The following is a 118,740-nucleotide window of genomic DNA, read 5'->3' on the forward strand; positions in this document are numbered from 1 at the left end:
GGGCCTTACTGCCTTTGCCTGGGCTGCATCCCTTCCTGAAGCACCCAGCCACAGGCTTCTCCAGACAGTGGAAGCTGATGGTGTGCTAACCACTGGCACCTGCCATCTTGGCAGTGTCCTGTGCTGCTGCTGTGACAAATGCCTGTGTGCCCGGGGGCAAGGCAAGGAGGGCCTCCCGGGGCTGCACGGTGCTGTGCCGCTCTCCAGTGCTGGCCACGTGTGTGATGCACCTGCCAGGTGCCTTCTCACAAAGCCACTCTGAGCTGCAGGGCCTTAAACCTTGCTCGGTGTCTGCAGCTTACCTATCTACATGCCCTGATCGATAGACACAATCCTTCTAGAGCCTCCCAGCTTACCGAACCCAGCCCCTATTCCAGCCAGTCTCGCTCTTGCTTGGCATGGAGTGGCTTTGCCATGCTGTCTACTTCCAAATGCAGTGTGTGGAAAGCAAACCGTATCCCTATATCACTGTGTTCCCCAGAAATGGTGTGTCTGCAATGGAGAGGCACTGAGGAAGTTGAAGATGCAGCCATGGCCCTGGTGCAGAAGGGCAATTCTTCATCTGCAGTGATATCTACTCTGGATGGTGGCCAAATTGTACAGAGACTGTTGTTAAATTCATGGTGTGCGCCTGGTCAACAGCTCTTCAGCCAAGAAGTTCATGCCCTTCTAGCCCAGCTAAAGAACAGTTTATGGAGAGTGAAGAAAGATAATCCTTTTAATTGTCTTTTAATAACTGCTAGAGTTTCATCTCTATCTAAGAGATTTGACTAAGCCCCTTGGGTTCTGAGTTTCATGAGGCAACAGGTTCTGTCAGGAAGGATTCACAGTTCATGCTCCACGGGAGACCTTCATGGGTGAGCTCATGACTTTATTCCTTGTTTTGTTCCTTCTGTTTTAGGCTGCCTGCATGGACTTCAGTGACTGCAATGTCACAGATACAGAGCAGAGTGGGGAAACAGAGGGAAATTGGGCGCCAGATTTTCCTCTTTTTTCCCCTCCTGCTCATTCAGGACTAAAGACTATGCTGAAGGAAAGAGACAGGAGGTAACTGAAAATGGGAGAAAATACAACATGAATTTGCTCAAAGTAGATCATGCCAAGTTAACATTGTACCTTTTCTTTTTATAAGATAGCTGACCTTTTCAGGCAAGGCATATGCAATCTGCACTAAGATGTTGAAATAAACCAAATAACTCCTTTCTTATATTGGAGAAACATGAATTTTAATATAAGAAAAGCACTGATAAATAGGAATATAATGGTGGGTTATGACTGAATGAGAAAAAACATGCCAGAAGCAAATACTGGCAAAATACCTCCAGGACTGGACTTGGACTGGACCTTATTTAATGTTCTATTCACAACTGTGTCACCAGAAGTGAAAAGGAGGCAGTAACATAAACTGATGACACCATGCTGGTAACAGAAATGTGGTGAAATGTAACAGTGGAGCAGTAGCTTTGGGCTCTGAGCTGGCTGTTGGGGTAAGGATGTTCAGCTCCTGGACCCCATTTGCTACAAATACAGGCATTTGCTATGAATACAGGCATTTGCCAGGGGAAAGAGGTGACTGGCTGGATGGGACTGTGTCCCACTGGAGCTGGTGCATGAGCTATCGTGCTGCATTAGCCAGTCACAGCATGACTGTGAGCCATGGATACATGGGAAGCATCCTTCCAGGATGTGTAACATGAACAGCTGACCAGCAAAGCAGGGCTGGTTTAATGCCTTGGTTCAGGGCTATTTGAATGTCAGCTGGAAAGCTGTGTTTGCCTGCATTCCCAAGGGGTTTTTTGAAGGTGCAGAGAAGAGCATCACAAACGAGCAGGGGATGGAAAAGCCTATGTTATGAGAGGAGAGTTGAGAGTCAGATTTGTTTCAGCTGGCAGGATAAGGTGAAGGGGGATGTGACTGCTACCCGGCTAAGGGTCTGGGCATTTCAAAGTCTGGACAGAGGTGAGATAAGATGAAAAATAAAAGACAAAGCTGTCCACAGATGCCTCCAGGCACAAGATTGGTAGATGTGGTGCTCCATAGGCTTGCTTTCTAGCAGTGGGGGGTAAGCAGCCTAACATGTTTTATATAGATTCGTTTATGTTTGTATTACATATTTACCTATGATAACTTACAATGGATAACTTACAAAGGGCAGAGGTACCAACCTGCCATACTTCTTCCAGTTCTTTGTGAGTTGATGTTATTTCAGATTGAGATGAGATTTCGAGCAATCAATCAATCAATCAATCAAAGCTTGCAGGTGTCCTTGCATAAATTTGAGACATATTCCTTCCTTACTGAAACACCCAAGTTCCAGGGAGTATCTCAACAGCAAGGAGGAAGTGATGCAATTCCTGACTGATTTATAAATCCTATCCAGTCTTCGGCCAGTGCTGTTTCCTGGGTACATATCCCCATATGTATGTGTTCATGTGCAGGGCTGAGAATGGCCCAGTAGATGCTGGGATGCCAGACCAGCAGTAACACTGCCTTGAAGAAATAAGAAAAAGAACATGCTGTATATTTTTTATACCAATACTTGTGCATGCTTATGCCAGTGCTTCTGAAGTCTCATTTTGGCCAGTGAATGAACATTTCTTTGTGCACATGTGTGCATGCACATGCATTTATATGTATAGGTATCTAAAATTAGTTCAAGAGTGGAGAAGAGATCATGGAATCATAGGATTATAGAATCACAGAATGGTTTGGATTGGAAGAAGCCTCTAAAGTTCATCTATTCAAACTCCTGTGCCAGAGGCAGGGTCATTTTTCACTAGATCAGCTTGTGCAAAGCCCCATCCAGCCTGGCCTGGAGCACCTAAGTGTCTAGGTTCAAATGCAGATGTACTAATTTTACATTATAGGCCATTATAATTTCAAAGATGATCATGCTTCCCCTTCTGGAGAGACCACAGGGAAGATACTGTTGAAGTTAAATCATGGGCATTAGTACAATGATGCCCAGGAGAACATTCCTGTGCTTCCTTTGCCATGTCATTTGTCAGCCCATGACCTATCACATCCAGAAGAGTGATGGAAATCAGTGTCCAAAGCCCAGCGTAGGAGGGGCTGTTGTTGTAGGGGAAATCCTGCATGACTGTGTTCTTGCAGGTATTAGTAAGACCTAGCTTTCAAGCCAGCTTGTCAAATTCAAGATTCCTGTGACACATGATTAAACCAGCAACGAAAAATGATCCATTGTTTTACATAAGGAGCCTTCTTAGGCTGCACCCATACTTGGCAATTTAATTGTGTCAGCATAACTGGCTACAGCTGTCAATTCACAGCTTGTAGCATGCACAAAGTAGAAATGTGGGGTTTTTTTTCCAGAGCTGACATCAGTTTTCCCAATTCCTTCCACATAAATGGGAATATTCCCATTGCTGTGGTCCAGCTGCCAGGCACACTTCTGTGAGCACCCAGCCCCCTCTGTGCTGTGCTGAAACACAGATGAAATGTAACCAGACACTTGTCTTCGTCAGATGAGCTCATATTTAATGTTCACGAGCTGTCAGATTTCTGGAGCTATGAAGCTCCAGAATTAACAAAATAAACTCATGTAATAGATTTAAATAGCTTATACTCAATCCTTATTCTAATATAGATGGGTTTTCTATTGGTCTGTAGTTTTGTGAGAAAGGTATAGAGATGTCTGAAATTTTTCCTTAATAGTTCTATTTTTGTATAGCTATAACTTGTGAAATATGCAGCTTTTAATTTGAAATGTTTTATCCTAGGTTTTGGATTTTGTATGATTTTAAGAAAGAAAATTGTTTCATTGGATTCTTGAACAGTGACTTTAGTCTTTAAAAAAAGATACAGAAAACCACATGTTTTCTGGCTCTGGGAAGGTATTGGAAACCACAGGGTCTGATATATTGGTAGGAAGGAAAAAGAAGAAAGAGAAGAAGCCACCTTTCCATAAAAAATAAAAAATTGCTCACATTTGCCTAATTTTGGAAAAATGAAGGCAAATATCTTTTTTCCTACTCTTTTACTTGCTTGGTAACACTTCAACTTTCTGGCTGGAAGAGTAAGCTCCGGATAAGTAGAAAATTGACTGAAACAGCCTGAGGCAGCGCAGAAGAATTTCCTTGGGAAGAGGCAGGGCTGGCAGTGCGGCAGGGGAGCAGAGCAGTGGAGGAGGAGGTGTGGAGCAGCTGCGGGTGAGAAGGCGCGGCCGTGGCGCACGTGCATCGGGGCGCGCAGCGCGGCTCGCGCGTGCCCTCGCTCCTGGGAGCACCCCACGTTGGCACAACACAGCTGTATGGTTCACACAGCTAAATTGTTTTTCCAGTGCTGAGTCTTTCAGCTGGGAAAGGTATTTCCATGCAATGGAAGTTTGCCGTGCACAGTAAATTTATGACAGCTTTCTATGAGATTTTAGCTAAGAAACACAGAAAGCTGCCGAGCAAACAGAGAAAAGATATGGTGAGAGACTATTTCTCACCTTTCTGAAACCCTCCTCCATGAGATGGGAGCTGTGCAAGGCAGCTCAGGCCTTTATTATTAAAATCCATCATGACACAGTTTGATAACAGCAATCTCCACTTTCTTCTAGCACATATTAAAACCCTTCTCCAGACGCTCAGCCAAATAAATGCCCATTTATCTCATTTTTCTGCTGCTGGAAGTCTTCAGGCTGCCTCCACACGACTCCTACGCAGACTGCAAAGAATATTTACAAGCAGTCTCTCTCACACAGGTCTTAGCACATGCATAGCATTGGTTTCATTTAGTGTAGCAGGTTTCTATGTTTGTGTTAGTACCTCCCAACAGGCTTTGCTCTAGCTCACATTACATCAGTTTTTTAACCGTAGAATGATAACAGGGATGCAACAGTGCAAAATGGCTTCAGACTTTCCAGTCTAAAGGACAAAAGGGAACTCTGCTTTTTCTCCTAATTTTTCCATGCAAGCTTCAGGTAGCACCATAACTGGACAACTACTGGATCAGAATTGGACCATTTAGTTAGTTTGCTGCCTCTTGCACTGACCAGGGCCATAGTTCTTGGAGCTGACTGGGAACAACTTTGCCCTCCACCCCAGAAAGCGAGTGGAGAGCTTTAATTACTAAGCCTGGGAGTAAATTTGTTAGGAAGGGTGTTTTTGGTGCATAAAACATTGAATTTCCATTCAAGAGACCCAAGACTTTTTATCTGAACCATGGATCATCAAGAAAACAGGCCATTCACTTTAGCTGTCTTTATTTGTAAAATTCCCTGTCTTGCTGGTCACTGGGACATATTGGGATACCATAGTGATGGTGCCCAGAAAGCTACTAGGATGACAAGAGGTAATGTCCCCTGCCAGGACTTGGTTTGATGGCAGAAGTACCCAGGGTGTGTCCTGGCTGTGTTTCCAGACTGCAGTTTCCTGGATTTATAGCTCAGAATGGGCTTAGGTGTCAGATTTGTCCACACACCTGTGTATATACATGGTTTGATTAGAACTTCCAGGGGTTAGGTGGAAAATTATCTTTCTGTGCCCAGAGGAGTCTGGGCCTCTTCGTGGAAGCTGCTGTAGCTTGTCAGTGTGAGACAATGCTCCTCCCACAGGAGCATGTGTACAGACTCACTCATGTTTTACACAAGCCACTGAATCGGTGTCAAATGTGATCATTTATGGCCATTCCTCAGTCAGCCTGGACACCTTGAGTGGATGAATGACCTTGAGTTAGTGGATTTCAGGCTCTCTTGCCAATTCCTTGAACTGTCTCCCAGATAAAGTTTATTGTGGGTGTCTGTCTTACCCAATAGAAAGGCGAGAAAAGATATTTAGCTAACTAACTGCAAGATATTCTCTACATTTTTTTAATGCTTGACTGAAGTAAAATATGACCTTAAAAGCATCAGTAAATACTGCAGCTTTCATATAAACACATCAGATATACATCTGCTCTTTCTTTGTTCTTTACTGATAATAGAGAAGTTGTAGAAGGAAGAGTTCTGCATACCTTCCACTGTGTGGGCTCCTTTCCATCTCTTCAGCAGTGATCTTTTCCTATCAGGAAGTCTTTCAGTGAGCTTCCTCTGAAGGAAAGCGACAGGTGAATGGATCTGAAGAAGCTGGGTGCTGCTCTTGCCATGAACTGAGGTCCTTGTGAACAGTTGTACTTGATACTCTGTGCTCCAGAGTGCAGAGGACTGTGGCGGTGTTTACAGGTAGGACTGTCCCAAGAGCTGTGGTTCCTGTGCAGGGATGCTAATGGGTGATTCCTGCACTGGGACTTTGGGTTCAGTCGCCCAAACTAAACAAGGTGCTGACTATGTGATGCTCTTCAAGCAGAAGTAATTTTGGGCAGAGAATGTGGGTAGGAAGGCTGAAAATCCTTTCTCCCCTGTCTTCCTTACACATGGTGCTACATGTGTCCCAGTGACCTCCACCCACAGCCTGCCTGTTCTGAACTTGTCCTGTGCCTCCACATAGCCCTGTTTTGGGATTTTGCTGGGTGGGAGACATGCAGCTCAAATCTACAGTAGGCTCCCAAGGAAAGCATGTCTGGGAACCTTCAGCAATCCACTGCTGAAGAAGTGCTGCATAATTATACACTTCTGCCCAGGCAAAAGGGAAAGTGCTAACTACTTACCTTCCTTGGTAAAATGTGTGCTACATTCAAAAAAACCCATAAGGCAGCTTTTGTTTTACCTGAAAACTCTGAGAGCTCATCTAGAAAAGGCCAAAGGCCACCAACTCCAGCACCTTGGACTCATAGATGCTTCGATAGGTGGAAAAATTCAATACTGTGTCTTTGTCCCAAGGTAGTCATTGCATTTTGAAGGAGGCAGGATAAACACTATGAAACAGGGTAATCCCAAATGTGGTAGTGGAATGTTAGCCAGAGGCTTGGCATCCCAGAGAAATGGGTGGGGTAAGAGGATCAAGGACTAGGGAAAGAATCCCAAGCTTGTGCTTCATATATCTTTTAATTTTTACCCTGAAAGTAAATACTAGATAAAGATGGCTTCATCTTTTGACAAATTTTTGCCAAGGCTCAAGCTTTCAAGCAGGCCATAAGCGGAGATGGACAGTGGGCACTTTCACTGAAGCACTGTAGGGTTCATCCCCAGGGTGCTGCGTGGACACAGAACCACAGCGATCCTGATCCCTGGGAGCTTGAATCCAGCCCTCAGTTCATGGCCGAGCAGCAGCACAGAGGGCTGTGGAACGGCTGACAAAGGCTCTGGCTGTGGAGAGGGCATCCCTGAATGTGAAACTCAAACAACCTCTTGACCCACAATCCACCTATAGTTCAATCCACTCCACTCCATCAGATAGAAGCCGCTTGCAGCTATGCAAATAGTCCATCCTGCCTGTCTTGTTGGCCTTCCCTCTGCCCAACCTAATCAGTGTGGTGAGTAAATAGAACAATGAGGTCAAATACAGGGCTAGATTTTCTTTGAAATGGTTCCAGATGTGGCCAGGACACCTGAAAATGTGGTATCCACAGAGCCTGCTCTGGGAGCACTAGCTGCAACATCTGTCCATCCAGAGGCAGGATGAACCAGAGTGGGGTGACAAGGTTACCAGCCCCTGTAACTTTGGGCTCATGGTTAAAATAAAGAAAATGCCATCTGTATCCACTGATTTATGTAACAACCATTATTTTCCCCGTTTGAGCTCTGAAGCTGTGCTCATGCATTCCTTTGCTTCAGATGCATTTCCAGGGCAAATTACAACAGTGCCTGACATGGTAGGGACTTTTTAACACAGCATCAGGCGCCAGGTGATTTTTTTATAAGTATTAAGTCAAGACAGTCTGCTAGGGAGGCAGGCAAGCCCAGTCAAGTTCTCACATACTCACTCTGTGGTATGAAGCCAAACGGTGAAGTTTTCCAAGTATTTTAATGAACATGTTTCAGACCTTTTTATTAACTTTTAATGCCTCTTTATTTTGGCAGTTCACTGCTGTGCTACAGGAAAGGCCAAGACACTCTTCAGTGCTGTTCCAGATAAATATGCCTTAACCACAAATTAACACTTATATCTTGTACTGCTTCTGAAGCTGAAGGCCCCACAATCTGTCTGAGAATTGCTGTTTGCAGTTCCAGGTCGTGATTTTGCTAAATGAAGCCCCAGCCAGCTGAGGATCTAGCTGAAAGCACTCCTTCCTCAATGCCTAGGCACCGTTGGCAACTTGAGATAAAACAGGAATGGCAGCCTTGTTTGTTGGGCTTTCTTGTAGGGATTTTGGAAGCAGATTCCACTTCTGGAGGATGGAGCTGGGTGGCAGGGTGGGGAGGGAAAGGGGTTCATCAGAGGAGCAGTTCAGAGGATGTAAGGGAGACCCTGCAGGTCTGTCCTGCTCTGAGCATTCTGCATATGCCATTGTAGCCCCAGTGGAGAGTGATGCTTGAGGTGCTGCATTGCATCCCTGGGCTCTGCTTGCCTGGCTGAGTAAATGTCCCTTCTTCACTCTCATGGGTTACTTTTGATTAAAGGAATGAGAAGTATTCAGTGTTCTTGAAGGTGGAAGATGCCCATAAACATCACTTTGCTTCTTTCAGAAATTTGTTTCCAGATCGCCTTTTGGGATGAACTTCAAAATTTGGATTGACATTTCTATTTCTCTATAAAAGATCCTGTTCTAGTCCAGGCCTTAAATCACTCCCTTTTTACCTAGAGAGCAATAAGGATATAACATTCTACTGCCCCAGAATGTCCTCAAGCCAGACCCTGAGACATTATTTCAACAAGTTCTTCCAACAGATACAGGCCAGGCTGGAACTACAGGCATTCTGTTAAGTCTTCCATTACTTTGCCACGTTTAGGAGATTTCCAGTTCTAAATAAAGTGGACACCCATGAATACAGCCAGAGTGCAAATTAAGTGTTAATATTTTCTTTGCCCTTTTCATTTCATTACTCTTTAATAGCCTTATGAAGGAAAATGCCTTCTCTGTCCTCCTTCCTTTTTGCTGTTTTTGCTTTTTCAGACGATCTAGGCTGATCTAAATATAGTGAAATGTATCAATGTCTCCTCCATCAAGTGTGTTCAGCTGTGACTCTAGTGTGGTTTTGCACCACTGCCTCCTAAATGTGCAAACACATTACCAGGCTCGCACAACTTCCCGGTGCACATACCCATGAATGAAGTCAGCAACAGCAAAGCCAGGCACAAAGACCTGGCTCTGGAAGTCATCTTGGCTCAGACTAAAATTGAATCCTTTTCACTTTGCTATGATTTAGCAAAGCCCTCTGTGGAGTACAACCATCTCCAACCCCACTTCTGAAAATAACTAGTGCGGTTGCATGGTACTGGCAGAGTAAGAGCTTAGATTCATTCTTGTGAAAAATAATGTTCATGTGTGAATTCTCTATTTTTGTTGTTGCAATACTCACTTGCTTAAGCTGTTCCTTGATCCAAATTTCAGATCTCATCAGCTGATGATTAGTAGAGTCAGCAATTAGAGAGCTATTCCTAAAGTGTTTTAACTTGTTTCTCAACAGACCTTGTTGGGATCAGCTCCTAGTACTAGAGCCCAGTACAGACACCTTTGGACACGTGTCATTGCTGTGGCAGATGGACTGGAGCTGACCCCAGCTGACCACAGGGATATCCCACACCATATGGCATCATGTTCAGCATTTACAACGGGGAGGGAGGAAGGGAGGGAGGGAGGAGAGGGGAGGGAGGGGAGGGAGGAAGGGAGGGAGGGAGGGAGGGAGGGAGGGAGGAAGACGTGCTTTCACTTTTGCTTTGCATGTAGTTTTCTCAATCCACGAGTTTCTCCAGTTTTACCCTTCCAAATCTCTCCCTTACTGTCGGGTCTCCTGCCCACCCAGGGATGCCAGATGTGGGGTTTCACCCCCGGATTGTGGAGACCCCAAAAGATGGAAAAGTCCCTCCTCCAACCCGTGCCTTCAAAGAAAGACTCAGTAGTCTTCTGTTGTCCGTTCTCAAAGTTGTTATTGTTGTTTATCTAAAAGATTCTTCTCCTGAACTGCTGTGGCCCGTTCAGCAGGTCAGACAAAGGCACACTGCCCTCCCAGGGGGCTGGTGCCATCTTTTATATCATATATTATGTACTACATGTTTATACCTTTTCCCCAATGCCTACTATTTATATTGAATGGTGACTTTCTACTCTAAACCAATCTGTGAGTGCCAACATCACCAAAGACATGGAGGCTAGGAAGGAGAAAGAAAGAGGACAGGGCACACCCAAATCCCTCCATTTTAGAATCCCTTACCCCCATGTACAAAACTTGGACCCCTGCGTACAAGGCTTAAAACCCCCCTGTACAGCACTCAAAAATCCTTCCTTTCACTTCGTGACTACTTCTACTATGCTATCTAAACTTGTGTGCGTGTGGCTTGTAATTCTTCATACAGAGTTGGTAATTTGCTCCACGGGCTAAGATCAAAACCCCACGTGTGTCTTTGGCTGCATGCCAGGGTCTCAGAGCCCCCTGCCAGCAGCTCTGGCCATCCAGGGCACCCAGAGGAGAGTCCTGGATTCCGACACCTTACCCCATGGAGAGGGAGTGAGTGAATGTGTGGGGCTTAGTTGCTGGCTGGATTTAAAGCACAGCAGGTCTCCAGACAGTGCATGTGAAACTGGCTGAGGCTTTTCTTCATGGTGCTTGTAAGACCAATCAATAACTCTTTGAAAATGTTTTCCATTCTTGACTTTGTTGCTTGCTCTCGCCAGCTGTTTAATTTCTCTGGTCTAAGAAATCTGGGAGTCTGCAGGGCTTTGTGCACAGCCACGAACCCAAGCAGCTGCTGAGGACCAAGTCACCTCCTCTTGTATCTACAAACTGTAGGTGATGTCACTATCGATGCTCTCTCCAGAATGCCAAACCCTGATTATTAGCTGCAATCAATCCTACAGGAGTGCAACAATCAGAATAAGCCTGAATCTTGTAAATGTCACATTGTGTGTTGAATAACCTGTGGCTGTTAAATATGTGGCTTTGCTTTTCCCAGGTAGATTCAGGCTGTCTTTTGCGTGAGGACTAGATGCCATAGCAGCAAGCAGCCTGTTTGGCAGCACAACCTCTGCAGGCAGCAGACCCTTTTCTCCTATGCATGAGATTATCAGCATGGTAGAAAAATTAATTTTCCTTATTTGCATGTCACATCCCAAAATTTAGGTGGCAGCAAAGGCTGGGTTTCCCTGCTTCTTGCACTTGCATGGATGAGAGGTCCCTTTTCAATGAAGCCTGTGTATCCACTTTGCACAGGACCCCAGCCCAGTGAAAATGTGGAGTATGCTGAATACTGCCATGGAAAACACATCTAGTTCCATTGTGTTGCTATGTGCTCGATTTATAATTCCCTAATTTAAAAATTGCTCTGGCTTGCTTTTCCTCTAGGGTCACCAGTGGCACTTCAGACCTGAGTACACATGTGCCCCACAGAGAGCAGTGAAATAATTCTCATAACTGCTGGTGTCAATGCAATGTTGCTGGGGCTTTCAAAGCAGGCACAAGAACATGTCAGCTGGGCAGTGCCAGGACTGGGGCTCCAGCACCAACGTGCAAAAAGAGTTCACAAAATCTCGGGTCAAGCCAAAAGCACTCCTCAAGCTGGGGCCCGTGCAGGGCCTGGAGGTGGCCTGAGCAGGGGTCCAGTGGCACGGGCATGTCACCCAATCAGTCTTTGAAGAACAATTTTCAAGTTGTAGGGGTCTTTTAAGCACAAAAGGAAAAGCCAGCTCTATTTTCCTCAAGTGACATCTCTCTATCCCAGCCAAGAGTCACTGTCTTTGACAGATGTCCACCACTGGCCAAAACCACTACAGCTCCATCACTGCTGTAGATCCAGGTTTCTAAGAGAAACAGCTGATGCAGTCCTGTGTGAGAGTGTGTGTGTGTGTGTGTGCATACAAGTGTGGGTGTGTGTGTCTGTGTGTCTAGCTGTTTATCTGCCTGTCATCCCCTGCTGAGCTGTGAAGCCACTGACTGACTCAATTGGATGTCAGACATATAATTAACTACCTATTTTTTTCCACAAAAATAAAGGAGTAGAGGGAGGAAAGAGAGAAAAAAAACCCCCACCAAACTGTAGAAAAAGTGGCCACAAGAGCTTGCAATTTATCACTCACCAGAGGGTATGCATGGCATAGCGGTTTTCAAAATCTTCCTGCTGCAAAAAAGCCTCCAGTTGGTGGTTATGGGTTCCTGGAAGCCAGATCAGCTGTTAATAACAGAAAACCCCAGAGGAATTCAGGTCTGCTATGTACATAGCTTTTAAACAGCTTGTAACCTGACTGGGATTTGGTGGGTTTTCACAGGCTCAGGAAGACCCATGCCCAATGCCAAGCTGCAGCAGCGATGTCAGGACATCTCAGGAGAAAGGTGATAAAACCATCTGCTCTTCCCAGGGTGAGCACTCCAGTGCCTGGCCCAAGGCCCCTCCTGCAAATGGCTAGCCCATTCCACCAATCCTGGCTAAGTCTCAAATGCAGGCTGGAGGTGAATACCCCGAGGACAGTTTAATCTTGAAAGAGTTGAAGTTTGGCAGTGGTGATCAGGAGCACAGTGGGTGCCCCTGGGGAGGATCAGATGCCCTGAGCGTTAGCCAGTGCTGCAGCAGGCACTGAGAGCAGGGGCTTGTGGGGAGCTTGGCACTGTGAAGGGACAGACCTCTCTGGACACAGGGACAGGCATTGGATGGGAAGCTGGGGATGCCTCTGTCACTACTTGTACATGGAATAGGCTGTGTCTGCTCTCTGGATTGGGGATGGGTGGTTAAGCACAGCTCCTGTCCATATGGTGAGGTTCTCCATTCCCCCCTGCAGGGTCAGCTGCTCCCTCAGGGACATGATGCCCAAATGCCAGGGCCACTGCTTATGGGGTGAGCTGGGAAAGGGGAGAAGTCTCCCTGGGACTGGGAGGGAGTGGGTGCCATGCTGCAGCATGCAACCTCCTGCTCTGCACAATGAGCCTGAGGAAAATTGGCAAAGTGGGATGGGGCAGGATTTGAAATGCATGTGAGCAGTGGGGGGAAGGGGGCTTAAGCAATTATTTGAGGCATGAAGCAATGCAAAAATATTTCTCAAGAAGCCCTAACACACTGCGTGCTGCTGAGGTGCTTCCTAGGAGAGCAGACACCGTGGCTCTGAGCACGGGCTGCCTGCTGTGCTGTGCTGTGCTGAGCTGTGCTGGGCTGTGCTGTGCTGTGCTGTGCTGGGCTGTGCTGTGCTGGGCTGAGCTGTGCTGGGCTGTGCTGGGCTGTGCAGTGCTGTGCTGTGCAGTGCAGTGCTGTTCTGTGCTGTGCTGTGCTGTGCTGTGCTGTGCTGTTCTGTGCTGTGCTGTGCTGTGCTGGGCTGTGCTGTGCTGTGCTGTGCTGTGCAGTGCAGTGCTGAGCTGGGCTGGGCTGGGCTGTTCTGTGCTGTGCTGGGCTGTTCTGTGCTGTGCTGTTCTGTGCTGGACTGTGCTGTGCTGAGCTGGGCTGGACTGTGCTGGGCTGTTCTGTGCTGTGCTGTGCTGAGCTGGGCTGGGCTGGGCTGGGCTGTGCTGGGCTGGGCTGTGCTGGGCTGTGCTGTGCTGGGCTGTGCTGTGCTGTTCTGTGCTGTGCTGTGCTGTGCTGTGCTGTGCTGTGCTGGGCTGTGCAGTGCTGAGCTGGGCTGGGCTGGGCTGGGCTGGGCTGTGCTGGGCTGGGCTGGACTGTGCTGGGCTGTTCTGTGCTGTGCTGTGCTGAGCTGGGCTGGGCTGGGCTGGGCTGTGCTGGGCTGGGCTGTGCTGGGCTGTGCTGTGCTGTGCTGGGCTGTGCAGTGCTGGGCTGTGCTGTGCTGGGCTGTGCTGTGCTGTGCTGGGCAGTGCTGTGCTGGGCTGTGCTGGGCTGTGCTGGGCTGTGCTGTGCTGGGCTGTGCTGTGCTGTGCTGTGCTGGGCTGTGCTGTGCTGTGCTGGGCTGAGCAGTGCTGTGCTGGGCTGTGCTGGGCTGTGCTGTGCTGTGCTGTGCTGTGCTGGGCTGTGCTGTGCTGGGCTGAGCAGTGCTGTGCTAGGCTGGGCTGTGCTGTGCTGGGCTGAGCTGGGCTGTGCTGTGCTGGGCTGTGCTGTGCTGTGCTATTCTGTGCTGTGCTGGGCTGTGCAGTGCTGTTCTGTGCTGTGCTGTGCAGGGCGAGGTGGCCAGCATGCCTGGGACACAGAGAGGCAGTGGCTGCCAGCCTTCTCCCAGAGATCACTGTGACCTTACAGCAACCTGCAGAGGTCTCACACTTTGCTATTAGGAGTGGTTTCAGTGGTGTGAAAAATATGTCTGGAGGGTTAAAATCCTGGCAGGCTTTGTGCATCTCTATATGCAAATACCAGTTATTAATCTGACACAGAACATGCCGTGGTCCATGGCGTATAGGCTGTGCTCACAGGAGAAGGGGCGGGGATGAACCCCACAGCTCTTGGGTGGCTGATGCTCATCCAATTTATTGTAGTGTTCTGCATCCACAGTCATCCTCCTCAACTCTGTCACAGTCCAGAGGTGAAGAAAGTAACATATTTTTATTGTTGGGAGGCTTGTGCTATTTGGCTACAACTGCCAATGCCCCATCCTCTAGCCAAGAGAGGCTTTGCAAACACACACCAGCCCTCCCAGGAGGCTGCTAACAACTGATGCATTGTTTGAAAATCAGATGTGGAAGAGGCTGGTACATGCAAGAGCCTCCAGTGCCCTGGACACATGGATGGGGACCAAAGGCCAGAACTGTTTTTCAAGCTCAGTTAAACCCAGAAACTCAGCGTGCCCCAGACCATCAAGACCAAGTAGGAGTGTGTGGAAACAAGGGAAAAAGGACATTTGAAAGTCTCACCAGAACTGAAGATTCTGAGATAAGTGCCAGTGGCACTGGAGAAAGCAGTGACACTTACAGCATATACCTAAAATACAGGCAAAGCTAAGAGAAAGAGCCAACACTGGGAACAAGAGGAAAAGAGCCTTCTCGAATAAAGGTAGAGGCAGATCTGGGCAAGCCAGCTGGAAAAAACCTCTAGTTCTTTTAGATGATTATTCACATGAGCACCATTCATAAGTTCACACATTCAGCATGACTGAGGAATACTGCAGCTAAAAAGGAGGCATGTGTACACAGTCATTTTTAATCAGATACAGCTACTTGATGTATCATGTCCGATAACTGGCCACAGAATTATGACTGCAAGTTCAGACATGTAACTAACTGCTCATTTCTCAGCTGCTGGGAAAGACTGACCTGAGACATAAAATCCATGAAGGAAGATGCAGAGTCAAACTCTGTTTTAAATTTATGACTAGATGGCAACAGCACCACAAGAGCTGTTAACCAACCTCTGATGCTGCTGTTCAAGAGAAAACTAAAAGCAAGCCTGCTCAACCTGCTGCAGGCTGAGGTTGCAATCACCGGGATTTACAGATTTGCAGAGGCAGACCTTCCGGGTCTTCTCTTTTGGATGCAAGAAGTGGCCTCCCCATTAATGTGCTGGGGGAATTCCACTTTCACACCAAAGATTCCTTGTGGCATCTTTAGGAGAGCTCAGCTGGGCTGGGAGCTGCTCAGATGGAAATATGACACTGACAGGCACCACTTTCAAGGGTGAAGATATGTGGGCACAGTTATCCATGAAAAGATAATAAAACCTTAGAAGTTGTGGGAAAGAAGCTGAGTGAGAGTTGCTTTTCATAATGTCTCATGAGTTGGATTTCATAACTGGTATTGCTCCATGTAAGTTAAGAACCCAGCTGCAGGCTGCATCCAGTTGCCCCTGGTTTGAGCTCAGCCAGGGGAGAGGGTGGCTGGGACATCATCATGACATCCTTGTCACTCCCATCTCATGGAGCTTGAGAGCGGGACAGAGCAAGAGCTGTACAGGCTGTTGCTGAAGCTTGGGTGCAGCCCCTTTCCATGGCAGTGGGAGAAGTGTGTGATAAGTGCATTTGCACAGTTGACAGCTGCTCAAATCAAATTTCACCACCCTTTTACCTTGAGCGATTTAGTCATCCTAAAGTGTTGTGCTAACACAGCCTGCTGCCAGCAGGCAGCTCCTCCTCCCTTTTCCCAGGGGGGAGAAACACATTACAGCCACTGGTCCTTACATTCCCCTAAAAACGCTCATTTCTCCACCATGGATCTATTAAAAAATGCCATTTTCATGAATGAAGCACTACAGCAGCGAGGGAACAGGGATGGGCGGGGTTGGACACAAGGGCTCCAAAAGAGACCTCAGGAGAGCATGATGGGGCTGGGCCCCAGGCCCAGGCAGGGCTGAGATGCCAGCCTGGCTGGCCAACAGAGCTCTCAGCACCTTGGCCCCTTCTTCCTGCTCCTCCACCAGGGACATGGGGTGGGAAGCTGCAGTTTTGGAGGCAGGAGACTGCCGTGTCTGCAGCTTCTGGAGGTTGTACCTGATGTAAGAGCTCCCTGGGGCAGCTCCAGTTGAGCAATGACTGCAGGGAGCCGTCTGTGACCACAGGTATGCCAGAGTAACTACAGGAGGTTGTTTTACATCATCTGTGGGTCTGGCCCGACTTATTTAACAGGTTCTAAAATACTCAGTCTCTGCACTGCAATTAATAAAAGTGACTGGCTTCCATTTCTTTCACAGGGTGAGCTTAAACGAGGTTGGCAAGGGGTTTTACAGGTGTCAAATTGCTTCTGTGCACTCATACATAAGTGTCGGGTATAACAATAATTGTTTGAGTTGTTTTTTTTTTATTTTTACACAGTCATAAAGTTGTAACTTATTGCACAGCAGTCCTTTCTTCCAGGGCATCTCACAGTGCTGGCTATGCTCCTCGGGAGAGAGAAAGAAGGCTTTAAAACATTTATTTCCAATTTATTTGCAAAACCTGTCTGAAAATACATGACATTTCACTAAGGATTTTTGAATCACTAGAATGTGGAGTAAAATCTAATGGGACATTTCTCACACTTAAATCAAGACATTCTTTCAAAAAACCCCATCCAGTCTGTGAATTTGTGGGGGAAAAAATTCTGAAAGTGACCTTCGTAGTTTATTTCAGTTCTTAGCAAGACCATTTTCAGGGGTAGAAAGGTGAATTTCCTTTTGACTCCATGCCTCATTCAGCTTCTCACAGAGTGCACTTGTAAAGATCATGAGAGTTTTCACAAGACAATAGGGATAAATGGAATTGAAATGTTCTCCAGTTCATAGGTCCTAAGGCTAGATTTACACATCAGCATCTGAGAAAGGGGAGGAGTGGACTAAGGAGATATTCACCAGCCTTGCATTATCATTGGCTTTTGAGGGGAGATTGAACCTGATAATCCTGTATTGCATGTTTTGTGGGATGCCCGGTGTCATCAGGTGCTCCTGGTTTATTTCCTAATAAATCTTGTCACATAACTGTTCTTTGCAACCCCTGCCTTGGCATAGCCATTGGGGCTTGTTGGCTGACAGAAAAGGAGGCTTAAAAGGGCTTGGAGGAAAAGGTTCTGTAAAGAATCACGCTCAGATTTTCCTCATAGAAGTTTCTATCATCTGCTGCATGGGCTAATCTGTGCAAAGCCGCCTGTCCTCCCTCAAAAGTTGGACATCCAGGGTGAGTGGTCTCCTTTAAGTGAGTATGATGAGACATTCCAAGGCCAGATTAAACTGCTTCCCAAGCCCAAAGTGCTGCATAGGACCTCAGATATATCTCTTACCTGTGAAGGCTGCCCATAACACCCTGTGCTGTTTTCAGAGATAATTGCACAGACAAAGGGAGATTTTATTTAAATGGCTGCCGTAACTTCTTTTAACCATTGAAGGAAACAGGCTGGGACATGTCAGTTGTCTGCTCAGGCTTTGCAGGAGGCTTTCATCCTGCACTGCTCAAATAAGAAAAACTATGAGGTCACTGGTTGCTAAACACTTGACATGGTTTCCCAAGGTTTGCCTCTCTGGTAAGTGCTCTGGTAATTTGGGTGGTGTTGACAGAAGCCCTGAATATTACCCAAAGCGCTTGGTGATTTCTTTTTCTGCTGCTTCCAACAGCAACCCCCCTTCCAGACAGAAACACTGTTCTTCTGCTAATGGTGCACAAAAAAAAAATCCACCTTTGTGTTCCAAAAGCCTTCCTGCAGACCAAGCTGCTCCATTGCTCATCTCCCAGGATTAAGGATGGAATGGGGTGGGACAGGATGGGACAGAGACAGACTTCTTGGGCCACCTCCACCTTTACTTCTTTTTAGGTTAATATTTTGAGCTTAACATTTGAAACATAATTCAGGTTGCATTTTAATATCACATTCCAAGTGTGAAGTGGTGAGATCTTTTAAAAATGCATACATCACTTATTTTTCATTTATGACAAGGAAAGAGGGAGTATTTTCGCTAAAAAATCTGTATGGCTCAGACTCTGCAGCATCTAGTATTTGCATTCAAAGACAGAACTCTAATAAATTTTCCTGCATGCCTTTTTACACATTAAATGATCATGCAAGTGTCTTCTCTATAGTCAAAAGCTGAAGCAAAAGGAGGAAAATTATGTTAGGTGTTGTTTTATGGATACCACCAAGTCTCCTAATGGATGGAAGCGTTTCTCCTATGGCATCTATTCAGCAGCACGTGCCTTAAGCATGCTGAGCATGGTTAAGAGCAGTCTCCCCACCATTCTTAGAGGCAAGACTCCAAATCTTGCTGATAAATATTGAAAGACTCCCATGGACTTCTGCACTTGTTGATTAGGAAACATCATGGCACCCTGTAGACAAGCCACAGCAAAGAAGGCTTGGAAGACCTTGGAGAGGTGATAGGAAGGAAAGGCAAAATACATCTGAACTTGCCTGTCTCTTTGGATGATCTGGAAGGTGCAGGCATTAATCTGTGATATTTGTTATCCAGATTTAAATTCTCATACAGTGTATAACATACACTGCTTATAGAAGGAAAGCATTATCATTATGTTTAACAATGATGTAATAAAAATTATCAGTTACCAATTAATTACAAAATATTGGACAATATTATTTATGTGCAATGCACAGGTTGTGTTTGGCTGTGTTCTTTGTATAAGCCTTGCAGTGGGGAGAGGAGGGAAGAAGTGGGTGTGGTGACATGCTAATTCCAACTACTTTTCCTTTTTTCTTACAAAGAAAGAAACATCAACAGCAGTCCAAGCTGCACAGCTATTATCACAGCAGCGTTCACCAATCTGAAAATAAGATGGGTCTCGTGACCTTCCCCTAGACAACACAGGATGCCAATAAGCACATATGCTTTTGAAGGAAACCCTGGGACTTGCCACCTTAAAAGGAGCTCAGGCTGAGGTCACGCTGAAGCATTCTGGAGTGCATCTGTCCTGGGATTTTGTTTAAATTAAGCCATTGACGAAACTGGCAAAGAGCAGCTCCAGAGGGTGGAGTTGCATAAGAAACTATTTGTGTTTCTGCTTGGGTGTGAGGATTTGTTTGCTCTTTATTTCATAGATATGAAAAGATGTAATAAATTATCTATCACTTAAGGAACAAATCCTTTACAATCTAAATTCTTGCAACATAAAACATAAAACAAAGGCACTACCTCTTCATCTTTCCCCAGTCTGAAGGAGAGACTATATACTACAGTCCAAGAGATGTTTCTTCTTTATGCCTCATAACTTCTCTTATCTCTGGCAGAGAAAGGATCCCCTGAGCTGTGATGGATGCAGTTTACTTTCCACAAAGGTTCCAGCGTTAGCTGGGCTACAGTCAAATGCACATTGTTTACTTTGTCCCAACCAGCCTTGGGTAAGACAAGTTCCTGTGTCAGAACTCAGTTATTAAATACAAATAGTTTGCTTTTCTGTTTCTTTTTTTTTCCCCTACTAATAGTGCATAATTAGGTCTATATGAGATCTTATTCTAGTTAAAGCTGCAGAAGACAGAATACGATGCTCTTCAAAAGGCCTGGAAGCTCAAAACCAACTCAAAGTTAGGAAATGCCAAAATGGAAGTTGCTTGAGCAAGTGGTCTGGAAGGGCCCACATTTCCCATCAAGTCCTGGCTCTCAATGGTTCTGGTAGTGTGTCCCAACCCACCTGCATCCCTGAACCCCTTGCTCTCACTGCTCCTCCTGTGAGGTCTCTCTAGTAACTCACTTCTCACCTGGTTAGATGCTGCCCTTTCTTTACCACCTGGAATATGTCAAAGTCCATTTGTACCCTTTTGTCCTTGTGACAGCACTGCCCTTTAATTTAAATTGTGTTTGTTTCCTTCCTCGTTTTCTTAGTAGTTACTTCCTTGATGTATTGGTACCTCCTTGCAGTCTTTTTCTGTGCAGAACGAGTCTGGGGCACCATCCTGGGGCAATATGAGGCAGGTCATGCCCTGGGGTCTCACTGCTCCCTTCCAGAGTGACCTCAGCACTGCAGGCGCTGGCTGGAGGTGCTGTCCTGCAGCAGTACCACAGTGCTGCCTGTTGTTGTGCTGCTGTCCAGGAAAGCTTCCTGGCCTCTCGCTCTGACAACCTCCCACGTCTTGCAGCAGTACAGCACTAAGACATCCACTTACCATTAATCCAATTTTCCAGTTTCTGGTTGTCCTACCCACAGTCTCCCCTTCGACAGCCTCCCAGGGACAGGGTGGAGACCCCATCACTAGTGGTGTTCAATATGTGACTGGATGGGGTCAAGCACATCTAGGCTCCCTTCTGTGTGAAAGGTTTGACCAGATGATCTTTCAAGGTTCCTTCCAATCTGGGCTGTTCTAGAATTCTGTGATTCTACCACTAAAAACAGCAGCTATCTGTGGTCCAGTTTGTATATGAGAAGTGACTTTCCTGCAGTGATGAAGCTCCTGGTAATGTAATTAGTGTCAGTCAGTAGTGTTGAGATCTCTGGGTGATCCAGTACCAGGGGAAGGCAGAAAACACGGTGGCTGAAGCAGGAGGCCACACACAGTCATTGGTCTTGTCTGGACCAGGTCCCCGCCAAAAAGCCATCAATAACCCTTGTTCCTCACAGACCAACCTCACCATTTTTCCTTCTACCTCTGTTAGTTTTCTCCAGTTCAAAAGTCCTAGTCCCTCCCATGCTCACATGTTTGTGTTCACTCAGCCCTTCTGTTACTGCTGTGCCCAGAGGTCCCCACCCCTTGCTCCAGCCTTATCCAAGCAGTCCAGGGCTTCCCATGCTCTGGTTCCCAGCTGCAGGCTATCTGCTCACATTCTCAGCTCTCAGCTCCCTTCTTTCCCCTTGTGCTCCTTGTTGTGGTCTGCTCCTCTGTCCCCACTCCAGAAAGCCTTGCTGGGCAGCTTGTCTTCACAGGGCACTTCTGCCTTCAGGGAGTCATCCCAGCAGGAGAGCTCTGGAGAGGCAGAGGTGTCTGCTCTTAGGCCACACATAGCATGGCATGTGCTCAGTGTGGATGGAAGCCCAGATGTATAAATACATTGCTGCTGACAGTAACAACTACTGCTGAGCAAATGTGAATTTCAAAGGGATTTTCCTAAGCAGACTCCTGAAGCAGTGCTTTTTTTCTGTCAGCCTCTCCTGATGCCATGCTAACTTTCAGCATCTTTCTCTGAAGCATGGGAATGGCAAAACTGTTCATATATGTGAAAACAACAAAACTGGACAAAATAGTGTCTTTTTCTCTATTCTTACTGCCACTTGCAGCAGAAGCACTTGACTAAAAGATTCTTAATATTACGTTATCAGCCTCAAACTGATAGCTGTTTCAGAAAACTTCCTCCCCAATAGATCTAGACATGGGAATCTGAGCCCAAGGTCTCATAATGCAGTGTTTCTGAATCCTTACCCTAGTAATAGCAGGTGACGCCTCCCAGACCCATGGTTGTGTAAAATAATCCACAGAACTACCTGCTCTTTTCACCTGCCCAGAAAAAAACTCATAAAGAGTTGCTGGGTGTAGTAATCTGTATGCAGCGTGCTGGGAGGATGGAGCAGCCTGTAGGTGTTCAGCAAAGCTCCATTCAGCTATTGCACACTGGGCAGAGCCAGAAGGTTGGTTAGAAACAGCAATGGCCACTGCGGGTTCAGTTGTGAATCATGGGAGGGACCTTTCTGTGTTTGGTGACTCGGTGCTATGGTGACCAAAATTCCACAAACGCTTCACAGAGAATAAGGCCACGTGCTTTCCGCTCCTCCTTAGGCAGTGATGTTGCCTGGGAATAACCTGTAACTTGTAACTTTGCAAATTTAGTAGTAAAAGAGGTTAGGAAAAAATGAGAGGGAAAAGCAGACAAATACTTCATGAAAGGAAAGCCTGTACATAGATAAGCTGTCATGGAAGAGACAATATCTAGTGTAGAAAAAAATACTGAAGAGAGTTGACAAGGCCAAGAATGTGTCCACTTAGGGCAGTATTCTTTTACTTGGTCATCCCTGCTGCAGGCATTTCAGAGGGACATATGAGAAGAGGAGACAAATCTTGCAATGCAGCATCTAGCAGTTTTGATAGCCTAAAACGACAAGTTCCAAACCAGACTATTCTACCAATTTTATTTGAAATATTTCCCTTTAACACACAATTCCTTGCACAGTGCCTTCTGATTCAGACACACAGAATATATAAGCCCCACTGATGCGTCAGACATGCTTTGTCTTCCAGCTGCATTAATCACATGAGGATCCTTTTGGAAGGAAACAAGCACATGGACTTAATTCAAACCATCATACCAAGCAGTGTAACGATGATGCCAGGTGGTTAATAAACATTAAATTAAAATGTATCAATAACAATCCAGAGATTTTAAAATCATACATATTGTGCCCAATCTCAGAAAGCAAAACCATTATGGACACAAAAAAAGGATGATGTGGTGGTGAATTCCTTTGAGTTGATCCTTTTCCTACATGTCTCTGCTGGAATATCTTCTGCTAGGGGGAAAGACTACTTCAGATGCCATTTATGACCCACTTTATCTAGTGGACTCTTTACTGGTAGTTACCAGTGAACAAGAGTCCTTGCTATACTCTTCAGAGTCCCCTTGTTCAGCCTGAAGTACTGCTAACCATTTGTACAGAACCCAAACAGCAAGTGGAGTCATCCTGCCTCTTAACATGCAACGAGTCACTCATTGTAAACTTTACCAGGTGATGGTTGAAAGCCTCTTCCAAACAGTGTGTGCTTCCAAAAGGTGTGTTTAATCACCATGACTGCACTGCTGCAGTGGGAAGGCTGCTTCCCAAACCATGCTCTCCATAGCTTCATCCCTCCAGGTGTTCATTTAGAAAAGCATTTTGTACAATAGCTACTCTTCCATTCTTTCCAAGTTCTTCATGTCCCATTTGCTTCTGAGTCACCTTTAATTAATGCCCCTCTTTAAACACTTCCAACTGTTCTGGCTAAAGTGCTGATATAGCAAAAAGCAGCACCAAACTGAAAGGCTGAATTACTTGTTTTCACAGAAAGAATTTATCACAGTGAAAGGTGAGGCAAAACATTTTCACCAGGCTGCCACTGGTGAAACCAGTGAAACCACCAGGCTGTCACTGGCTGCCACCTCATTTCTTTTCTATGTTAACAAATCTGTGAACGTGAAATTTCCCATTCCTAAGGACCAGAAGAGCATATCACTCAGCACTAATCATGGCTCAGGTTCTCTGTGCAGTTCCTCTTGTCCTTAACAAGGGATGCTACCAGGACTCCCAACCTTGCTGAGACTTTTTCTACTGACTTCCAATGGTGGGGTGATCAAAAACACACAGGGACACAAAACCTAGGGGTGGACAGAAAGTTGGAGGAGGGAAGAGAGTTCTGTGCTTAACTCAAAAGGCATTTGTGCTTAAGCAGCACAACTGTGCAGCAAAATCATGACCATGATGTCTGGTGGAAGCATTGCTCGGCATGCTCTGGTCGCTCCCGTGCTCAACAGGGCTGAAGCAACATCAGGAATGTAAGAAATCACTGTTACATCACCAATGTAGAGCATCGCAGGTCTGGAACACTGCATGCAGCTCCCTTCCAAAGGGCAGGTGATTGGAAATGTTACAAGGTCAAAATGACCACGGTTGGAAGACACATCAAAATAGGCAGGACTCTGCAGGCTGGGTAAGCCAGCAATGGTACAGAAAGAGAGAATATTTTGAGAAAGGGAGAATATTTTGAGAAAGAGAATATTTTGAGAAAGAGAGAATATTTTGAGAAAGGGAGACAGAAAGAATATTTTGCCTGCTGTTTCACACAGTACCATGGATGCCAAATGCTGCAGTCAAAAATGTGGCCTATAGTAAACAAAATTATTATTTTAAGTATCTCACAGCTTGTGGGGCTCATGGCTGCATAACATCATGGAGGTTAAAAACTACACAGGGGTTCAAATGGCAGCCAGACCAATCCAGAGTGTTTACGTAAGAGATGTGAAATGCAGAGATGCAGATCCAAGCTCCAGCAGAGGAAGTCTGAGACTCAGAATGAAGGATGCTTGGAAGGGGAAGAATGCTGCTCACTTCTTCTCAAAGAGCTGGGGCTCTCAGAGTGCAGTGTATGAGCCTCTGCTCCAAGCCAGGATAGGTAATTGCAACTTCTCAATTGCAGCTTCTCATGCAGGGCTGTGGACAGAGGGACAGGACTCGTCATGTATTTCTCAGCACTTTCTGAGAAAGGGCTGTGTTTTGCTTTGGTTTGATCCCCAGTGCAGAGATGCCTCTGTGCTTCTGTAGTGCTTTCTTGTGGTTCCTGTGGAGTTCATGAGAATAAATACAAACCTTGCTATTGTGTCCGCCAGTAGTCAGGCTTAATGACCATTTACTGGCCCTCACACTGTTGAGCAAAAAGACTCCCTCATAATGAAGGTCCTACTAAATAACAGTGTACAAATAATGCATAATTACTCAAAATGATGCTGGGTCCTTTAAGATCAAGGAAAATTATCTCAAATTATACTTGGATTTCTTCTTCCTCAAACGACATCAACTGGGACCCCAAGGACAAAGTTCTTTCAGCCAGAGAAGCTGTTTATAAGTTAAAAAATATGTGTTTTTTATTAAAAATAGAATACTTTGGAATCACAGTAAAATAAGATTCAAAGGAATTATTGTATGATATGTATCTGCAATAGCATACATGTTAATAAATACCAGTACTTGTAATCTGCATTTTTTGTGGCTAATAACATGGGACTTGCTACTCCAACTCTGCAGGTGAAAATACAGAGACAAGGAAAGAGGATGTGGCTTCTCCGAAGTCACACAATAGCTCAATTGTCAAATATGAAACACCAAAGTGGAAATGCACAAACACAGAAGTCTGTTCACAAATGGGAATAAAATATGAAAAGAATGAGCAAACCTTTCTGTTCCTAAAAGAGCTAAAAGAGAAGGGTCACCTGCAGTGGTTAGAAAAAAAAAAATCAAACATTTTCAACCCACCTGCAAAGTCCCTGACTGTCTACATAATTTATACCAGCTTCCCTCGAGGGAGGGGCTGATGCAGGAATCTTCCCTGACTGCTGCAGGAGATGGAAATGGGGCCATTTGCCATAGATAAAGTGGTTTTATTCAATAAACCAATAAGGCTTGGATTCTGCTGATGGCAGAGTTGAGGTAACTGCACATAAGCTGTTTAACCGTTTCTAAACCAGTTGAGACATGGTTTCCCCACTTCACATCTATCCTCTGCCAAGTGAGCTTGGTTTTTCCCGTCTTTCTGTTTTTATCTCCCATGACAGCGTATCACACTAAATAATCTGTTATCAGGATTCTCAGGGAAGAATCAAAACTCTTCTCTCTTCAGGGAAGGAAATAAAAGGGCAGCTGCTTCTTGCAGCCCTTTCCTCAGCTCCTCTCCCGTTCCACTGTTTACTTTATTTCTTTACCTTGCAAACAGCTCCAGTGTCTTGGAGCCTGGGCTAAGCCCAGCCCTTTTGTGCCCTGCAGTCATCGCTGCATCTTTAAGGGAAAACTGATTCCCAGGAATGCTGTGCATGCACATACCTATCTGGGCGCTGCACCCACACCTGCCCACCGGGTAACCCAGCGCCCGCTGGCCCTCGCAGCCACATTCCAGCCGGCAGAGCTATTACTCGCTAATTGTTACCTGTCAAACAGGTAAACGAAGCTTTTGGGCCAAGTCCAAACAAGCCGTATATTCCCACGAAATCCTAAACCAGCAAACCTTTGACCTTTCTGCAGCCCCACTGGTGATTTTTACTGGGGCTGATTTAAAAGTATGACGGTGTCTTTGAGGGACAGAAAAAAAAAATGGCAAGTTGTGGTATTATTTATTGTGATGAGGCTTTCTTGTGCGTGTTAATACCTGCAGGAGAGCAGAGGATTTACCAACACGGACGAGCAGAGAGGCAGCCCAGCAAACACGACAGAGCTCCCGTCCCCCGAGTCGCCTGAGTGCGGTGGCTTTCCGGTGCTGATCCAGAAGCAGTTTGTGGATGGTGAGGAACTAATATGCAAAACCTCCTGAGGGTGAAAAAGTTAGCGTACAGAGTAACTCAGAGCCATCTGGGAGGCCTGGAACTGGCATTTCCTCTTCATTTCACCCTGTTCAGACTTGTTCCACAGAGCATAACAGGATCAGCTTCTGTGGAGCAGGGGGGGTCTCTGCAACAGCCAGAGGCAGCAGCCTGTTCCTGTCACCCACTGAGGCTGTAAAGATGACTGGCTTTGCCCCCCCTTAGAGCTTTTTGAGCAGCCCAGTGAGAGAAAGCAGCTCAGTCCAAACTGCTCCATCAGAAAGTTTGATCCTCCTGGCCAATTGCATAGAAAAGAAATTTGCTCACAGCATAAATGGAAAGGCAGGCTGTTTTCACTAAATATCTGTAAGATTTCATATGCTTTAACATCAAAATGCAATAAAATAAAAAACGGTTTTACTGAAAAACTACAGCTATAAATCACAACATTCAAAATAGCGGAGCTATCCCTACTCTACCATGACCCTCCTCCTTACAATCTCTTTGGCTTGGACAATGAGTACCTTGGGGAGAGGACCTACACATTCTCACAGTGGGTGATATGATCTGGGACACTTCTGAATCAGTAACATGACTCAGTTTCATCAGAGCTTCACCCCAGGTGTTGTGCCAGTAGCAATAGCTTAAGAAAGAGGGGAGAGTAAACAGTATAAACCAGACAGTTATTGGTAATAACAGAAACATGATCTGCCCAGTAAGATGGTAAGCTTTCTCTGCAAAGGTTGCAGATAGCCTCCATGGTAAACTTGATTTTGACCTGTCTCTCACCTTAGCTTTGCTCCAGTTAAACCAGACTTATGTAGATCTCTCAGATGTCATCTTAAACACTGAATTTTATTTTGGAATGGATAATTTTTAACATTTTTATAGATGAACTTATTGTTTTTAATTTTGAAATAGCTGAGTCTTGTTTTGGAAGTTAACAGGAGAAAGCAGCTATTAGAGAGAGCTTTTGCAAGGCAAACTGGCTTCTATACTTTCTTTGAAGAAGCATTTCAATTTTTTATTTTATATCATCACAGAATGGTTTTGGCTGGGTGAAAGACTATCTAGTTTGGGGCACTTTCCATTAAATCAGGTTGGCTCACAGCCCCATCCAGTTTGGCCTTGAACAATTCCACGGGGATGGATGTGGATGTGCAGCTTCCCCGGGCAGCCTGTTCTAGTGCCTCACCACCTTACGGGGCAGAATTTCTTCCTAATACCTAATCAAAATCAGTTTCCAGTTTAAAGCCATTCTTTGTCCTGTCACTAAATGCCCTTTCAAAAGTCTCTCTCCAGTTCTCTTGTAGATTTAGGCACTGGAAGGCCACTCTAAAAGGTCTCCCCAGAGCCTGCTCCTCTCCAGGCTGAACAACCCCAAATTCTCTGAGCCCGTCTTCATAGAGAGGTGCTCCAGCCCTCTGAACATCTTAATGGCATTTCTGGTTTTAATCCAACAAAAGCTGCAGAATGAGGTCTGGTGCTTTTCTTTGGAGCAGGCTAGCACTTTGTGCTGATCTTGAGGAGTTTTCAGCTGACATGCAATCAGATATGCTTGCAGAACTTCAGCTCAGTCCAGTACCTTCTCTAAATGATGAGGAAATTACTCAGAAACCAGAAGGAATCCTGGTATCTACATCTGAGCTAACAGGTTTTGTGGAGCTGAGGACAGCTTTGGGCTCCTGCAGGGAGCATGCATATAGGGGCATGCACATTTCCTTCAGGAATTGGAAACTCCTCTGCAGTTCCTTCTCTTTAGCTCCTTCACAATACTCTCCTGTCCTCTCTCGAACACATAGCCGGTCAGAACCCCACAAAACTACTCCTCAGCAATACAGGAACTGCTCAGACACAGCATCTGGAGATCAAGACATGGATGAGTCCCTCTCCCGGAGCCTCTTCTGCACTCTGGGGAGAAGGCTGGACTGTTTGTGGTCAGCTGACACCCACCTGTATTATCTGAATGCTCTTGTGATAGGGCCTTTTCCCAAGCAAAGAGGAACCCAGGGACGCACAACCATTGTCAAGCCTTGACTTCAAATGGATGCTATGAAGAAGTAGCTGGTCTGGCCCTACCTCTCCTCACCCAGCAGCAAGAGGTATCCCAAGCCTGAAAGGGAGCAGGAGGGAAGGAGAAAGGGCTATTTCAATATGACCAGAAGAAAAGGGGAAATGTTTTCTCTTGTGGTTCCCAAAAGGAAGCAGCATCTTGGCAGAGGTAACCTGCCTGCCAGGCCAGTCTGTGCTCTTAAGATTCCTCTTAAAAGCTATTCAAGCAAACAGTGGTCCCTTCAAGCTCTATTCAGCTGAATATATTTGATTTGGGATTCTTCTCTCTTTTCACCTGACAGGAAGATTATTCAGATGCCTTATCTGCTCCCAGCTCCATGCCAGGTTCCAGCATGGAATGTCTTCCAGCTTGCAGCACTGTCACCAGATTCCCGTGCTGCATCAATCACTGCACTGACCAGCTTCCATGGGTATCATCTTAATGTTACTGTCCACTAGAATCTGAAACCATCAGTAATGGTACCCATAGGTATTTTGCTTAAGATAAAAAGGGAAGATATCTTAAAAAATGACTAATAAATGGGTGTCTGTTCAAAAGCCATCATGGGGAAACTGACAGCTGCATTAGTAATACCCACCTAGAACCAGCCGGAAATAATTTCACCAGAAAATGCTGATTTTTCCTGTATCTCTCATTCCTGGTTTGACAAACATTTACTGAAGGAAGAGCAAGGTTTCAGGAATTTGTTGCTTCACACAGGCTATTAAGATTCCTGGAGCACCTGGCTCTCCAGGCTGCCCTGCAAGCTGGTGTTATCTGTGACAGAGCTGACTGTCCATGTCTAGGGCTGTCATGCCTGTTCTTTCTGTAGAATTTTTGAGAATGGGCCAGAATAACTTGGTTTTCTCTTTCAGACTCATAGAAGAACTTCTGTGCCTGAAAGCCTGTTACCTTTTCACAACTATGTATCAGTCCTGCCAGCAAACCTTATCTCTCCTCATAGCATCAATTTTACAACATAGCTACGATATGGAGGATGTCCACTTTGTAAGTAGCTCTTACTGGTGATTCAGCTTTTTTTTTTTAACAGCTGTTGAAGAGGGTTGATTGACTTGAAGGTTAAGGAAACTGGACTAGATGTTCTCATGCACTGATCACCAGAAAGGTGGCTACAACCAACAGCTCACACAGTCCCAGGCCACTGCTGGTGGCCACAGGCTTATGACATTATCCCATCTGTGACTCCAGCTTCAGCAAAACAGTGTTATTCACAGAGTGGTGACCCAGAAAGTTTTCTAGCTTCTGTGGTGTTCAGAAGTGACCCATCCTGCTACTGGTACTTGATGCCTGTGTGAGGTTTGGTACCAGTTAGTTTAGAGGCTGTGCAATAATTTAAAGCTGTCTTTACACATTTCAGATTCGGAAAAGCAAATGTAACAAAAAGAAGAAAAAGTGTAACTCTTTAGAGTTACAAAACAACATTTCTGAATTTCAGAAATAAACAAGGGATTCTCACAAATGGATGCAAAACAACTGAGAAAAAGAGATGAATGCCTAATCAAAGCAAGCCCTGGTTAGTTCAGTGGTGTCGGTGATGCATCAGCAATACCAATTCCTACAATTTTCTAAAGGCCACCCTCACAGAGTCATATGACAGAAGTGTGTTCTTTAAATCTCTGATTCTCATACTTCATTTGTACTTCAGGGAAAATCTTTAGAGGGAAATACTGAGACACTGGCAGACAGATGAAACCTCTATTTTTGAAATGTCATGATTCTAAAGCACGATGCAAAGAAGGGGGTGCCACCATCTGTATGCATTCACTTCAGACTTTAAAGCAAGATTTGAAGCTGAGGGCCTCCAGAGTGTGTTGTCATCTGCTGCAAACACAGCATAAAAGAAGCAGAAAGTAAGATAACAGAAACTGTGCATTTGTTAAAAAGAAAAAAGAGCTCAGTTCTCAGATGCCTGTATCTTTGCTGTGGCTCAGGATGCAGCAAGCCACCGAGACAGCAGCATCTCTGGCACTGCTTCTGTGCACGTACGGAGAATCTGCTACAGCACTGACACTACGTGCATCTTCCCATCTCCACAAATATCTGCTGTCCACAACACTTGCTTCACTACCAGTATCAGAGCAAGAATTGCCTGCCAGGGCCAAGCTGCCTGTTCTCAATGCGAGCTAGCTGGGAGGAGTGCCCTCCAGCTCCCAGCCGCTAATTAGCCACTAATCTCAGGCACTGGGATTCCCACACACCATGCAGGCTTCCTTTGGTGACTTTTCAATTAGCATCACAACACCTCAAGCTTTGAAGGCTTTGTGTATATTTATCTTTTCTTCCAATTGTCAGGGCCAGCATACATAAATTAAACCAATTTTAGAGCATCTGTGTATCTATTATTTGGCAGCTATTAGCCTAAACTGACTTAGTCCTCTGCCAGCTGACAGTTAGACACACTTATATTACCTGGGTGTGACTTACTTGTATTCTTTCACAGAAATTGTGACACATCACATAAGTACTGCTTTAAAACTGGAATTCACTTCTACATGTACAGGAGAAATGTCTGCCCTTAGTGCACTGATGTGTTATCTCTAGATGTAGATGATGCAGTTCTGCTGAGCGAAGGAGGACAAAACCAGCACATCAGTCCCAGACTGAACAGGGACTACATGCAGTGAATGTTTGGGAAGTTTAGAAGAGGAGCAGTCATGTGGCATGGGAAGAATCCTCTTCTAAAACCAGAGACCAGGGTGAGGAGCCTTACTAAGCAAGCAGCAGCACTCACCTGCAAACAGACTGAATTCCACCATACACGGCCTGAACAGTAGCTCACAAAATTAGAAGGATTCTCAGTGGACTCCATCTACTACAGGATCAGGCCTTCCAAAAAAGCAGTATAGTGCTTCAAAGGAGAAAATGATACTTGAGGCTTAGAAAGACCCAAAGCTAGAGGAAGCTGCAGAATTCTTGGGAAAGTGACTGGTCAGTAAAGTTTAAGCAATTTCCTGGACACAAAGATAATGACTACACATACATGTAGCAAAAAAATCCAATTCCTTCACACTGCTATCGAGGATTTGTGTTGGCTGTACTGTAAGCCTGCAGCCAGGTTGCTACTGGCTACTGCTTCATTGCTGTTGAAATTTCAACTCCTGTACTGTCATACCACTCCCATCCATCTCCCAATCCGCCCAGCTCCATTGCCATTGTTACCAGACTCCAATCACTGGAGCCAAGAACTGCTGCTGGGGCAATTCTCTGCATTAGTAGGGAATCTCTGAGTAGAGGCATTTCAAAGCACCTTCCTCAGGCTCTAAAGGTTCTCCCCATTATAGTGTGTTTGGTTATTTAAACTGAAGTAATTGCATGTGTATAATTGGCCTGGTTGACAATGAAGATTTTCAGATATCCTTAGTCTCCCTTCCCCCTCCTGCCCTGATGGAAGCTCTGGAACCCAAAGGGAGCAGCACAGATCAAGGAGAAATCCCTGCTCCCCATCCCCCATGTTGCAATGGTGTTTGGAGGGCCATAGCATCAAATTTAACTTCAGGCATCTACTGTCTAAACCTTATAAAATTGGAGCACTAACCAGCAACAGAGTCACTTCCAAAGCAAAGAATGGACATGTAGTGCAAAGGACAACTTAAATGAGTAGCATTCTTCATTATACTATCTATTAAAACACGCCCTACATGTACTTCCTTCAATGAAAAATGGTAATTTCACCTGTGACTAATGGAATACCTTATTGACCAGATAACTGTGGACATCCATACACTTCTATGAATTCAGAAGCTGCGCTGGTACTGCATGATGCTGATCCTGTCTTGCACTTGCAGAGATTCACCACCACTCCAGCCACTGGAGGAGCTGAACCATACAAGAAATGGGTGCTCCCAGAGCTGCTAGTGACGGCTCATCTGCTGGTAATGCCAAGAACCATCATGTGGTCCAGCCATGTGTGAGACTCTAAGAGAAAAGGGCTGTGCAAATGCTGTAATTAATTCCCTAAGCTTATACTTGGAAGGCTTTAGTTCACCCTGAACAGAAGAGACTGCTTTGCATGCACTTTCACAATCACTTTAACTCAAAGCTAAAATTGGGTTGCTGCCAAAAGAGGTGGGCCTTTTTCCTTCTGTCGGGTCCAGCATTCCCACAGTTGGGCAATGGAATTTTAAGAGGTCAAACCAACCTATGTACCTGCCTGAAAACTAACCCTATTTAAAAAACCAAACCAAATGAAAAGAGGCTTCAGGCAGATGAAAGAGCAAGGCTCCTGCTGGGACACCAGAGGGCAGAAATGCATGACCTGGGTAAGAGAGAGAAAAAGCCCCTTTGGGCAGCCACACACTCTTCTGCCCGGTTCAGCCAACCAGTGGTGATCCTAACACACTGATTTCTTGGGGATCTCAAACAGATGTGCTTTACTCAACCCCACTCTAAGGAGGAGGGTAGAAGCATGCAGTTATTCCCCCTCACCTTACAAATAAAATCTCAGGATAACTAAGGTTACAAGACCTTCTGACATAGTTTTGTGTCTTGGTTTTTTACTCAAGTTGCCGCCTGCTCATCACTGTGACCTCAGGGATAGATATCACAGGACCCACTGCTATGGGATTACTTTGCTCCACATAGTGGTACCAAGCTCAGTGTCCACCACCTGCACTTCATACATACATTACACTGAGAAAGATTTCATCAAGAGTTATAAAACTGTGGTGAGAGAGGACTCCATTCTGCCCAAGGCAAGACGTGTACTGGAAGCCAGATATTGCATCAGCTGTCCTGTGTAGATACTGGTGTCAGTTTAGAGTTACCAGTGCAACATTCAAAATTCAACCTATGCTGCACCAATAGGATGAACCAATTAGCCCTGATAAAATGAGATTCTAAACAAGGTTTAAAATATCATATTTCATATGTAGTGTGTCAATTTTGTGAGTGGAACTCTCCTGGAATTTTTCTCCCTCTGTAAGCTCTACTTTCAACTTTGCTAGTGATTGAAACAAAACAAAAAAAGAAAAAAAATAAAAAAGGCAAGGCTAGATTGAGAAAGGCACCTCACACTCTCTCAGACTCTGCCTGGGAGCTCACAGGAGGACTGATGGATGCTGCCAGGCAGCAGGTTTAATGAGAAGTTAGGCACGATGATGTTTCAGGGGCTAAGAATCCACAAAGCACTCAACACTCTGGCACATGTTTCAAAACAGGTTTCATGTTTGTCAAAACGTATTCCCTGTCTGTGCAGTTTAAAAATAAATGTATTCTAAACTGGGGAACTCACTGGTTTCACTGGGAATGCAAGACTACTTTCCAGGAGTCAGGCTGAGGCATTTAGCAAACTCCCCAGCTGTATTTGACACCAGTCTGAGATTTGGGCAAGGGGTAATAAATCCCTGGCTTTGCACATGCTACCCATATAACCTTTGGCAAGTCTGTTGCTCAAAAACCTCAGGTATAAAATGGAGAGGTATGCTACCTCCCCATGTCTGCCTTGCACACCTTCCCTGAAAGCGTCAAAGCTCAAGAACTGTCTCTGGCAGATGGTGCCTGGGCTGAAAGAGTTTAAACAACTTTTCCCTGATACCAAATGCCTCTGTTTCGGGGCTGGGAGACTGTGGTGTCGGTTTGGGCTCTTTCTCACAAAGCTTTCCTGAACCTTTGAAAGTGTCCTCCTGCACCTAGTTCATTCTGGAATTATGCAGATTTTACTTACCTTTCTCCCCGAGCACATTATCTATAGTATTAATTATGCAGAGGGGTAACTCACGCTTGCAATGGTGTTAAAGCAGGGCCTGCCTTCCCCTTAAAAGTCCTCGTACTCAGAGTAAAGTTTATGGTGAAATAAAGAGCAACATGCACAACTTGCCCCACCCTTCCCTGCAGGGCTATTGGTCATGTGTGGGAGCTAGAGAAAAAAGCAGTGAAGAAATGTAAATGTGAATGCTTTTCCCCTCACACCCAGACACTCCATATAAACAAACAGCCAGCTTCAGGTACTGTTTTCAAGTCAAATAGAGACAAGCAAATACTCAACATCTCTGTCCTGGAGTCAGGTAAAACTTCCTCGCTACAGAATGCTTTCACCTTGATTCTTTCTATAGCTAAAATTTCCTCTTACTTGGCAAAAAGGAATAGAAATAAAAATGTATGGGAAAAGCATAGATATCGTAAATTTGTTTATTCTCAAAGATTTGGTTTCTCTACTGAAACAAAGGAGGGAAAATTTGCAGTGCAATTCCTATTTACACACAGTGTCTAGGTCATGACACATCTAGAAGTTTCTGCATTTAAAAAACCATGGATGTTTTGTCTGATCATTTCTTAAACTAGAAACTAAGAGAAACAAAGGTAGGGTAAAAGCAGCATACCTTACAGGCATGTAACATTCCAAGAAGTTGGAATTACAAAGTATCCTCAATCTGCATTAAAAGACAATGAAAAAATCAATAGTGAATTAGGCGGTGTAATAGTGCGCAGAGGTAACAGAGTTACTGCAAACAAAAAATGAGGTGTAAACTCAACTTGGAACCAACCCATCAAAGTGAGGCACTGAGAGCCTGATTTCTGGGTCTGGCTATCCCACAACACACGGGCAGAATGAGATAGAATAATTATCACATCTCCCTGGGTGTCAGGGAAGCCCTTCCAGCAGCAGAGGAATAGCAAAATCTACTTTTGCAGCACGCTGAGTAGAGATAAAGCAGGCTTGTAGGTGCATGCAGGGCATGTGCATTGTATAAACATGGTATCACTGAGATGGCAAACCTGATAGGAGAGGCTGACGAAGCAGCGGCAGGGGATCTAAAACTGGGGTCTTCCCCAAGCCACAGACTAAATGATCTTGAAGCTCCTGAGCACTGAAGAACCAAATCTAGGCACTAAGAAAGGCCAAAGGTTAAAGCAACAAGCTGTGATCCTGCATTGCCCCAAAATGCTCGATAGAGTAATATTATACACTGTCTTCATGTTTATGAATGAAACCAGTTGGAGGCTTTCTTCTGAAATACTCCTGTATTTCAAAAGAGAATACCAAAATGTTGTAGAAAGTGACACTGCTACATCTGTCTGTAAAGGTACTAAAGGCAGAGCTGACAAAGCTTAAACAGAAACACAGAGACACAGGGTCTGGTGACCTTTCCACAGAACAAGGCACTGCAGAGGTGCCCTGGCTCCAACACTGGTTCCTTTTGTGCCACCAGACAATCCTCTTTATCCTCTGCCCTTCAAATAAAATAACATTTGCTTGCTTATGAGGGCATCCACAAGGAAAAATGAGCAATAGCCCAGTGGCTGTCAACCCCCCCTCTTATTCAGTGAATTCTGAAAGCAGCTTTTTCTACTTGCTGTGATTTTTTAAATACCTTTCTCTTTGATTATAGTATTGACCTATTTTAAGGGAAAACTACACTGATTTTAAGCAAACAGGTTGGTGAGTCCATGGCTCTGTTTCCCAACTCCTACTGCTAAAGTATTTCTGTGGATACTACGGGCTGCATTTACTCTAGTTCTTGAGTGTGGGAAAAGTAAACAAGCAATTGTTTATATGCCATCCTTCACCTTCTGCATTCGGGAACACTTATGCCTATTTTAAGACAGACTGCTGGAGCAAAAAGACACATTCATCATGGCTTTTAGAATGCTTATTGTTGCAGGGCAATATTTTAGACCTGTGGAGCCTCTCTATTTTTTTCAACTCTTGACATACTCATAACCAATGCAAAGACATTTGAAGCTCTTGGTTTTGCCCCATGTTGATCACATCCCTATTTCAGGTTCCTGTAAAATGGTGCTCTGTTGGTCATGATGGTTCAAGGACTGACTGATGTGAGCTGGGAGCAGCATCCCTGGTGGCAAACACACACCTGGCCATTCCCACTCTGCAGTCAGAGCCTTCAGTCTGGGCCTCCATGGAACTTGGAGAACACCAGCCCATGTCCTTCAGACACCCACTGCAGTACCAAGCAACCATGGGCCGATTTTGTACAACTGAGGGAATTCTGCCTTGTCAAGAGGAAAAGAAGGTGAGAAGAAGAGGGGAGAAGAGGAAAAAAAAAAAAAAAAAAGGAGAAAAGGTATAAAATAAAGACAAAAAGAGAAAGATAAGATAGAGAAAAAAAAAAAGAGAAAAACAGATAAAGGAAAAAAGAGAAAAAGAGGAAAAATAAGAAAGAGAAAAAAGAAAAAGTAGAAAATAAAAATTTTTATAAAAAGGAGAAGGAGAAAAAAAAAGAAGAAAAAAAGTAAAATTTTTTGATAAAAAGTTGGCTTTAAAGTATTACTGGCAGTTAAAAATTACCTAGTAATTAAAGAAAAAAAAATATATATAGGTATTAGGACAATCTTCTTCCATTCCCTGGGAGCTGTTTACAACCGAAACAAACCAACAGCACTTTACCTTTATCTCAAACCAGTTTGAATTAGGATGACTCAAAATGTGTCTATGAATTTGCAATTTTGTTCTATGATGATGCAAAGATCTTGTCAATTAACACAAGAAGCAGGACAAAGCTTTAGGAAGATGCACTCTCAACATTTTTCTCACTGGTCAGGTTATATACATTCTCTAGCACTGCCCCATAAATACAGGACACAATTTTAATGTCAGCATAATTAATGGATTTCCAAAGTCTTGGCTCCCACATCACATGGAATTGTTTTTCAGAGATGTCTCCTTACTCTTTTGTTCACACTACAGTTCTACACTAACAGCAAAATTACCATTGTTAGATCACCTAACTGTATTTTCCCAGTGTTTAAAAATGGTTGAATGAATCACTAAAAAACTCTACCAGGCAGATCAAAGCATCTGCAGAAAAGCCATCATTCTATATTAAATTGTATTAAATTGGTTCCAAAACTATGAGTAATCTTTATGAAATAGATTGGTACTTTAATGTCTGCTAATCAAGTTTGCACCTAATACTCCAGTTGATTGTCAGGCTTTGCCATCTTCTCACCTGTATCAATGTCTCAGAGTCAGTCCTGAAAGGACTGACATAATGTGAGGTATTTTCATCACTAAAAAGGACTTCTGTTTTAAGCTGAAACACCATTGTGTGTGCCACGCTGCCTCAGTGCAGTGTTGCAGATATGTAGGATAGTCATGTTGTAACTCTGTCACGTTTCAGAACCATGAAGTCTACACTCAAAATGAGCAAAATAAAAATAAATAAATCTTCTCCTTTTCCCCCCTTATATATTTACATACTGCTTTGATGAATCTAGCAGAAATGCAAATCAGCATTTCAATAGAAAGTGCCACACTCAGTTTCACACCTTACTCTGTGGCCAGGAAATGCATGGTATTCCATGATCCTCCACATGGCTGAGCTGCTGCTGTCACACATGATGTGGAGGTACTTGAGAGCTTGTGGTTGTTAAAAGGCTCCCAGCAGGCCTGTTTGGGGAGCACAAACTGCAGTTTCCAGGCAGCATTACAGATATCCACGAGTACTTGCCGTTAATCACAAAATCTCCTATTCCAATAGGAATTTTATAGTTAATTGTGAAGCATTAAAAGTCAACTGTTACCAGGATCATGGTTACTTAGAATCACTTTCTTGAAGCTAACAGTGCACAGCAATTCACTCTTACAGCAGAAGAATGACCTGTTTTGGGGTACAGGAAGGTTGCACTGCAATCTTTTAAGCTTATTTTGATGTACACGATGGCTTCATTGAAGTCAGCTGAGGATCAAGGTCTGCACAAATTCCAATATAGTTTCATACAGAAGACTACAAAGGAAGGGCTGTAGGGAAGATTAACAGTAAATGTTGCATATCACAAAACTAGTAAGTAGGTGGTTGTCTTTGAACTTACTGTGAGAGAATACATTTTATATCAACAGCCATCAGTGACAGAAAGACACAAATAAAAATATGTGGTAATCACTGCCTACTGAAAACAGTTGTTTTCAAACATCTGCTCTCTCACTGAACTGCTTTACAACACTGTTTTGACATAAATATCTCTCCAGCATCTTTTATCTCATAGACGTCTTTTAATAGTTTTCTGAAGTGTATTTTAAGTGCTTGGTGCAATTAGTAAGCCTAGTTAAGCCTTATTTTTACACTTGATTTCCTTTACCCCGTGCTGGCAAGTCCAAACGGCATTCACTGAATAGCGTAAACATGAGGTAAAGCTTTAGACAGTTGAATTCTACACTGAACCCTTACAGTGACACAAAAAACTATCAGCTCCTGGGCAAACAAAGAAGCAAGCACAGTATGAAAAAGAGTAGCCTACCATCTTAAATATTTCCTGTACACTCCAAAGGCAAGTCCTAGATTTTCAATAATGTATGGCATGACTATTCTATTTTTGCTCTGCACAGCCTTGATTCTACAGGTAGAGAGACTGGTCTGCCCAGAAATAACATTACCTGATGTTTCAATGACTAACAGATTAGTTTATAATAATCTTGTAGATCATGAAGAATGAGCATCAGGCTGGATTAAGTAGGACTTGTTTGACCTGTTCAGCTAGAGGTGGACTCTGACAATTTAATTCCAGCCTGTGTTGTGAAGCAAAAGGCTCATCCAGAAAACTGTGAGCCCTATGCCTACCTTCCTAGTAAAAATAATTTTCAGGGTATATTTTTCTATATAAGCAACTCCTAACTAAATAACAGTTGTCATCTCCAACTACCTCAAATCAAGAGTTCATTACTGCATTTTCCACTTATATTCCTAACTTTGACCTTGGAACTACTCCTAAGACAGTGAGCAGTAATTCAGTCTCCAGACTACCTCATTCTAAGAGGATCTCTCCTGAGAGCAGGCTGCTAAAGGCAGTTTTGTATTTGACCCAGTACTAGAACAACAAACTCCATTTCAGTTTGAGTTACAGTTTGGGTTTGGTCCAGGACTACAGATGGCATCAAATGCAGTTTTCTTTCTTGTAAAATCACATATCAGCAGCATTTCTACCTTGGGGAAGGTGGCATTTTCAAATGTGCTCATCACTGATCTTCCTCTCCTTCTTCCTATGCATTTCATATGGGAAAAATGGAGGGGGGGAGGGGGGAATGAACACAACAACATCCAAATGTTTCTTAAAACTGAAAAATTAAAAAAGAGAAAGAGGATACCTGAACTAGTGTTAATCCTATTGATGGTGCTCAAACAGGTAACCTTTTCAGGTCTCAAAGTTCCTTTCAGCATAACAACTATTTGGGAAAGAAACCTTATAACTTCTGCAGTTAACAGGGAGAGCATCAGTAGCTTAAACTGTTACAGCATTCTACCACTATGTCTTGAAAACAATATACAGTAATGTATTTGAGAAGTCCAACTTATTTTAAAATTATATAGAACTCTGTATTCAAAATGCATCATTTGCTATGAATAAGTAACTCTGTTTCTCTTGTGTTTTATGAAGCCTTAAAACTTCCTCAAAATGTGCTATACAAAACAATTCATAGAAGCATTGCCATGAACAATGGCCACAATGACAATTTTTGACTGGATTGTATGTTTCTTTCCTTTGACTGGTAAATGGACAAAGAGATTGGCTAACTAATATCTTGTGTCCAATCAAAGAGTCATTGATCGAGGTAAAGTATTTTTCTATTTCTGTTTAGTTAAAGTGACAAATCTTTATGGGATTATGTTTGAGCTGATTTAAAACTGATTTATACTGAATTTTTTTATTTGATTAGTTACTATGAACACAGATAAGGAATGATACCCAGTAATAGATATTTGTGCCTGATTGTGATCCCATAATACCACATAATTAGCAGAGTTTGAAATCAAGTTTGATTTCAACTGCAGCAATAGGCAAATGAAGATGAGGCCCCAGACCATAATATGCTTCATACCTATGTATATTTGTATGTGTGTCTGTGTGTATACATATATATTTGGTTATACAAATATGTATTTCCATTAATATCCCTCCTACTACATTCTCCTGTCACGGGAAATTCCCCTGTTCAGAAGTTGGACTTGATGATCCTTAAAGATTCCTTCCAATTCAAGGTATTCTATGATTTTATGAAATCAATTGTAGAAAATGTAAAACTTCCTTCACTGAAGACATTATAAATTTGATGGTTTTTAAGTAATTTAGGTAACTGTCTTGCAAAGATGGCTAAGTAACATAATGGTCTACCCCACATGATGGTCCATTCTTCACACATTCAGCACAATTTGTACAGCAGAGGTTCTCAGCAGTCAAGCTGGATGCCTATCACGGAAAGCTGTTTCCAGGAGGGCAGGTGGTAGCAGGAAGGATTCATGCAGTCCTAGCCTCTCTGATGGAGGTATGGAGACTGAGAATGGGTGATAGCTGATGGGAGCCACCCTTCCACTACCTGTTCTCAAACTGGCCCGTGGAGGTCCCCCTCCCCCACTTGCTCCATCACGGTCAAAGCTGCTGCCCCCACAGCCCGATCTGGTTGTCCCTTGTAAACCCACTTTGGTCCTCTGGCAAAGCACACAGTAGGTTGTACTGAGCTGCAGGATCTGCGGTCCTCTCCATTCACTTCATCCCTGCATGACAGAGCCTCGATAAACGCTCCATTCCAGCTTTTCCATTCTCTTCCAGCTTTCCCCTGCTGACAAAACAGACCCCTCAACACCCGTCATCAACATCCCCAGTTCAGGTATCAGCTCCCAGATCTACACAGTGGGTGTCATCACCGGGCACCACCTCATCCTGCTGCCGTGAGATGCCTTCTGCAGAAAGACATTCACCAACGTCAAACTCAGCTGGTCCCAACCGTAGTAAGAAAAAAAAAAAAATAAAAAAATCCCCAAACCCAAGGAAAAAAAAAAAAAAAGATCTTCCAAACTGTCCTGCGAAGGGCGACACCTCCCTGGGCATTATTCGACGGCAGCCACAGGCCAGCGAAGCCGGGGGTTTCGGGCACGGAGCAGCCCCGACAGGCGAGGCAGGCGGACCGCGGCAGGGCCGGCTCAGCCTCACGGGGCCCCCACGGCCCTGCGCCGCTCCTCGCCTCCTCAGCGCGGCCGGCCGGGCCCCTCCGTCCGCGTCGGGGGCAGGGAGGCGTTGTTGGACGGTGGACCTGCCCGCCGCCCGAGCGCCGGCTCCCCTTTTCTTTCTTTCTTTTTTTTTTTTTTTTTTTTCCCTTTTCTTTTCCTTCCTTTCCCGCCGGCGGCGGCCCCGCGGTGCCTCCCGGCGCGGGCGCGCGGTGCGTTCGTTACCTGGCGCTCGGCGGCGGCTCCTTCCTCACCTGTGCGCGCCTCTGCCAATGGCAGCGCACCTGGCGGCCGCGCCGCCCAATCAGCGCGCGGCTCGTCCCTCTCCCCGCTCCTTTAGTGAAAGAATCCAGCGCTGCTCGGGAAAAGTTACCTGTGCGCGCCCGGCCCGGCCGCTCTCCCGTGCCGAGCCCCGCCGGCGCCCCAGCCCCGCCGCTCCCCACATGCCAGGGGGAGGGGGCTCTACCTGTCCTGCCTCGGCGGCTGGCTGTGGAGCCGGGAGAGGGGGGGAAGGAAAGCAGAATTACCAGTAGCTCTGGTTCTGCCGTCCCGGGCGTTCACACGCACACCTTCACCTGCACAGACCTGAAAGTCCAGTTCCGCCAGGCAGACGGAGGCACCGGGAAAAGGGGAGAGAGTTCATTGGATCAAACATGTCACAAGAGACGGACAAGTAAGTGATCGCAGGCACGCCGCTGCGCCCGCTGCGCGGGGCGGCCCGCCGGGCTGGCCGTGTTCCCCTTCGCCGGTGGCGGACGCGGACCCGCCGGGACGGCGCTTCTCCCTCTTCTCCCTCCTGCAGCGACGCCGGAGCGGGCGCACAGACACTGCGGAGAGCCCGAGGACGAGGCTGCGGCTCGCGGCGCCGCGCCTCGCTCTCCGCCTGGCCGTGGGGCTGCACGATTATTTTGTTTAACTCTCCTTTTAGTTTAGGTGATTTTTTTTTGTTTGATTATTTGTTTGTGTCGTTTTGTTTTTCCCTCCCCCTCACCTCGAGGGTCGCTTTTCGTGACAGACAGCTCCTCGCCCTGGAAGAGCGGAGCGGCCTCCGCCCGCCGAAGGCCTCGGACGTAAAGAGCTTCTTGGCTTTTGTGTTGGCGCAACAAAGGGCTTTTATCCCCAAAGGGCCGGGGACGGCCATCTTCCTCCCCTCGGCTGGGGCCGGCGGGGCAGGGGGCCCGGGCGGTGGGAGGAAGGCCCTGCCTCGGCCCAGGTGCTCCCCGGCCGCTCCATGCGGCGCCTTCTGCCTCGCCGTCCTGACCTTGTTTTCCCGGCGGGACGCCCGGGCGGGCCCGCGGCTGCCCGGAGACCGGCGAGGTTAAAAAGTAACTTTAGCAGTAGTGGGGCGAAGGAGAAGGATGAAGAAAAGAGCGAAGCCTCCCGCTCCTGCTGGCCCCGGGCCCGCCGCAGCTCCTCTCCCGCCCGGCCTGGCGGTAGCGAGGCCGGGACAGAGCGGCGGTGCAGGGGTATTCCCGTTGTCTCCCGGGGCCGCCGGCCGTGGTGCTGGTCCCCCCCCGGGGCCCGCAGGACCGCGGTGGGCCCGCCGTCCCTGGATCGGGGAGAGCCGCCGGGAGCCGTCGGTGGGCGCGGAGGCCGCGGCGTGCGCCGCTCCTGCCACCGCGGCTCCGGCAGCACCCGGTGCCGAGCGGCCCAGGCCGGGGCTGGGTTTCCGACCGCCGGTAAATAACTCGCACAGGCGATGCCGCGCTCCCGCCATGGCGGCGGGTGGCTCGGCGTGGCGCCCAGAGCCGCCGTGAGGCAGCCAGGCGGGAAGGCCATTTTCCCTGCTCGGTTGATTCGTGTTTCTGCAGGAGGCGGCTGGCCAGAGTTACGGGGCAAGGAAGATGGAGGGCGGGAGGCGGCTGTTTTGTTTTACTGCTGCCCTGGTGCAGGTAGGAGTGCCCCAAACACGGGTGTGATCCCGGCTACGTTTGGTGTTGCTCAGGTGCTAGCCCTGGTTGCGCTGCCCAGAGCCTTTGTGCCAGAGGAGGTGGAGAGGAGGAGCCTGATGTTGGAGAGAGGCTTGGTGACAGCCTGCCTGTCAAAGAGTGAAAGAAGGAGATTGCCCGACAAAAGAAAACAGCAGGGTTGGGTCCCCCGATAGGGAAGAGACAGGATAGGACGGTTCAGAGGGGAAAGAGTAAACAAAAATATTAGGCCTGGCCTTCTCAAACATCAGCTGACAGTGGGATTCTACGGAGGTAGCTACTGACGTGAAATTGAACTGATTTGGGTAGGAGTTGAGAATGGCATTTAGGAGTTCATGTGAGTTGGGGTGGGAACTCATGCCTTAGGTGGCCAGATTAGAGCAATAAATGGTTAAAGTGCGAGGAAGGGAATAACGACGGAGCCCTGAGGGGTGCGGGTGAGCGAAGGAGCAGCTGAAAGAGCAGTCGTTCAGTTGAGAGGGGAACCAAATTAACTGTGGAAGAGCTGATAAGCAGTGACAGAGGGCATCCCAAAGCAATGGGCAGATCCAGAACGGCGTGAAGGTGAAAAGGGGCCTGTAACTTATTTCCTGGCTAAGTCTAGTTGCCAGTAGTTCCAGCAGCCAGAAACTAGGCTGCGGCAGATCAAGGGCCGTTAATGGGAGTGGGAGGGGAATATGGAAAGGTGGGGGGGTCAGAAGAGCAACTTCGCACCATAGTCGGCTTTGAATCAGAAAAACAGTGGAGAGGAAACCTAACTCATAGAGGAAAACAGTGGAGAGGAAACCTAGTAAGAAACTAGAGGAAAAGTGGTTTCCCTCTGAGTCTGGGACGCTACTGGGATGCTGGACTATCCTTCCTTTCCGACAGCAACAATATAGCAAACGTGTAAACTACTGAGACTGGAAATTAATGCCCTTCATCCTCTGCTCTGTATAGTGCTTTTGCTGTTACCACTGTGAGGAACTTAAGAGCAGTGCAGAGCACATAACCTCAAGTAACAACACTTGCTCCGTTGCAGGTATGCCTGTGATCTGTTTCTGGTTAAGGTGTTTAGAGAATTTAGAGGTGATAGGTAAGGGTTTGAAAAGGAAATGAAGAGTAAAGAAATCCCCTGTGCTCTCTATACAAGTGTAACATGAGAAGACAAATACATTTGTTTCCAGAAGAGATGACCAGATGGAATGAGATAATAGACGACTGGTGTGAGGAGTTTGCAAGGGAGGGTTTTTGGTGGTGGGTGTTTTTTCCTTGTTTGCCTTTTTTTTTTTTTTTTTTTTTTTTTAGGTTCTAATTATATCCAATTAGACCCTAATCCAGAGAGTACATTATTCTGCTCCACATGGCCTTTCTTTTACTTAAAACTAGATCTTCCCTACAGGCAAAACTGGAGAGTGGAGCTCATTATTTTGAAGTCAGTTAATTTGTCCGTCATTGGACGTTTTTTTGTGGGGCTTTTGTCACTAAAGTGCTGGTGTAGAGGACTGAGCGGGGGTGGGGATATAAAAAGTGTGGAAAAATACATTCTGTGGGACTTGCTTGCTTGCACCTTGCTGGAGAGGTGATAGACCCTTCTGTACTACTGCAGAGAGCTGCCTGCAGTGTCTGTCTTTGGAGGGAGCAATGGGGACAGGTTCTGTAGTGCTTTAAGGGAGGAAGGTGGACAGTTAAGTGAAAATGCTAAAGAACCAGGTGTTTGATTCTAATGCTAATTGAGGAGCTTCGAAGGGGAGATTATCCTTGAGATAGGTGTACTATCTCCCTGTCTTTCCTTTTAGTCTTTCTGCCTAAACTGGGTCTTGTCTGCTTGCTTCCACTAACCGCTGGGGTCAGGAGAGATAAGATGCATGGTTGCACATGCGTTTTTCAGGGGTAATACCGACTGAAGCAGGCTGTGGCCACTTGTTCCCACCTCTGTTCCAATCTCTCAGCTGTGTCAGTAGAGTTGTTGTGCAGCTAGAGAACTGGCTCAGAATAGATGTTATTTTTGACGTCCGTTTTTCATTGGTCTAGGTTCATATGCAGCAAGGGTGCAAGCAAATGGCAGGGATTGAGAAAATAACTGTTCAAACTATAATCTCTGCAGAAGGAAATGTGTCCCACTTCCTCTCTGAGTGTTTTCTAGGTCTGTGCTGCTACTTCTGTTATCCAGTTTCCAGATCCTTTGAGGGGAACCGGGGCATTGATGAAGGCTGAGGGACACAGGGTGGGAAGGAGGGAGCATCCCTTTTGCAAGGTGGAAAGATTATTCTAGGGTACACTTCTGCATTTATAGGCTAAAGTTGTTCTTTAGTTAGTATACAGAAAAAGTGATCGGCACAAAACTCTAGTCACGGCTCTAGTGCGTTAGTGGAGTAAATCAGTGAGCTCGCTATTTGTGAGACTTAACTGGTTTTTAGAAATTGACAGCACTTCTGTGAATGAGGAGCAGCAATTGTTCAACCATTTGGGATCTGCCTTGTAAATGCCACAGTTGTGTCCTTGCTACTCCTGGAGTTGTGTGAAGGCCCAGGTGGGCTGGGACAGCAGTTGCAGGAAGGGCAGGCTAGTGGCAGGCCGCAGCAAGCTGGCTGCGCTGGCTCTTTCTCTCTCTCTGTCTCTCTCTCTCTCTCTGGGGGGCTGCTCTGGCTCTCTGCTGGCTGGCCACACCCTGCCTGCTCCCTGTCAGCCTCCCAAGAGCCCAGGGTGTGCAGAGCTGCTCAGGACACCAGGTAGCTGGAGCTGGGGCGTGCTCAGACTGCCCACATAAAGGAGGGTTTGGGGCAGCCTGGGTCTGCAGCAGAGCATGTGCTTGTAGGTAAATAACTGAGTGGAGAGGAACCCGTAGGTGGGAATGGGTTCAGACCTGTTCCCATGTGTCAGTGGAGGCATGTTCACATCCAGCTTGCTGCTTGGTAGTATCTGTGGCAGAAGTTGATATTGGGCATTTCACAGGGTGATTTTGATTTATTATTTTCTCCTCATTGTGTAAATTTACTGCCTTCATAATATTTAACTTTAGCATCTAGTGCTGTAACAGAAAGGGGGTTTGTCATTTACAAAGTGATTCTGTGTTTTGTTCTTAATTTTTTCTTTGCGGGCCAAACATGTTTTCCATGAGCAGATATTAAGTAGCAATTAGGTGACAAATCAATTAATATTTTTTTTTCTCCCGCAGCTGATTGTCTGAATAGGGCTTCCAGTGAGATTAATTTTCCAAAGTATTCTCATCTGGAAATGAATGCAGAAACAGGAATTAAATGTGTTTAGTTCTTGCGCTTTTTGAATGCAGACATACTGTCACAGATGTTCCCTAGAAAACCATTTCTGGGCAAGGAAGGTGAAAAATCAGTGTGCAGAACCTCATAAAGCTTGCAAACATAAGCTTAGCTAAGAGGAATAAGAGTATCAAATGGTTAGGACTTGCTGTTTACACTACTGTCTCTCTGGCACTGGAGTCTTAGACCAGGCTGAAGATCAAAGTCGAAGGGGAGGGAGGGGATTTTCCCAGGTCGCTTTAAGTTGATTGTAATGGTCGCATAACCTCTTCCCTGTGGAAGGGTCAGCAGGGACATCATTGTCCCTGTTTCGGCTGAGACGTCTGAAGGGGAAATGATTTTACACCAGTTGACATTTGTTGCCAAACATTTTCACAAATATTAATCCAGTGCAGTGGTTACCTTTTTTGTTTTTTTGTTTTTAATTAGGAAGCAGCCAATTAAGTTGCTGTTCTTTGTGCATACACAAAATAGCACTTTCAAATGCTGATCTAGGAATTAATCCTGGGGTGAATCTTCATTAGCTTTTTGATCAGTGATTGGGACAGTATTAGCTAGTTGAAAGAAGAGAAGTAATTATTTCAGACATCTTAGTATACAGGGATACTGTTCTGTTCTTCTACAATGCTGACATAATGAAAAAGACAGTAGTTGCTTACACAATATTTAACCAAGGAAACCATATTAAATACATCTGAACTGTGATGTCAAATGTTGCATTGTATCTATAGCTTGAGAGTAGGTCTCAAACATCAAAGATTATGGATTTAGATTTCTTTTACATATATATTTATCTATTTATAGCTATATATTTTTATATAAAAATTGGTTAATTTTCCTAATTTGGGGAGGCAATGGTATATTCCTTAATAATGTATTTAAGTAGTTCTGTAAAGTATATTTTTGTGTTTGTATGCTTTTAAAAATATTTGTGGGAAATCTTGACTCCCAGGTTTCCATGTTGAATTCATGTTTTCCTTTTAGCCACATAAAAGGCTTAATGTCCTGAAAAAACAGCAATCAGTGCTATCAGTGAAGTAACTATTCAATTTCCATTAACTCTGTGGAAGCAGTGAATGAACAAGGACCACAGGGCCAAGGGTCAGGTTAAATTGTGGAAGGTCTGGGCAGCCTTGTCGTGACCTGTTTTTAATTTTACTGCCTGCTTCTAGCTGCTTCAAGTCAGCTAAAACAACCTTGGGTGCTATGCACATGAAGTAGTCTTCTTAGGAAAACAGCATGGCCTGCCATGAAGCTGCGAAATAATTGCTAATTCTGATCAACTCTGTCAGCTCCTGCAGAAATGCTGTGAGCTTCAGGTTTTCCTTGTTTTGATTTTTCTACTAATGTGCTGATACCTGTCTTTTTTGTTAGAATCTTTGTCTTAATTAAAAAAATATAAAAGCCACAGCCTTAGTACACAAGTAACACAAGATTGTCTGGTGGAAATAATATTTTATTACAAGTGAAACAAAAAAAAAAAGTCTCTGAAATCATAGATATAAAAAGTCTGTCCCTGGGTAAGCAATTGCCTCCTTGAACTAGTCCTCAGTAGGCATTTATTTTATATATTTAATTGTTGTGTCAGATTTCTTTTTCATACTTCCGCTTTGGCATAGTTAATAATAATTTTTTGTCAATGTTAATGAATCACCTATTTGTTCTATCTCTTGATCACTACTGCATGCTCAAGTTATTTTGGTTCAGAGTAAAAACAAATAAAACTTCTAGGCATCTAATTGTTAAACTAGTCTTGTTTTGCCATTCATTGTTTCTATTCTTAATATATTATTTTACTTCCTCTCAGCCTGTTTAGTAACAGTAAAATAATTTCTTTTAATCATTTCACGTGTGTAATCTTGTTCAGATTCCGCTTGTGCTCAAAAATATAATTGTCCCAAAATTGCAAGAGTCCCAAACCTGCATTCATTAGAACGCAAAATGACTCAGCCTCTTTAATGGGAGTTTTTTCCTTGGTATGGACTTGTGGGCCAGAGGGCATCTTACCTTTTTGTTTCCTGGTGGTCTAAATGCTTTGGTGTTTTGTTTCTTTTTCCTTCACTCTCAATTAATTTGTATATTTATATAGTCACTGGGTTGGGTTAAGTACATTTTGGAGACCTGTTGTGCTTCTGGGAATGATGTGATTGTCGGCTATGAAAGACAAAATGCTGAGAAACATGGGACATAATTTTCCTGTTTGTTTAAATATTTATGCTCCTTTGTAGTTTTAACAAAACCCTATTATCTAATTGCAACAACAGTATTGGAGACTATCTAATTATACTTTTGGCAATAAATCCTGATGAGTCTCAAGTTGTTTTTTTTTAATCAAATAAATCAAAACTTGCAATGAACCACACAAGTTGTGGGGGTTTTTTTTTGGTGGTATTTTGTTTGGTTGGTTTTTAAATTTTGTTTTGTTTTTGTGTTTTTGTTTTGTTTTTAACTTGATGTCAATTAGGCCAAGTAGTTTTCTGAAGGTAGTAAACTTGGGCCAAAACTAACATTAGAATCTTAGAAACAAATGATTTCAAGTGCTAGGACTAGCTTTGATTTATACCTCTCTGTGTAATGAGCACAGGCAGAAATTTATGATCTGGAATCTGAAGTTTACTTATGCAGCTTCTGTGGGCTCTGTCCTGCATTTTAAATGGTCATACTACTTCATTTTTTGCCTGTGGATTCATACATATGTGCATTAGTTTTAAGACAAATTGCATGAACATCTGTTCTAGATCTGTTTTATAGTTGTCTTACAGCTGAACTAAGATTTGTATAAGTGTAAAATAAACTGACAGAGGGTGTGAGAGCTACTGAAATGTTTGTACGTGATCATACTCTGCCCTCCTTAGTTGTATCAAAACTGAAATGGGAACTTCTGCTCTTTTTTCTGGTTCTTGGATGTATCTGGAGCATGCTCCTGTACCTTTTGTCACACCAAATGGAACATTGGTGTTCTACAAGTTCACCATTTCTTTCACTTTGCACTGGAGCAAAGACCAGAATGCACCATGGTGTGTGATGCATGTCTGTGTGCAACAGAAGTGGTCCCTTTGGCTAGAATCTTGTTTTAGAATTTGTATTTCTCCCAGTGTTTGCAGATTGGAGACAGTTGCCCTGGTCGCCTTCTTATCATGCAACTAACAAGGAGCTTATGATAAATATCCTGTGACCTTGATGTGCTGGGCTGGGAACAAGGGTGACGTGAGTCTGTCTTGCCTTTTCCAGTTGACTAGTGCTAAAATTTCTGGATGTTTTATAACAGCTGTATGGACCAAAGCCTTGTATCCTTTCTCTTGAAGGAACAGTTTGCAGATGATGTGTGCAGAAGTGCCTGGTGCTCTTTTATCTCACCTGTGTAAGAATGGGCAGGCTCAGGCCTGGGCTGAAACCTGGGAATTGGAACCTCTCCCGTTCTCCTGCCTCACACACATTGCTTGTGTGTTCCCATCTGGCACCTAGCCTCTGCAGGCAGGGGAAAGTCTTCCTGCATTGTCACAGGGTGAAGAAGTCTGCAGGTATATTTGTGGAGCATCTTGATTGTAACTTTTTTTTTTTTTTAAAGAACAAATACAATGTCAAAAAACTCCCAACAAAAACAAGCACACAAAAACAATGAAAAAAACAAACAAAACAACACCCCACAGTTAAAAAAATGGAAATGCCTGGGCTGGGTGCCCACCTTGGCAGTTAAAACAATCTGCTTTGGATTTCAGGGTTGAATTTCCGGAGCAAGGCAAAGGATGTGGGGCAGGTAGGAAGAGGCTTTCTTTCCCACTAGCTCCAACTGGATCGGGATGTAATGCTGAGCATATGATGCAGCAGATGCAGATGTACTTGATGCAGCATGGCTGCCTCAGTCTGCTTTATGTTCAGTGGCAGATGTAGCTGAGAAGTTGGGCCTGCTTGAGCTTTGCAAATTCAAAAGAAAGCTCTTGAGCATCAAAACTGGTTTTGAGAGACTAGCAGGCAGGACACCTTGTTTCTGAGTAAAAAGGAAGCTCTGATCACCAAGCCTTTTACGACTGTTCATGAGTGTGTTAATGGACCGTTCTGATTCATTGTGAGCTAATCGCAAATTGCATTAAATTGGGTGAGAATTTGCCTGTAGTAGGATTTTGTAGCCCCAAGGGCTGGCTGTTGAATGTTCATTATCTTTAATCCGAGGAAGAGCTTGAAAGGCTGGCCTTTTCCATTTGGCATTATTGATGTTAAGTACAATGTACCTCTCCAATTTACGTTGCAGCAACTGAAATGAAACAAAGTTTTGGATATCTTGTATTTATATGCTACGCTTGTGTAGGTTTTATAAAATTCCATGGTCTTAATTGTAAAAAAGTTTAAAAAAATCACTGTAACTGCTGTTAATCTGGAAAATCTATGTATGACTTACGAAAACATACAAATCGCTTTGGATGGTATGAACAAGAAAATCTCTACTAAGCAGTGGAGAGAAAAAAAAAGATTTTGCAAAATAAAGGCCGTCTGAAGTTTTAATTTTTGACATAAATGCTCCCGTGTCAGAGCAATCTGGCTCCTAGCTAGACCATTGTCCAGAAAATACCTTTCATTCCTGCACACTTACTACTGTTTGACATAATACAATGGAAACATTTTGCATTCATGAGGAGCTCAAGTGGTAGCTTGAAAGGAAACATTTACTTTTTAGATACAAAGTATCCTAATTCTTCATCTCTTTCTCCATGATAAAACGAGGAAGCGCTTTCAGCTTGTACGAGTGCGTTCCGCACGGCTGTGTTCTGGTTAGCACACATCCTCACTCCCAGATAAAAGGATGTTGGGCTGGCCCGGGTGAGGAATGGGCACAGCGGAGGTTGCTCTTGTTCTCTGCTCTTTAGCAGGTTTTTAGATGTTACTGGGGCTACAGCGGGTATTTGCTGGTGTTGCTAGTCAGGTTGAGTGGGAGTCTTGCAATCTTGGCCTATCTTTCTTCCTTAAGTGTGTGGTTCTTGGTGGACGAGGTCAGTGATGGATTTTCAGCTTTTGATAAGATTCACAGACCTGTGGATCTGCTAATTGCAGGCTCCAAATTAGGCTTTGGAGCTGGGATGGTCAGGGCAGCTCTGTAGTGGGATTACTGTTACTTGTAGGTGTCACCCTTTGCCTTCTACACGGTCCAGGTACCACCAGAGTCACTTTCCTCCCAAGCAGCTGCCAGCTGTCATCAGTTGCACAGCTGGAACAGCTGGGGCTGCCCTGGCATGGAAGTATGACTGACAAGACCGAGGAGCTTATCTGTGTGGAGCCTCACTTAGGATGCTGGGTTTTCTTGGTATATAATAAAATACAGTGTATTTATCTCCTCTGGTTATGGAGGACTTTGCTACATCTGTCACATTTAGCTGAAATCGTCCGAGGAGGTTCAGCAATTGTGCAAAAAGGAAAGGGAATTATGTGTGCAAGCATAACTCTCATTTCTTCAGAGAAACTCTCCCTCTCATCCAAACGGCCTTATTTAATAGTGATGTTTTCTTTAAGTGGGCCCAATTGTTTTGGCTGACTACTTTGGCTATAATCTTTGAAATGATTGACTATGTTAAGTCATGATAATTAGCTCTGACCATTAACCTCCTACAGAGCTGATTACAGGGATAGGGGTGATGAGGAAGTTTTTTATTTTTCTTAGTGCTATTGTTTCAGTCTGTTTGCAGAGTAAACACAATGAGTGTGGCAGTTGATTATGCTGCAGACTATCTCTCAAAGCAGAGGAGACGGATACTTAGTTTTCAAATGTGAAAACCTCAGTTTTAGAAAAAAACATGCTCTGGAGAGATGTTGGGAAGGTTCTAGGTCTATGCACTTGTGCCTTTCCAACCATCCCAACTGAGTTGCTGTTTCTAGAGCATTTATCCCCTTTGCTTTGGCTTCTCCCCAAGGCAATCAGATATGCATCTCTGAGAGACTGCACTCTGGTCATTGCTTTAAGATCATCTTGGCTAAGTGAGAGCAACAGAGATTGACTCCTCCCCTCCAGCATTTTTACAGACAAGCACAGCCCAAGTCATAAAAAGTGTGTTTTTAAAGGGATCTTGCTGTCTGACTGTAGTGCTCATAAATCAGTTATGACTGTTGCACGCTGTGAGTGCTCTGTGAACAAAAGGCAGTTATTGATTTTAAGGGAAGATTGCTACAGGAGGAAGGCTGAGCGGGATTTTGTGCGTTGCAATGGGCAACCATGTGGTGAAGCAGCCCAGTTTTATCTGAAGGGGAGCTTTGTTGAGGAAAGGAGAATCCTTGCTTGGAATAATTGCCTCTGAGCCAGGGAGAATTGACTCCTCCAGAGTGGAAACGGGCCCTCAGCTACCTCTGGCACAAACAGCAGGGCTGTCGCAAATCTGATTTGAGTTGCTAACAGTAAGGTATTGAAAAGGCAGACAGATCTAGCAGTTGCCTTTGTATTTTCTTAGTCTCCTAATTTATGCTTAGCTACGCTTGCTGAAGCAAACCTGTAACAACACAAATCTATACGTGAAAACAAGAGGGACAAAAATCTTGAGCAAAAGGCCAGGAAGTAGTGTTGTCAATAACAATAAAACAAACAAACAAACAAGTAGTTTCTGAAAATCCAATTACTTTATATAAAAGTAAAATAGAACCGGTACTGTAATTGGCTGTGTTTTCTGATATGAAGCTATGAAATGCTCTCTTCCCCCCCAGAGCTCATAAAATTGTGCTCTGTGTACCAGACGGATTATTTTGTTTTTCATTAAATAAAGAAACTTGTAAACAGTGCTCTGTACCATAGAGATTATAATCTCCACCATCCCCCTCTTCTTCCTTAAGCACTGGAGCACGCACTTTGCAGGTTGGATTTGCACCCCAGTGGAGTTCTGGTGATACCCCGGCCTTCAGCCAGTCACTGCAGCTTGGGGGCCAGGCAAGGCGTACTCCCAGCATCTGAGAGCATTTACTGTGTGGGTTCAGTTGTGCTTTTATCAAATCCTATTTCGGAAAACAAATAAAAGTCTTGTTTGCACAGTTTAAATGCCACTCTCTGTGCGACAGCAGCAGTTGGTTGGGTTAGATCTGTGGAGCTGGCACTGGTGCGGGTAAGGCAGAACAGAAAGAGGAGGCTGACTACTAAACTGACTTTTATGTGAAAGATGGCAAAAAGTGTTTTATGAAGGTCACCAGGAATAATTACTAGTTTTACCAGTTAAGTCAGTATATTTAGTTATACTACCATCTCTGCAACTTTCACATTTGTAAGGTGTAACATGTTAAAGGTTTTGTTGTCATAATTCTAAGTTGAGCCACAATTCTCGACAGTGCTCTTGTAACACCCATGAAGCAGCACACTCTTCACTCCACTATTTCTCATGCCTAATCTGTTTGCCTACTATTTTATGTAATAGACCTGCAACTTTTTTTTTTTATGCAGTTCTTTTATCAATAAGTTTATTGGCTAGTTTGCAAAAGCAGGTGCTATTATCTTCATTTGTATTTCCATTATACTGGAAATTTCAGCCGTAGCTGTGGTGCAGCAGCTTCTCATGCAGTGTACACGGGCACTGGTCAGTTTGTACCACTTTCAGGCTGGAGGAAAATGCTTTGGCTGCAGATGCTGCTCACTAATGGTTTTGAGAGTGTTGCCATGGGTTTATAATTAGATGTGGTGAATGATAAAGTGTGCATTGAGACCAAATATGTTTACTTCTGTTCCATCCACTGGACCTATTGCTCATGTCCTGTTACAAAATCTTCTCTGAAATTACTGACAAGTTGCATTCTAAAAGCAGAGAATAGCTTAATTTTAAGGTGTACCCACTTAATACATACTGAACTATACTCTGTTTAAGTGAACCCTAGATTAGTATTAGATGCTTTTTCTTGTTTTTCATTCATGTCTTCTTATGTCAGTTAAATGTTGGATTTTTTTCCCTGATCAAGTGTACACATAGCAAGAATACTTGGGCAAAATGTTCTTATATTGTTGCTTCATTTTTTTTCCAAATAGTTTTAAAATATTTTTGTAGCTCGATCTGTATATTAGTAAAAATACATTTGAATTATTATCACAAGATCTGCACGCATTTGAATTTTTTTTAAGTACTGAAGATAGCTAATACTGATAAATATTTATGTCACCAGGTGTAATACAGAGATGCTGGATTGATGTAATCGTATAACTTTATTGAGCTATTTGATGTTCTTTACCATGCCTTGTGAATAAAGTAATCCCTTCTAGATCACAATTTTATTCTTCCTGTCTATGCAGTAACAAGCGACTTGTGGCCTTAGTGCCAAATGACACTTCATTCAACACCAGACGAGCCTACACCAGTGAAGATGAAGCCTGGAAGTCGTATTTGGAGAATCCCCTAACAGCAGCTACCAAGGCTATGATGAGCATAAATGGTGATGAGGACAGTGCTGCTGCTCTTGGCCTATTGTATGACTATTATAAAGTAGGTAATTCTGTCATTATCCCTCCCTGCTGCACTAGGGAGGGGACCTAGTGCAGGGACCACTCTAAGAGGCATCAAAAGAGCCAGTTTTCAAAGACAGGAGTCATTGCATGTTGTTTTCTCTCTAATGTTTTCATCATGCACCCATTCTGTTACAGGAAGCCTGTCTGAATCAGTTTGGATGTATTTCATTCTGGAGAGAAAAAAACAATCTCAGAATTCCCAGATTAAATTTTATACCATGTTTTCTTTTTGAACATTGTGTTCTTCCTTTGCAAGAACATTGGATGATGATACTTGAAATACTGAAGTGTAAAAGGGGAGGCCTTGTCCATCTGTACATTTGTCTGCTTTTCTGGTTCATTCCACGCATGTTTTAGTTTGCTCTTTAACTGGGGTATCTCTCATCTGACAATTTCCCATGTTATTTTTGTTTGTATAATGATTGCAGTAGGCTGTATACAAACATACAGTGAGGGCTAGCCCTTGCACTGGCAGTTTGCAGGACAGAAATAAGCTGGACACAGAGCTAGAGATCTGAGTCAATTTACAGGAAAAGCACTGATGTAGTTTTAGTTTGTCATGTTCTAAACCCAGGGCTTTACATACAATTTTGGTAACTTTTTTTTTTTTTTTTTCCTAGTGTTTAAGTAAAGCTGTTTGAGATTTTTGGTGAAATCAGAGGAGAGCCTTAGAGAATGCAACTCTGTGTAATGCAAAAATGTCATTCTGAAACCCATGCTGACCCCTTGGTACTCTGCAAACAGAATCAGTGTTGCCTCCCAAGCACTAGAGTATGAAATAGTTGCAGTAAAATGAACAATATCCATAACCCTGAGGCCAGCTCTGGCTGCCTTGGACAGCACAGCAAGGCCAGGTCCCCTTGTAATTAATGAAGAAGTAACAGGAATGGGAATTAAAAACCTGTGCTTTTAGCATTTATTAGTATAAATGCTTTTAATGAACGGACTCCTCTTTTTAATCTCTGTGACATTAATTGAGTGTTCAGGAGAAGGGGTTGTAGGGAAGACACTATATACTGACCTTACGGTTAAATATTGTTTTAATTGCTTTGCTGATTATATTCCTTGCTTTTGTGTGTTGTTGTCAGTAGAGAAAACTGTTCCCAGTGAGAAAGAATAAAGGTCCTTTTCTCTGCTTGACATAGTTACCACAGTGCCAGAGTCTGTGAAATTAATACGGATTCATAAAATTTGGGATGTCTATGAGCATCTGGAGTATTGGCTTCTGTCTTAGTAATACCTTTGTATGTAGCAGTTCATTAATCTGATGGATTTTTGTAACAGAACCAAAAAATAGCCCTTTTCCTTCTCAAAACCATGTTCTAAAAAACATATCTGCTTCTTGTTCCAGGCACTTGCTAAAGACTTGGGGTTCAGATGGAATAAGGTGGGATTAACATCTCAAAACCATTTCCAGCATTCAATCATATCTATTTTTGTCTTAAATATGGATAAAATGATAACTCTTGTTGATGCTCCCAAACACAAACTTAAAACTTAACCTCTGTGCTGTAATGGGGAAGTGTAGAGGACTTCCAAAGCACGAGACTCTTGAATTGTCCTTATTTATAATCTGGCTCATTCGCTCTGACATGCTGGATAATATTTTTGAATTACTTTGTCCAGTCAATAGGAATTATTTGAATTTAACTGTTTGGGGTTTTTTAACTTTTCCTTGTAGTGATATTTACCTAAACATAGAACATCATTCAGAAGAAAATACATAATCTTAAAATGGGAATCAACATATGTAAACTATGACTTTTATCCCAGCTCAAAAAAATAAATGAAAGTGTTTTTTTTACCAGCAGGATGCTTAATAGGGAAAGGGGATGTTCCTAAAAGAAGGAACGGCTCTGGATAGAACTCTGTGACTGTGCTGCTGTCTTGCAGTTATTGTTGATGTTATCATTGGATACTGGAGTGCACTGTAATACTGTTTTTCCTCTAAAGTCAGATGTTTTTCTGATGTTTCTTTAAAATATTTAAAAGTAAAAAGCATGGCTTTTAGCCCATTCTTAGGTCTATTATTGCTCTTTAATCCTGAGTTAATTGCTGCGATGGAGTGGATATGTCTTGTGCAAAAGATAGATTAGAAGTTTTAGCTCCCAAATTAATGGCTCAGCAAGAAAAGAAAAATATGGTCATGGCAGCAACTTTTCCCTTGGTGATTTCATATATGTGCTGGTTTCATAAGACTGATGTGTGGGAATACAAATCTTTAAAGTGGCTTGGTGTCAATTCTGAGTCTGTCAAGGGGCCAGATTTCACTGGGTTTTTACCTTTCATAGCTATTGATGCAATCAGCAAAGCAGAAGTTAGTGTTGCTGGTGACATACCAGCATGCCCTGACCTGTCCCCCTACTAAGAAAGGGAAAGATCGACAAACTTTCTCTGAGTTCTGCACTCTCCAGGCTTCTCTCTAACAGGAGGACTTAGCTGGTGCTTATGGTTTAATTGAAAAGCCTTTTTTGTCTGAGCTAAAATGGTCTCAGTGCAGAGCTCATCAAAGCATCGTATCTTCCTTCTCATCTTGTTTTATTCAGTGAAAAGTGTGTATGTGTTTTTGGAATAATATGAGTTTTGATTTTGAGATGGCTTGGCCTAGCTTGATATTCAAAAGATAGGACATAAAGAAGAGTGCTTTACTCCTAACTGGTGTGCCCAAGAACTAGAAAAGAAAACAATTCCTGTGTTTTTTGTCTTTGGAAATTTTCTTTCTGTTCACAGTCAATCTCCCAAAGAAAAACAGCTCCTGGCATCTGTGAACTAGACAACACTGATAGAGTTACATTTTTCTAGTTGTTGCAGTAGAGCAGTCTGAAGCTGCAAATGCCTGACAGTTGCATTTTCCTGACCCCATGCCTGGTGTTGTTCTCAGGTTCCCAGAGATAAAAGGCTGTTGCCTGTTAACAAAGTGAGTGATAATCAAGAAGACCAAGATAAAAGGTACAGTATTATTCAAAATCATACACCTAGCTACTGAAAGTGTTGCTCAGTTGTGAGCTGAAGGAACTGAGAGCCTGAGGCACTTATGGTTTTCTTTCAAAAGTTAAAAGAATGTAGGCTGTTTTGGGAAGCACATTTTACTCCTTTTTACTTTCAATTGATTAGAAAAAATGGATGGTGTTCTCAAACATGCAGTTAGGGAGGTAGCTGAGATTGTTTGTGTTTGGTGGTGTTTTGCTGCTTCTGCTGAGATTAGTAAAATCAGATTATCTTGACAGTTGGCTATTGGCTGTTTTTTTTTGTTTTCTTGTTGTAGGGCAAAAAGTCAGTAGTTTGGCCTCAGTTGTCTCATTTATAGAATCTTATTTAACATAATTTAGGATCTGCCCAGTAAATAAAGCAACTCTTAAAATCATTTGCTTAGAATGTTTTTCTCACTCCTCTCATATTTCAGCTTTTCTCTGTAGGCTAAAAGTGACTTGAGTCAAAGGAAGCTGCCTCCTACTATTAAGACCTGCAGAAAAGAAAGAGTGTATATTTTTTTAGAAACAAAGAAGTTTTTACAAACAGTTATCTCCATATAAAATTATGACAGAGATGAGCTCTGCAAGGTTTATTTCAATGCAGCTAATTTGTAGCAGCCTTAGATGGTCTCCACTAGCTGTTCATAAGGTGATTGTTTCAATAGGTAGTAGTATAAATTTACTGATTCAAAATAGGCTCTGAAAAGTTTTTTGGACAGTTTTTCTTGTACAAACCAGAGAAATTCCTGATGTTCAGTTCCTAAACTGAGTGTGATTGACAAAAGTGGCCTTCAGTGGAAAGCCAAGAGAGAGGAACTGGGCACTGGGTAGTGTCAGAGCATTTCTCCAGGGCTGAAAACAAAGCAATGTTATACCTAGTAAAAGTTTTATGAATTAGCAACTTTATGTCAGTGTAACTACTATCAGCAATCAGATTGCTTTCAACAGCAACTGTGGGTAGATGTGGGAATGCTGCTGAGGTTACCTTGCAGCCACTATAGTTACTGATCTACTCTGCTACAATGGAATTCCTGGGCTTGCTCTTTTAGAACAGCATTGCTACCAGAGTTAAGCAAACAGTAGTGGCCTGTCAACAGCCTGAAAGAGAATGCCATCTGCATATGAATTTTGCTGTTGATATTCTGCCTATTTCATGTGCAAAATATCTACTGTGAGTAATCCATGCCCTGCCTTACTTTTTGTTCTTATTTTCTGTCTAAAGGCTGTTGTACTGCTGGATTGATTTTGCATCCAAATTATAAGCTAAGGCAAGAGCAACCCTAAATACCCAGAATTTATTGTAACAAGTCAAATCAAATGTATTGTCTTTCCCCATGTGTTAAAGAGCTCTGGACCTCTCTGCTTGCCTCACAATTTCTTTTACCTTTGTATTTGTTATGGCAGTGGCTTATCAGAATTGAAAAATCTTCTTCCCTGATATTTAAGACTATTAAGCTATTTAAGGAGGAGATTGCCTCCATCAGGACAGTTCATAACATCTCTTGGTTTTGTCTCACAGAAATTGTCTTAATACCACAGAAGCTCAGAATAACTTAAGTGGGGGAGAGAACCGTGTGCAAGTCCTGAAGACAGTGCCAGTTAACCTTTCCTTGAACCAAGATCCTTTGGAGTCATCCAAAAGGGAATACAACACCAATGTGTCTGGGAGCTCAACACCCATCACAGGGTCTGCAGTGACTGTGGTTAAAGCAGAGGAATTCACCCCTGTTTTTATGACCCCACAAACACACTATGCAAGAGGAGAAAATGAGGAGCACCGAGGTGTTATCTTTGAACCATATGAAGTGTCCAACATTGCTCCCCACACAAATTATCTGAAAGATGATCAGCGCAGTACTCCTGACAGTACCTACAGTGACACCTTCAAAGATGGAGGAACAGAAGTAAGTTTTTCACCTCAAATTAGCATCTAAGAATGCAATAAAAAGCTGTAAACAAGATAAGGATATTTGAGGTTGTAAACAAGATAAGGAGATTTGAACTGTCCACAAGAGCCATTAGAGGAATAGTGATGCTTGTTTCAACAAATTAATTTCCACTCCTTGCTGTGTTTCCATCAGTCTGTGCTCTGATTAAAGGGGAGCATCATGAGGCATTTCAGAAGACAATTTTAAAGATGTTTGTTGAAAATTCTGAGAATAATAAATACTCTTTTTTTTTTTTTTTGTCTTTGGGGATGTTGTGTCAAGTAGAAGATAGTTGTTATTCTGAAAGAAGATTTATTTACCATTAACAAGATCTGCCTTCAGAATAGTAAGAAATAGCCACTTTGAAACAGGGAAATTCTGGATGTTCTTTTGAAAATGCAAATGAGTAGGAACAGCCTCTGCTGCTGGATAAACCCAAGTAATTAATTCAGAAGCTGTTTATTGCACTAAGCTCTATTCTGCAACACAAGCCAGTGAGAAAAAGTAGCAGAATTAGACTAATAGAGGGGAACAGAGAATTCAACAGGCAAGGAACAACTGCGTGTATATGTACAGGAATGAGGAGAAAAAAGGCCAGGAGAGCTCCTTCTAACTATTTTACAGTTATGCTACAGTCAAATTAATTTTACAGTCAGCTTTAGTATGGTGAGTACCCTCTAGCTGCTTTTGCCTGCTGCACAATAAGGTAAACAAGCTGGAAGTGTAGAAAGGTAAATTTAAAACTGACAGTACCTCTGCAAATAATTAGAGATATTAGATCGTAAAACTCCCCTAGGGTTTTTCTCCTCCCAACTCTACAAAATTGTAAACATAACAAAAGTACAAGGCAAGCTATATTAAGGCTGAGCTGCCCTGATTTAGTATATGAGAAATTTACTGTGTGTTTGTGTATTATAGAAAAGTATATTGTCTCCATGAGTGACACAGATCCAGGATGTCTGGAGGTGAAATTTCTTTTCAGATATAGAACTCATGTAGGTCCACTAAATTGAATAAATAATGAAGAAATCTAGCTTCTCATTGTAAAATCAGTAGGATCAAACCTTGGATTAGAAACACTGCTCTGCATTATCAAATAATATTAGTTTGGCAGTTTTTATGTGTTATTGGTAATTGGGTCTCACGGTACCATACTCATGGCTTTACCTGGGGTGCTGTAGCAGAGTGATTCCATTCCATTGGTTTGTTCTGGGACATGCTGCTGAGAGGTTCCCAAATAGTCCATCTTCCCTGTGCAGAGAGCTGTCAAACATGTAAAGTTGTTAAATTTGGATGTAAAAAGGAACTTTACATCTCCATGTTAGATTTGCATCCCAAATTTTGTGTTATAGTAACTTTATTACATGTTTTTTGTAATATATTGTTCCATGTTTTTAAAATGATTGGTTAATAACAGGGTGCAGTGCTTGTCATCTAGGATTTCTGTGCAGTCCGTGGAGAAAGAATCAGTTTGAATCTGCTTGCCAAAAGTGGGTGGAGTGGTTTTCTAAGTGCACTCACTCCTCTCCATCTTCACCCCCACTATTAATTCTACAAGGGACACTGGACAATTACCTTTATGTCCCCAGCCATAGTTGTTAGGGGAAATGTGTGCCGCTGTTGGTGGCCTTTTAGCCCAAGTGTTCACGTGCATGTGGCATGGGAGCAGTCGTTTGCCACTCTGCTGCAGCCTCACTCGGCACTGAGCCTGTCCCTTTGTTTTTCTCAACTGCCCAAACCCCAGGATGTGCTTAGCCTGGCTGTGCTCTGGCTGCTCCTCCAGCCGCTGTTGTGAAGGCACAGCTGGGTGGAACAGGTTGGGGAAACCGTAAGGTAAAATGTCAAAACATACCAAAAGAAACATAGGCAAAGTTAGTGTTTAGAAGTAGGAAGGCAGTTGTTCTTACTAGTTTTTATAAGTGCTTGCAAAGTATCTCCTAAGTACTGGTGAGAATGACTGGGTTTGGAAGTGTTCTAATACTTACTCAGTTTTCAAACACGTTATAAATACATATTTAGGAATGGTTTCAAAACATTTGTGAAGTGACTTAGTTGTGTTGTACTGAAGGAGTGCTGAGTTTTTATAGATTGCTGTGGTAGTGGACACTTTGGTCAATCGCTGGCTGTGTTCTTCGTTACAATTTTAACAATTATAAATATGCTGTTCTCATCTCTTTCATTTTTTTCTTCAGCTGTGCTTAGTTTGTTAGTTCTTTATTGTATAAACAAATTCTTTGAGCTTAGGTAAGTAAATTGTATGTTTTTTACAATGTCAACCTCTAACCTTCATATATAATAAAGTATATAAAATACAACTAGCTTATTAATATCTACTGCAGTTTTTAGATATTTTGAGTTTAAAATGGTTGATGGTTTCTTCTGAGTTATCTTTAAATAAACATAGTTGCACTTTTGTTGGTATTTGCATTTTGATTTTATCAAACAGTATTTAATTGGTCTTGTTTTTCAGAAGTATCGGAGTGTGTCAGTGGGGGCTGAAGAATATATTTATGAACAAACAAGGTATGGCATAAGCTTTGCAGTGTGTTGACTGGCAACAGGCAGGAATGTTTTGAGGAGTAGCTGCCTGTGTCCACTTCCCACTCTTCCTTTCTTCCCTCTGGGGTACCTCCAGGGCTCCCTTGATGCTGCCAAGCATCATTGTCCCCTTATTCTCCTGCTCATGTTGTCTCTTGGATCTGGCCAGTTTCTGTCTTCATCTGTTGTCTTCCCTCAGCATTCCTTTAAACTTGTAATTCCTCTGAAGCCCCCCCGCCCAAGATATGCAAGATGAAAACTGTTGAGAGGCTCCCCAGGTAAAAAAGTATAGCTTTGACAACCAGGTCATGAAAAATCTTTTCAGGATGGCAGAATGCACAGGTCAAATGTCCAGGACAGTTGAAAAGCTTCAAGAAAAAGCTTCAAAAATTAAAGTTTGAAAAGAATACTGTTCTACCTAAGCACAGAAGAATGTGCATGTAGCATGGGCAAACACTGCAGAGTTCCTTTATCTAGGAAAGACTGCAATCACTAAAGATTTTAAACTGAAGCTTTATTTCTTACTTGTGAATGGTTCTGTTTATATCTGAGAGATTACTCTCACTTTAGAATCAAGAACATGCCTACGTAGTTTTCGTGGATTAGGCATATGGCTCTGACTGTGGTGAACGTTCCTTACAGCTTGATATTTTTTCTGAACAATGTTAAAACAATCATTAACTGCAGTGAGCTCAGAACTGAATCATTACATAGACAGAAGATATGAAAATGATATTTAGCAAAGACTGCTCACTTACCACACTGAACATTTGTAAAATTGAATCCTGAAGCATTGATATTGTTAACAATTCTTACACATTTAAGTCTTTCATGCTACGGCCCAGGTTACATTAAGAATGAAACCTCTGAATTCACTTTAAGAAAACTCCCAGGAAAGATGTATTTAGTTTACCTGGAAATGGAAGACTCAGAAATGAGAATTTCAGATTGAAAAAATAAGTAGTGAATATGCAAGTAATTGGAAGCTTGCTAGAAGATCTCTTAGTTACTACACAGGGGTATAGTTGAGACTCATGGTGAGATTCATAATAGTGTTATAATAATTGAGTGACTGCAATAAGTTTTAAGAGTGAGAGTAATCCTCCTATAGGGCATGCTTTGCTTGCCAACTGGAAACAAGAAGAAAACTCTGAAATGATACTACATAGAGGCTCCAAAATTGGCCAAGTGCAATGTGTCTGGGTTTTACATTTTTTGACTGAAACATACAGAATGCCAGGGAACAGAAGACCAGCCTGTGGCAGACTGTAGGCAGTTCTGTTAAGACATTGTGTATGTCTGACTTTGATCATTCTAAGCCTTTCTCAGCACACATCCCTGTTAGTTCTTCTGTCTGGTGTGAGGTTTTGAGGCCCATCTCCCAGGACACTCAGTGTGCTTTGGAGTGTGCCATGAAGTAGTCTTGAGCACAAAATTTGCAGTCCTTACGTGTGATGCTAAATCAAGGCTGTGCCCCTTCCTCTAATGGGTGGTCCATCTGTAGGACAAGTGGTGCAGCAGGATGGATGCTGGTTCTGCAGCACTGGGGGTGTAGCCCTTCCAGTCCACTCAGACAGGTCCACACTTGCCAGTGTTGGCAGTGCCTCTGTTCCCCTTGCACACAGGACAGGGGCTGTGCCAGCACACACCACAGCAGAGGGGACAGCGGTGCCTTTGTGCTCCTTCCTGCTGCGTGCAAGAGCCTCCATGGTGGCAGCAGCTGCCTTGTGTGGAAGCACCAGCGCCGCCATCGGTGGGTTGGATAGGTATAGATGAGTGTTTGCTTATTACTTTAGTTTTGCTTTGACTTGTAACTTTTAAGTAACTAGAAAAATGTCTGGACTTCAATTTATAAGCTAAGAAGGACTTATAGTTGTCTTCATTTGACTGAATGATTGCAACTAAACTGAATAATTGATACTAAGCTGTCTGAAGCTCCTTTTGGATGGAAAGACTGGATCTGTTGGGGTTTTTTTCCACCTTCTCTTTGAGTGGGGATTTAAATGTAATTATTATTTAAGTGTTTTGTTGTGGGTGTTTTCCATTGGATAGTTAAAATATCTTTTGTTTTCCCTTTATTTCTATATTGCTATGGCAGTACTATGATGATCTAGAGTATTTGCTTGAGTTAGAAAGTTAGGGATACACTGTTTTGGACCGACATATTCTTCCTTTTGGTTCTGCTCTGGCACTGCTTAAATATTTTGCTGAATTAGAACCTTTGTGAAATGCTTCCACTGTATCTTCAGTTCATGAGGACTTTGCATGAAAGTTCCTGTGCAGTTTAAATTTTTTTTTACAAGATCAATATTATTTTAATGTAAGAGAATGTGAGGAGCTGCAGGCATCATTTTTATTGGATTATTGTTCAAGCCCATTATTGGAGGTGGTGGCTGAAGAGGCTCAGTGAGAATTGTTTCCAGCTAACAGTTTGCTAGTTAATGGAGCTTAACTTTTCCTGGTTTGAGAAGTGCTTTGAAGTTGGAAAGTTCTGTGAAGGAGGGTCTTTTTAAGATCTAAAATTTCAACACAAGAGCTAACTGTTTTTCCCTGACATTTTTCTAAAGGGATGTTACCTGATTGAAGATAAAGCTAAATGTAGGCACTTCATTCAGTGTGACTAATTTTGAAAAGAAAGCTTATAAAAACCTTGATTTCCATGTTGTCTTTAAACAAATGAACTTACTGTCCATTCTCTTTGTATTCCTTCTTTGAACTATGCTGAAAGTAGCAGTTGGACTTTCCATTCTCCGTGTCCATCTTTTGCAACATGTTTTATTCTGGTTGGGTTTTTAAAAAAAACTATTAACGTTGTAATTTATTTCTCTTTCTGCAACTTTCTTCTAAGTTTGAATGTCCGTGGAGTTGATGATTTCCCGCAAATCATACTGAATACCCTCTTGGTAATTGACACTCATTGTGAGGTACACAGTCTTATAATTCATAATGGTTCCTTTCAGAGATAGTACAGATCTAGCCTTTGATCCAAGAAACTTACAGTCCAGATAGTTTTACGCTTGATTGCGGGATCTGATGAAGTCAAAAAAAGAAAATGGCAATTTTAAATTGCCATGTCACAGTTTCCTGGAATTTTGTTATTAGCTTCTTATGCCTTATTTGATGCAATTATTACATAATAAAAGAGAAAAGGGGAAAGTGATATGGATTTTGTGGGTGTTTCTCTCCTTGTCTTTTCAGCAGCACTTTTCAGTATACACTAGAAGCTACCAAGTCTCTGCGTCAGAAGCAAGGGGAGGGACCCATGACCTACCTGAACAAAGGACAGTTCTACGCCATCACCCTGAGTGAGACGGGTGACAACAAATGCTTCCGGCATCCTATCAGCAAAGTCAGGGTATAGTCCCATTTCTTTCCTAGGTGGGAATGTAGCTCTGCAGATAGATATTTTTGTGGTTGATTGGCTTTTAATTTAATTTTTTTTGAGGGGGGGGTGGGGAAAGGACAGAGCAAGCTTATTCTCATGCTCAGTGTAAAGGTGGGAGAAGACCTTATTGATGGCGGTAACAAATGTTTTGCTGTCCAGTTTTTTCAGAGTGTGATCTTATGAGTTAATGATAGCCTCAGTTTATGGTTTGGCAGAATGGCGGTGAACTTATTACCATGAATAAAGCAAGGAAGTCCAAGATCTGCCACATGTACTGTGTAGTCCATCTTTACTCACTGGTGCACTTCATCAGCTGCTTTCCCGTGCATTTCATAGAAAACATGAAGAGTTGAATCCATCCTTTGTGACATAAATTTTAAATAATTTTCATTGTCTAAGTGTGAACTTTCACTTGACATTCACCCAGAAGTCTAATAAAATGAATTATTTGCCTCTTAGATTCTATGCGTAGAACTGTAGCTTGTGTGTTCAGCAACATCTACCTGGTGAATGGGCCTCCTGATTTCCTTGGTAATGTTTTTGAGTAGATAAATCCTAACCCAGTAACTTTGGAATGAACAATGAGCCCTGTAAATTTTACCCTGAAGCTGGCAGGGCTGCTTACGTATGCAGCCGCAAAAATGTTTCCATCCAAATACATGAAGCTCTCTAAAAATATTGTGAGTTTAGTCAAAGGAACCAGTGAAAGTCAATGTGAGCAGTGAAGCAGACAACAACCTATATGTTTCTATCATATGTGAAGTTTAGAGAGACTCTTCCTAAACAGAGGCAATGATTTGGAAACCTGAATTAGCAGTTAATTTTTAGCCTGGTTTCCTTAGGACATGAGACTGTTGGCTGAATCTGATGTAAGACTTCTCTGTTGCTGTGCAATCTCTTTCCCTGCCACCCATTCCTTCCCATTTTGTGGTTCCAGCTCTAGCGCTTGTAGAGCTGAAACAGGAGTCAGGAGGTCACTGGTCTGACTGAAAACCAGTCCTCATATACCTGGTTCAGTGCACTGCCACATGAGTTTTGAAGCTATGGCAGCAGAAGGGTGGACATTATAAAGGAGAGGGGAGATCGCATCCTTCTGGAGGATGTAGTTGACAGAAGATTGTGAAACTGTGTGCAACTTTCACAATCATGTTCTGTTTGCCAGGGCTCTACTCAAGTGACTGTTGAATTCATTACCAATTCCATCCAAGACTAACAGAGGGGTAAGAGGTTTTGAGGATATTAAACCTCTGTAAGTTCCCTATAAGTGGTTCATAAAAACATTAGTGCTGTCCTTGGTGGAAAAGCTGGTCTGCATGGCTAGTTCTGCATCAGCTGGCCAGCCACACACACCTGGTGCCCACCCAGTATAACCCAGGACTCCTCCATGGTGTGTACTGCCTTGTGCCCATGAAGAGGAAGATGTGGTGATGGTGTTCACCTTTTGTAGGTGGAATCCAGAAGGTCACAGAGTGCATGAAGGGTTGTGGTGGTCGTTTGTGAAGGGACACAGATGATGAATCAATTGTAATCTACCTCCTTGGCCTATAAAGCAGCTTTATAGTGATTTTTTGTGCTTAGTGTCTCAGGGTGAAAATAAAACATTTTAAGGTGAAATTTTTTTCCTCTTGTTTATTTTCACTTAATTTTAATTGGTATGATCGTTCTTCCATTGTTTTGTGTTGTTTTGCTTGCCTACAGCAGGGCTTATTAAAAAAGCCTATATTGCTTGTGTAAAATTTTGCATAAAAATTCAATCTGTTTCCTTTGAATCACAATTTAACAAAGTGAATTCAGAACGTGAATTGAAAACCTCAGCAAAATTCAGTAAATACTGAAATTCACAAATTCACTGAATTTGTCATTAAACACATATGCAAGAGTCCTGCTTCCAAGAAGGGTATTTGTGTATACTAAATTGAAAATGTCTGGCCTTTAGCCAGTGAAGGTGACTTTTTAAAACTAAGAATATGATTAATTTTTATTTGGACTATCAAGAACATAATCCGGGGTCTTGCATTATTTTACAACTACATTTCTTTTGTCCTGAGTCTTTAGGTAGGTACACTGTAGTACTGGACTGATTAAAACCCAATCTTCTACAACCAAAGTGCTGTAAGAGTGGCTGGATCAGAGTTAGAGGCAAATGGAGATTTTAATTTTTTGTGTTCCTGACTATTAATTATTTTAACTAATGTGGCTCTTGTGTTGTTTTTCATAGAGTGTGGTCATGGTTGTTTTCAGTGAGGATAAAAACAGAGATGAACAGCTGAAATATTGGAAGTACTGGCATTCCCGGCAGCACACAGCTAAACAGAGAGTCCTTGACATTGGTGAGTGTAAGAACTTCTCCAGATGTTTCAGGGAAGATTTCAGATATGGAAAGCTCTGGTGCTTTGCACAGGAATATGGTGAAATATATTGGCAATGGCTTCTTGGCTTGTACCAGAGTTTTTAGCAGTGGCTCATTCCAGCTAGGACTGTGGGGTGTATGGAGCTGTGTAGGGACCGTGCAGAAAGAATGGTTCTCAGTATTTACACAGAAGAGCTGCCCCTTGCATGTGTATTTAGTGGTGTACCTCCTTCTGGGAAATCAAGGTCTGCACCTCCTCAGGTGTGGCAGAGTATCTGTTCTTTTTATTTTTTCAAAGGGTGATCATGTCTTTGATCCAGCAACAGTTATGTTAGCCAATTGATGTGGAATTGCAGCCTGAGAGTGCAGATGTCATCATTGTGGTGACTGCAGAGGAGTGTGCAGGATTCCTACACCCCTAGAGTGAGTCAGTGTCAGCAGCGAGGGAGAAGCAAGCTCTGGTGTGCTATCCTGAGAGACCTGTTTATCGTTCATCCCATCTAAAGTATTTACTAGCCCATTTCAGCCCCAGCTGTCCTATCTGCCTGCTCGGGAGATTTTAGCAGAGGAAGAACACGTACTTGCTGCCAAGGAGCCTGAAGTTGAAGTCAGTGGCAGTGTCTAGACATCAAGCGTTTCTCCCTCCCACGTGCAGTTTACACATGCACCCATCTGCACGGATTCCAGTCAAAGGAGTCGGCAAGACCAAAGCAGACAAAGTCTATCTTGTTTTGACCGCCTGAGGGAACCAAACCATTGAATGGCAGGAATGAGAGGGGGCAGAGAGGGGGGCTAAACCAAAGCAGGGTTACTTGTAGAGAACATTCGGACACTTCAGGGGATGACTGAACTGAGTGATCAGGGAATCAGTCCCCATGTGGTCCTAATCACTGGGCTGCGTGGAGATTTCCAAATCCTGCAGTTTCCACTGAGGCCTGGTGTTATTTAAGGTCAAGTGTATTTTGTCCAAGCAGCTCTTCCAGAATGTCCTCTCTGCCTCTTGTTTTATCATTATTCTGGCTGAACTGTTTCATGAGCTTCATTCTCTTCCCTCTTACCCCCATTTTCTCTTCTTGTCTGTTGGGGTACCTAACTCATTAAAACCACCACCCCTGAACAAATTACTTTTATCATGACACCTTAAAAAAAGAAATAGGCCACATCGCAGCTCTTTCTGAAGGCTGTCTGATTTTTTGTGCTGGTCCCTACAAGCTTGTGGTAGTAGTGCTCATACCTTTGAAAAGTATGTGCTGAGCAGCTTGCTCCACTGTAGTGCCAGCACCCTCTGACTCCACTGCACTTGTGGTGTCCTGGCACATTTCAGTTGCCTTACCCCAACAAGTTAACTTATGATACATATTCTGAAAAATAGTGCTCTGCAAAATAAGTGCTGTGCATGAGTTATGTGTTTACCTGTGTTAAAGTGAATGTCTTTTAATTTTCCATTTGTTTGAGGTGAAATAGCTCTGCTCTGACTTTTGAGGCACTTTTGAATACTGAGGTGCGTATTCTTTATTTGCGCTGCAAACATGAGCAAAGCACAGTGTAGTAAGACTTACTGCTTCTTGTGAGATGTAAGAACTATAAGAGCATGGTTCACCTCAGTTTTCAGAAAAAAAAAAGACCTAAATGTTGCTCAGTAGTGTTTTCTTGAGAACAACTGAAATATAGCCTTACCTCTTACAAGTATGGTGTTTCTGAAGTACATTTCATTTTCTTTGGCACAGCTAACTGGCTTATTAGGCCAGAATGGCTCCCAAGTATCAAGCTGCATTTAGCAAAATCTTCTAGTTTTATCATCAAATGATCTAACTGAACAGCTTAATCCAAATTTGAGGTTGGCCCTGCTTGAACCAGATAACCTTCAGGGGTCCCTTCCATGCAAAATTATTTTGAATGACTCTATGAAGATTTCCCTTTACGTTAAAAATTCAGATCCCTGAAGGGGTCCTCTAAATACTTGGAGTTAATGTCCAGGCCCTGTGTAAAAAGAAAATTAAGTGTCCAAAACTCTGCATCACCTGTTCCGTAGATGTTACTCTTATTTTAATTTGATGTTTGTAGCATGTTTAACATCTGTGAATCCTTTCTAATTGTTTATGAATGCACTTTTAATCTAGAGCATGATGTGGTCCTTAGCAGGCAGAGGATCAAATTAATTTGAGATGCTCTAGTTCCAGCTGTTTAGATCTCGGAGGAAGAGGGGGACTATGCTTGTGCTGCTTTCCATTGTGGCAGGGATCTGTCTGTCTGCTTTCTGGCCTGCAGTTATATTCTGGACATCAGAGGAAATAGTGGCTTGCTCCTTCACTCCAGACAAACAGGGGTCACTGCTTTAATTTGTTTTGGTGCACCTCCTGAGAGGAAGGATGCTTCAGTGGATTAGGTGCAGTGACAGGTCTGAAGACGTGTTGATATTAATAAACATGTACTTACACGTATTCAAGTCCTTAGTGCTTGAGGAATAAACCTGAGGGCTTGACTGACACTTATTAAGCAAGGTTAGGTATTTTCCAAAATTTAGGCTTTGTACTGTAATGGATTTTTCTGAAGAAGGAGTAAGGTGCATGTTTATTTTGTAGGAGGAATAAGGGGGGGGAGGGGGAAAACAGCTTTATTTTCACAGTGCTGTGACACTGGATCACTAACTTTTTCTTTTAAAATAATTTTAAATAAAGAATACAATACTTAATTGCAGTGGATATTGATTATTTAGAAAAATTACAATAATTTGACATACTGGAACAGGTTCAAATATGAAGTGTGAATGTGGAATCTTTGTGCTCCATAGAAACTTGGCCTTGTTTTTTCAGGGTAGTTTGTATTATTTATGTGCACAATACAAAAGTATGCAATGACATGTAACGCATGATGAATGTTTAACATTAAAAATTTGCCATTGTTTAATATGCAATCTATGTAACAAAAGAGGAAATAATTCATGTGCAGCCATTTTTTGCTTATTGAACACACTGATTTTCTCTTGTAACTCACAGCAGGAGAAGAGGAAAAGTTGTAGTCACTCTAACAGCTTTCAGATATTCCGAGGTGTAAATGGTTTCTTAATCAACTGAGGATCCTTCTTGAATTGCCTGTAAATTGAGGGGAATAGGATGAACTTCTGCTTTTTAACAGCGTCACAGACACTCCATGAGATTTGTGTATAGCAATTAAAGGAGAGGCATGTGTTGAGAGAAGGGAAGGGTTGGTGGGATGTGAGGTTCTGACAGCCTTTTAAGACAAGAAAACAGGTGTCTTTATGAGACATCTTGTTCATGTCTTTCCAAAGTGCACCTACACAGCACGCCCATATGCAGCAGTCAGTTGCACTTTCTGATGAATCATAAATTTAAGAGGTGGGTGGATGTGTGCACATGCATATTAAACTACTTATGTGTCTTCTAATTCCTCTCATTTGCATCCCCACACTGAATTTAGATAGTGAAGCCAATGAGTTCAGTTAAAAAGGAGATCTGAGTTCAAGGTGGGAATGAAAAGCCTGCCTGCCCTCTCAAACACTTTGTTAATTTGCTACATCACCGAATATCTCGTGCTGTTCCTATGGTCTAAAGTGATTTTGTTTTTTACTGTATACAAAATCATTCACGTGTCACAGGGACACAATTTTATTTGCCCAGTGAGATGCCAGCATTCTTGTGTTTCAAATGAGAGAAAAGTATACTGATTGCCAGTCTCAAGCATGAAATAATTCTTCTTGTAGCAATGTTTTTTGTTATAAATGATTTTAAAGCAGTTATTATCTAGGAATTATGTTTTAGAGACTAACAGTTTAAGCAAAAGGGAATGAATATTGGAGCCATTTGTGTGTTGCACAGAATACAAAAACACGCTCTTTCTATAAATGATTACAAAGCTAAGAATCAGCATGCTTCTGAAGCACAGATTTGGGCAAACTTTAGATCAGGAGTGTAATCTCAGCCCTCTGGCGCTGAGTCCAATTACTATCCTCGAGGAATTCTTAGGAAATGTTTGTCCCAGAGAGAGTTATTCCATTAGTGTGAACGATCTGGAAGTTCCTTTAATCAAGCAGCTATTACCTGGTATCTCTCTTAATCTGTCATCAAAAAGAATAGAAGGTGTTAAACTGTCCAGCAAAATGAGAGAAAAGCAGTGCCTATTCCTCTTTTCAATTATAAAGAGGACTTGGGAGTTGTCTGTTTTACATAGTTTTCCAGCCTATTTGGGGGAGGGTTAATCAACTTTGAAATCTTCCTCCCTTTTGCTTTTCATTCCTTCCAAAATGCTAGTTTACTGATGATAATAATAACAGCACGTGGGGAAGAAGTGAGAAGAAGGTGCAGATTTTGTAGTTAGATAATTTATTTTTTTTTCGTCATTTGCTGTTTTAGTGGTTCACAAACTTTGGAAAAAAAGGATCTCTGTGGTTTTGGTTCTTTGTGAGGGATTTGTGATGGTTTGGATTTTTATGGGATTTTTCATTTTGTTTTTAATAATATATAAATATTAATCCAGCATCCAGTGCAGTAATTCCTGGGAAAGTTGGAATGCACACTGATGATTTCCTCCAGTCATAGCTCTTATACTTTTAGAAAGCTTCTTTAGAATTTTCTATGTGTTTTCTTAATATCAAGGTTTGAACAGTCTCTTTAAATGCTTCAGTAGTTTTCAGTTAATTTTCCAGTTTTGGCTATTCCTTGACCAAGCTAATGAATGCACCGACTCATTGCCAGTAGAGTCACGCTCCTTTTTGAGAGCCAACAATATTTTGCAAGAACATTAGCTAGTGATATTCTATGCATAAGACTCAGGTTGCATTATATTACTTCTTTGCAATTAAGATTATTCATGATTAATCATAAACAATACAAGAGGTGGTTTTGATGCACTAGACAACCCAGCTTAAGAAGCAAAGAAGCACTATGAGTTGTAAAACAGTTCAAATTTTTTCATGACTCTTGTTTTTTTCTTACAGCTGATTACAAGGAGAGTTTTAATACCATTGGGAATATTGAAGAAATTGCATTCAATGCTGTGTCCTTTACTTGGGATGTCAATGAGGAGGCAAAGGTGAGGAAAAGCCATGCAGATGGCATCCCTTTGTAGGTACCATCCATCGTTAGGCACTGTTCCACTTCTTTCTGCCAAATAAGAGGGCTTGTTGGTAGGTGCCCAGCCTGAGAAACAGTAAAAGATTTTTTTCCTATTTGCAAAGCCAGGTGTAAGACACAAGCCAAGTCTTTTCTTTCTCCAAATGGTCAACTTTCTTTCTACACTATAAGCATCTCCAATAATCCATATTCTGTAAGTTAGACTATGCCTTCCCTTGTGTTGGTGCCATTATTTTTTATATTGTTACACTGACCATCTTTGCAATTTGGAATGAATGTATTTTTGAGCACTGAGGCTTTTTTTTTTACCTTTTTTTTTTTTTTTAATGGTAAAATACCCTCAGGCATGGGGTTTTCATTCAGGAATGTGACTCTTAAGTGGACCTATAAACCAGGACATCAGAACACCTTAACTAGTTTCTTACCGATAAGGTTGTACAAAGGCTGTCAGAGTGTTTCAACTGCACGGACTAGTGTGGGAGAAATGAAAAACTGCCGGTAATTGTAAGAAGAAGTTGGCCCCCGGAAAGCAAACAACAAGGGAAATAGGCTGTGTAAAATGAGTGGGGGTAATGCAGTACTCTTGGGGATGTAGAGTTAATAAACAGCAAACACTGAGCTCGGCAAACTCCCCATACTGTTTTCACGTTGAACACAAAATGTCCAGTATTTAAGTAGAGCTATGAATCTTTCAAATACAGAGACCTCTTCATGCACAATTGCCCCCCCGCATTTCCAGCAGCATTAGAGAGGTTGCATCCTCAAAGTGAGTCCTCTGAGACCACTGAGTGGTAGCATTAACACTCACTGTCCTGACTCCTGGCTAAAGGTGCTGATTGTTTATAGTTACAGGGATTTTAATCTCTGATGCGCATCTTAAAAGAAAAGACAACAGTTCTGAAAATCACCCAGCTCTTCCAAAAGCAGGCCTTGATAAACAGAGTTGTACTTGGCCCAGTTGCTAATGGTGCTGTATTTACTCATGTAGTGATTACATTTTCACCAGGCCAGATTTTTCCCTATTATGTGTTTCCATTTGAAAATCCAGCTGTAGCTTGTCCTCTGCAGTCACAACAGGTGACTGTTGTGTGTGTGTGATCACTGTGCGAGCAAATACCGATTTGGGATCTCCAAAACAGCAGTCTTCCTCACGGGACCTTTACAGAAGCACTACCAGGGCTACTAGCACGTGGCAGTCTTGTCCCAGGGCTGGCAGTTCTCTAAGACATTTGCATTTGCAGCTCCAAGCCAGACTTAGCAAGACACCCATGTCGATCTGGGAACAAGGAAGTCACATCCATTAATGTCAGGTATTAACCTCAGACCTTTTTTCCTAATCTCACACCATTCACCTGGCTCTTGCCTTGGGTGCCAGAACATTATGAACACAACTTTTGCAATGATCACTGGAAACAAAACAAGCTAAGACTTTAAAATAAGGACTCCTTCTGGATTAAAAAAGTGCTAGGAGTGAAATTTACGCTGCTTGTATTTCTGCAGGAAATAGTGATTAAAATGCAAATTGGCTTATGCATATTTATTTTGGGGTATTCAATATCTGATCTTTTAGGAGCTTGAACTATAAATGTATTGATAAAAGAGGATTCATAACATGCTTTAGTGTTTGGCTATCAAGTATAAATCAGATTGTACGTGAAAGCTTATCACCTTGTCTGCACTAAAGTGTTTCCCTCCCCACACACATGTGTGTACATGCTTGCTCCTGTTGGAAAGTATGATACAATAACTGGTTGCACTGGGTCTGGGGATTCCCATAGGATGCCCCTGCGGTGTTGGAAAGCTGTGGGTTCTGAGGCACGTCACTGAAGGCTGTTTTTTCTCCAGCAATTACCTCATCCATGGGAGATGAAGAATTTCAAGGCATAATTATAGACTCCCTTTTCCTAAGCTTTTTGAATGATGATCTTTCAACTGCCTCCATTGTTTCTGTTTGGTATTATTTTCCATTTTCACCACAATTTCAAGATTAAAACTTAACCCCCTCAGAGGCACAAAAGCCTTTTTTTTCCAAGTCAGACAAAAGTGGCACACAACAGTTCTTTTCAGGGCCTCTGAGTTGGGATGTGATGAAGCACTCTACTGGCTCTGGAAGAAGCAAAGTAAAACTTCTTGTTGGAAGTGCACTGGGGAGTGATGTGGAGAATCAAACAGAAGTAGTAGAAATCACCTAACCAAATACACCTCTCTCTCCATGGAAACTAAATCTCACATTTAGAAGACCTCTCTTGAGCATCAGGTTTCTCACTTTCCTATTCCGGCTGGAAGGCAGCTAATTTAAAGCCATGTTTCTCCTCATTTGAAGTCAGACTTTTCTTCTCACACACAGACAGAGCAGGCCTTCCCCTCACAGCCCTTCAGGATGAGGGTATAGGAGAACGAGTGTGGCAGTCAGAACCTGCCAGCTACCTGCAAGCCTCTGAAGGGTTGGTAAGGCAGCATCTTGTGCTGGGTCTTAGTGGAATAAGCAGGAATCCAGAGGGTACCGGCAGAGGCCTCTCTGTGTTGTCCCAGTAATGTCAATGGAACTGGGCTGTTGGCTCCAGTTCACCATGCTTGGTGTGCCATCTTCCAACTGCTGCTTGGCAGAACAAGTCAATGGAAACAGAATCTTGTACAGTGCATGTCAGGAGGTGGAATAATCACACTCTTGCTTTCTGTGAACTAAGGAAACGGCACCAAAGTCAGAAACACCACTCTGCTAGTGTTCTCTCTGCTGCCTGGTTGACAGAAACAGTTACCTTTCCCTCTGGCAGAGGAAAGTTAGTCCTGGCACATCTTTACCCTTTTCTAGAACAGCATCCTTTTCTGCTGGGACTGTTATCTAGAGGTTACTGTGGGGCTTGTGGTTCAGAGCATGATCCAGGGAAATGAGGGGAAGGCTCTATAGCCATGTCAAATGCAGTGCTTTCTTAAAACAAAAATATTGCTGTAAGGGAGCAGGGGTAGGAAGAGAAGAACAAATTTGTACAATCCATCTTTGTTTCCCTCCTATATTTAATTCTTTTATATATATGTAACATTTATGGGTAAGGTGATTTGTTGTCTCCCTTTGGTTGAACCCAGATGCTATGTTTGGTATTTTTAAAGGAGTTCTTTAAAAAAAGATGAGGAAACAAACAACAATTAAAAACTACTGGCTGACTTTTTAACTATCTTTTAAGAGTGTCTTTATAATATGCTAGAAGGTATGTAGTTGCCTAACTGTTGCCCTATAGAAGATTTTGCTGCAGCATCTGGCAAGTGGACAAAGTTCTAGTGGAGGCTCTTAAACAGACTCAGCTTCATTTCTGATAGAAATTCATCTGTCTGCTTGCTTAGCGCGGATAGAAGTTAGTTTGCAAGAAAGATGGTTAAAGAGACAGAATTCCCTTGGTCAAAGGATAATATATTTGTCATAAACCATACCACCTCCTTGAGATATGACTTCTCTCTAGTAGGTACTTGGCGCATTTAAATTGGCTATGATAGTGTTATTTCTGAAACAATTACTTGTATATTTTTATTAAAAGTATTTTTTAGATTAAAATCAAAGGTATTACTTCAATGAGCAGTTGCTAACAAAAATGTCACCTTAAAGAGACAGTTTTCAGTGATATCAAGAGATTACAGATTACTGCTTAGCACTGCAGCTTGGAAATGCAATAAACAGACATGTTTGTGGCTGTGTTAGTCAGGCAGGTGCTGGCAGATGAGTGAGATGATTTCAGTGAGTGCAGGAGTTGTGTGTTGAGCAGTTGTTGTGTATACTTGCGTGCAATAACTGCCCTGCTGTATTTAACTGAAATGTAGATCTTTAATCCAAAGTATGCTGAAGCCTCTGGGAACCTTTCCAGTTATTTAATGAGTTTTGGCATGGCTCATACAGTAATAAGCTGTTTTCAAAGAGTGACTGATTTGCAGGATTAGGTTCTTGGATGTTGTGGGCCAAAGTGAGCTCCAATTCCAGTGGGTACAATGGTAAAATCAAGCTTATAGAACAGCACTATCTCTAGCAGTAATTTGTATTGTTGCAATCCATATTTCTTAAACATTGTTAGTTGATACTTAGGCCAGGCTTTGACTAGTATAAGATTTTTTTCCTTAATTGTGAATTTCCTTCTCAAGTTACATCAAATTTAATTTAATTAGGAAGGAAATTAATGTCTTCTCTAAAAATGTAAAGGTTGAAGGAAAAGATGCCTAATTTTGGGGAGTTAGTAGCAGAAATTATGTAGGATTAGACTTGGCAGCTACTTTATTAAACCATGTCTGTGTGTGCAAGTGTGCATATATATATATATATATATATATATATGAGTGTATATATAGATGTGAGGCATGCACACACACGTGTATAAATTAGAGAAGAGTTAACCTGTGGTAGCACATAACGTTGAAATTCAGTGTATACAAATGGCTTGGTAAGTATGCATCTGGGATTCAAAGCAAATGGCATTTTTATGTAGTTGCCGGGGTGTGGTGTGCGTGGAGGAAGCTTCAAAAGAGTAGTGTAAACATTTGCTGGAGACATTTGTATTGAAATAAAACAAAGGTCTTACCTTTGTGTGGGATTTATAAGGTAACGGCTGGTAGGAGAAACTATAAACCCACACTTTCTGTGTATATGAGGAATGATGGGATTGATGTTAGTCATTTGAGAGACGAGTCAGTTAACTCTTTGTTGTTAGGGTCTGGAGGGAGGAACCTTTTAAAGCAGACTTTAAGGAGACCAGTCACCGGGCTTCTATGTATTGCCAGTATTCAGTAGAGAAATTGCTTTAAGTTTCTTATTTTGTGCCTCCCTTCTGCCTTTGGCAGTTTCTGAGACAATGGGAGCCAGAAATGTAAATAGTAATAAAAGGCTTATATTAGAAATTTCACAGCTGTAGACCTTTAGTGTATAAGCTGAGAGACCGCAGCAAGAATCATGTTGGCTGAATTAAATGATAAAAAGGGAAATGCACTTCTGAGCCTAGCTTTCCCTTAAGGCAGCTTACTGTGTTTGTGTCTTGTACATCCCTAATTATGCTGCAGTATTTAGCAAACAGTAATTCTCATAATAGCAGCTACATCATGGAGGAGTAGTCCCCAAAAGACAGAGTGCTTTTTCTAGACTTGCTCTATAACAAATAGAAGAGCTATCGTTATCTTGGGCCACTTGTGAAACTTTCTCAGCACCAAATGTTTCTCTAAATTAGTATTTAATTGCCAATGGCATGCCTGAGCTGGAGACTAGATGGGTGGAACTCTGCCATTAATTGCTCTAATCTAAGATATGCTGACATTAAAAAAAAGACATCACTATAATGACAATTATACAACGTGTTCCAGATAGCAAAACATTGCTAAAATCCAGTTTGCACAGGAAAAAAAAGTTGTATCTGAATTCGGGTGAAATCATACTAACTTTTATTAATACAGTTCTAAGACAAGCGTAGACAGGGCTTGGGAGGGAGACAGTGATTTCTCTTCCTGCTACTGTAAATTCTACTTAACTCTACATTTTCTAACCATGTTAATTCTACTGTGCAAAATACCACAGCAAAGGAGATCTTAAATCTGAGTATCTTCTAAGAAAACTAGAATAGCACTCCATTTTGTGGCTGCTCATGGAGTTGTTTTGCCCCTTTCTCTCATCAAGAATGGGAGTACATGCATTATGGACAGGAGCTGGAAAGAGGGGGAAGGTGAGAGTTGCAAAGGGCAAAGCAGGATGTATTTGGACAAATGGCTGAAATCGGTGCTGCTCAGAGCAGGTCACTGCTTTGGGAAGGTAGTTTCTGGTCAGACCAGGGGAGAGAGAAAGGGACTGACGAGATGTTTCTTCAGGTCCTCTTCACCATAGCAGCCTGCTGCACTGGTGCAAATCTTCAGTCATGCAAAGAAGAAAACTGCTAAAATAAATAACAGAACCTATGCCCTCTTCCCTTTCCCTCTAGACACCCCCATGTTTTCCAAATCCAGAGTCAGTGTGGTGCTTTACAGGAAAGCTAAGAGAACATTGCATGGAGACAGAAAATTTCCCCAGTATCAATGATCTGTGTTAATTCAAATCCATCTGTCTATCTGTGAGGTGCAAATGATGTGACAGAAAGTGTAGTACGCTTCATGTGCATGAATGTACAGTCATTGCTCCTCAGAGAGATCCTGATGTATTACAGTGTCAGGACAAGATATTGAGTCTTACAGCATCTATCTATTATTCATGCTGAATAATCTGTTATTGCTGTGTGGGGACTCTTGAAACCATAAAGTTTGTCTTCCCCAGCTGTTCCTACTCTGCTCTGTGATTGTGGAGGCAGTGAAAGAGATGACACAGTGTATGTAGTTGATTAAGCTGGGACAAGATCTTTTTTGCTTCTCAGCTGAGTGTGCAGCAAGGGTGGAAGAAGTATAAACTGCTAGGTAGATGCAAAGCCTGCACGTCTTCTCACATTTGAAGGTACATTTTGGAAAATCCCTGTGCAGAAGCATGGGCTAAAATATAGGGAGTCCAGATTCCGTTTAATGCTAGACTTTGTTCCACTACTGTATGTTCACACACGCTTTAAACCATTGCCCTGACACTACAAATGATTCTGAATGCAAATGAAAATTCAGGCTGTCATATTTCAAAGGGTATTCGCTGTGTCTACACTTATCTTTGGAGCTGGAGGAGATCAACTTGTAATTTGAAACAGAAATAACACTATCAGCTTCAAAATCAGAGTTTCACCTAGGGCCTTTCCCTGCCTCCCTCTTCTCTCGCAGTTAAAGTTCAACTATTTCATTTGTAAATGCAGCTCTGTGATACAATCAGAAGCAGAGAGGAGGGGCCATTAGCTCAGTCAGGCAAACAAGCTGCTCTGGCTCCATCATAAAGACCCTGACTGTAATGTTAACTTCTGCCAGGAGGGTAAAGTATCCCCCACCAGCCCTGCTGGAGCCCTTCTTTATTTTCAGCTGTCTTTCTTAGGGATGTTGCATTCTGGTCGCTCACACTGTTGGTTTATTTTCCCTGTTTGTGGAATGGAGGGGGGAGGAGGGGGGATGTCCTTCATGCTCTTCCTTCAGGAATCCTCCCAGACCCCAGGGGACTGCTGCCCTCTCCTCTGCCCGGTGAGGTGTGCATCAGGTGTGTTTGAGAGACCAGTTTGAGATCTCTTCTTTCCTGAATGTCCTTATTCTTATGGAGCAGGTTTCACATCCTCCTGGTTCAGGAGGTATGTACTGCTGGTTTTCTCAGTCCTTTTCCTTGGTTCACACTTTTGGGGTTTTGTTTTGTTTGGTGTTTTGTTGTTGGTTTTTAAGCTAAAGGCAAGTGAAAAGTAGAATCAGGGTAATACACAATTGCCCCAAATTATTATGCAATGCATATATTCATCACTGGCCTGAAAATTAGATTTTTAATCTAGTTTCTTCTCTCGAGTTTTTTGAATGCCATCCTGACTGAAAGCTATTGGTGGTATTTCAGTTCATAATGTTTGCTTTACATCAGAATAGTCCTTGGAAGACTTTGGTGGTGGGAGACCCTTCTCCCAGGTCCTGTACAGGTGACACACACCTTGTCCCATGGTGCCAATTGAGTTAACGAGAAGGAGATGATTAGTGGCTCTTAAGTTGTAAGTTTTTGTTGTAGAAGGAGAGCAAGAGATGGATTTCTGAAGCAGGCAAGCAGGGGACTTGCTAGCTGAGTTGGTTAATGCTGAGGTTGTGGGTTCCATCCCTGGATGGGCCATTAAGAGCTGGGCCCGATGATGCTCAGATGACTCTGAGACTCTCTGAATGCAGTCAAGTTATGTGGATGCTGTGTAACAAAGAGAACTTCTGAGAAGAGGTAGGGAGTAGTTTTATGAATATTTGAAAAATTCCTTCCCAGTTTGAAAGACAGGGTGAGATGCATCTTTAAAACTGAGGAAAGATGTGAAGGGCCCTTAAAGTGAACCACAGGAGTATCTATTGATGGGATGGAGAAAGCAGTAGTGTGGATGAGAGTGTGAAGAAAATGTTTAAAATAAAAGAAAAGGAGTAGAGTTTATCTTTGTCCCACTGAACTTGAATGAGCTGTGAGATGAACAAGCCATACCTAAGGCAGCTGGAAAGGGTGAAGCAAGATGATCTGTATCAATAATGCAAGCATACAGAGCAGGTTGTAGAGTGGAACAGTAAGGGCTAAAGACCTGACATCCACATAAGGCACGTTTTAGGAGGTTTTATCTCAGATTATCTTTAGTCAGTTTCCATGAACTAAGCAACTATGAGCAGCTGGAGGACCTGAGTGCTCCTGGAACTTATCTTTCTGGTCTGGCTCTTCCAAAAAGAATCTAGTTCGTGTATTCTGAGCTCTGGTGTGGACCAAAGCACAGTAAGTTGGGAGAAGCAAATGATTCACCTCAAATGTGAGCTTCTGATCCAAACTGAAGCACCAATATATGGCTTTCAAGTTTGTTCTTCCCAGGACGGGAGTTCTTTGCTGGACAGAAGTGGAGGATAAATGTGTGAATTGCCAGAGTGTGCATCATAGCTGAATTAAAACCTTTTTATTTTATTTTCCCATTTCTTGTCATGTATTTCTGGAAGTTTAATTGTTGTTTGCACCATATTTTAAAACGTATTCTCTCTGGCACGCAGATTTTCATCACAGTGAATTGCTTGAGCACAGACTTCTCCTCACAAAAAGGAGTAAAAGGGCTTCCTTTGATGATTCAGATCGATACTTACAGCTACAACAACCGCAGCAATAAACCTATCCACCGAGCCTACTGCCAGATCAAGGTTTTTTGTGACAAGGTAAGTGCAAAGCACACTTACCATGGATGAAAGAGGAATCTTGTTAGCCAGTTTATTGTTGCTGTATTTTAGACCTAATTAAATGCTGTTTCTTTCCTTAAAGAATTGTATTTCATCATAGCATTTGGACCAGCTGTATCACAAATCTAACCGATTATCATGTAATTATTTTACTGCTTTGCAGCCTTTTTGGCCCTGATTCCTCAGCTTGTGAGCAATAGTTGGACTGTTGAAGGATAACATGTCATAGGTTATTATTATGGAATATCAATAAAGTAATAGAAAGTACAAATGTAAATATCTCTATTTGGAAGGTCAGAGCTGATCACAGGCTCACTCACATAAGTGGCAGTCTGCTGATGTCATCCCTGCTAACTCTGACAGCCAGGATAGATAGCAGGTAAACTTCATGGCAGTTTCTCTGGAAGAAAAAATGCACTTTTCAGTGAGGGTCTGCTAAGCTCCCTTTTGTAATGCAGTGGAAACCAGCAAATACCAGTGACACAGTTGATGGGTTTTCCCCCTGCTTTGCTTACAGTTATTTTAGAAACTCACACGCTGCTAGGATTTTCTTACCAAAAGAAAAATACAAAAAATATATTAGCCATTCCCATTTTGTAATTCAGTAACGATTTTTTTGTGTGTGTTCACACCCTCTTAAGCAAAATTTTGGTTTTTTCTGTAGGTATGACTGCTCCTGTGTGGAGACTAGTAAGATGTTTCAGCACCCAGACATAGATCATGCCTGAATGAATTAGACAGTGTCATGGTCAGCAGTGTTTATCACCAGGTAGAAACAGTTGCTCAGAAATGTCATTGATGATTCTTCAAAGAGAGTGTGACCACTTTTCAGTTTTGTTAAGCATCTGCCACCTGATGACTTTCTCCATGCTGAGAAACATCTTTCATGGGGGTACTGATGCCTGGATTCTAGTCAAGGTTCAGGGATTCATTTAAGTGACTATTTAAGTGACTTGGAAATTTATCCAGATTAGTCTTGCCATCCTACAGGTGGGAATAGAAAGACAAAAGGCCATGCCCCAGGCAAAACATAACATTAACTTTTTAATGGAAAGGGTAAGAGTTCAACTGTTTCAGGTCTCTCTGTCGCTGCTCCTTCCCCCTTTTCAGTTCATTCCCTTGTTGCTCTTTTGACAACGGCATCTTGAGGGCTAATCAGTCAGTTGTGTTCGTAGAGGAAAATCTTTGGAACTAATGAATGTAAATGCATGCACTAAGGTCTTCTTGCAGCCAAAATGCTATGCTTTTAATTGTAACTTTGAATGTCAAATATTGAGAGATTTGAAGCTACAGCTGGATCTTAAAAGCTCAGTAAATATCAAAGTAACAAGTCATTTTCATCTACCTGTTTCTGAAGAGCAATTAGGAAAATTTGAATTATTTAAAAAAAGGAAGGAAATTCAGAGCACAAACTCATCAAGGGTGACCTCTAGATACAACTGGTGGAGATTTTGAATAATACATGTTCATTGCATCTATTGGCTTAATTGGAGCTTCAAATATCCAGACGAAAAAGCAGGAAATGAATGTTGAGTCTGTTAATCAAAACTGTCTCAAAGTAGAATGAAAGATCACAGGGGTAGTTAAAGTGTTATACACATCAAAAATGTATTGGAAGTGGAAACTGAAGGACTCAAGGGTATTGATAATAGGCTGTATATGTGTTTAATATAAATGTATACACACATGTAGAGCTTTTTAAGTTGATGCGGGTATGAAAATGACTTGAACAAAGGAAAATTATTGAGGTCAATGCACATGACAGTTTGTGCTAATTAGCACTTGGTAAGAGACAAATTCTTGCTTCTCCCCAAACTTATACTGCAAGATCTTTACCAACATCCCTTTGACACAGAGCTTTTGTAGGTAAATAAATGTTTGGAGAATTTCCACTTGCAGGTGGCACTGAGAAAATTCATCATGCTCAGAGGAAGGTAGCTGGTGTGGGTGGGTATCCTCATCTTTCCAAGATGTCAAAATAAACCCCTGGCTCTGGTTAAGGTGGTGCTGAGTGGTTCAGTTTCTCTTGCTAGCCTGTGGCTCTTCCCCCAGTGACATGGACAAAGCTTGCTGCCTCCCTGGGAAAGGCCATGAAGCTGTGACTGGTATTTATTGCCCACCTCCTTGTCATGATGAATTGAAGAGGTACTATAGGAACATAAAAACCACCCAGCAATCATATAATGATTTTTATATATTCTGAAAGTGTGAACTGCACTGTTATACCCCAATCTGACAGCCTCAAAGAGAAGCTGGTGACAAAAGTACCTCATTTATTACGATCACCTGGCCTAGTGGAACTGCACAGTAAATTCCTCCTAAGTATGAAATGTTTCTCATTTTGCAACATGGAAGAAAAAAATGTTTCTGTGCCTGAAGTGTTATTAAAATTTTTTCTTTCTTTAATGGTGGTGCCTCTTTAGAACCAGTGGGTGTATTTGTAGATTCACTTAGATAAATCACAGGTGGAGGTGTCCAGTTTTTAAGAACATTCACTGACAAATTAATGTCTTGTAGCTGCAACACAGCATAGATGTTGTGGAAAGAGTTATCTTTGAAGAAATAAAACTGCATTTAGCTAAGTAGTACATATTATATATATATATATATATATATATATTAGTATTTATTCTGGCAATTCCTTGATTTTAATATTAGAGAACAACACCAACTTACATCCAGTATGTGGTTTGTGACATAAATGTATGGAGATAAATGCTGCAAAGGCTGTAAATGTTACTTGACAAATCTAACTTTACCATACTCCCTATTTGTCATCCAGTCTTTTGTCCATATTTGTTTTTCAGTAGGCAGTCTTCAAAGCATTTGTTACAGTCCACAGCTTGTTTTGTCAGTGCTAATTCTCTGCCTTGCAGTCATCAGTGCAGATCACTGATGCTGCATTATAAGAATATCTAATTTTTATTCCTTAAGTAGGTTGTCAGGGAAACTTGCTACCAGGCCTATTTATATTTATATATTGCACAATGCTTTAGCCACTGTGTGTGAAAGAACTGGGACTTCAGAGCTACTTGATTTTCTATATGTGATTATCTTTGCTGAAAATAAGTAGAACTTGACTTGGCAAATACTGTAACATTTATCCAAAATAAAATAAATCAATCCAGTTTTGTTTAACCTGAAAAAATACATGTTCTTTGGAATATATGCAGTTCTCGCATCCTTGATTTTGTTGTGGAACATTATAGAGAAAATGGACTATCATAGAGTATTGAGCAACTCTAATTGCTTATTAATCTTCAGCTTTGGAGAGAGCTTCCAGTTCCAGGCTAAAGCATTCCACATCTCATTGGGCAGGCACACAGACATCAGCCTCTGTCTATGTGCCTGCCCAATGAGATGTGGAATGCTTTGGCCTGGAACTAGAAGCAAGAGTACACATGAGCATCACAGTGGTGCAAGACTTAAGTTTAAAAAAATAATTTTGTGGTTTCATCCCTGTGACTGTGACATCCATCCTGTAGGCTTAGCTGGCCCCTGCCGTGTGCCATGTCAGCTTCTCCAAGCTCAAAAGGGCTGGTAGGTAGTTTTGTGGGTATTGCAGGTAGTTTTGTGATGCTGCAGTTGCCTCATTTGTGAAGTGACTGTGGCACAAATAAACACTGGTGGATGGGAATGACTGCCCAGCTCAAGGACTGCCTGCACCCCAGAGATCTTGGGGTGTGTTGCCTTGAATGGATGAGTGAAGAGAAAGCTGTGAAGCATCACCAAGTTCATGGTTACAAAGAATATTACAGAAAATCAGTAACCATATAGTTTTTATTATGTGTAAAAGGCTGAATCCTCCTCAGTTTTTGCTTTCCTGAGAGGAAATTCACACTTGCTGCTGTGTATGAAATACTTTAGTGGTTCATCCCATTTCCTGTGAGCAGCAGAGAGGCAGCACCGAGTGGTAGGTAGGGCTGTGGCCACCTGGCAGGGCTCTTTGTGCAGCACAGGTTTCTCAGGATGTGCTTTTTGCTGAACAGTGGCTGGGATGTGTATTTTTGCTCCTTTCTTAGAAAGAACAGGTGGCTTTAACCTTACAAAGGTACCTGTAGAAACAATTTTGATAAGTGCACAACTCTGAATCCCTTGGCTTCTGTGGCTGAGGTTGGTGAGTGACAGCTGGACTGGGACCTGGTCTGAAGGCAGTGTTTCTGTTTGACACATTCATGTTTTCCTAAAGAGCTATTTCTTCCTCCAGCTCTTTCTTTCAGCCTCTGGAAATCTACTGATAGATCACAACCAGGAGTACATCTTTCCTTGCACTCTTTCTAAACTTGGTTCATTGACTCATGTGTGAATTTTGCCATGTTGAGTGGGTGTTTTTTGCTTTCCTTATCTCCTTCCCCTCCCTTTCTATTCAAGAAGCTTCTAATTTTAATTTGGAAAAAAACTCTGTAATCTTGCATGCCAACTGTCTGGGAGCATATGGATCTTCATTACCCTTCACAATGTGATAGGTATTATTTATAAAGTAAATTAGGAGAACTTCAAAGGAAGTGTTGCTGCTTTTTATGTCAATAACAAGTTTTATTTTTTAAACTTGTTGAGAGTGTATTTACATAACAGAAGCCTGCAACTTCCCAGGAGTTCCTGGTGCCTAATAGGGCAGTGCTACATTGCTTTCCTATTTCTGGAGAGCTTCTCCCAGTTTGAAATGCCTGTATTTTTCTGTAAGAACCCTTGCAATGTTGGCAAGCTGTCAGCACAGTCTTTTTGACTGTCAGTTCTCAAAGGCTCTTTACAGCTGGCTACAGTGCAGCAATGCCACCCCCAGACAAAGTGGGTGGAGGGGAGAGTTTAGGGAAGACCTCAGCACAGACATGTAAAATGATAGCAATCCTGCAGGTGTTTTATGCCATTACATACACAAAATATTTGGCCTGAGCACTCTGTCCGATGCAGACACACTGGGCTTGGGATGCCCTTTGCACAAGCTGTGCTGGCATCAGTCCTGCTGCAGACTGCACACTGCCTGCCCTGGCTCCTCCAAACCAACATGTGGATATGTTCCCCTTGCTGTCTGCAGCCCTGGGAGCTACTGGATGTGCCAGCTGAGTCTCAGGCACAGGTGATCCATGCAAAGCCTGGAACCTTCCCAACAGAGTGGACAGATCTGTGTTCAACGAAGTAACCAGCTTCTCTTTTAGCAAGCATTTCTGTGTGTCTGATGCTGTAGTTCCAGGCATTGCAGAGTACAATGCTCACAGTGGTTCCTCTTTGGGTAATATCTGTGGGTTGTCTTTTTTTGCATCAGGGAGCAGAAAGGAAAATCCGAGATGAAGAGAGAAAGCAGAACAGGAAGAAAGGCAAAGGCCAGGCATCCCAAGCCTCATGTAATAATGGTGAGTGAAGTGGGCCTTTCTGGTCTGGGGCTAAGTCATGCTTAACATGCCTTCTTTCACAACCCTGTGCTTTGTGATCCACCTAGCAGCTGAAGGGAAGTTGAGTGCACTCCCTCTGCAGAAAAAGAGTGATATCACCTTCTTCAAAACAATGGCTGACCTGGATTCCCAGCCTGTTCTCTTCATACCGGATGTTCACTTTGGAAACCTACAAAGAACTGGACAGGTAGGAAATAATGAGATGAGCAGGTGCCCACTTGCCACCTGGCTGCCTCTGCTCTGGGGCAGGTTTTAGGGAAATAAGTAACTGTTCCTGGAGGCCACTTGTTTCAGCTCTCATTTTGGTAAATGCAGTTTTGGCACATCACTTATAGAAGACCTTACAAGAGACAAGTACCTTTCTGAGTGCTGGGTGCAAAGGAGTTTATACTTCTTTGACAACTGACTAGTTTGGTTTTGTTACAGTTCTGTAATTCTTTTGCTTTCAAGTATAAGGTTGATTTGTGACTGAAACACAATCTGCTTTTGAGTGCGCTCTTTGGCTTGGTGAAATGAAGTGCCACCTTGTGGTAGCAGAGATCCCCCTCCCTGTCACAGCTGAAAACGAAGACCAAGCTCTTACCCGTGCAGAAAGGTCAAGAGTAGGGTCACTAAACACCACTACCCATTTTCTGTCGGCATCACCTAGAGAGCTGGAAATTCCTTGAATAAAATATTTTCACTCTTCCAAGTAAAACTCCGTCATACTAATGTTAATACCAGTATTGGCAGTTATTATCACTAGGAAACATAAGGAAGTCTTTCCTGACTTGGCTCTTTTCTATGTTATTGCCTGCTGGGAAGTTTAAAACCTGAACTGGAGGGTCAGCTCTGACAGCTTTTTTACTATGAACGTGTTATTTATTAACATCTCGGGGAGTAGAATGAGACAGTTATGCATGTGTTTATAAAGACAAATAGTTGATGAGAAAATTTAATATGCGTCTTGCTGGAAAATACTAAAATGACAAAGATTAAATGGAACTGAGTGTTGGAATTGTCAGTTATTTTGAAGCAGTGAGAATTGTGGTTGAGCAAAGCACAAAGAGCACAGACGTTGTAATCACAGCTGTCATGGGCTTACTCTCCCAAACTGGAAAGACGCCCACTCACATATCAGTGTTGGGTATCTTCTGTCCTCATGGCTTTGAAACCAAAATGTGGATTTGTTTCAAAACAGGAGACGGTGGAAACATTCCTTAGTATATATAATCCTGTAAATAATTTTCTAAACTAACTGGAAGATATCCCCATTTCTTAGCTCTTAGGCAATGTTCGGCCGTGTTTTTTATTGCTGTAACTCATAGTTACAGCCCTCAGCTTTGCACACACACCTCTGAGCCATTTTCATTGCACAGTTTCAGAAGTGAAGGCTCCCAGTGAGAGCCAAGTGTGCTCTGAGTGTCTTGCCAGCCCGAGTCCTGGAGACCTGTCTGGGGTGCCCTGCCCTGCCCAGCTGGAGCAGCTCTGGTGCCCTGTGTCCCCGGCCCGTGCTTGCACCGCAGCTCAGCAGCTGCAGGGCTGGTGCACTTGTTGGTGCAGACCTGCAGTGCGGGCACGTTGTGAGGAGTTAGGCTGACTGTTCTGTAAAGTGTTGGACAATAGACTGTGATTTTATACCTCCCCTGATACTGTCAGCTGCATTTGCTGGTGTTGTAAATTCGGTCCTGGTGACTCTGAGCTACGCGGATATACACAAAACTGGACTTGGGCTTCTGCCCACAACCCGTGCAAAAAATGTTCAGCTGTACCTTTAGTAATTGTATTTCCATTAGGCCTGTAGTTTAATCTTGTTCTTTATAGTTTAATTAGATTTTCAGACAGTATTAAATACATACAAAAGCTTTTGAGTGTTGTGGCTTAAACTGTATTAGGGGTTATTTAGGTGAGTAGCGATCTGATTTAGAGGGTTGTAAAATAATTGGGAAAATGATATAAAGCAGGGAAGAGGGTAATGTCTCTCAAATAAACTTTGATATATTTCCAGTAGATGATATTCAACAGCACTTTCTCTAAGCCACACTTCTTCCAGATAACAGTTAGAACTAGAGGTGTTTGTGTTTTATAGGAGGAAAAGGATTTTTAACATATGACAAACTGTACAACACTTGTTGTCTTTTCTCCCTTTTGAAGTTATTCTCTTAAGCAATGTCTGAGTTTTGGGAATAATTGATTTTTATTTCCATCCTTCTAGGTTTACTATAATACAGATGATGAGAGAGAAGGGTAAGATATTTATTGTTTCACAAGCTTTGCAGTTAACAGTTTAAACTCATAGAAAGTTGATACAAAATACGAAATCAGATAAAACTGATCCCTTTCTCCCCCTTCCCTCATGCTCTCCCATGTAAACTGTTTGCTTTTTATGTCTGTATTTTAATACATTTCCAAGTAAAAGAGCCCTAAGGTTTGATACAGGGAGAGGACAGTGTATTTGACAATGAAGTGCCATCTATGTAAGCATGAGAGTTCTCAAATAATTTAAAAACTGGGAATTTTTTGTTGAAGCGCTGAACTTCACTGCATTCCTGAAAGCTGTTTAGCAGTGCCCACATGTGTATGCAATAAATACAGGAACTGCAGAGAGAATGGCCAAGTGCCAGAAGAGAAATGCAGAAAGAGAAGAGAGAGCCTGGGAAGGACAAAGGTTGGAAATGGGAGTACCCCTATCTGACTTTGGAGGGACTGGAAGAATTGGTAAAAGTCCCTCTAATAGTTAGAGGTGCCATGAAATAAGGGTTTTAATATGGGCTGCTGAACTTCAGCCCACATTGTGTGCCAGCCCCACAGTTTTGTAAGTTGCATGAATCCCCAAGTGAACACCCTCAAGTCTGAGATTCTGGAGTAACATAACCACTCCCATAAACCAGCAAAAAGTGACCTGTGGTAGGGACTGACCAAGCACCTTCAGTCAACACTGACTTGAAAACATGAGGCCCTTTATTTCTTTTTGAAACTAATGCTCTTCATAAGGCTTACAGTGAAATTTGAGAAACAAAGGGGTTTATTGCATCAAGCAATAACCACCTCCCTTCCCTCAATATTTTAACAGTTATGGGCCTTTGGGGTTTTCAAATTAGTGTGTAACCTCGGAACATATTTTCCTGTCACCTGTCCCAGCCAGTCAGTCTCGGCAATTTAAGAGGCCTGGATAGTTCAGATAAGCATCAAAAGCTAAATCCTTGCAGTTTCTGCTTTTGGTGCTACTTGAGCTAGTGGGTGTTTTTGCCAGAGTACAAAGTGAGTCATGAGTGTTGATGTTGTCTTCTCTTCTGCTGTGAGCACAGTTTTACTGTGACATGGTCCCTGTTTTGTGTATTCTAGTAGCAGTGTCCTGGTCAAAAGGATGTTCCGGCCTGTGGAGGAAGAGTTTGGTCCTTCCCCTTTGAAACAAATCAAAGAAGAAGGTCTGAAAAGAGGTAACAATCGACTCTTAGCAGTTAAAAATCATTCTGTGGGACTCAAACCCTCAGACTGGTAAGGGCAGGTGTGGTTTGGACAAAGTCACTTGTAGGATGCTAGTGCAAATATGGGTAGATGGGAGAAGAGACCTTTGCATCTGCAGTCTATAAGGAGGCATTTTAACAAATGCTAAAAATTTCTTAAATAAAAAAAGGACTGTGCTTTCTCAAGAAGGGATCAGGACACAAGTGTAGAGAAAAAACTCAGGAAGTTTCTTGGTTCTTGGCCAAGCTACAAAGTTTATGGAACTTCTAGTAGCAAATCTGTGATGGTCTATTTTTAACTTTTGCTCATCTTTTCTGTTCTGTCTGGGATCACAAGCAAATATGCAAGATGCATTGGGTCAAATACAGAGACCTTAACAGGCAAGCTCCAGCTGACTGCAGACTTAGATTGGGTGGAATAAAATCAGAAATTTCCTACCCTATTAGAAATAAGACATAGAGAGACATCTAGAGAGATCTCATAGAGAGCAGATGTAACTGAATTGTTTAAGGGTTTGTTTCCCTTAAGTGTTTTTACTGCCCAGGTGGGTATTATTAACTGTTGCTTGAGCTTTATAGAAATGACTTCCCACAAGCCCACATTTGCAAAGTTTCTCTCTTGGTTAGGGTGGTCTGCTTGAACCAGGGGAAGCATAGAAGATTATAGGATGGGGACTCATACCTTCTTGAAATAAATGTGAACATATGATTCTTTTAATTAAATCTTAAATTAATTATGTGAGGTTAACACTGACCATGGACTTGAATTTGGTTGACGCAAGACCTTGGCCAAATCCACATTATTAGCGCTCTATCAAGCAGAAGAGGACAGTCATGAGGGCTATATAAAGAACTGTCATTTCCTACAATTTCAACTGGGTTTCCCAGCTGGAAGCCTAGGAAGTTGCCTGCAAGGAGGTATTGGTTTGCTTTGATTATTCCTGTCCTTTGCTGTGGTTAGTTGTTTTGATATCATTCAGGACTTGCAGGTATTTCAAGGGTAAGATTAGAAAGAAAAAAAAAAATTAGCTGGTGGCAAAACTATGTAAAATGATTACATCCAGGAGAGGCACAGAACCAGAGGAGCTGGAGGATGCTCTCTTCACATCCCCTTCCTGTTCAGTGTTTCTCTCATCTTGGACTATGCTGGCTGGAAGCCAAGGCTTTTCCAGTGTGGCCTTTGCCCTGGTGAACTTCCTGCCATCCGGAACCTTGCATCTGGGATCGTGCTGATGGCGTGCAGCTCAGCTGAATCTACCCATTTGATAATGCTGTCTTTGCCAGAGGATTCACTGGGTATTAAAATGTTTGGGGTTTTTTTCCCCAGCGTTGCCCTATTAGAAGCTTCTTTTTTAAAGATTTATTTGGTACAGCAGAATCAAGAGCTCCTAGAGAGCAGGTGTAGATGGGGCACAGGTGTAATGTTTGAGAGGGAGCAGGTCTGATATGTGAAAATATACATTAAAATATACATTAAAAGCAATGTAATCCCAAGGTGTCTTATTAGCAGAGCCATGCAGGTAAATAGCAGCCAGTGAGGTGTACAAACTCCACTGAAGAACTGAAGTGGAAGTGTGTGACCTCACTCCTGCCATCTGGACCTACTTGTAACACTGTCTGGTGGAAATAAAGATATTAAGGGGCAGCCTGCAAGAGAATAGGTCTGAAGGGATTTGCAAACACTGTTCATATTCTCACTCAGGTAGCTGCCTCCTTTTGAATTATTCTTTCATCTCCTTGACCACTGAGGGAAGTCCAAGTGCCCAACACAGAAATGTGAAGTATGTTAATCTGTACCAAATGTGCATAACAGCTATTTACTTGGCTAGACTTGGCTTTTTCCTGTTTTGAGTTCTCAGTAAGTTTTCAATTCACTTTCCCTTTCAGAGTTCATAGGGAGTTTGCTGTTAATTATAAATCCAGCAGCTGAATTATAGATCAGATGGATTTCCAGTCCTGTAGTTCTCAGTTTCAAGAAAATAATTTTTTTGTGTAGCTTTTGTCTCTTAGGAAAGTCATGTTAAATTACTCTGAAACATTTTGGATTCATAACAATTGGGGGTTGAGAGCCATCCAAGGGAATTTGTGTCTGGGCAATAACGAAAACTCCAAATGTGAGAAAGGAAAGCTAAATTACAGCTACCAGCCCTTCTTTCCTTGACTAAGATGTACCACATCTTTATCCAGAGACTATTTGACAGAGACTGTAGTCATTGTTCATAGGGTGCCAGTCGCAGCACTGGTAGTGTCCAGGCTCAGACCTTCCTAATGCCCCAAGTCTTACTGATTCATTGTGTCCTTAGTTTCATTTTTCCTCATGTATGTTGTTAACAATTCTAAAAGAGGTATCTAACATTGTTCTTCCGCATTCACACATAAATCCTCAATTCTGTGGCCTGGCTTCCAAAAGTCTCACTGGTGCAACAACATCCCTTGCGTTGAGCAAAGGCTGTTTGCCCCTCAGCAATTCGGTGTGTTGGGGCTATTTCTTAATTAACTAAAGACAAATTCATCTCACCCCATCTTTTGCAGTTCTTTTTAACATCTAAAGAATATTAAAGTCTGCAGTAGTTTTCAGCACTGGCAAGAAGGTTAAGGACTAAGACCAGGGAGTAGATTGGACAAATTTGAATTTATCTTGTAACTTTCAGGCAAAAATAGCTCATTATTTTGTATAAGATTTCCCCCTTGTTCCCCTCCAAATCTTTTAATTTGTACTGTTAGAGTGAGTCCATCTAGATGCTGTGAATGTGATGACAGTAGGAGAAGAGGACGTGAGTATGAGTTGTATTGCATGGTCACAGCCATTCAGTGGCAATGCTGCTGCTTAGCCCAGTGGAGCCTCTGCAGTCCTTTTCCCTCCCCTCTGGCTGTGCCTCCCGCTGTGGCTGTCTCTCTGCTGCTCTGCTAGCATGAAGGCTTGTGGGGCTGCATTGTACACTGGGGCAGGGATATGATCTGTCTGAAGAATAACTCAAAAAAGGGTTGTTTTTTCACTCACATCTGCTGTTTGAGAGTTTGTCATCCAGGAAAATTTGTTGAGATGAGCCAGAATAAGAGGGTGTAAGGGCAGGGGTGAGACAGGGACTTTCTAAGGCATCACTGTCACCACAAGTCATTTGTGGAAGAGTGCTCTACTGAATCAGAGCCAGAAGTTTCACACCTGTCAGGGTAAAGAAAAGCCTAACAACCCCCCATGTGCTTACTAATCCTGTCTCTGTGTGTGTATAATGTTGCCTGGCACACCGAGCACAACAGAGATGTAAAACTCAGCACTGGGATTGTGTAATGCACCCAAGCTTAACCTTGGATCAAGTGATTTTTTTTTCTCCTTTCAGATATATTTGTAATTGTTAAGGCTGGCAGAGCTCCAGATGTTTGTAAAGCAAGGAGTTACAGGACAACCCTCTACTCGCAAGGAAAAGGTTTATTAAATTAATATAAGTGTTAGTACTGGTAAAATTAGTCCACTGAGTGAGAGCATGTTCATGCGATTAAACCTATCAGGCATGGTAAAATTTAACTCTTGGTGTGGAATTTTTTTTTCCTTTTACATTTTGACAGTTTAAGTTATGACCCAAAGTTGTCTTGACTTCTAAATTCATTAAAAGGATGTTCTCAGGCCAGGCCCCAAAGAGTTGCCAAAATATAGGTGAAAAGGATGTGGCTCCACATGCTGTGGTAGCAGTTGAGTGACTCATATTTCTGAATTGAAGATCAAAAAACCCAGCATCATCCTGCATGTTTGATTTGTAGGCCAAGTGAAGGGACTGACTACTCATTATTTTTTCTAGTCATTTCAAAACCTGAGCAAAGAAGCTACAATTCTCTACAAATGGGCCTGAGTTCATCCTGCTAGAGTCTTGGCCTGAGAATTAACTTCTACACGATTACTTCTATGTGAAAAATACCATATTTTTTGGTTCATCTGTGTGTCATCTATTGAGTTACGTGGTGAAGATATCTCTTGGACCATGAGAATTTGTAGTTTCAAAAGATGCCCTTTTCTATTTACCCAAAAAAAAAAAAAGTGTTACCAATGTAATTTGTCCCACAGACATGACAGTGCATGAGTGTTTGTACCTCATGTGCAGCAGTGCTATTTGAAAAGACAGTTCATTTAGGAAACAAAATATATTGCAGAACTTCTTATTCAACCTGTTACTTATCAGTCATGTGAGATGATGCCTAAAATACTTTTCTAGTGTCTATGCTTATATGCTTTGTACCTGTCTGCTTTGCTTCTGCCATGTTGTAGCAAGGTTCCTCCATTTACCTGTACAAGTGTGAAGGGCTAAAGAGGGCAGGGCACTGAGCCTGTGGACAGCTAGCAGCTAACATCTGAGGGAGGAAGAGGAACAGAAATGGCATTTGGGTACCTAAGCAGGTGGGCACACTGGTAAATGACTGCCTGCCAGCTGTGCTCTTGAATGTCTCCCCTGTAAAGTCTAAAATTACTTTGAACTAATTTTTCCCAGTGTTTATTTTCATACTGGTCAGGCCATTCGCAGTCATCTGCATGGTAGTGTCAGTGACAACTATTTCTTTAACTTTTCTTTGATTTTGCTCTCAAAGGCACAGCTAAAGGCAACCCAGACTTGCCTTTTTTGAATGTCCTTTTCAAGCCTTTTAGGATGAAACCTGGAGAGGTACAAGCCAAGACTGAGGTTTAGGAAGACTTAGATTGTGTGTTTTGTCCTATAACCAAGGGACATGGCCCCAGTGCTTTTTAGCTTCTTTCTGTAAATGGAGATTTAGATTCTGGAAGATAGAGATTCTTCACATTAGATTACATTTGCTGAATTAAATTTTCAATACTGTATTTTCAATGCAACTACGATGTGTTGTCCATGTCTAGATCACTGATGATATTAAAGGTACATCTTTTTTAGTGCAAACCATGTTCAGTGCTTCATTTCATCTGTCATGGATTAATATTTGTTTTTCTATTACAGTGCAGGGTATTTCATCTGTGCAATTGACTGAACCTGCTCCAAATTTGATTTTCTTTTCCCTATTTCAGTGCTTTTGTATGTAAGGAAGGAGACAGATGAGGTGTTTGATGCTTTGATGCTGAAATCACCCACAGTGAAGGGGCTAATGGAAGCTGTAAGTATCCAATGTCCTCACATTGTTTGTCTTTCTTGGCAAGAAAATCTTGAGGCTTTCCATGTATTATTGAGATAAACCATAATATAAAGATGAAGTTATTCTCAAGTGCATTTAAAACATTATTAAAGCTTTCTGGAACCTTGAAATGCTGGCATTTTCCTAATTCAGTGTTACCCGGTTACTGGGTTTAAACATTATTACAGAGCTGATTGGAGACCTGAGTTTTGAGGAATTGCCGTAGTTAACCAGTGTCAGGGAAGGAGAGAGGTGCAAGCTTCATTTTCTGAAATGCTTTCTGAACTGATGGTTCAGAGCCTGTTGAATCTTTTCCTGTAATGCTTGTCAGTACATTCCCAGCCTGGTTTCCAAGAAGAGGCCCAAGGATGCACTGTTTCCGTGGGAATTTCATGTGGCCTTTGTGCAATTTCTGTTCAGCATGTAAGAGGCAGGTGCTGAGCCAGTGCAGACTTGTCATTCATATGTTGTCTCAAATTCCTTCTCTAGTCCTCACTTACAGCGTGACCTATCTACCACTTGCCTCTTTGCTGCTTCTTTGAGTTGAATTTTTGCTTGTTACCCATTAGCTGTCATCATAAGAGTTGCTATTTCCATGTTTAATCTTGTTTACGTGAGCTGATGGCTCATGAAATTTGGCAAGGGAAGAGTTAAGAAATAATCAGTGTCTCACTGCTTCAATGGAGGAATGTGAGATTGACATGTGGGATGCTGAGCTGATTTCCAGCCTTGTTTGCTTGTAGGGGAGAAGACGGAAATGGATGAAAGTGCTCCTAGAGAACTCAGCCAAGTGCTAGAAGTGTGTATATTTATACTCTTTTAAAACCGTCACAGTATCTTGTTGCATTTACTGAACACTTTGAATGCAGTAAAGATTGAGTTATTTGGGCAATATTTGGCCAGTAGCAGAGGGCAGAAAAAGATTTGTGGGTTAGTGAAGTTGCTTAAAGCACCGATTTAGATGAGGGTATCTCTGAGGAGAGTCAGTGGCACGCTAAGGATGTCCTAACTGTGCTTCTGCCAATGCTGTTTGTTAGCTGTGACTGCAGCTCAGCTGTCAGGCAGAGCACATGGATAACAAAAAGCAGGCTTTGCTTGAAGAGGCAGCAGTCTGATTCATGGTAAGCTGCAACACGATTTCATCTTGTCTTTGTGTGGAGTTAAAAGTATGTTATAATCTTTCTATCACTGTTCAAGCTAGCATGAATATTTTATCTCCAGTAGTCTGTGCCTCTCCATGCCTGTTCTCCAGCCACCATGTAACAGAAACAAAGCTGGTGCAGAAGCAGGAAGGGTTTCTGCATGCCTCAGTCAGTGCAGCTGCTGACTCACTAGCATGTTTTCAGCACCAGAGAAATCTGATCTGTTGTAAAATGTCCCAGTTCACTGGAAGGAACACATTCAGAAAATTTGAATTCTCTTTGGTAAGGATACTGTGGATAAAACAATGCCAGAAAGCTGTCAAACTGCATATTCTGAAACATTCTCTCTACAGTAATTGCAGCAAATCATGTAATTTTGTAATTGTGCATATCCTAAATGCGTCATTCTATTCTCAGTATTAAGAATTTAGGAACTGAGCCTCTGAGTATTACAGAGCCCCAGATCTGAAAGGGAGCTCCAGTGATCCTCAGTCATACCCTCCTTCTCTGTTTATGGATTTTATGTTTTTTTTTTTCTTTTTGTTAGTCACTATTCCTGATCTTTGACTTTTTCCCTAACTTCCTGTTATTAGTGATACGGTTCTCTCAGATCCTATGTTTGTTTTATTCTCACATATACCCCCTTGCAAATTAACAATTAGATTCCTTTTCAGATGTCTTTCTTTTGGCAAATATCTAGAGGTTTTGGGTTTCAGAAATGCAGCATGCCTCAGGAAGCGACTCGGATGTTTGATTTTTGCTAATAAGTCTTTATCAATAGAAAATAGCAAAACATCACACATATGTGGTGACTGACCAGCTCTACATCCTGATTTCAGCCTGATCCAAAGTCAGGATAACTGTGGATCTCAGTAGGTACCTCAGTCTTACATTGTGCAAAATTACATATTCAAATTACAGGAGACAGTTCAAATGGGGAAATTCAAGTATCTCCCAAAGTCTTTCAATAATTAAAAGCTAACAGCTGAGTTCAATAGAGCTAGCTTAGACTATTAGATACTTGCCTATATATATGTGATCTTCCAGCCAGTGTAGGGCAACAGACTAGATTATTTAATAGAAATAAGCTGGCAAAGGTGTTTCCTACATGCCTGGACCCACCCAGATATTGCCCTTTCTGGTTTCCTGACTCCAGCAGAGAGCATTTCTGGTGGCTTGTGCAATCAGACAAACTTGCCATGCCAGGGGACTGCAGCCCACAGGGACACCCAGACGCTATTTCAGGGCCACTCAGAAGTCTGTTGCACTGCTTCAGGCATTCTAACAGAAATAAATCTCTGCTCAGAAGATTGACAAATGGACAATTGTGATGATAAGGAAAAATATTCCTCCAAATAAAGATACCTTTTTAAAATTTAATGTAGCCTGCTTGGGTTCAGGTGAGGAATCCTGTTGTTTTGTATGGAAGTTGGCAGTAAGTGGTGGTCCCCCTGTGCTGGCAGCAAACACTCTGAGAAGAGGGTGTTAAGTGAGATGCCCTAGCAGATGCTTGCCCTATGCTTTCTCCAATTCTGCAGCAGGACTTAGCACATTTGTACTGGAGACTATGAGGGGGAGGCTCTCCCATACCCCCACTTTAAGCCTTGCTTCCACAGCTTGCTGTTTGGTATAATTGATTGAATCCCAGGGGTTCCTGAGAAATGTGCTTATTCAGTCAGCTGGAAGTCTTTCGCAAAGCTCAGTAATCCCTGCATGTTATATAAATCCTACACCTGTCATAGGCAGTGTGACAGGCAAGGCTTTCTCAGCCCAACCTCTCATAGTTTGTGTAGGAAGTGATGTCCCAGAGTCCCAAACTGCTTTGAGCAACATTTGGAATGCATGAGTGTTAGGTATGCCAAATATCCTAGGGAAGATTTATGCTGCAATGTGCAGAATGCTGTATATTAGCTGCTATTAAGCCTCCTTGGCAAGAAATGTTTTGCTCGGCTTGTTTATTTGCATGGAGTCAGTGAAAAGTGTCTTCAAGTGCTGGTCTTTGCAATATCACTGGGCTTTGGAGTTAACAACCCAGAGAGGGAGATAATTTCCTCATGTTCACACACTTGTGACACTGTCTGTAGTTTTGGGTTGCCAGTTTTTCTCCAATGCCTGTTACAAAGGATTTTTTTCAACTGTCTGATGAAATGGATCCATTTTTGATATTGCTTTACATGAAAACTTAAAGTTAGGGGTACAACAGAAGCACAGATACAAAAATTCAACACCAGATTGTTTATCTGATGTCATTCTGTTCATGATAAGCAAAGCCAGAGGGTAATAAAGAGTAAAAGAACAGTGAAGCATGCTGGTGCAAGCGAAACTGAAGTAGCAAATACCACCCAAACTCAGTTTGTATTTTGTTCTCTGCTAGATAGAAAACTTAGGGAGTGGATGGGTCTATTGTACCCCATCAGTTATTCCCCTTTCTGTTAGCCACCGATGTATGCTGATAGTCAGAGGACGCTGTTTTCAGTGCAAGAGAAGTTTTATTGGTTCTTCAGAATCTTGGAGTTTTGCTATAGAATGCCAGTCAAGCTGATAGCCTTGTGCAATATTAGGGGTAGTTTTTAAGTACAAAATTGCATCTGGGCCAAGATGACAATTATACTATTATAGGTGCTGTAGACAAGTATAGGCTAATTAATTCTCTTTTCAGAGAATCTTGGCTCTCTGGATGGGAGCCATGCTTGGTGTTCAACCTGTGGCTCTTTGAATCTGTCCTCGGCGCTGAGTTTATCCATTATATTTCCTCTTTTGTGATAATTGCTTTAATGTACTTCCCTAAAATACCTTTTCTCAACAGAACTCTGAATGCAAACACAAAGAAAGGATTTTACAGTGCCTGATCTTTGCCAGTCTTTAAATGCGTTTTTAATTATGCATTTCAGTTCTCTAATGCAGAAGATAAGCAGTCAGCTATTTAGCTGCAACTTCATTTCACTTGGGAAGAGCTGGAAGCTTACTTTGCTTGGCAGTAGAGCACCACAGAACATTAATCACTGGGGGGAAAAAAGTCATTTTTCTGTAACTATTTTGCTTTTTGGGACAATCCTCTTCTAAAGTGTGAAGTATGAGACTTGTTCCCTCAAAGAAGAATCATAATTTGGAAAGCAAACCTGCCTCAGATGAAGGGCCCAGGGACACCATCTTCGTAAGCACACCACAGACTCACTGCAGAATAGACATCCAAAAAAGTTACAAGTACGCTCCTGCAAAGCAATGCCAAAGCAACCCAGTGAAGTACTTGTTGGCATGGGGAATTTGTCAGCTAAGTAGTTCTTCCTTCTAAAGTTTTACTGTATTTTCTGCTTTATTGTTTTAGTTGCATTAGTAAGAAGTTTATTTTACAAGTCCTTTACCTTGATAACACACTTCCCTGTGAAATCTCATCTTGTTATTTATACACTCAGGGGATGTTTTGTGAACCAAAAAGTGTTTTCATTTTGCTACTGTAGTAACTAGACTGAGTGACCTTCCCAACAATACACAAGCTTCTTAGTTCTGTGTGTTTGATGTTGGTAGCCTTCCCACTATAAAAGGTACATTGAAGACACTTTTCAGACAGAAGTACCACCATGGAGAGTCCTGTTAGCTTAATAAATCTTGAAATATCTTTGAGAAATAGAACTGTGTATGTTTTTGTTGTTCCATCAGTCCATCAGCTCCTGTTGGGTTGCCATGTGTCTGCCTTCTGCCTGGTGGGAGAAGCCTTTGCTTCCATGAGCCCAAAAAATCAGATTAAGAAACAAGAGAAAAATCTGATTGAAATTCCCTGGTAAAATCTGAAGCTGGAAAGAGCATTGACTCCTTGAGCTGAGCACTAGGAGATGCTGGGGCCATTCTGATGACTCACACCCTATGAAAGCTGTAGTATCTGAGTTTCTGGATGGAGACAATTGTGGGTTTGCATTACAGTGTTCAGGATTATTGCTCTCCAATTCATCCTTAAATGAAAGCATGATATGGTTGTGACAGACTTTTCTGTAGAGCTATCCTGTCAAAGTTTGCAGAGATTTTGTTTTAATGTCTTATGTAAGGTAAGAGGCGATATTTTTATATTTCTCATTCATCTATAGTGATATTTCTTTTATTTTTATTATTTCAGATCTCTGAGAAATATGGGCTGCCAGTTGAAAAGATTGCAAAACTTTATAAGAAGAGTAAAAAGGGGTAAGTTAGTTACCTAATTAACTAAGGATCTATTGCAGGATCCTTTAGAAGTACTCACAGATCCCAGTCATACCTGGGGCTTCATGATGCTGGGCAGCACAAACTCTTTCAGGAGACATACCCATGTGCTTGAAATCTTCATGTCTATGGAGACTGTAGGGGATGGTGGAAGAGGAAAGATGGATCTTCAACCTGTGTCTGACCAGTATTCATAAGCTTACTGTGAAGGAAGGGTTTGTGGATAAGATATGTGGATGAAGTCTATTTTCTACACAATATGCTTAACAACATCATGGAGGGCCAGCATGGGAGATGCTGCCTTTGCTATGAATGCAGTGTGGAGTTTTCCTGCAGTGTTAGGAAGAAGTAGGCCACTGTTGTACTCTAAAAGGCAGGCAATATTTGCTGCAGGGGTTTCAGCTGAATAAATTTAGACATGCATATCACAGCTGGACTTTTAGAATAGCTAGGCTTCTGCACCTTGCCATAAAACAAAATCACTCCACTTCAACTGTTTTTTAAAGTTCTATTTAACCACAATATTGTAGCAATATAATTTTAAACTAGTCATTTATTTTCAGGTGTAACTAGCTTAGGGCATTGTTGTCTGGGAATTTCTTTAGCTTTTGAGAAGACAGGTGAAACTTTTTCTGTTTTGCTTCTTTCTAAGTGACAGAAGAAACACTTGGAGGTAAAGAGTGAGGAAAACACTCATATACACTTGTACTAGTCATTGTTGATAGTCTCGCTTCCAAGCTTCGTTCTAAGCCTGCGAGCTGTCTGCGAAGCACAAATTCCACTACTTCCCTGCGTTAGCACTCACACACAGAGGTGCAGCAGCTCATGTGGTGTGCCTGAGTAGCATGGACGTGTCCCTGTGGGAGCCACTGCCAGCCATGGGAAGCACCAGCTAGCTGGGTCTGCCAGGGATCTGAAGTGCAGCTCATCTGTAGGTGGCCTAAGTGTGTTAATATCCCAGCACTAGTGTGTCCCTTAACTGCTCTGGCAAGGAGCAGCCTCTAATCCAAAGACTATAAGGGACTATGGGGCAGATCTTGATGATAATTTCTACTAGTGAGCCTGTACTGGCATGTGCTGGAGTCTGGTTTTGTGTTATGGAAAGCAAGTACATGTGGCAGAGTGTACAGCTTTTCCTTTCAGTGTCCTGGTACGTAAAAACATTGATTTCTGCCTTTGTCACCAGCATCCTGGTAAACATGGATGACAACATTATTGAGCACTACTCCAACGAGGACACATTCATCCTGAACATGGAGAGCATGGTTGAAGGCTTCAAGATCACACTGACAGAGATCTAGCCTCAAGCAGAGCCATTTTGTAAGGAACCACAGCATTTCATCCTTCTTGGAAAGCAGATTCCCCGTAAACTTGACAGACATTGATCAGAGAAACTGTTACAAGACTGCATTGAAAATACTGTCCATTCTGCACATCTGCACCCACTGCAGATAGACTTGGGTTTGTCAAGCATAAGGCCATTCACAGTAACCTGGTCCCTTATTTATTGTTCCTCACTCTCTAGCGTACAAGCAGTTACCAGCCCCCAGATTTGTAACCAGATGACCCACTGCAAATGTGAAATGCAGCATTTTAATCCATACTTCAGTGTGGATAAGCTCCTTCTAAAACACATTCAGTAACTATGCTGGTCTAATTTCAGAAATCTGATATGAATCACTTTACCAGTAGTTGTCTCTGTCATTGCTAAAAATCTGTTGCAGTGCTAAAGATGGGCAAAGTGGCTGACAGTTCACTTGCTCAGACTGATCCATATTTCTCTCTACTGTATAGTCTTGCCAAATACCTCTGGTAGTTCTCAGCATGTAGCAATGAGGACTTGTAAGTAAGGCATTCAGCTACAAATGTCACTTGTAAGTAAATGGTAAAGGAACCATTTTAACCTTGTATATAATGTTTATAATATGCAATAATATATTTTAACTACTGTATGTGGGCATGTTTACTGCCACTATGTTTTTGTATGTATTTGGTTTAGGGTTTAATAGAATCTTTCCTAGAGGATTAAATTGCTGCAACCTGTTAAAGAGTGTGTGCTGAGAAGCTGATAAGTGAATCTGGACTCATATGCTCCATCCTTGCTCACGCAATTGTATATTGAAATATTAGAGCAGACTGCTACTGGGTCTTGGATGCTCTGGCACAATGGGGTCCACCTTAAGTGCCCGAGTCCCAGCTGTAGATACCCGAGTCTCCCATCCAGCTGTAAGAAAATCCAAGAGACACCGTGTGTCTGCTGCCTGGTTTGCCAAGAGGTACAGAAGGGACTTCTTCTTGATCGTCTTCCTTTGGTGAAGCGGAGGCTCCTAAAGGGTTTTTTTCTCAAGCCCGTGGTGGGAAGGTTCTTTCTGCAGCAGCCTGTGCATCAAAGCATTCCTCTAGACTGTAAGAAACAGGACTTCACTCTTCCTTTTAAGTGTATTTGCTCTTGTATTTCCATTGAATGATTAAGTTGTGATTCCTAGGACACTTGGGTGACATATAAGCCTGGGCTTGATGTAAATATTTTATCAAAACTGGAACAATTTTTCCACTGGAGACTGAGTATCCCACAACTGAGGAGTGGAGATTGGTCTCTCTCTCAAGGGCTGCATCTGAACCCAAGTTGAACTACATGGTTATTCCATCAAATTCCATGCCTGCCTTACGAATTCTGTGAAGAGATAAAGTTGTGCAGGCTAAAATTATACCAGGAAAGAGGTTCGAGGCCTGAATGTCCCTATGACCTCCAAACCCAGCATCTCTCTCTCTATTCCAGCTCCTCTGGCTGTTGTGAAGAGCTCCTCACTTAGCATATAATTCCGTGAGTTTCAGTTCCATTTTATTCTCTACCACTGTACATGGATCCTATGTGACAGACACAAGTGGGGGTCCTTTCCTACATGCAGCCTATAGAGTTTATTCTTTTCCTTCTAAAACCTTTTCTTGTTTAGTCACACAGCCTTTATTATTTGGTGGTTAATGGCAGAAAGAAACACTGCCATGTGTAACGGGGCTCATGTGTGGAGCTATTTACATTCAAGCAAAGTAGCTGGGATAACTGACCAGTCTAATTTGGCCATATCTGCATGAATTGTCCTGTAAGTTCATGCACACATTCTTAACTTCATTAGCAGTAGCATCCCATTAAAATCTCTTCCTTTAATAGAAATGTTAAGTACATGTCAAGGTTTCTGTGGGACCAGAAACTATAAAAGGTTCAGGGTGATAGCATCAGCACTAACATACCCAGAATTCACATATGCCTGTAAAGCAAAGTGTGTATTCTGTCTTTCTCCTGCCCTTTTCTTTTGTCATGCACTCTTTCCCCTTCTGATGCAGAGTTCTGTTGTAATTTCCTTAACTTTATATAAAAATGCACTCCAATGAAGATGCTCTTGCTGTGCTGCTCAAGAGCAAACAATCTGGGAATACAAGAGATTTATGATTGTTCAGTTTGTTTCTACTTGGCTCAGACTGAGATAAAAATTTATGCTGACTTATCCCAGATATTTTTTTCTTAAAGAAAAAAAGAGGACAGTTGGTACAGGAGGCATTAGGAACTGGGACCAGCACACAGGACTGGTGAGCAATACTGTTAGTTCTTGTATTTCTCTGTTGGTGTTTGGAATCCTCAGAATATCATCTGGGATCACTCAGCTGGTCAAGATGTCTGGGCAGAAGCTGCAGGTGAAGCAAAGGAGTAAATATATGCAGGAGTTGAGCCCTAGTTCTGCCCCCAACAAACCAGCTGTCCAAGGGAATACTTGGGACTGGCCTGGGTTGGAAAGTGCTACATTCAGAAAGACCAGTGAGAATTTAGGGATCACAGAGAAGGACAGGTAGTCCTGGCAGCACCAGCACTCAGGTAATGGGATGGTTTTGTCTTACATTTGGGTCAAGATGAGCTGAGATCTGTTGGGTGCTGCAGCATCCTGTGATGAGGAGCAGTGTAGGATCAGTGAGAAGTGCAATGCTCCAGGAATACTGGGGCTTAAGGAGCTATCTTCCCATTGTCATTTTAGGAGCTTTCAGTCAGCCACTGTCCAGGAAAGGAAAGTAGCTTCCAAGATTACCTGAAAGATATTCTAAATACATCTTAGTGTGCAAATTCCTGATAGTAAAAAGCTAATACTCCTGCCTTTAGTTCCTTTGTACAGTCTCAGTGAAGTTATCAGGAAGATGCTTAGATTGGTGGAAAGATTATTCTAAAACAACAATTAGAGCTAGGTAAGGATGATCACTCTTTGCTGTATCTGCCAGGGTCTGAGGACTTTGTTTCTCTGCTCCAGATGCAGGTGCATCACAAGCACTGAGTATCCATGCTGCACCCCTTCAGTTGTAGTTATAGCATCAACTGCTGGAGGAGCACTAAACCTTGGATGCTGGTTGTGGCAAGCTGCAAACTCTCAGGGTTCACCTTGTTGGTCCAAATCAGCCCATCAGAGTGGTGGGCAAAAGGGCAAGAGTGGTAGGAGTAATGCAAACTTCTGAAGCAGTGGCTGCCTTGTGCCCTGCTTGACTCAGATATCCTGAGGAGTACTCCGTGCTTTCATGTATATTGTTTAAAATATGCATGTTGCTTTTGTTTGATAAAAAATATTGATTAATGCTGGATCTTCCAAATATTATGAGTGAAATGGAAGTAAGATTTGGCTACTGTTCAGCAGGGGACAGGAATATCTGCCTTGCCTCCTTTTGTCTCTTTGTGGCACTGCTGTGGTTGTTTATTTAAAGGAACAAAATTCTCATTTCCTTCTCTTCTTGAAGACAGCAATCTCAAATCTTAACTAGTGCAGCCTGAAGAGTGGCTTGCTGCTCAGTGCATTTTCCCTATGAAGAGTTATAGCAGTGCAGTGTCTGTAGATGTTATGTTTTGAAAGACTCTAGACAGATGTACAAAAGGAAAACAGTCTTCTAATTTTGGTTCCTGCTGCAGATTTGGCACTTTGTCCGTCCATTTGATATTTTATTATGAAATCCCATTCAAATTCTCAAATTCTAGTTCTTTCTCACAGTCAGGTGCTGATATTCCCAAAATAAAGTGCATCCCTTGAGTGAAGCTTTGTGGATGTACGATGATCACCCCATCAAGACATTTTGGAGAATTTCTAATACTGAGTGTAAACTACAAAGAAAAGAATGTTTTTTTTCATGTGTGTCCTCTCTCACAAAGTTTTTGGTCAATGGAATTCAGAGATCAAATGTATTTCTTACATATTTATCTCTTTCGTTCTATGAATTGTTTAAATGTAAATTAATTCAAACAATTAGTAAAATCTAAACTCTCTAGCTGTCAGAGATGCTGTATATTGATTGAAGTGGAACTGGAAAGGAGTATCTTATGACTTATAAAATGTAAAGCTTATTAAATGTTTATATGCTCTTCCATTTCCTATTAATTGAGACAAGATACAAACAAGAATGTTTGTGCCAAAGATTGTGACAAGCCGTCTTTCTGGCAAACAAGGAAACTTAATGTATAAATAGTGTGCTTTTATATTAAGAATATAGCTCATGTAACTTAATAGTGTTGCAACTGGGAGAGGGGTTTGATAAGCTGTAAATACAGTTATTTTATTTTTTGTACATTTTTAAGAAGGAAAAAAAATAAATATTCTTATGTATGAGATAATATTTCTGTTGCTGTGGTGTGTATTACTACACCTCCTCAGGAGAGAGGGTATCGGTACGTACCAGTACCTGAAGGGGGTGCAGAGAGGATGGAGTCAGGCTCTTCTAAATGGTGCCCAGTGACAGGATCAGAGGCAAGTGGACACACACTAAAACACAGGAGGTTCCCTCTGAAATCCGGGAATGCTTTTTACTGTGTGACTAAGCCCTGGAGTAGGTTGCCCAGAGAGGTGGTGGAGTCTCTATCCCTGTAGATATTTAAAAGCTGCCTTGACATGGTCCGGGACACCAACTCTCATTTGCCCTACTTGAGCAGGGGGATTGGAGCAGATGAGCTACAGAAATCCCTTCCAACCCCAACTGTTCTGTGATTCTGTGACATGTTGGAGAGTCCTGGGAACCTGGCTGGAAGTACTGACACTAACATCTTTGTGACTCCTGGGCACCTGAGTTACCTGCATCCACCACTACAAAAGCACTGAAGCTTTTCATCAAACGTTTTATTCTCCACCAGTTCAGTTTGGCTTTTCAAACAAGATTCAGGAGGTGAGAACATCTTAGTAGGTGGGAAATTGCTTGGGGAAGCATTTTCCTCAGCAAAGGTTGATTCCCGAAGCAGTAGCAGGACAGCTCTGTGTCTTACAGTGGGGTGGAGGAGTTCAGTGCTCTGGATGAGCAGTGCAGGGTGAGCCAGGATCAGCTCCCATGGAGCCCTTTAAGGTAATCACATTTCCTGGGCACTGCCTGTGATAGATGTTTAATTCTGTTTTATAGGAAGTGGTTTTACTGAGTGGCTCTTAGAATGCAAATGCTTTAGAGCTGCATGGTTGGCAGTGCTCCATCTGGGAGGCCACAGAGGGGTGAGAAGTGTGTTGGCTGATGGGAGCCAGTGCCCCCACTGCGTGCTCAGGGCTTGGACTGTGTCTGGCATGGCTGAGCCAGGTTTAGCAAGGTGACTCGTGTCACCTTGATTAAAGGTCATTCAGAAGAACTGACCCCTTTTTAGGAGCAGGAAGCAAAACACTCCACCTCTAGCTCCTGACCAAAACTTTAGGGGACTCACTGGAGCAGCAAAGCTGTCGTTTTTGGCACCTTCTGTCTCTTGGCTCAATTTGTGCTGCAAAAAAACACCGATGGATTCTGGAGCACGCCGCTTCCCAGATGGAGCCATGAGCTGCAGGATCGCAGGTTCCCTCCTCCCTGAGGTGGTGGGAGGTCCACTCGGGGCTGTGGGAGTGCAACATGCTCCAGTGCCTGGGGCAGATGCCTTTGGCAGTGAGAGGAGGGACAACCAGGGTGGTAAGTGGAGGATTTTAGCACCGCTGTACAAATAAACACCTCTTTACACCCAGTGTTTTTATGCTAAATTGTATGATGGCCCTAAGGGGAGGGTGAGGGCAATGTACATCACAGGTGGCACACTGGAAGCTTGTGTAATAAAGCTTGTTTGCACTGAGCACAGGAGATACCTGAATACTGCAACTGATGCTTCATTCAGGCTCCAGCCTGTCTCAAGCTCAGATTAATGTGCAGTTCCACAAATAGCCATTTTTGTTTAATCTCAAAAGGAGATAGGCACTGATTTCTGTTACTTTCCAGTAGGCTTTAAACTACCTTTTGCACTCAGCTAATCCCAGCTCCAAATCTAACCTAGGTGAAAATCTGGGGAGTTTAAGGAGCATGCACAGAAGCATCAGCCAGCCCTCTCCAGAGCCTGTCTGAGGCTGGCAGGAGTCCCTTTTGTGACAAGCTCTGCTGCCACCTCATCAGCCACGTCTCAGAGCAACTAACCACAGCTACCTGCCCATGCTCCCTTGCCACATCCTGCTCCCTTGATGGTGTGACAGTCATTAGGGGGTAAAAAACTCCCCTAAACCTGGAGAGGGATTTATTTATTGCAGGGAAAGTCGCTGCCAGTCAGCTAAGCTGCTCTTTCCAGCTTCAGGGTACCAGGGCTCCCAGCCTGGTGCTGCCCTTCCTTTGCTTTTATACCCCACTCCATGATGTCCTACTCCTTGCCCGGCTGCTGGCTTTAGCTGCTGGAGCAAAAACCGTGTTGGCAGTGGAGCACCCAGGCGGCTGCAGTGTGCCAGCCCAGTGCCCGTGCACAGCTTCAGCCCGGGCTGAGCCCTCCAGACTGGCTTTCACAGCTCTGACTGTGCCCACAGCAGTGAGCAGGACAGGAGCTGTGACAGGAGCTGCTGACTCTGTGCCCACAGCAGCCAGCAGGACAGGAGCTGTGACAGGAGCTGCTGACTCTGTGCCCACGGCAGTGAGCAGGACAGGAGCTGTGGAGGCAGCAGGCAAAGGCTTCTCTGGGGTTTTCTCCCCAGACCAAGGAGCTACGTGAGGCTCCAAGGCTGCACCGTGAAGGGAGTAAAGCGCATGGCACACCATCACTAGCTGCAGCAGAATGTTTATTAGTAGGAAAGAACATTTAGGGGATCTCAGTAGGTGAATTTTTTTGAACTGTTGGTATCCACCACACATTGGTTTTCATCAAGATTGTTCAAGGTCACATATTTATATAAAGAAAGCAATAATTAATATTTAGGTGCAATCAGTAATTCCAGTATGAAAAAGCACCGTGTCACAAAACAATTTACAATACAAAAGTCTTCAAAATCTAACATTTAAAAACAATATATTTGTTCAACAGTAATAACAATACAGTAAAAAAATTTTTGTTTTCCTTCAAACAATACTGCTTATATATTTTGGCACTCAGAAAGAAACTATCACAAATGTGCCTTTTTAGCCACACAATGCTGTTTTGTGAGTGTCTATATAATAAGGAAAAACATGCTTTTGAAGTCAGTCATTTTGCCAGGTGCAGTTTGAACTGCTTTCTCCATTAAAAAGGAAAAAAAAAAAAAAAAAAAAAAAAAAAGAAAGAAAAATAACTCCTAAGCTGCAGCATGTCTTGTCTTTTGGCCCACAACACAATCTGGGAAAGCATCTCAGACCCAGTCTATCCAGGAAATCAACCCTGCCTGAAAGGCTGGATCTGAGCTCCACTTCACTCTCTAAACCTGACAAGAAATGTAGACCTAAGCCATTCAAATGGTCCTGTCTTTTAGGGACTGGCCCCAAGTTCTTGCTATATTAAGCACCCCAATAAGATTCTGACCCTAAAATTGCTGCTCAGGCTCTTGTTTTCCTTAATTCCCCTCAATTTTAGTTAATTCATTTTAAAGTCACTTGCACAAATTGTCTTGCAGTGTAAGCTCACCGTTGTTGTGCTGGCACAGCCAGCAGTTCCAAGGAAAACCCAGTTCCGAGGAGCCTGCATTGGGCGAGCCACGGAGTGAGGGAGCCCGATGCCAGCGGGGTGCCCTGGGTCAGGAGACATTCCTCCCAGGTCTCCTCCTGGGGCCAGGGCTGGCACACAGCGTGGGAGGGGGAAGCTTGAATCTGAGAGAGGGAAAGACAAAACTAGACTTTTCGGGAAGAATTCATTTCCACTCAAAACTGACCCCTGTTAAAAGAGGAACGCAGGTGCTACATGCCGGGTGAAACACCGGTGCCTGCGTGCAGCTACGACAGCCCCTGAAAAGGGCTGATTCTAGTGAACATGCAGTCCTTGGTGCTATCTCTAAAAGCTGAACAATAACAAAAAAAAAAAAATTAAATAGTTTTTACATCTTACATCAAAGATGCCACTACAAAAACACAATAGTATCACACATTAATTAGTACAGTCTTAAAAATGCAAACCAACGCTGGTAAGACTCCCATACATTCTGCATATCATATGTACAGAGGAGAAGAGCTTCTCGAGAGGAGAGGACAGTCATAGAGAGATAATTTTCTGTTTTCTGAGTACGTTGCATAATACAAATACATTATCAGCAGAAGAAAACTTTATTCTAACACTAAGAGCTCAGGAAAGGTCCTAACTGGAAGTTAATAGCTGGGGAAACCGTGCACGTGCTGGGGGGCACAAAACATACACAACCCTCCGCCAAATTCTCCGTCTCCTTCGGTGGCCTGATCATCTACTCTCATTTTATCAGGTAGGTTCAACATGTTGCTCTGTAGGTACAGATTCCCAAAGCATGGAACAGCACAGGGCCACATCTCCAAAAGCTGGCCCTGGTGTGCCTGAAAGCCACTCGCCTCTACGTGTCCTTTTCATGGGCTTTGCCTGGCAGAACCAGCTGGAGACTCAGGATACCACCAGATGAGTTTACAACAGAACCAGGGGGAGAAATTAACACATCACAACAGCTATAGGCAACAACACACAGGACACTTGCAATTCTAGACAGCTGTAAGAAAAATATGTGGACCAAATTAATTTAATTCATAGTTGTCTCTCTCCTTTCTGAATAGTAAAATTCTTCCTTAGGATATGTAGGTTTGCTTACAAAGCATTCATCTAGAGAGGTATCTGATTTTGCCAAGACACAGGATATACTGAACTCCATGCTGCTGCAGTGAGTCTGCTCGTAGCAGATCATTTTAAGTTCGATTTGTTATGTCTACTCTGTGCTGCAATGAGGCAACAGCCTGAGGGAACAGAGAAAGCTCTCCCTGTGGAATGGTCATGGACTTAAATAGGAATTGGGCACTTTGATCCATTCAGCTCTTGGTCATGTTTTGTCTCAATTTATTAGTTTCTGCAGCATCAAAAATATCTGCCCGAATTTAAACAAATTGTTGTGATTTAATCCCAACCAGCCACAAAGCCACTCATTCGCTCCCTTCCAGTGGGATGGAGAAGAGAACTGGAAGGGCAAAAGTGAGAAAACCCATGGGCTGAGATAAAGACAGTTTAGTAGGGAACTCAAAAGCCCCATGCACAAGCAAAGCAAGGCATTCATTCACCAATTCCCAGAGGCAGGCAGGTGTTCAGCCATCCCGGGAAAAACAGGGCTCCATCACAGGTAATGGTGACTTGTGAAGACAAATGACATCACTCTGAACTCGTCACCCTCTTCCTCCTTCTTTCCCCCACCTCTTTATAGGCTGAGCATGATGCCATGGTCTGGGGTATCCCTGGGGTCAGCTGGGGTCAGCTGTCCTGGCTGTGTCCCATCCCATCTCCCTTGTGCACCACAAGCTCCCTTGCTGATGGGGTGGGAAGCAGAAAAATCCTTGACACCATGTGAGCACTGCTCAGCAATAATGAAAACATCCCTCTGTTACCAGCACAATCCAAAACTGACCCTCATTCTAGCTACTGTGAGGAAAATTAACTCTATCACAGCCAAAGCCAGCACACAAATGTGTAACTACTTTTGCATTCATCACATCACTCAGCAATATTTAAAAATCAGAAGTATTAAGTACTCCTGTCAGAGGAAGACAATATTGGTCACTTCAGGTTCAAGAGCAAAATGATGCTGAATATATAAATATTGACTACAAGACTGCTTGGAATTGAAGTGAGCAAGTGGAAGAGATAAACACATTGCAATGCAGCTCAATTTGTCTCCTTGAAGCAAGTGTGCAGAGAAAAAAAATCCCTAAGGTAATTAAGCTCTTAATTTTTACCAGGCACCACATGCCCACCTCACTGGTAATTGCTCAGGGAGTTCTGCTCCCGGGGTTTTGGGACTTCTGCATAAGAGCTGAAGGACCAGCAGAGCAAAATCTAAGAGGATCCAAAAGAATGAAATAAATCACAAACATGCCTGAAACAAGAATAAGAAAATTAAACACAAAATACCAATGAAGCATTATTTTGTGGAATATTTGTACAACTAACATTGAGCATGATGTCTTTAGTAACCTTCCTTAGATCCTCATTGGATTGAAACCCTGGATTTGATTTTTATTTTTATTTTTCTTCCAGATACTAATAAAAAACTATTTGATTGCCCTGGAAATGGGAATAATGACAGGAAATAAAAAGGTGGTGGTGGCAAGGAACTGCAAGTTCTCCCCGAAACTACCACACTGGACCCATTATTCTTCCCTCTGAGTGCAGCCAATGAGCAGCACAAATGAAGTTTAGAATCTAGGAGGATTTTCTCAGGTGGGTTTACTAATCCCATCAATCATCCTGCCATCCCATTTGGTGGTGAAACATGAGGCCAGCCTCGAACACCGCTGGAACCCCTGTCCCCAGGGAGGAGAAAACCAGAGGTCACACCCCCAACACTTGTTTTTGACAGATAGCAGGAAGAATTTCTGCCTGATATAATTATGCCAAAATTATCTCTTGGTCCACAGCACCTGCGTGCTCCTGCAGGCCTGGGGCGCCCACACACTGCATGGGGATGCTTGGGAAGGTGCTGCTGCTGGAAGAAACCAGCTGTCTGTGGAGTAAACAGGGCAGCGGAGAGCGAGCACCAGGCACATTCAGTCTGCAGTGCCTCAACAAACACGTACACAATAACAAAAACCAAGCTGTTTCAGAGGTTCAGTGTGCCCTTAAAATGTTTAATACTGCCATTACTTAATAATAAGAAATGAACAGTGTGGTACTCACAGGTGGGCCAAAGATGGGAAACCAAATCAGAAGCTGTTCCATTTAAGTGCATTAAGCTTGGCTCCTCCACATGTCAAGGGCTGGTTTCTGTTATTTGTTCACACAGAGGCTGGGAATGGCAACTGGGAGGTGGCTGCAAAGACTTGGAGAGCTGGACACCCTGAGCACATACCCTGGGAAGGTGAGAATATCTTTGGTATAAGGTCAGGGCAAGAGGGGAAGATCTAAAACATCTCAGGTGCACAGTCAGTGAATACTCTGCAGAGGGTGGGTGGCTGTTGTGCGCCTCGAGATCTAGGAGCCTTCAGCCTGCCTAATAATCTCAGATGCCCATGCCTGTGGCAGGACCCAGAGTCCCCAGCCTCACCACACAGGGCTGAAGGGCTGAAGCAGCCCAGGAGGTACCATTGACTGGGCTGGAGTAGAGGAGCTGTACAAGGGTTTCACTGTGCAAATTCAGACCCTGGGCTACAGGCACAGATGTCCTTACAGTTTTTCATTTCTCTAGTCTTTTTACATTGTTCATTACAACTCAAGCTCTTTTTTTGCTTTACTTATTAGTCAGCATTAGTCAGCATTTTACAGGTGATAGCTTAATCCCAGCTACACATTGAAATAACACAACCTGTGGGAAACCAATGAGAAGCCTCTTGCATCTGGCCTTTCCAGCTTGTTAAGATATGGACAGTACATCTGGAAAGCTTTATACCTTATCCTCTGAAAATCCTCACTCAGAAACAACTTCTCAGTATGGATAATTTGGAAACAACAGCAGCAAAAGCCAGGATGGAATAAGGGGTGCTGTTCAGATTCCCATAGTATGCAGGCATAGTTTCTGCAAGGGGCAAGGAGATTGACTGCACATCCAACTGAGGGTTCTGCTGCTCTGAAGGCCAGAGGCACCTAATGGCTTCTGCAGTCCCTCAGCAGTGGTCCTGGTTTCTAATGTCACTGATTTCCATGCCAGTTTACAATTCCTGCTGTCTTTTCTATGTGCTTAAAACACAGATGTTCATTCCACTGTCCCTGCAAAAGGACACCTAGGCTTTGAGAGTCAACGGAGCTTTCCCTTCTTCTTTTCTACCATGACCAGAAATAAACTCCCATAGGCAATATTTTGTCCTCAGCTGCACTTAGGGAAAACCTTATGCTCATCCTGGGCGCTGTTTGTTCAATACCTGCCAGGGCATGGTGAACAGCTCTGCTCCTTAATTTTAGAGGGTATTTTGTCAGAGCCTCTGACAGAATATGCTGCAGACAGAGCTGCTCACATAGACGGTGCCACTTCTAGGCAAGCCCTATCTAGAAACACATCACGCCATGTGCCTGACGTATCACTGCTGTTTATCTTATCTGCCCACTGCACAATCAGTGGAAAACTCTGCATGCAGCTCTGAGCACTGCTCAGCCCTCTGGCACTTGACAAGTTTCTCTGCATTTCTCAGCACAAGTTTTGCCTGTGATAGCAAGAAAACCAACTTTCCCCACTTTCCGACTCCTACACGACATCCCGCTTAGTAAGACACAGAGCAAAGAATGCATCCAAATACTTCTGCAAAGGCCAGGTGAAATATTTTTCTCCACCAGTCTTGCACCACGTACCTGACATCTAACTGCTGAGCCCAAGGGCTGCCATGCCCGGAAACCGAGGGAGCACCATGGGAAGGATGAAAGGAGGTAGTGGGTGCTCAGGAAGACTTGTCCAGCCAACAATCAGACTACTCTGATTGTTTCACTTGGCACTTGTAGGCTAAACTGCAGAAGGAAACTCTTGAAGGATGCCTCCTTGATCCTGACCTGCCATATTGCTATCGTGTTGCATCTTACACCAGTAGTGCTGAAAAAGGGGAGAGTTTTAAAGGAGGAGGCAGCTCAGCTCAGGGCATTTGTTGCGAGGCAGGAGATTCCCTTCTCACTGCCGCATGTCCCCAGGGACCTGCCAGTTGTCACTGTGTTCTCTAGTTCACATGTACTGAGACGTATGGCCAAGGCCATGTTCTCATCTTAGCTTAGATTGCAGATTAGGGCTCAGCACCAAGTTACCACAGCTCACCAAGTTTCCATGAGTCAGCTGAGACAAGGCTCTGCCCACAGTAAATGCAAGGTAATGCGACTTAACCTGATCTGCAGTGAAAGAAAATCAAGTTAAGCCGCATTATTGCACTTCTGCCATCAGTAAAGAGAGAAATCCTGGGGCTCATCCCCCAGGGGCAATGTTCAAACCACAGGGACTTGGTCATGTGTGACTACTTCCTGTGCTGGTGTGCAATATTTCTGCACACAGACCTCATCCAGCTACGAAGTTTACACAGTTCTGACTTACTGTTTTAAGCAGCAGAAAATGTGGAGGTCATGCCTTATAACACAGAACAACAAAGAATGCCCCAGGAAGAAGATAAAAATCCTACAAGCTCCTAAGAACTGCGAGGGAACAGCGTAGCTCTGGGTACCTCAGGAACATCATTGAACTGTGAACTGACAGGGCTTCAAATAATGTTGAAACATAAATATTTCTTTAGTCCCTCTCAGACTCTAAGTGCTCACAAGAACATGTGTGTTGGTTTTAAAAGGGTTGTGCTCCCTTTTCCTTTCCCAAAGCACCCTAAAACAAAGAGAGTATTGCAAAACTGACAAGTCATAGTCCTCACTTCACATCTTCTGGCCCAGAGTTTGACAAGCCGACTGGGAATGTCAGATAAATGGGACTGGCATTTTCCATGAGTTCAGTCTACAGGTGACATATATTCATTAATTCCTTTGGACAACACATAGCGAAGGCTGCCTCTTGCATATGCAAAACTAGAGAATGCATCTACAAAATTGAGAAGTCATACGAAATAGTATGTGCTGTCTGCCACCCTTCCTGTGTGGAGATATTGCTAATGAATCACTCAAAAGCCTGACTTACTGTGCTATTTTATACAGGATACACCACTTTGCCTTCAAAAGCTTTATGAAAGCAATTATGATTACAAATGCAAATGACAGCAAAGCAGAAAATTTCAATCTGAGGCACAGCACACCACTGCTGTCCTGCTGATTTGAGGTCTGCACATGTTCCTATCACAACTTCAACTACGAATCACTCTTTAAGTACATGCAGAGGCAGAGAAAGAAAGGGATAGTTAATAATTTAAAATAATACCAATCATCAGCGGCAGTCAGGTAAAAGAATAACCCTAGCTCACTCTGTAAATGTTTATACAATAGCCTTATCTGCAGCTATGTCCTCTGCAGCTGTAAGCTAATTCTTATTATTCCAAATTTTGTGAACTGTGGGAAGCATTACATCTCTGCTGGGGTCACAGCACAGGTTGTGCTTTCGAACACGTGTTGTACGGGAGTAACACGGGAGGCGAGCCTGGCCCCAACCCCCCAAAACTACTGAGCAAAAACAAACTGAGACATTAGGTTCTGGGCCAGAAGTATCTTGTAAAATGAAAAAGAGGTGGTCTGCAGACACTTAAAGAAAATGCAACATTTAAAAAGCTTCAGTCACATGCAACTTCTTTCACAGCATTAAGAAGAAGATGGAACCGTAGAAGCTTTCTGAGTTCACCTTCAGTAAATGTCAGCTTCCCCAGCTCTGGGCTGCTTTGGACGTGGGTGCCTGCACTGAGCCAGGAGGTTGGAAGTTCAGCAGGGATCCTCTGGTGTCACCTTGTCCTGCCCACACCAGGATGGTGATGGAGCACCCCTGGAGAGGCTGGGGTGGTGGCACGGGTCATTCCCATCTGGCAGAGGGGTGTGCTGATCTGTGCATGCCCACTGACCTTCCTTCAGCAATCCCCAGCAGTCTGGCCAGGCTTCTTCTGCTGAAAAACAACCCTCAAGCACGTGACTTTCAAAATCCATGAGGTGATGCATATGAAGAGAGGGACAGAACCTCTCCAGGTAAAGCAGAAAATTACCTTGAAGAAGGCAGGCACAGACTGTCCTTTGAAGGATTAGATTGGCACACATGGTGTCTAATTAAGATTTGGGAGAAGGAGATAGGGAATATTTTCATCAGCCAGAAGAATTGGTGCAAAACTTGCCGGTGTTGCTCGTAACACCTGAAAGTGCTGGGTATTAAAATCTGTTTGTGTCTGTGGCTCGGACCCCTTTGCTTTCTTATTTTCCCACATTCATTTCAGCTCAGTATATTGATGAATGTAATGGAAATATATCATCAACTGGATTTTTTTTGTGATTGTTTGAGACAAAAATGTGTGCTTGAAGACATTTATTGAGTGTCATTAGCCACTCATAAAAATTTTAGTACAACTGATTAACAATGTTATTTTCAATTTACTTTTATTTTCTCTTAAAATGCTTTGCCCTTAACACCTGGCAAAGCAAATGGTATGGGAAAATTAAGTATAGGATTGCTTCTGTCAGTTATTGTACATGCTAGCTAGTGTTCCACAGAAGATTATTTATGCTCAACTACTTATTTGTGACTTCTAATTAGTACTTAGCTAATCATCATCTGCAAAGCAGACTTCTTTTACTTGGTTTATTTTAAATTCAGGCTACTGGGGATTAGCATCTACAAGGTCACTTGACAAAATGCCAGTTTTGTCAGACAAAGGTTACTCTAACGAGCTCATGAATTCCCAACACGGTGCACTGCCTGCATGGGTAGCTCTCCAGCAGGATCACAAAGCAGACTTCAGCTAATGACTGATTAATGCCAATTTAGTCAGCATAATGCCTCCTGTTGCTAAAGCTTTTCCAGCTTTTCTTTTGCAACAGCACTTGTAAAGTCCCTAAGAAATCCCACATGTGTGTACTAGCTTTGCATACAGCAACTTTGACCAAAGGATAAAATTTTGCAGCAGCAAATTTCAGAACTCCTGCACCTAGGCGGAAAGATAAACATTCAACATTTCTCTCAAGAGCTGATCTTTTTTGTTTTAATTTTTATATATATAAATATATCATAAAGCGTACCATTTCCTCATTTCAGTACAGATTTTTTTAAACTTTACTAAAATAAATGAAATATAAATGCTACAATTTTATGTTTAAAACAAGTTTTGATGACAGCCTTCCCCCTAAGAGCAGGCCCAGAAACTCTGTTAGCTACATGGAGAGAGACAAAAACACCCCCAAAACTTCCTGCTATACAAGAGCATTGAGAACAGCAGATGAGCCTTAGCTGGAGCTGCTTGCAGGTGTCTGTGAGTTCCTCATATCAATGCTCACTCTCCCTAGTAGCAACTGCTTTATTACTAACCTGAAAATTTCACATTCAACATGTATCTCCCTTAAATTCATTGTCAAGACCCAGCTTTTCATATCTGTGTCTGCTTTTGCTGATCCCAAACGGCAAGAGGTATTGTCAGTTGTGGATTTGGAGATCAGGATTGCAAATTGCTGAATTTTCAGATAAAGCCGTATGACTTCAACCACTGTAAACCTAGTAAAAAAATGTCAACCTTCATTTTGTCCCT

At 42.7% G+C, this 118,740-nt stretch overlaps 1 protein-coding gene across 6 annotated transcripts; it reads left to right on the forward strand.

Annotated features, from left to right (window-relative positions):
• The first annotated feature begins 40,760 nt into the window (after nt 1-40,760).
• On the forward strand, nt 40,761-106,870 carry GRHL2 (grainyhead like transcription factor 2). Of its 6 annotated transcripts, none has more exons than XM_038127971.1 (16): nt 40,761-41,913; nt 54,668-54,857; nt 57,762-57,829; nt 59,372-59,756; nt 62,251-62,303; nt 65,517-65,673; nt 67,922-68,033; nt 73,008-73,102; nt 81,754-81,912; nt 87,197-87,284; nt 87,371-87,510; nt 89,518-89,549; nt 90,648-90,742; nt 95,793-95,878; nt 101,147-101,211; nt 102,416-106,870. In XM_038127971.1, exons 1-16 carry the CDS (start codon nt 41,894-41,896, stop codon nt 102,528-102,530), a joined length of 1,860 nt encoding a protein of 619 aa, XP_037983899.1. In that variant the 5' UTR covers nt 40,761-41,893; the 3' UTR covers nt 102,531-106,870. The 6 variants fall into 6 exon arrangements, with proteins under 6 accessions (XP_037983899.1, XP_037983903.1, XP_037983900.1 ...); XM_038127975.1 differs by having other exon boundaries at nt 90,651-90,742; nt 102,416-102,530; XM_038127972.1 differs by having other exon boundaries at nt 87,374-87,510; nt 102,416-102,530.
• The last annotated feature ends 11,870 nt before the right edge of the window (nt 106,871-118,740 follow it).

The sequence above is a fragment of the Motacilla alba genome, chromosome 2 (assembly GCF_015832195.1).
Source record: "Motacilla alba alba isolate MOTALB_02 chromosome 2, Motacilla_alba_V1.0_pri, whole genome shotgun sequence".
Taxonomy (NCBI): domain Eukaryota; kingdom Metazoa; phylum Chordata; class Aves; order Passeriformes; family Motacillidae; genus Motacilla; species Motacilla alba.

Bases quoted from the DNA above. Each gene is read 5' to 3' on its own strand.
- GRHL2 (XM_038127971.1), top strand. From the start codon at position 41,894: ATGTCACAAGAGACGGACAA. The intron at 54,858-57,761 runs GTAGGTAATTCT...TGTTGTTCTCAG, and splicing joins TATTGTATGACTATTATAAA to GTTCCCAGAGATAAAAGGCT. The intron at 57,830-59,371 runs GTACAGTATTAT...TTTGTCTCACAG, and splicing joins CAAGAAGACCAAGATAAAAG to AAATTGTCTTAATACCACAG.